Source organism: Zalophus californianus, chromosome 17 (assembly GCF_009762305.2).
Source record: "Zalophus californianus isolate mZalCal1 chromosome 17, mZalCal1.pri.v2, whole genome shotgun sequence".
NCBI classification, from domain to species: Eukaryota; Metazoa; Chordata; class Mammalia; order Carnivora; family Otariidae; genus Zalophus; species Zalophus californianus.
This window is the reverse complement of record NC_045611.1, coordinates 26996046-27123112: the sequence shown is the minus strand read 5'-3', so window position 1 is coordinate 27123112 and position 127067 is coordinate 26996046. Positions and strand designations below refer to the sequence as shown.

Genomic DNA, 127067 nt, shown 5'->3' with positions numbered 1-127067 from the left:
GGGTTCCCTTTTTGGCTGCTGGCCTCACCCCTCAGGGTCCCTGTTGGCAGCTCCCCACCTTCCTCAAAGGTCTCCGTAGGTGACCCTTGCCCTCCTCCACCTGGGGAGCCTCCCACGGACCAGGGTGGGTGACACTCCACTTGGCAGATAGATGCTCAGAGGAAGCAGACACAGCTCTGGTCCACAGAGAGGGGGCAGCCACCTGAGTCCACCTGAGTCCACCCAGCCCTCCTGCACCCCCTGCTAGGCATGACCTGGGATGTTGAGGCCTGGCTCTAGTGGGGGGCACTCTGACGGCTCAGAGGGTGGGCAGCTGGTCTGAATGCACTTTTGGGGGCTCCTCGAGGCTGGTGGGAGAGCCTTCAATGGGTGGGGCCCCCAGAATGGGGCTCCCCTACTTTTGTGAGCAATTAGCTGGGAGCAGCTAGTCCCCCTTCCACGGATTTGATTAGTTCCCCCAAGCAGGACATGGACAAGGACAATATGGGGGGAACCTTGGAAGGAGTTGGTTGATCCTTTTGCTTTTCCAACCCTATCACCAATGTCTGTGCCATTTTGTATTTTACTAATAAAATGGAAAAGTCTTGTGAATCGAATAACGTAGCTTTTTCTAGGGCAGGCTCAGCAACTGGAGCCTCAGGCGCAATGAACAAGGGAAGGGCCAGGAATCTCTGGGTCCAGCCTGCCTGGGGCAGAGTGACAGGAACTTTTACAGTCAGCAGGAGAAGCAGCACTGGGGATAAGGGTGAGGAGGATTGAGCCCCTGGCCTGGCTCTGTCCTGCCCAGCTGTGTGACACTGGGCAGGGCCTTTACCTCTCTGAGCCTGTATAAAATCAGATGTGAGATTTCTCCTAGTGGTTCCCATCCCTGGCCGGAATCAGAATCCCTTATGGAGCCACCCCACCCTTCCCTATGACTACTAAACCACCATCTCAGGGGCCATGGTATCACCATTAGTGATCTGATGACCCCTGGGAGCAAATTGGCCACCTTTTCCTCTTTGCTGCCTTGACTCACTGCTGGTCCAGATAAAGATCAAAAGCGATTATTTCTCAAGGGACTTGGGTGTTCAGAGATATGACCCAAACACAAACCTCCTGGTGGTCCCTAAGCCCTCCAGTGTCCCAGGGTGGCATCCCAAGAGCGGCCATGTACAGTTGTGCAGGTTGGGAACTGCGCCAGGTGTCACAGACCAAGTCCAGCCTCTTATTACACAGCATTTCATGGATCCGAAGGTGCGCATTTTTTCCACATTGTGATATCTTTGCGATTGGGGTTTGTCTTACAATCAATGGCTTGTCATAGTTTAATCGACAGGTCTTGTTTTCTTGACTAGTTGTTTATTAAATATCAGAATGTCTCACAACCAATGGCATTTTAGGTTTGATGTATACACGGGGTTTTTAAAAATCAGAGACAGCATTTAAAAATCAGGAAATTACACACATGAACCCACTCTTCCGTGACTGGGAAGGTCTGGTCCCACCAGGTATGTGACCTGCAGTTGGACAGGGGCTGGGTGGGCCCCAAAGCAGCGGCTGCCTCTGGAGATGGGGCGAGGCCAGGGTGAGACACCCTGCCCCCCACATCCTCTAGCATCCCCTCCACCCCTTCGTGCTCCTGGAGCCTGTGGCCACATCAGGCCATGCCATTTATGATTGCCCTTCTCTCGTTTGTCTCAGAGCAAGGATATTTTTGTCCCAGCCCGAGTCTCCACCAAAAGCAGGACAAGGAAAAACAGATCACAATGGGCACATGACTTCGCTTCTACCCTGCTGGCTTCCTCCTTCATTTTACTACCTGCCAAACCCTGTAGACGCTTTCAGAAACGGTGGCTAAGATTCAAGTGCTGGAGAAAGACTCCAGGTCACATCCCGTCTCTGCTGTGTGACCCTGGGCAAATCATGTGTGCTTTGAGAGCTTTACTTTCCTCACCTGTAAGATGGGGACGTTCTATACAAAGAACTTAGCGCACTGCCTGGCACCGGGCTCCCGCCCAGTGGGTTTGAGGTTCCTGTGGGAGTCTGAGTTTGCTGCCCCTTCGCAAGCTATAAATTCTAGTACTTTCTTCAGCAGCAAGCTGCTCTCCCTGTGCCCCCTCCAACCCATTCCCACCCCCTTTTGCCCATTCCCACCCCCAATGAGGAGCTCAGAGACGAGGTCACAGGTCTTCAGCCTCTCCCCGCACCCCATCCTTCCTGCAACACGGAACACCAGCAGAGGCTTGGCAATGAAACTAGGTGTCCCTGATTTGTCTGATTTTTTTTTAATCACATCCTTAGGTAAGGTTTACACTTCTCATGCTCCCCAAGAGGATGGAGGGTGGGAGAAACCTGTATTCGGGCTCAGGCCAGAGCAGTTCCCCAGAGATCCTGGAATGTTCTGTGTTCTCTCGCTTACGGAGCTGCACTCCAGCTCAGGCGGTGGCCAGATTCACGCAGAGTTTGCTGGAGACTCAGAAATCTCCGACTGAGCTTGTCAAGTCTCTGAGCCATGATGGCGGATAATAATAGCCAAAGCTTCGGAGCTACTTCTCCTTGTACTGCCTGCACCAGGAGATGCAGCTGGTCCACGTCTACCTGCCCCTCACCTCCCACATTCTCGGGGCCTTTGTCAACTCACAGATCCAAGGGCACAAGGAGATGAGCAAGGTGTGGAACGACCTGAAGCCCAAGCTCAGCTGCCTCTTCGCGGAACCCAACAGTTCCCTGCCCCCACTGAGGCCCCTGGAGGACGGTGTGTCCCCTCAGTAGTGCCAGTGGCCTGGGGCGGGAGCCCGGTGCCAGGCAGTGCGCTAAGTTCTTTGCATAGAATGTCCCCATCTTACAGGTGAGGAAAGTAAAGCTCTCAAAGCACACATGATTTGCCCAGGGTCACACAGCAGAGACGGGATGTGACCTGGAGTCTTTCTCCAGCACTTGAATCTTAGCCATTGTTTCTGAAAGTATGAGCCACAGATTCTTAAAAGTGTAGATGCCCGATCCCACTTCAGAGCTACTGGATCCAGACTCCAGGGGTGGGAGGGCTGGGGCTCTGCACCTTCAAGCTGCTGTCCCTGCCCCCACCCACCACTTCCTCTCCTACCTGCCTCCTTTGCCCTGCACTGCCCTCCAAATTAGGGATTTGGCACCTAGCCAAAGTTTTAGAGCCCCCCCTTCCCCCTCCACCCCCCTTCCTCCTCCACGCCCCCCTGCAGCCCTGCCCCTGCACCAGGCCAGCCCACTCCATCCCCCTCAAGGCTTGCAGTGTCCTGTGGGTGGTAGCTACCTACAGGCTCCTCACTCTCTGCCCTGCCACAAGTCCCCTTCTCCTCCCCTGTGCCCTCTGTACATTCCCAAATGGGTGAGGCCAGGCAGAAAAACAAAGAAATGAATGGCTGGGAATTTCCAGGGTGAGGCTGAATAATAGGCTCCTGGGAGCTGCTCGTGTGTGTGTGTGTGTGTGTGTGTGTGTGTGTGTGCGCGCGCGTGTGCGTGCGCGCGTGCTGCTGCTGCTCCTATGTGTGCAAGAGCTCGGGGGACAACTCGTGCCCCATTCAGTTCTGCTTAGTCATGTGTTTTCCTGGAGAAAGAATGTTTCAGCTGTTGGGATTTAAGAAAAGATCTAGCACCAGGCTGACTTTCTTAAACTGACTGCGAACTCCAGTGGCTGGACCAATGGAAGATCTTAATCTCCCCAAACTGATGGAAGAGAGGCCCCTCTCTTAAATTCAAGGGATCTCTTGCCCTCAAAGGACAGAGTAGAATTATTTGCAATGAGCATCTTGTGAGTGTGTGGTTTTGTTTTTGTTTTTGTTTTTTTAACCACCAACACAAGGGCAGAATATAGCATGGAGATTTCTGGCTGTGTGGCTTCGGGCAAGATGCTTAACCTCTCTGGGCCTCAGTTTTCTCCATGGCTCATAGCCAGCTCTCGGTAAACAGAACCTATGATCATGCAGTAGATGTTTCCAAAGGATTTGAAACATTCTATTTCTATTCACTTTTGTTATTGGCAACCCAAGCAAGACTGTGGAATTATAAGGTATCTATAAAGAAATGTAGTCTTCTTGGTTTTCAGGAAAGTAGGGTGAAGAAATGTTAGGGTGCCATTAAGCAGATAAGAATAATTTGGAATTTGCATAATTTTTCCCCTACACTAATAGATGACATTCAAGTTGAGGTAACTTTTCTCCTATAAATTGCTTTTGAACTTGGCAAGGCCAAAACTAATGAATCCCTATTAATTGATACCAGACTAACAAGACGTCTGAATCTCAGACTTGGACAGAAAGGGAAGTTTGTTAATTTCAGGTCTGTGGAGACTGGGGTAGTCTCTCTCCCTACATATTTCCAGCTGGCTACCCCCAGGCACAGGGGAGGGTTGCTCTTCCTGCCCCCTTGGGGTGGACGGGGGCCACATGACTAGTTTTGGTCAGCGAGCTGAGAGTGGAAGAATGTGTATCACTAGATTCAACCACTGAATTGCTGAGAGACTTTTCAGAACTCTTAGTCCTGGGCGCCTGGTGGCTCAGTTGGTTAAGCGACTGCCTTCGGCTTGGAGTCCCGGGATCGAGTCCCACATCGGGCTCCCTGCTCAGCAGGGAGTCTGCTTCTCCCTCTGGTCCTCTTCCCTCTCGTGCTTTCTATCTCTCAAATAAATAAATAAAATCTTAAAAAAAAAAAAAGAACTTTTAGTCCTTCTGGCTCGGCACCTCCAGCTTTCCAGAAAGTGACCGCTTCATTATTTTGGGTCTCAGAGTGATAATGGTAGCAGAGCCTCCAGCCATGGAAAAAGTTCCTGCTGACCTCTGTGGAAGAAACAAACCTTTGTGGTTTTAAGCCAGGGAAAGTTCGTGGTTACTTGTTATTGCAACATAACCTAGCCCATCCTGACTGATACAGCAACCAGGAAAAAGAAGTATGTTGTTCCTTGACAAGTAGGAATGACTTGTCAATAACCTCAGGATGGTGTTAAAGGCTTGAAAACATTCCCTTAACCGGGGAGAAACAGCCTTTCAGTTACCTAGCTCGCCACTCTCCATATGCTCTCTCTGCCGATGGGATGGTCGACGGTCACCAGCCAGCTGTCTGGGTTTATCTGGGATTCTCGCTGAGTGGAGGTGGAAAGAAGGGCTTTGTAGTTTCTCTGAGATATGCTGATGCTTGGGAGCTCTCATGGCTCAGATATGCCAGTGATGGCTTCAGGAGACAAGGAAGTAAATGGTGAGAATATTAACATTATTGAGCACCAGCTGTTTGCTAGATGATCTGGATCAACCAGTCTTTCGTGTAGCTCCTAAGCCCAGCAGTCCAACCTGGGTAACCTGGACCTGTTGTCACAGGACTTGGCCGCTTTTGCACAATTGTGGGAACCAAAGGCGCGGTCAGTGTCTCTATTTTCCTGGAGGATTTCAGTTGGCCCGTGGGCTGCAGCCTTGCCTCTCTTGATATTGTTCCCCCAGTCTTTTTTTTTTTTTTAAGATTTTATTTATTTGACAGAGAGAGACACAGCGAGAGAGCGAACACAAGCAGAGGGAGTGGGAGAGGGAGAAGCAGGCTCCCCGCTGAGCAGGGGCCCGGATGCGGGACTCGATCCCATGACCCTGGGATCATGACCTGAGCCGAAGGCAGATGCCTAACAACTGAGCGACCCAGGCGCCCCTGTTCCCCCAGTCTTGCTACCCAGCCCCCACCGCTATGCCTTTGGCCACACATTTTTTTTACATCCTCAAGTTGATCTTCTCTCTTGTCCCTCTGAGCCATTGCACGGGCCGTCCCCCTGCCTGGAACAACTCCCCCCTTCACTGTTCCTCTGGCAACTCCTACTCATCCTTTGGTCTCAGCTTAGATGTCACTTCCTCCAGGAGGTCTTCCCTAACTTCTTGGTTTCACATAGGTTCCCTGCTATGGGTACTCACAACACCTGCACCCATGATAACCCTCACGTGACCCGGCTGTGCCTGCTTGTTTCACTGAGCTTCTGTAAGATCCATGAGGGTGAGGATGTGTGTGTCTTTTTCCCCTTTGTGCCCCAGTGACTACCACAGGTCTCGGAAGAAGTGAAAGAGAGGAAGGGCCAGCACCCACTGCCATCTGGATCCCATTGGCTCTTTCTGACCTGGTGCCTGTACCACATGGCTTTCTGATTTATGCCAAGCCACCCATCCATGTGGGCGGGGGGGCTGCATTTCAAGGCACTTCCTGGCAAAAAATGTTGAATTGCCTCAAAGGGATCTCAGAGACTGAAAGGGGCCACTGTGAAGGTGCATCCAAGTCACTCTTAAACCCCTCTGACCCTCCACCATCACACCTTGGTCTTGAAATTGCTCCCCAGGCCCAGCCAAGACCCCTGGGAAGCCTGGACTGGGTCACAGTCCTGATGGTCCTCCAGATTCTCTAGAGGACTGAGCAGGCAGAGGGGGAATCTAGCAGCCCCGGGGTCTCTGGAGTCTCTGAGCCTGGGAACTTCTGTCCCCCTAGACATCTTCCTGGGTCTCCCCTTCTCTTCCCCACCCCCGGGGCCTCATCTGTACCTGTGCGGCCCATTTCCTAGTTTTTCCATATTGTCATGACCATCACCAGATTGATGGACTTGGAGGCCCGTCCACATGAGCACCGGGATGCAGGTACATAGCCCACGGTCCTCTTACCAAACTATCAAGGGCAGAAGCAGTGGGTCCCTACGGGGAAGCGGGGAGGAGGGAGGAGTCATTCCATTATCGCCAGAGATGAATAAGACTCTAGCCTCCCCCTCCTGCAGGTCACTGTCTCCATCACACACCACTATGAGGCTTTGAATGAATTTTCTCCTTTACTCCCTGCCCCTGCTCTAAGAGAGGTTCTACTCACATGAACGCCATTTTTCACATGGAAGTGCCAAGGCGCCGGGAGACCGAGGAATTTACCCACGGTCACACAGCTGGTAAGTGGCTAGGCCAGCAGGCAGCCCTACACTAAAGATCCCACTTTTTTTTTTTTTTAGTAAACTGTGGTATGGTATAGTCATTGCATGGGATCACATAAATGGTGACAAGAAATACACGGGCTCCTCCTGACACACATGACTCTTAAGTTCAACATTGCAAGATGTGCAAGTAGAGATACTATATGATAATATTAATATAAAGCTTAAGAACATGTATAAACAATGCCACACATGGTGTAAGGACACATACGCTCACGCACACGTGCAACAGTAAGACAAAGAAATGCTTGGGATTAATGTCTGCCCAATTCAGTGTCTTTTAGTCTGGAGAGGGATGGATTAGGAGAGGCACATGGGCCTCAGGGAGGGTAATATTTAGCCCTTAATCTAGTGGTAAGTACATTCGTGTACCCAGAGCCCACTCCCTTCAGTTGCTTTCACTACTAACTAACGTTCTTTTTTTTTTTTTAAAGATTTTATTTATTTATTTGAGAGAGAGAGCACGCACCAATGGGACGGGGGGGGGATGGGGAGCAGAGGGAGAGGGAGAAGCAGACTCCCCGCTGAGCAGGGAGCCTGACACAGAGATCTATCCCAGGACCCTGGGATCATGACCTGAGCCAAAGGCAGACACTTAGCCGACTGAGCCACCCAGGCTCAGTTGCCCTGTTTTTGTTTTTGTTTTTTAAGTAGGCTCCATGCTGAGTGTGGAGCCCAATGCAGGGCTTGAACTCACGACCCTGAGTTTAAGACCTGAGACGAGATCAAGAGCCGGACGCCAGGGATGCCCTAGCTAGGGACACTCCAGCGCCCCTCTAACTGGAGCTCTAGAGCCCCTGTGGATGGGATGTCAGGAGGAAGCCACCCCAGGCACTTGCCTGAGGTCACACCTTTGCTGGGCCTCTCAGTTCCTTCTCTGACTTCATTCCTCTGCTCTTCCCTCACCTCCCCTGGGAGCGTGTCCTTAAGGAACCCAACAATGGAAGAGCCAGTCGACCGTGCTCCCCAGCCTGCAGCCCACCGTGGGCTCCAGAACGAGTCGCTGGCTGGGGGAGGAGAGTGAGAAAGACTTCAAGGAGTAGATGGGAATTGACAGGAAAAACAGCTCCCTAAGGAAGTCTGTAGATTCAACCTGGTGCCAATAAAAACACCAAATTATTTTTGGAGCTAGATTAGGTAGTTTTAGTTTCACTTGGGGGAAAAGAAAAAAAAAAGGAACGAGTTGGGATTGCAGCAGGAAGCCCAGGCAGAGCAGGAAGAAGGGAGGAGCCTGTGTGAAGCCAGGTGGGGTTGAGGAGAAAGCCCCCATCTGTGGAAGGACAAGCCCCAGCCCGTTCTGGCCGGGGCCCAGAGGACCGCGGAGGCACCTGCTCCTCTCTAGAAGGAGAGCAGGACCTCAGTCACCTCTAGAGGCACTTGCTTCCTGGGTCTGGACCTTACTCAGAAGCGGCCACACCCTTCCACACCGTGGGCTCCCCCGAGTGAGCCACGAAACAGGTAGGACCGTGTCACGTGACAAATGGCCGAACGCCGCTGGCCCTCCCCGGCTGGCTTCTTTGCAGTGAGATTGGACGACAAAGCAGGGAGATCTTTAGCCTCTCAAAGGGCCCAAGCTCCTCAGAAAAGGTGCCTTCCTGGATGGGTGTGCTTCCCGGATGCTGGGCTCTTGGTGCTGACCCTGGTGTCGAAAAAAACCTTCCTTGGGAGAAGAAAGGGTCCCGTGTGTCAAGAAGGATTCCCACCCACCCACCTCCATCGCCCCCCCCCCCCCCCGCCCCCCAGGTAGGCTGCCAGGTTTGGAGCAGGCTGCAGCAGACCTCTCATTTCTAAAGGAAGGTTCCATCGTGGCACCATGAGGGGTGAGCCTTGAACTGGTCACTTGGCAGTTCAGCCCTGGATTGTCCCAGTGTTGTGTGGAGGCCGAAGACCGCCTGTGAGATACTTGGAACGAGGAGCAAAGGCTCCCTGGAAAGAGAGAGTTGGACTCTAGCAGTGAATGAAAGTAATTGATTTACAGGGCTCAGGTGGGGGCCAGGAGAGGAGCTGTGGCCCAGGCACGAGAGAGGGAGACAGATCCCGACAAGTCCACGGGTAAGAGTGAGACTCAATGAGAAGTGCTTATGTACTCGGCTTCGAGAACAATACCAGCCATTTAGCCGTTCAGTCGCTGAATTCAACCCGTATGTACTGAGGGCCTCCCACGAGCCACGATCACTGCACAAAAGAGACAGGGCCTCTGCCCCATGGCACTTATGTTCCAGGGCAGATGTCAGGGAGAGACGGGCCATGAACAGCACGCGGAATAAGTCAGTCAGTGGTGTCGTTATTAGGAGGTGGTAAGGCCGGCAGCAAAAAGAAAAAAAGCAAAAAATAGGGCAGAGAAAGAGGTGAGGTGGGTTGCAGTTTTAAATAGGGTAGGCGTCACTGAAAGGTGACATTTAAACAGAGATCGAAGGAGGTGAAGGAGTGCGTCATGCATGTAACTGGGGAAAGAATGTTCCAGGCTGAAAGAACAGTCTGGGGAAGCGTCCTCGGGAGGGAGAGCGTCGGGCACGGCGGCGGGCACGGCGGCGGCTCCGCGAGGGGGCCGCTGAGGCCAGAGCATGGGAAGCCAGGCGGGGCCTCGAGGCTGCTGCAGGGTCTTTGGCTTTTCCTCCCTGGCGGAGGGGAGTGCCAGGGCTTGCTGCGAGCAGAGGAGATTCGCGTTCCCGTGGCGACTGTGCTGAGAATAGGGTGGAGCGCGCGCGAGGATGGAGGCAGGGACTCCGCCAGGAGCCGGTGTAGGGATCCAGGGGAGGGATGGTGGGCTCCAGAGGGATTCTGAAGGCAGAGGAGCCAGGAGAGGGGCTGACAGATGGCAAGGAGGGGGTGAGAGGAAGAGACGTCAGGATGGTGCCCAGGTTTCTGGGCCAAGCAACGGGGAAGGAAGGGGCTGGCGAAGAACAGGGGAGGAGCACGTGTGGGGGTGGATGGGAATCGGGAACTCAGCTTCGGACTTGGAGGGGTCTGAGACGCGCGCTCCGCGTGTTCAGGAGGCAGCTGACATACAAGTCTGGAGCTTGCAAGAAAAAGTTGGGAGTCTTTGGCATATAGATGATATTAAAAGTCAGGAACATGTACTATTTGCCAGATACATGCCCGAAGGCAGTCGATGTGAACCAACTCCTGCTCATGTACTTACTATTATTATTTTCATTTCGCAGGTGGGGAGACTGAGGCTCGGAGAGAAGTCACTGGCTCCAAGTCTCACAGCCCATTGATGGCAGAGCTGAATTCAAACCGGGGTTACCCAACCAAGAGTCTTAGCTCTGAGCCCCTCCCTTCCCCAGGGTCTCCCCTGTTTAATCTTTTATGACATGTCCTATATGAGAAGTGGCTATAATTTGGTTCAGGGAGATGGGTGATCCAGACAACAGGAGGACATAGCCAACCAAGTCCCCTAGTGAGGGTGCACATCAACCTTCACAGAAGTTGAGCACTGGGATCCTCGAGGTGAGAATGATCCGGAGGGATGCTATAGCCTAAAGGCTGGCCCGAAGAGTTTTGAGTGGAGGGGGCAGGGAAGAGGGAGCCACTGATGGTTCTTGAGGGCTCTGTGTAGTCAGAGTAGCCCTTGAGAAAGACCCATCTGACGTGAGCATGCAGGAGGACCAGAGAGGAGGAAACAGGTCTGGAAGTTGTCAACACGGTGCCCCGTGTGAAGGATTCAGGTTCCCAGCCAGTGGGAATGGGGAGGCGATCAGGAAGCTGAGCACCCCCTGAAGACATCGCTGGGCAGAGGCTGTGCCTGATGCGCCATGGGGCCTGGAGGTGAAAGATGAGTCAAGGGCACAATTTCAGACCAGAGGGGCGGATGCGAGGTGGAGAATGACGCCAGTCTGAGCCAAAAAAAGGGGGGGAGTTGGTTGAGAGGAACTTGGCGCCTCCTTTCTTGTTCTTGGACTGAGTGAACCACAAAGGGACAGATTTCTGTTTCTTAGGAGCCCGCAGTCCAGAGTGGCTAGGCTCAAGAGGAGGCCAGAGGATGGGGCAAGGCCCAGGGGGGTGTCTTGGGATCAGAAACTGGTTGGGGCTGGAGACAGAGGTTCAAGGTCAAAGGCCTGAGTAAATGACCTCAAGGAGGGAGAGAGGGTTGCCTGAGACAAAAACAAACCCTAGGATAGAAACCCACACACGCTTCCACCACTTGTTAGCCCTGCGGACCTTTAGGCCAGTTCCTTAACCGCTGTGGCTGGTCCCCAATTTCCTCCTCATCTGTAGAACGTAGGCAATAATAGTTCTTACCTCCTCGGGTTATGGTGAGAACAAAGTAAACTAATAGATGTAATTGCTGAGAGCCTTGCCCAGCCTGGAGTGAGAGCTCAGAAATGTTACCGAAAAGAAGAACCCGCAGAGGGCTCAGGGAAGAAACCTATCCCGAATCCCGGTGCGGAGGAATGTCAGGAAGGGAAATGGTTCCTAGCGATGACAAGGAGATTCATCAAACCAGCTGGAGACCAGGAAGTTTACACGTATCGTCTCAGTTAATTTTCCCAGCAATATCGTGAGGGAGCATCTATCAACATGTCCAATTTTCAGGTGAGGAGAGTGAAGCTCATAGACTTGTTCTTGGTCACACAGTCAGGAACAGGTGGAAGAGGGACTGGGCCCCAGGGCTGTAGAGAATGCTTCCAGATCATCTGTGGGTAACCACTCCCCCATGCTGCCCGTTGTGAGGGGATGGGAAGTTCAGAGGGTGGCCATGGGTGGCTGAGAAGCCCAGACAAAGTGGCTTCCCCAGAGTGTCAGGGCCATAGTGCTAAGAATTAAATCCCATGTGAACAGAGAGGAAATGTTAGTGGGAGGTGTAGACCACACATCGGAGAAGTTTGGTCATGAATAAAAGGACAAATAGGAGGACAGCATGTTGGGGAGTCAAGGAGGGTTTTCCAGAAGCAGAGACCCTAGATCATGTCATCAGCAGAGGGGAGGAGACCATGGAAAGGGAGAACACAAAGAGCCAGGAGGTGGGAGTGTAACTGAGGGAAGGGGGCCTTCCTGGGATGAAGAAGGAATGAGAGCAAAGCCATGGTCAAAGAAATTTAGGTTTGACAGGAGGCAGGAAATGGCCACAAGCCACAAGGAAGTTGGAGACTAGATGGGAAAAGAGTCAATGAGTGCCTTGGTTGGGTTCTTCTGCCTCATTTATGACAGGAGAATTCAAGTGTGTCTCATGAACTGATGGGACACACTGGACCAAAAATAATTTGTTCTGGAGTGAAAGAGACCCTGGGATAGAATGTAAGCTATGCCCAAGCTGTAGTTCAGGAATTTGTAGTTCAGAAATTCAGAAATCCATCAACCTATTCATTCATCCATCCTTCTACCCATCCACCTGTCCATCCATCCATCATCCCTCCATCCATCTACCCATCCTTCATCCATCATCCATTCATTCATTCACCCATCCATCCAACCATCCACCTCTTACCTAGTCAATAAACATATTTTATTGAGCACCTACTGGGTGCTAAGTCCTAGAGCTACAAGTAGGAACACAGGAGAGATCCTGTTTTCAAGGAGTTCACAGCCTTCCATGTAAGACCCGGCAAACAAACCAGTGATCACAGTGTAATGTGATGAGAGCATGAGAGGGAGGCCAGTGACCTGTGAGGACACAGAGGAAGGTGGGGGCTGAAGGAAGGAAGCGAGGGTTTAAGCTGTGATCTGAGGAGGGTAGGAGTGGAAGGAAGTGCGGTGTGGGGGAGCAAGAGAGAGAGTTCCAGATAGGGGGAAGAGCTATACAAAGAGCCTGGCATTTTCAAGGAACTGAAAGAAGGTCCATGTGGCTAGAATAAAGTAATGGGGTAGATGGTGGGGCTGGAGGCAGAACTTGAGGCTGGAGTTGTCAATGAGAATCTGGACTTCATCCTGAGGGCAATGGGCAGGTATGGAAGGATTTTTGAGAGGGGAGAGCCTTGCTCAGATTTGTGTTCTGGAAAGATCTCCGGGCTTCAGAGAGGAGGGTGGATTGGAGTGGCAAGCCCGGGAGCTGGGAGATGAGCGCGGGGCTGGAGTCCAGCAGGGAGTTGGAGATGGGGGGGCCATGTGGATGGTGACAAGGGGATTGGTTAAGGACACATCCAGGTGGCCTGCTGAACAGGTCTTGCCCATTGACCATGGGGGGGGTCAAGGAGACGGACGACCTGTCAGGGAAGGTTGACTCATCAGTGAATACATCAGGCCCTTGGGACAGGGGAGTGGGAGGTATTTTGGGATTGGGGAATGGGGATCACATTTGGGATCTTCACATATCAGCCACCATGGGAAGGACAAAATGAATCTAGCTTCAGCTGTCAGAGGACAGAGCTCCATGGACAAAATGCTAGATCCTTACTGGGAGGCTCCAGGCAAGTCATTCTTCCTCCTGGAGCCTCAGCTGTCATGGGCTGCCACCTCAGTGACAATTGTCATGTGCAATTGGAAGATGACAGAGAGCTTCCATCCTAGCAACCTGGCCCCTGCTCAGTGGTTTGGGGCTAAGTTCTTGGGGGTTTCGACAACAGCATCCCTGGTTCTGCCCCAGCCCACAGCAGAGCCAGAGGTGGGGCAGAAGAATTCCCTCCCTCCCTTTCAGCGTGAGCTACCCAGAATCCGGCTGGTTGCAGCCCCTCCGAGCTAAGGTGGGGGAACTTTGATCCTCTCTAGTCCATCAGGGACTCCTTGTGGCCATGGTCTCGGGCCCTGGGGCAGCACGGGTGGCAGGTGCAAAGGCATTTTGCAGAGTCAGCTTGAGTCAGAGGTGTTGAGACAGGCAGTCACTCTGGCCTCTCCCTTCCACTCAGGTCCAATTCCCCTTTAACTCTGTTGTCCTACTCGGCCTGCATCTAGCCTGCTTTCCCCACCTGTGACCTTGCCCTTCCTCCGGCGCCCTCTCCCCAGCCAGCCTCCATAGAACTCTGCCTCACCACTGCCTCCTCCAGGGAGCATTCCTGATTCCCCTGCCCGACCTCCGAGCCCTAGAGTCTGCCCAGCACCGTAAAGGTCTCTTGAGGCCCTTAGCATAGTCCCAGACCCCAGGACATCCCATCTGGAAGGTCCCCGGGAACCCATTTCATAGCTGGGAGAGCCGAGGAGGAATAAGCCAGTTAACCCCTGGCAAGGAAACCACCTCAAAAATGTCCCTGGTCTGTGTTGTCTCCAAAGTGAGGTACTCTCTGCGGCTCCTCCCCAGGCTCTGGGTCCAGCTCACCTCTTTGTCCTTGTCCTTTGTTCATGGTCAAGAGTGGGCTGTGTGCAGGCGCTGGGATACACGCGGTGGCGGACGTGCCCCTGTCGTCACAGCGTTTACGGTCTGCACGTCACATCGGGACCATGCCCGCACCCCCCCACCCCAGAACTCTGGGCTGCTTCTCTCACTTATCTCTGCACATTCCCTCCTTTGCGCCGTGCTAAGCGCTTCCCTCCTGTGAAATGCCCACCCCTCCTTCTTCTGGTGTGAATCCTCCCAGCCACAAGGCCCAGTTCGCTGACCACTGCCTCCAGGAAGCCCTCCAAGGTCTCTCAGCAAGAAGCAACCTCTCCCTGCTCTGGGCCCACAGCCTTTTCTGTCACGTGCACATTCCTATGTTGGGCCGGGCCTTGTTCCCCTCCCTCCACAGCCCCGGGCAGAGTACCTGACACACAGCAGGTGCCCACTGACATGTTTGCTGCTCTGTGCCCTCCCTTGCCAGGCATCCTGCACCAGGCCAGAGTTAGTCCAGAACCTTCTGCTCCTGCTGTCACAACCAATTCCCTAGAAGGGATAGGGGAATTTGGGTCCTTCTGGAGAGAAGTTCTGAGTTGGTGGCAGAAGAAGGGGGGGGGGGACTCAAGCCCCAGTCAGGGAGTTTCCCCAGCGGTGGGGGCTGGGCAGCCTCGTTGGTAATAAAGTTATTAATCATCGTTCTCACAGCCCCGCCTTGTCCAACACAGGAGAGCAATCCATGGCCCCTGTGGCAGGTGGAGAAGCCACTGGGCAGAGAGCCTGAAGGACGGAGAGGGTCAGGAGATACTCCACCCACAAGGGGCAGCATCGGCAGAGAAATCCTCTGCCCCTCCTGGGACCCAGGCCCTCCCCAACCACCTCGGGGTGTTTGCATCTCCTCTGAGCCCAGGTCTTCCCCAGGCCAGAGTGGTCTTCTCCCAGGCAGGCTCACGAGGGCACCAGCACCCCTTCCCCAGTCCAGGCTGGCCTCCTCTGACTCCTCAGGATGGGGCCTGCTCGGTGCTTCTCTGTTTGGGGTGGAGGTTGTCCCCACTTTGTGCAGGAAGCTGGGTGCCCAAGATGAGCACAGGCAGGAAGACCCTACTCCCCTCCCATCCCCTCTGCTGCACATGCACATTGCAGCCTGTCCCAGAGACAGGAAGAATGGCCCAGCCAAACAGGCTGGGGGCAAAAAACCCCCCTGGCTGTGGCTTGAGGAGGGGGGGACATAACCCTAAGAGAAGCAAGGAAATGCTGGTGTGAGAGCCGCTGAGAGGACCAAGCTATGTCCGATCTGCCGTTTTGGTGGGGCCCCCGGGGCAGTCCAAACATCCCTCTACTAGTGATGACGTGAGGCCCAGAGAGGGTCTGTGCGTTGCCCAAAGGCACACAGCAAGACGGTGACAGATGATCCTGCCCAGGGGACGCCCTGCCGTGGACAGGGCACTCCCCTGGCCAGGACGAGAAGGGGACCCAGCCTGCCAAGGTGGCCCTGGGGTGGGGGGGAGGAGGAGGAGCCCTGCGAGGTGACAGTCTGAGCACCACCCCTCCCCCCATCGGGGTGGCTTTCCACAGACAGCACCTGCTGTGGTCACCATCCCTGCTGATGAAGTTGTAACAATGGTCCCAGGTTGACAGAGCCGGCTGTGGCGAGAGGAACACGTGCATCCCATGGCGCAGGCCCGGGTGTCATCTGAGCGGCTCCTGGCCACTCGGGGACAGAGCAGAGCTGGGCCCGGGTCCCACCTGTCAGAACCAGGGTCCGGGGTCACCCTGCTGAGATGCTGCCACCTGGAAGCGAGCATGGGAAGGGCCCAGGGCCCAGATGACTTTGGTTGTGGGTGCTTCTCCAAGCTGGGCCCTGAACCACAGGAGACCAGAGCCTGACAGGTTTTAATCACCATTTAGTCCAAATGGGCCACAGCATCCCTGCATCGGGCCCTTCTCCCTCCCGGGGAAGGGACTCCTAACACCCGGCCCAGGGAAGCCCGGAGCAGACCATTGGCCATTTTCTCTGGTGGCCAGGGGAGGGGCCCGATGCAGGGATGCTGTGGCCCATGGTGCATGGAAAGTCTGCTCACGGCTCACGTTGGACCCTGACCACATGTCCACTGCAGACTGGGCCCTCGCAGATTGCTGCCACCCGGGGTGAGGGGCCCCATGTTGGGTAGCTGGGCTTCCCGATCTATAGAGGGGCTGATTTGGACTAAATGGTGATTAAAACCTGTCAGGCTCTGGTCTCCTGTGGTTCAGGGCCCAGCTTGGGGAAGCACCCACAACCAAAGTCATCTGGGCCCTGAGCCTTTCTCAGAATGAGTGGAGCTGGGGTACGCCCTGAAAGACGCCCTGTGCCCATGCAGCCTGCTGAGCCCCCACCCCCACCCAGGAGGCCCGCCTGGAGCCCGGGAGCTCCTCCAGGCCCAGGCTAGGCAGCCCCTCGTGGCTCCGCTCTTGCTGTCCCCTTCACCCTCCACACACACAGGACACAATGCTTGAAGGAGGCTCACTAGCCTCAGGGCAGAGGCCAACCCGGTTTAGGGTAGAGGCTTTTCAGTTCTGCTTAATAGAGGAACCAAGAAACGTCCCTGTGAAAGGAGAAGTATGTCACTGTCGTGGCCCCCGGACACACATACCCAACCTCTGTCCCCAACGGAGTGTCCATTCTCTGGAAAGCCACAAACATTCCAAGATTCGACTTGTGCTGAATCATCTCAAAATCTTCAGACTCCACTGGTGTAGTGAAGAATGTCTGGGGGAGGTGACAGGAGGTGGGGCAAGATCCCCAAAGAGGTTAAATAGGTCACCTCCATACTTGGCTGCCATCCTCACCTCCCCCCGAGCAGAAGGACCTACACTCACAGGTCCTCTCCTGGGCTCCTGGCACCATGACTCCCCTGAAGATGCTGCTCCTGGTCATGCTCCTCCTGGGGGCTTCTCTTCAGGTCACCCACGCAGGTGAGAGCCGAGGAGAGGTGGCCTGGGTCAGGAGGGGCAGGGGCACCAAGATCATGGCTGCAGTGCCCACTGTTTATGCATTAGTGACAGCCCAGCTATTCCTCCAGGGACGGGGAGGCTGGCAGCAGTAGGATTTTGAGGGAGGCGTTCAAAGGAAAAGGGTGAGGCATAGGGAGGATGCCACCCCAGAGCTTGTGGATCGGCTCAGTGAGGAGCAAAGTGCTGGCCCGTCTCTCTCTGCGGTGACTGAGAGCCAATGACCTGGGTTGGGTTTTGACAGCGGACCATGACCTATACTCGGAAGCATTGGTTAGCGGCTGTTTTATTCCCGGGTCTTTCTCGACACTGAGGGCATCAGCAGGAAGGCAGGAGCGCCGGTTCCCGGAGCACGTGAAGGGAGAGCTGTCTATCCGCAGGCGGAAGAGAAAGGCCGAAATAAGACAGCCAAGGTGGGAACACGGCTGTAGCGCCCCACTTGGCCACAGCGCCACAGCCGTCACCCGTGGCTCTCACTTCTGTAAAACGCAGGTCAGGGTAGCTCTGTGAGTTAGTCCAACCCAATTATACCCCCGAGATGGCCGGAGGACAGTTGGGGGCTTCTTAGAAAACACTCGAGCGTAGCATTAATTAAAGCCACGCATCACCGGTTTGCCGATTTGCAAATGTTGGAAACTTTTTCTTGTGCAAAGAGAAGGAAGCTGAGGCCCAGGAAAGTGTTTTTGCACCTTGGGCTTCCGTGTAATCATCTGTAAAATGGGGTAGTGGTAGTACCTGTCTCTGGGTGCACCGTGAGGGCTGAATGATCTCCTGCAGGCAGAGGCTCAGCCCAGAGCCTGGCCCAGAGGAAATTCTTGGGTGGTTCCGGGCTGGTATTTGAGTGTGTGCACACACAGATGCACACACATGCAGACACACATAGCCACACATAGACACACACCAATATATACACACAGACTCCTCCAAACACACACAGAGATGTGTGCACACACATACAAACACTCAGGGTCCCCCAGAGCACACAGGAGACCTCACACACACAAGTGTGTCCACACACAGATGCACACACAGACACACACAGACACAAACAGGCAAAGACACACAGAGAGACCTGTGCACACAAACCCTCCCAAACACCCGCACATATATGCACAGAGAGACCTACAAGCCCACAGGGATCCCCAAAGGGCAGACTCCTCAGGTACACAAATGTGCACATACGGACACACACAGACGCTCACAAGACACTCCCCTCTGAGAGACTCCCAAACACACACACGGACCCACTGTGATCACACACACACACACACACACACACACACACACACACACACACAAAGACGCTCACAGACACACCCGCTCCTGCCTCCTTTCTCCATAGTGCGAGGGACCAATGTGGGCCGGGAGTGCTGCCTCGAGTACTTCAAAGGAGCCATTCCTCTCAAAAGGCTGAAAATGTGGTACAAGACCTCAAGGGAGTGTCCCAAGAAAGCCATCGTGTAAGTGTGCCCGGCCCCCTCACCTTTCCCCCTAGCCGTGCTCCTAGGAGCTGAGTCTGGGAGAAGGTGGCCCCTAGAGCTCCCAGAAGGGCCACTGGGGAGAGGAGAGAGTGGGGACTTCGTGGCCCCCTTCCCACCCCGACCCTGCTCCTCACAGCAGCTCCTGCACCCCACTCTGTGAGTCCCAAAAGGCCCCAGGCCATGAGGTACAACCTCTTCACCGATTTATGGGGAAACTGAGGCCCCGAGAGACAGGGCAGCCTCATGTCACACCGGCACTCAGAGTGACCGCTGTGGTCACTTCCCACAGCTTGGACCTGAGCTGGGCGCCTCCTGGGCACCCCTAGTTCCTAGGCTTTCGATGGAAGTGAGCGAGCTGAAGTGGGGGGGGCAGAACGTCCTACAGTCCTGGCTCCCTGGGAAGGACTGGCAGGGACCTTGGGAGTCAAGACCACTGCCGGCAAGCCTGATGTCCCAGATCTGTCACCGAGGTGCTGTGTGACTCCAGGTGCTCCTCTTGGGGCCTCAGGGTCCTGGTCAGTGCAGAGCAAGGCTGATCCCAGGGCTCCGGAAGGCCTTCTTGCCCTGACACCTGCTGACGGGTTCCTCTCTCTCTTGTAGGCTTGTAACTGTCCACAACAAGTCCATCTGTTCAGACCCCAAGGACAGGAAGGTGAAGAAGGCAGTCAGATATTTAAAAAGCATGCGGGACCCTGGGCTCCAAGAATCCTGATTTCTGCCTGGACCATTTGGAGACCTCCAGCCTCAGTGTTCACTACCCCAACCCCGAGCTGCCTGAGTCCAGGGGAGGTCCTACAAGGACAAAGGGGACCCTGCCCCCTTTTCTGGACTGGAACCATAGCAGAAAGAGCCCAGATTAAAGTCTCTCCTTCGTGGATACCTGGGTGGCTCAGTCGGTTAGGCGTCTGCCTTCGGCTCAGGTCATGATCCCGGGGTCCTGGGATCGAGCCCCACATCGGGCTCCCTGCTCAGTGGGGAGTCTGCTTCTCCCTCTGCCACTGCCTCTGCCTCTTCCCTCTGCTCGTGCTCTCTCAAATAAATAAATAAATAAATAAAATCTTAAAAAAAAAAAAAGAAAAGAAAAAGTCTCTCTCTTCATACCTTAGTCTGGGTCAGTGTGTTCTGGCCACCCAGTCTGTCACACTGGAAGAACATCTGGTCTTGCCCTGTCCAGGCCAGAAAGGGAAACTTGAGGCTGAGAGGGGGACATGGCCACTGCAGAGTCACACATGAGGGGTGAGAGACAGTCCTGGTGAGAGAGGCCCAGGCCGGGGAGCTGGCGGTGTCCGAGGGATGAGCGCAGTCTCCAGGAGGCCTTCCCCAAGAAGCTGCCCCTCGGGTTCTCTCTCTTGCTCTGATTCCTCCTGCTCTTAGAGACCAGAGGGCAGCCCGCTGTGATGGGGTTGTTCTCCCAGATGACCGCTGTGCGGGTCTGTCAGTCCTGGCTCCTCCGTTAGAGGGGAGCTCCATGAACCACCCTGAGCGCCCCACAGCCTAAGTGCTAAGAAGGATGGGGGATGGGGAGGTGATGAACTCCCTACCCCCAGACGGCTCTGAGCCAGCCCAAGTCAGGGCCCGAGCCATAGTGTGCTAGGTGTGGGAGAAACAGGGTTTTGGGGTTTTAGTTCTGTCCCACTCTCCTGACCAGCCAAGGCCTCATGGCTTCTCTCTCTGGGATGCACTCTGGGGGCAGGGCCAGAGCGTCCTTCTCTTCCTAGGATTCTGTGATCCGCACTGAGGGCTGCCAATTTTGCGTTATTTTCAGCTGTTTTGCCTCCTGTTGCCCCCTTGTGGTCAGTCGTCTTATTGCAGGCCAGATGACGGACCCAAGCCCACTTTCTAGTAGGAGCAGGAGTAACACAGGACAAACAACAATCATAATGAGGCTGATGATGGTGAACTGGCTTCTTTGTGAACCCAGGGTCTCCTCGACCATAGGTGGGCTCTTCCCCGGCCCTGATCCCGAGGAGAATCCCTCCAACAACTACTGCCTTGGAGCCGGAATCCTGGGGGCAGCTCTGTCTGAGGTCTTCTGGATCCACGGGGAGGGGCCGGGTGGGGAGTGGAGGAAAAAACAATCTCCAAATAGAGGGAGGCAAGAAGGAGCTCCTGTGACAGCAAGGGAGAACAGGGCTGGGGTCCAGATCCCTCACTTTTGCAGTCTGGAGCTTAAAGACACTCGAGAAGACGCCAATTTTATTCATGTGCAAAGCATTTTAAAAGAAGCAAAACCTTTTTGTCTGAGTGAAATCGTCCTCAGAGGCCCATCTGTAAGCTCAGAGGAGTTCAGCTTCGTGGAGAACTGTGAGGATGTTTAACAGCATGATCAGGTTGTAAGGGGTTGGGGTGGGGGGACAAGATGCAGGAGATGGGAGCAGCCACCACGTCCCTCCAAAAAGGGGCCATCTGAAGGAATCGCGACTTGGGGACTCCCCTGACTGGCGAGAAAGATGACTGGGCAGGGACCAGAGAACAGAGAACATTGTCCCTCCCACCTGGAAAGGGCGTCCCCTCCTTCGACTGAAATCCAGACCCCCTTCGGAGCTCAGCTTGGCTGCACCGACCCTCCGCCAGCTCCCCTCTCCGGCCTCAGCCTCACCTCTACCACACTCTGCCCCCTTTACTATACTTACTGCACCTTTGTCTCACTGGTGAGCTCACGGGGGGCTGGTATTTGGGTGAGGCGACTCAGTACCTGACCCATTTATAAGGGGGGGGAGCGGTGCTTTGTGCATAGTGGACATGTGATTTACACATCTACATCAACCAGCCCCCGGCTGAACTCCACGAGGGGCACGAACAGAGAAAGAGAAATCCCGGAGGAGCCGATGCCGTGAAAACCGGGCTTCAAGCTTGGTCTTGAAGTGGAATTTAGAACTGAGTTGCTCTGCGCTTGGCCACCAGAGGCCGCGTCGCACCCCCCCGCCCCGCCCCGCCCCCCCCGCCCCGCCCCGCCAGATAAAGATCAAACGGGAGGTGCCTGACCGCCGAGGCGCCCCGCCTCCTCCGCGCGGTCCCCGGGGGCCGGGTCACCCACTTCCGATGGTGGCTGCTCGGGGCTCCGGATCTGGGTGTCTGCCCTTCTCCTGGGGGAGCAGAGGCCCGGAAACCACCAACACTCTGCCTGGGGTTAGCGGGATGAAGAGGAAGAAGCAAAAAACTGGGACGTACAGGGCGGCTCATTCCAGCCGCGACGTGGCCAGCGCCCGGAGCAGCGCGCCAGGGCTCTTCACGCTGTGTTCTCTTAGATTCCGTATTTGCCTCTTTGGCCTCCAGTCCTGACAGGGCTGAAGTCATGGCCGAAGCTAGTTACACCTCCCCTGCGTTCCAGCTTTGGAAGGCACGCGAAAATCACACGGCAGACTCTCCAACCAACCTGGAGCTCATTCCCCTAAACGCCTCCTTTCTGTACGTCACACCGCAGACCACTGTGTCCCCTGCCCCAGATCACCCGGGGCCGGGGACCAGACCACTAGGGACGGCCCCCTGTCCGAAGCCTGTCGGAATTATTCACCGTAGCCCACCCTCAGGAGTTTCCCCTGCCCGGCGGTGCTTTTCCCACGCGGACCCCAATAAAAACTGCGACCTCTCTGTTCTCTCCTCTGCCCCGAGTGGTGGCCCACGGCTCCTTCTCTTGGGAAGTGTCAGTAGTCAGACTAGCACTGACCTCTCTCTGTCAACGCAGTCTCCTACATAAACTAAAACCCCACAGGTACATTTTCACACAGAGGTCAGGGACCTGCCCTTTATCTGCTCTGGTCCTGACTGGCTGTGGGGTCTTGACACAATCACTCCATCTTCCTGGGCCTGTTTCTCCCTTAAAATGATGAAATCGGACCCTTCTCTAATGGGCTTGAGGATGTGCCCAGTCAAGAGAATGAGGGCTTATAGTCTGCTGCTTTTCCGCTCCCACATTGCCCGTAGGGGATCAGAGTCTGAGAAAACCTGCAGTTTCCTCCTCACTGAACCAACATTTTATTGATTTGTAAAACCTGCGTATTAATCAAGACTAATTACTTGTCTCTCATATATGTAATAAATATGTTTCCCTAGTTTATTAGGTTTTAGCCCTTGCCCATCCCTCCACCTTTAGGTCGAAGTGTTTACTAGTTCTATAATAAAACTTTTTGATCATGAAAAAAGGGGGGGCATGCTCAGTGCATATATGCCCATGTTCATAGCAGCACTCTCCTCCATAGCCAAGAGATGGAAGCAGCCCAGATGTCCATCAGGGGATGCGTGGATACACAGTGGCGCGTACATACAATGGAATATTATTCAGCCACAGAAAGGAGTGAGTACTGATAGGTGTTACAGGGGGATGACCTTTGAACACACGCCAAGAGAAGCCACACACAGAAGGTCACACACTGTATGAGTCCATTCATAAGAAATGCCCAGAACAGGGGCAAGTCCCCAGAGACAGACTGCAGATGGGTGTTGCCGGGCGCAGGGGGGATGGGGGAGAAAGCCCAGATGTTGGACAGGTACAGGGCTGCCTTTGGGGGTGATGGAAACGTTTGGAACGAGACAGAAGTGATAGTTGCACAACATTGTGGGTGCACTGTTTGTTCCCATTAAAATGGTTCGCTTTATGTTATGTCGATTTGACTTCAAAAAAAGGGGGGCAAGCTTCACATAAGCCCTTTTCTGCAGAGAAACTCTACAGAAGCAGCATGGGGGTGCCGGGCATCACCTTCAGGAGAGAGAACCCCTCTGGGGAGCGCAGAGAAGGAATGGGGCAACACAGCTGTAACGCTTCAGGTACTGAAGAATAGAGTTGATCTGAATGAAAAACAACGAATCCAGCTGTGTTACAGTGTATCTCACCCTATTTGAAGACTGGCCTAACGTACAAGACAAAATGTTTAAGGGATGGTCAACGAAGAGAGAAGGGAGAAAGGGAGGGACTTAGCGCCTCGGAGCCCCGCTGAGCCTAACCCGGCTTCCGGGTTGCTGCAGGGCTTCCTCACAGGTGTAGCCGCGGGCGGTGTGACCGGTGAGCGGCCCGCACCCGCCCCGCCCGGAAGCGAGGCCGCCCAGGGCTGCGTGGGGCCTCGCGTCCCTCGCCCGCTGTCCCGCCGGGGGTGGGGGGGTGAGAGCCGCGCTGTCCCCACCGCGCGCGCCCCGCGTCCCCGCCAGCTCTGTCACTGGGCCGGGACAGCCGCGGAAGCAAGGACAGACTGAGGGCACCGAGAAGATAGCACAAGCACAAACCAGCAACTTTTCAAGACCACAAAAACCTTCATTGCGGTTGTTTAACGGAGAGCGCCACCTTGTTTCAGAGGTAAGGGAACTGAGCGTTAATAGCGCCTCCTGGAGATCGCGCCGCCCGCCGCCGGCACAGGTCCAGGGGCCGCAGCTAAGAAAACGCTTATTTTTTATTTTTTTTTAAAGATTTTATTTATTTATTTGAGAGAGAGAGAGAATGAGAGATAGAGAGCATGAGAGGGAAGAGGGTCAGAGGGAGAAGCAGACTCCCTGCCGAGCAGGGAGCCCGATGCAGGACTCGATCCCGGCACTCCAGGATCATGACCTGAGCCGAAGGCAGTCGCTTAACCAACTGAGCCACCCAGGCGCCCCGAAAACGCTTATTTTTTAAAAAAGATTTTATTTGTTTGTTTATTTATTTAGAGCGCACGAGCACAAGCAGGGGGAGGGGCAGAGGGAGAGAGAGAAAATCTAGCGGACTCCCCGCCGAGCGCGGAGCCGGACGCGGGGCTCGGTTCCACGACCCCGAGGTCATGACCTGAGCCGAGATCAAGTGTCCCACGCTCCACTGACTGAGCCACCCATGCACCCCGGGAAACAGTTATTTTTAGAATTGAACGTTCTGTGCCTCTTTTGCCTTCAACGTAGAGACCCACGCTTGCTTGCTTTCTGGAAACTTCCTGGAATTGTCTCTTTCCATGAAGATTCTGGGATACTGTGTTTCTTTTACCTTCTGTGATGAATCGTTGTCTCGCTGCTCCTTTTTCCCTCTTCATGTCCCTCTCATTTTGGTTCGTTTTCTTACTCCTGTCCTCGCTGCCCGTTTTTAGCACTCTGTTCTTCCGAGTGCTCTCTCCTTCACGGCCACTTCCCCTCTGGGGTTTTGTTTCTTGCCTCAGCTCTGCGGTGTAGGGTCTGCCACCGGAATCCCTCCCCCTTTACGCCTTAGGAATCATGCCCTTGGGCTCTTGTGTCTCTGTGGCGTACTTCATCCATGTGTGATCCCAGCAAGTTCTTTTGGCCACAGATAATATCCATCTGCTTTGTTATTGTTAGGATTAGCGTTGGTTCCACTTTTACAATTTTGAATGGAATTTTAACTGTGCCAATTATTTCCTGGAGGCTCGTGTCAGAGAGGTGCAGGACCGCGTTCTGGGCGAGCAGGCGTTTTCCTTAACACGCAGGTTTTATGTGTGGGTTTTCCTAGTTTTTTGTTTCTGTTTTTGGGTTTTTTTTTTTTTTTTTGAGAGAGGGAGAGAGAGGTGGGGGTGAGGGGCCCAGGGAGAGAATCTTAAGCAGATTCCACGCTCAGCACAGAGCCTGACGTGGGGCTCGATCTCTGAGATCATGACCGGAGCCGAAACCAAGTGGATCACCTAACTGACTGAGTCACCCAGGCATCCCTTCCTAGTTTTTTTTTTTAATGAAATTTCTTATAAATACAAAAGTAGATAATGTATACGTAAGGTATACAAACCGGTAACAAACACCCGTATAGCCACCAGCCACCTTAATAAACAGAACCTTCCTTCTGCTTAGAAGCCCCATTTCCTCCTCACAGAATGTCATCTTCCCATCAACCTCGAGACCATTGTTCCTGCATTTTATTCTTCTTGATTTCCTTTAGTTTGTCACGTGTGTGTATACATAGTATACAGACTATATATCCCTCCCATTGATGCATCTTGTGTTTTCAAACCTTGCGCTCTACGGGAAAGGTCACACCCCGCACACGCACTCTCCTGTAATTTGCTCTGGCGGCTCTCCATGGGAGACCCCGCCGCACCGCCAGGCACAGCTCCAGCACACCATTTTCCACCATGTGATGACACAACTCGTTCATCCATCTTGTTAAAGGCCATTGGGACTATTTCCAGGTTCTTGCTGTTACAAATACCATTTTTTAGCTTGTCTTCCAGTGCATGCGGAAAAGAACTTCTCTAGGGCAGTGATTCTCAATCCTGGACGCGTTTTTTTTTTTTTTAAGATTTTATTTACTTATTTGACAGAGACCGCGAGAGGGAACACAAGCAGGGGGAGTGAGAGAGTGAGAAGCAGGCTTCCCGCGGAGCAGGGAGCCCGATGTGGGGGCTCGACCCCAGGACCCTGGGGCCATGACCTGAGCTGAAGGCAGACGCTTAACGACTGAGCCACCCAGGCGCCCCTCTTTTTTTTTTAAGTAATCTCTATGCCCAACATTGCACTCAAGCTCAGGACCCCAAGATCAAGAGTCGCATGTTCTAGTGACTGAGCCAGCCAGGTACCCACCCAAATCCTGGTCTCTTAAATCCATACGATCTCTCCGACTATTTGGCAAGATCAATTCCAGTCTGTGTGTGTGAGTAACAAAGAGAATGAGAGGTCTCTTGGTCAGAGAGATTTATTGTTGTTTCAGATTTCTGTCCTGCTTCCTTTAAATCCTTATCAACCTGGTCTCTTCTCAAGTAGATGAAGAGAGGCGCTGATCCTTAAGTGTAGGACTGGCCCCACTGGTGTGACACCAAGTCTCTTCAATAAAGAAAGTTTTGTGGTCCAAGCTGCGCGCAGATGGCCATGTCAGACATCACACACGCACACACACGCACACACACGCACACGCCCCTCCCCACAACGGACGTGCTGAAGTACACGACTCTAATAACTGACAGATACAATACAGTGAAACAGGGGTGAGGTGGGGATGGGAGGGAGAGAGGGATGCGGGGTGTGATCACAGCAACCGACGGGTGAGTCCCTCGGTGTCGCGAGGAGGCCACGAGACACGTGACTCCTGTCACCAACAACTGCATGTTGAGGAGACCGCCACCTCTGGACGACCGCTAGTGGCACTACTGCTGAGCTTGGAAGTGGGGCGGGGGCCCTCTTTGTCCCAGAGCGTTAATACTCCCGGGTGTCTGGGCTCCGAATGGCAGGTCAGCACTGACGTCGCGGGAGTGGCCTCTTCAGGACGCGCGCCCCAACAGGAGGTGCAGAAACAGGTCCCCCCACTCGGAGTAACCAGGCCCCGTGACACTCAGGCCTTTTGATGCATAGCTGCACCGCACACCACCGCACCCCAGAGCCCGCTCCTCTCTGTTTACCAAGCACGCTCCCTGCAAAGAGCAAGCAAATGAGAGAGTGAGCAAATGCAGAGGAGGTGGGAGGAACCACAGCGGCGGGACTGGAGGGGCGGGAGTCGGCCGGAGGAGCGGATGCGCACCGGGTCAGGTCCCTCCTAGGCGTCACTGAGGTTGGTGCTGCTCAGGAGCACCTGCTCCCCGGGTCTGAAGGCCGGCATCCCGAGGTAGGGGCAGCTGGCGCAGCGGAAAGCATCGCCCAGGTAGCACTGTCGAGAGAAGAGACGATCACACAGGGAAGCTGAGGGTCCGCGCGCCCCACATACATGGGCAAGAAAGGGACCCCTGAGTTCGTAGCACGGCCACAGTGGCCTGATGAAAACGGCTGGCTGCGTAGGTGGGTCCAACTGAAACCCAAATACTAAGAGTTTTTAAGAGCTTTGGTTTTATGAAAAGCAGTGATCTAGAGAAGTTCCTTAGGAGACTGTGTTTCTGTATTCTCAGCAGTTCAAATCATAGCCGAGCTCAGCCAAATGGCTGAATGGCATCAGGCCACTATAAGGTCGGAAGAATGGGGCCAAAAATAAATGACAGGAGCCTCCCCTATGGGCAGTGAGCATGCTAACCCCCTCCCAGGAGATGACCTCTCTCCTATATACACATTCTCACATATTTACCCATTATTAAAATATTTGGGCAGCAACTCAGAGCTGGAGCTAGTCTGTGTTGGGCTTAAGATGAGGGCCAATACCACCGGGGGTTTTGTGAATATTGAGTAACGATCCAGATACTTACATTTCCACAAGCCGACTTGGGCTGGGAGCTCGCCTGTTCCCTTGACTTCTCTTTTTCCAGTTCTTCCGCGAGGCCACAGGTGCTGGGGGAAAATCAGGAGCTTGTGAGTGAGACTTGCCACCATCCAGGGGCTCCAAGTCCATGACAGACCCCAAATTCGCTCTAAAACGTCTCTCTTTGTACCGGGACGTCTTAACTCACAAACACCCAGAGGGCCAGGCTGACAAGGTAAGCGTGTGAGGCTATTTAGGGAGACAGAGTGGTGGGCAACAGGAGACCCAGAGGGGAGATGCCCTGTCTACACAGGCTGGCCACTACTCAGCTTCAGCTGATTAATGCTGCAGGGAGAAGCAGATTCCGTGTTTCCATTTTCCAAAGCTAAGGACAGAAAAAATTTGAATTTTTACTTGAAATCTCCTGATTTGTGAATGCTGGCAACTTTCACACTTAAAAAAAACAGATGATTCAGCAAGCCCACCCACCACCAGTTAATAACATTTTACCCCCCTTTTTGTCCATTAAATGAATGCAAAAATACCAACACTGAGGTTCTCAGGTTAAGAGGACAGACTGCAGGCATCTACTTTACTTTCTCTCGAAGTCTCACCGAAACTTCAGTAAAGACCTAACCTGCAAAGAAAGGGACTACGGGAAAGGAAACAGCAGTCAACACAGCGCTGGGAACCTAGCAGGAGGGCGGAGCGGTGACTCCAACTGAGGACAGCCCAACTCCGAGCAGGCGGGGAGGTAGCCACCACCCAGCAGGTGGCCGACTCTCAACCCGCATCACACTCCAAAACCTCCAAAAGAACAGGTAGCACCCGACAGACACTTCTCCGAGAAATCTAACCACCCCAAAGGGAGAAACCCAAAGGTGCTGACTTTGAGGTGTCCCCCACAGGCCCATTCAGGCTCCCTCACTAAAGCACAGTCAACAAGTCCCAGCTCAGGGCTCCCAGCTTTCTGTCCTCCCCTCTTAATCATGGAGACAAGGGCGCTTCCCGGGAGGTAGAAGGCCTCCTAAAAGAAAAAAGCAAGTTAGGGGCCCCTGGGTGGCTCAGTCGGTTAAGTGTCTGCCTTCAGCTCAGGTCAAGATTCTGGGGTCCTGGGATCGAGCCCCACATCGGGCTTCCTGCTCAGCAGGGAGTCTGCTTCTCTCTCTCCCTCTGCCCCCCTTCATGCTCTTGTGCTCTCTCGCTTGCTCACTCTCCCTCTCTCTCAAATAAATAAATAAAATCTTAGAAAAAAGAAAAAAGCAAGTTGGAAGAAACAGAGACTATGCAGGGAGGAAAAAAACCTCCAAAGAACTATCACGAACCTCAAGGAAAAGAGAAGAGATCACACCCGCAAAATAAAAATAGGATGCTATACTTAAAAAAAAAAAAGGCAAAACAAAAAGAAATTTAATGGAAATTAAAAATATGAGTAGAAATAAACTCAACAGAAATTTTGGAGGATAAACCTGTAGAAATTTCCCAGAAAGTAGAGCATAAAGAAAATGTAGAAGCAAAGAAAACGATAGGACCAATTAAAGAGGCCTAACGTCTGAGGAACAGGCCACAGAGAAAGCAAAGAGAGAAGGCAAAACTCACATACAAAATAAAAGAATATTTCCCAAGACATGGGCATGACTTCTAGACTGAAAAGCTGCATTGAATGGTTAGTGCAAAAGATGCGAACAGACCCTTATTCAAGATACATTACAGGGGCGCCTGGGTGGCTCAGTCGTTAAGCGTCTGCCTTCGGCTCAGGTCATGATCCCAGGGTCCTGGGATCGAGCCCCGCATCAGGCTCCCTGCTCCGCGGGAAGCCTGCTTCTCCCTCTCCCACTCCCCCTGCTTGTGTTCCCTCTCTCGCTGTGTCTCTCTTTGTCAAATAAATAAAATCTTAAAAAAAAAAAAAGATACATTACAAAATGATACCAGGGATAAAGAAGATTCTACAAACTTCCAGAATGGAAAAAGAGGTCTTACAGAAAGGATCAAGAAACAGAATGTCCTCAGATACCTTTGTATCTGGAAAAAAGATAGAAATGTCTTCAAAATCATGTAAGAAAATTATTTCCAGCCTCTAGATTTCTATACCCAAATGACCATTTATGAGAACAGAAAAAAAACGTTTAGCCACACAAAGTCTGAAAATAAATCTAAAAAAACCAAGTTGCCTCTCAAGTAGCCTTTCTAAAGCAGCTACTGGAGAATGGGCTCCACCAAAGTGAGAGAGAAAACCAAGAAAGCAGCAGGGGCTACAAAAGCCAGAAAAGCTAACGTAGGTCAGAAAGAGGGGAGCCCCAAGGGGAACAGTGCGGGGGACCCCCAGACATCAGCTCTGCCGTGGACAGAGTCGCATGTGCGCACTGGAGTGGGGGCCCAGGAGACGGATGGGCTGACGGCTGCCACTGTCACAAACCAAGCCGCCGTCATACCGTTCTTTGTCCCCGAGTGTAGGCAAGCCAGCCCAGACCCTGTCCGGGGCTTATCTCGACCAAGCGCTGCTAACACTCGGCTTTCCCGTCTCTCCCTGCGCTGATCTGAGGACACGGGTGCTGTGCTTGGCTCCAAGGAGGAGAGCTCCAGCTCCGGTGGGCCTAGAGCAGAACAGCCGGGGCAGCCCACGCCCTCTGAACACACTTCGGCTGGCTGCCCAGTCACCCCGGCACACCACAGCCCTGCCCAGTGTTCCCTCTGCGCATGCCCTTGCGGTCCCAGAGCTCTCCCACGACTCTCCCTACTGACAGCCCTGGGAGGGACTCCAGGAGATCCTCAAAGCGCCCAGCCCAGAAGATCACTGGGAGCCTTCACAGACGGAGGGGACTGACGTTTCCTTGTTTCGCCAGGGTTGGGCCTCTTACTCCGTTCTTCACAACTCAAGAATATATCACTTGGAGCTTCACACTCGGTGGTAAACTATCAAATAAGCCAGGAATGATTAATACGAACTTGGGAGGATGGTAACCTTTGTGGGGAGAGGGAGCAAGATGCAGCTGAGGAAGCATGGAGAGGTGACTTCTAAGATACTAGTCATGTTTCTGATTCTTTTTTTTTTTTTTTTTTTTTTTAACTGTTAAGAAAATTTTGTGGTTTTATTGTATCATGAGGCATTGAAACATCCGAACAAATCAATATCTGGGCGGTGAGGCAGCTGCTTTCTCCTTCACTTCTTTGGGTTACTAGAGCAACTTGTCAGTAGATTAAAAAAAAAAAAAAAAAAAAAAAAGACAACCTTTTGCATTACTTAAGTCTTTCCAAGGCATGCGCTGGTACAACACAAACTTCTCCTGTCAGATGCAACTAGTCTAGCATCCAAACATCATGCACAATACCTCGGTAGCAGCGCACTGCGCCCGCTCCCGCCGCGGCCCTGCTCGTTTGTGTATGATATTTGGGGCATCTGGAGGAGTGTGAATAGTATCAGGAAGAGGAGGGAGGAGGAAAAAGCATGAGTGCCTGGCTGGGAGGAGGTCAGCCAAAGTTGTGCAGGGCAAGCCTGAACATGTCATTGGTGCAAACCCAAGCATCGTTGATGTTCTTTAATAGGAACATCTGGTGGAACCCCATGATGGGGTCTTCATCAGCCTTGAGCTGGCCCACAACCATGCTGATGATGCAGCTATCTGGCGTGGGCTGATGGTCCTGTGCCGTGATGCTGTGCTGGATTTTCTGGAACGGAAGGCTAGACAACTTCTCCACAATGGCAGCTTTCCCCTGGAACTGCTGTCCTTCCCACGTAAGGCATGATGCGTCAATATAAATTGCGCCTAGTTGGGTTCTGTCGTTATCAAATAACTGGTAGTAATGTTGAATGAAGCTGGATCCAATCTGCTCCCAAATTGGCTTGTCTCCCATTCTGGAGCGTCACCCGGCCTCGTTGAGACCCGAGGGGCTGGCACGATGGCGGCAGCGGCGGCGGCGGCAACCCAGCGCCTCATGTTTCTGATTCTTAACCTGGGTCATCAGTACACAGCTATTCGTCTTTGTTACTCTTTAAAATGTACCTGATTAATCTACTCCTCCGTATGTATGACACATTTCACAATAAAATAAATATTTCAATAATAGTCAAGTATTATGATTCCTTGAGACTCAGAAGCCACTAGAAGCTGCCCAGCAGACTCTGCCTATGCTAACACTTACCAATTCTTGCAGGCTTTCCTCTTTTTCCCTTCCCCACATGAAGGAGCCCGCAGGGAAGCTGGATCTGGCTTCTTAAAATCCTCTGGATCCAGCAGCTCGTCTGAGTCAATGAGATCCTAGAGAGCGTTTGAAGAAGTTAGTGACACAGTCACGGTCTCTGCTGCTAGATGGCTGAATAAAGGGCTGTGGTAGTGGGTTTCTATGGCCTGTGTAAAGAGGGCATCCACAGACCTACTTTGGGCTGATCATCACGTTCAAGCTGACCACCACAGTGAAGTCAACTATGTCCACGGAAGATGCGCAAGGTTTGAGGGGGCTGGGAAGTAATTTACAGTGTGTAGACAATTCGAGAGTGTGTGGGGGCGGGGAGGGAGCAGGAAGAACAAAAAGAGAGATGTTATATTTATTTATTTGCATATACTAAGGGCTGTCATGTGAAAAAGGGAATAAGATATTTTCTATATAATTCCAGAGAAGAAGACAAATAACGGTATATACATTCGTGTAATTCTTCGATAGACGTGTGGACAATTCATCTGTAAATTCTACGAGGACATGAATCACGACCTGTTTTGCTATCAGTATAATGTCAGCAGCTGCAGAAATGAAGAACTTTTTAACAGATGGTATTGATCAAAGATGGACAAGGACTGCTTTTAAGACAGTGAGTGTGCAGTGACTTGCCCAAATCAAGGAGCCAATAACATATTTTAGCTGACAAACTCTTTTCAGGTTCACACATACCACCAGAATCTTTAACATATCACATGAAGTGAGAACAAGAAAATCTGTGGGGAAAAGAGATGCCAAAAAAGGATTTTAAAATGCCACCAATGTGAAGTTTCCTTCTCAATCAAAACTGCTAGCCACAGGCAGAGCCGCAACACTGGGCTTTACACCTCCACGTGCAGAGAGGCCACCCCGAAGCAGGCCGCACAGAAAGCAGTCCACGGACCACAGGCCGACTCACCACGCTCTCATCCTCCATGTCGTTGGCTGACAGGGTCCAGAGCTTGGCCGCGGCAGGGTCCACGGCGGGCTTCACTGAGTCCAACCGATAAAAGGAAAAGAGCTTTGTCAAAGCAGCAGAAACAAACCACAGGCCTACTATGTGCGTGCTTTCTCCTGAGACTCTGGAGAGCACATGGGACTGGGAGTCAGGAGGCTTGGGCCCAAGGCCCAGCTCCACCACTTGGAGCAGGCGTGGCCCGGGCCCAGTCGCTTCGCAGAGACAGACGCCAGTATCTGCTAAGCACCTGCCCTGTGTGCTGTGTGGATTACCTCCTGCTACGACCCTTTTAAGGTGAGTACGTGCTCTCCTATTTTATAGATGAGGAAACCGTCTCCGACATTTAGGCCGCTTCTACAGAGCCCCAAAGAGGAGTCTGTCCGATGTGCCTGACTTCACTCCACATTGCTCTGTCCTTATCTTAGTCTCCGTCCCTAGAACCTGGGGCTGGTTGTCCTCCCTAGACCTACTGCAGGAGATCGGAAGATCAAGCGGGAAAGTGTGCAAAAGCTGCTGCCTCATGGGAACCTGTCACGTACGAGGAAGCCAGCTCCAGAGCCGGGGGCGGCAGTGTGACGCAAACCAGCGGCAGACGCCAACACTCACCCCTCCCGACCCTGTCTGTGCAGGAAGGGCCCTGAGAGCTGAGCCCAGAGTCAGCGTGGCTGGGCCCTCAGACGGGCCTGGGGTGGGGAGGTGGGCGGGCGGTGAGTGCAGCCCTGAAGATCACTGCTGCAGGGGGAGGCTCGGACCGTCCCTAGGGCAAACTGCTCCTCTGAGCCCTTCCTGCCCATTCCAGAACCATGAACCCAAAGGCTGGGATTCCAGTGGGATTTCTTAAAGATTGTGGCTGGCCGGTCAAGGCAGAGCAGTGTGAATGTATCTGCAAATTTTCTCATACCTCAGAGCTGGGACAATTTCTCTCAATTCGGGAATCATGAAATAGTGATGAGGTGAGGGGGCGGCAAAGGGCAGGTGCAACTTTCTGAGAAGAAATATTTTTACAAGTGGCTTATGCTCCTCAAAGTAAGAAAGGCTGACTTTACTAGCACAGAAAGGACACGTGGGAAGCGGAGCAGGCCACTCTTACCAACCACGACCACCACTGTGAGATCTCCTGAGGACAACTGTCGTAATTCTGGGGCGTGGAAAGACGTTGTTAGCTAAACCATGTGGCTCAGGCCTCTAGAATCTGGGGGCCTCAGTGTCTTCTGGTGCAGAAGGGGCTGAGCAAGATAACAGCTATCCGTTATTTCACATTTGGATCTGAATATGCCCAGGACAATACAACATTAAACATTCTTCCATTTGGAAATGACAGAAATGAAGGAAGGACTAATCCTCTGGAGACATCACCGCCTCCATCTATTTCTCTGGTTCAACGTCAAAGATGTCCTTCTAGGCCCACCCGGACAGAACGATGTCCCTGGGCCAGTCTTACCTGGAGGAGAAGTCTTCTTGGCAAGAGAAAGCTTCAGTTGACTAGAAGAACCCACTTCAAAGTTGGGTTTTTTGCCTGTGATGCTCACAGAGAGCAAGCTGTCGCTTTGGTAATCCAGGTGTTCTTGGACAGACTGTAACTCTTCGGGGCTCAAGGACTCCCGCTGCAGCTGGAATTCGAGACATCAAAAGGATTAGGCCACACTCTTTCCACAAAATAATGTGGTACTATGCCCACCCGTACAGGCGTCAAATACTCATTTCTGTGTTATTAAGCATATGAGCAGGAGATGACAGATGTCACCTCATGCCTCATGTTCAGTTTCTCAGTGATCTGTACCCTAGAGAGTGTCATTTTGTCTATGTGCTTACTTTGAGCCAACCCTCTGGGAAGTTTTAATGTGTTTATCAAATTGCTGTCTATTAGGTACAAGGCACTGTGCCAGTCATTCCACGGGTTGTAATGATTATGAATATAAAGAGGAGTCAGACATGCTGCATAGGATCACAGCCTACAGCAGGGAAGCATGCCCACAATAAACCTAGCAGAAATGAAAGAAAAAAGGCCATAGAGGGAGGGAAATGTTTTCTTGGGAACAGGTAGCAGATGCTAAGGTAGAAAAAAACGGGGGAGTGCCACCTCTGTGTCCAACAACTACGGAATGGTTAAATAAATCATAGCCCCTCCATAGCCCTCAATATTGTTACATCTTTAAGACGAGTGAGGGGCGGGGCGTCTGCTTTCGGCTCAGGTCATAATCTCTAGGTCCTGGGATCGAGCCCCATATCGGGCTCCCGGCTCAGTGGTGAGCCTGTTTCTCCCTCTGCCTCTCCCCCTGCTTGTGCTCTCTCTCTCTCTCTCTCTAATGAATAAAATCTTAAAAAAAAAAAAGTGAGGGACAATGAGCTGAAGTGGATAAATGTGGAAGATATTTAAAGGTGGGAGAAAAAGCTAGTGATTGAATAATGTCGACATATGACCTCATTTACATTAAAAAAGTATGTCTATCTCTCTTCCTCTCTCTCTCTCTCTCTCTCTCACACACACACACATACACACACCCGTAAATACAAAAAAGGTCTGAGCAGCCACACACACAAAAAATGTATTGGTGACTTCCTCTGAGGGAGGGAAGTGTGAGGAAGGCCTGGAATGTCACTTTCTAATTCTATATTCTTCAGTATTAACTGAATTTATATGAGCATCTCTTAATTTAGATTTAAAAAACAGAAAACCCTAAACGAAAAAGAAAAACAAGAAAGAGTGGGCATAAAGAAACTAAGGCCCTAGGTCATGTTGCAAATCAGTGGTATAACAATTATAATGGTGTTGCACTTACCTCTCACACAAGAAAATTTCAACATCAAAGAAGGATGTAGAAATAGAATCACCTCTATTTAATCTAAATATTTTTACTGAATTGTCAGAAATGGGATAGTCTCCCCCAACCCATTCCAGCATCCACCAGGTATCTGAGGACGATTCAGGTGCCCGCATTTCACTTGGACCCAGGATTTGTGTCATTAAGGGCCCTGTGTGGCCCTCTCCCTGGCACCGAGGGCAGCACCACTACACCAGTACGGAGACCAGAATGTGCCCCCACCCCCGTGGGCCCACGTGGAGCCTCTTCAAAGGAGAGTTGTTCCAGAGGTTCTGTCCTTTGAGGCATCACGTATCCTACACACAAAGCTCTTCCCAGCTTGCTTCCCAGCCCACGAAACATAGCACACCTCAGCTTCAGGGCGCTACGCCCCTCTGATTCTCTCCAGATCGACTGACAGAGATCCTGGGTGGGGTCACCCAAGCTTTCAAATCCCAGCAAAGAAGGTGGTCGACCAACATACCTCTTTCACTTCCACGAGGCCGGAAAGAGTCAGGGCCGAACCCAGCTTAGAGGTAGTCCTCACTTTGCTATTGTTAACTGCCAAGAGGAAAACCCCAATTAGTGGCTTCGTGGGTCAAACCAGGAAAAATCAAAAAGGCTCCATCCTATTTGGGTCAGGCAGCCATAAAACAGTAACTGTGATGGTATTTTAATTTCACAAATCCCTTTGGTTGTTCAAAGTGCTCTTACCCAAGCCCTTAAGGATCATATAATGATTCCATTGTTATTGTTCCGTATCACCCTTGGCTTCTTGGAAGGACCTTCCCAGGGCTGCTGAACACTGAGTGAGAAGGAGGCTGAGGAACTAAATGTAAAGCACATGAGTGTTCTCAGGCGCCTGGGTGGCTCAGATGGTTAAGCGTCTGCCTTCGGCTCAGGTCATGATCCCAGGGTCCTGGGATCGAGTCCTGCATCGGGCTCCATGCTCCTTGGGAGCCTGCTTCTCCCTCTACCCCTCTCTCTCTCATGAATAAATAAATAAAATCTTTAAAAAAAAAAAAGCACATGAGTGTTCTCTCTGCGAGGTTCTGACAAAGAGAGGGGGTGGGCGGCCGCCCACGTACACTCCCAACACAGAACGCTGGTGTCCACTGTCAATGTCACAAGCTTGTATCTCCACACAATCACCTTTACACATTTCAAAATACTTTCATTCTCTGACTGTATTTACAAATCAAGTCATCACATACAGATGGGAAAGGTTACAAGTTCAGAACTGCATGGCTCTTTGGCAGCTTCACCCACCACCGAGCCAAAAAGAGAGGTTTTTGTTTCCTGGATCCCACCCTTAGTTTCACATGAGTCAGTAATTATGATTCATCACTCTCAGACTTCCAGTCGTTATTTTCTAACTTTTTATTTTGAAATCACTATAGATGCATAAGAAGTTAAAAAAAAAAAAGAAAAAAAGAAAAGAAAAAAAAGGACCCTTCGCCTCCTTCCCCCCATAGGAACACCTTCCACAAGTGCAGCACGCTAGGAAGGCTGGGGAATGGTCACTGGGGGTCCGCAGAGCTACCCAGATCTCACCGGTTTCACGGGCACTGTGTGTGTGTGTGTGCGTGCGGTGGCCTATGAGCACTCCCACAGTCACAAGGAGCCCTCCTGCAACCCCTTTCCAGCCTCACACATCCCCTGCCTCCTATTCCAAACGCCTGGCAATCATCAGTCTGGCCCCCATCCCTAGAAGTTTGTTATTCCAAGAATGTTATATGAACAGAATCACGTAGCATGCATCCTTTTGGGATTGGCTGTTTTCCACTCGGCATGATCCAAGTTTTGCACCAATGAGTGGCTTATTCCTTTTTATTGTTACAAAGTTTTCCATGGCACAGATGTACCACAGTTTAACCATTCAACCCGTTAAAGGACCCAGCTGTTTTCCGCTAGGCAGTCTCCTTCTATTTTACTACCTACTGGGTCAAAGATCACAGTTCCCTCAGATGCGTTGCTGCAGATTTTTATACCAAGGAGAAGGATCACCGAAAGACAGCCCCTGCATACCTAAAGATTCAAGGCTGTTAAATTCTGGTCTTCCAAATGAGGATTTCCTTACCTACAGCTGTCTCTACTGGCTCTCTCAGAAAAAGACTTCCGCCAGGCCGCAGGATCCGGGCCATCTCAGCCAAAATCTCAGCGCTGTGCAGAGTGGTACTTCCAGGAATTACACCCGACAAAATAATGTCAAAGCTAGATTCTTTGTGGGCAGCTGAAAAGAAGGAAGATTCTAATCAGCAATCACCTGGGCCCCCGAGGCAATCTGCCCAGCGCCCCCCCAAGACCCCTAATGAACAGCTACCTGTCCAGCAAATGCTATTATACCACCATTACTAGCAAGAGCGCAATGAAGCTTCTGTTCTCCCTTGGCCCTATTAATTTAATATTCTTTTACATGTTCAGAAAAAGAAGCAAAAAAGGAAGCTGGCTGAAGAGTAAGCTTTTTTAAAAAATGTGGACTATCTGGGCACCTGGGTGGCTCAGTCGGTTAAGCGTCTGCCTTCGGCTCAGGTCATGATCTCAGGGCCCTGGGATCGAGCCCCACATCGGGCTCCCTGCTCAGTGGGGAGTCTGCTTCTCCCTCTGCTCGCGCTCTCTCTTTTGCTCTTTCAAATAAAAAGTCTTTAAGAAAATTTGGGTTATCTAATAAGAAACAACATACTTATATAAATCAACTACACTCTTAAGTCTACCATATCTCAACTGAAAGACAACAGGGTGACCGCCCACTGCCACCGTGTGCCACCCGGAACAAAAATTCAGATAGCAAGGAACCACAGTCCTTACGCTCCCATCAAGCCCCGCAGCCGTATAAAGACAATGTGGGGAGGTACTTACATTGCAACAGCTGGTTGATGTTTTCCACAGACACTTGGCCTTCATTGCCGGTTAACGTTTGAAGCTTATCCACCAGATCTTTCAGAGCCTCCACAGGGGATGACTTATCCCAGACCACGGCCACAAACTGGCCAGCTGAGATCCCATAATCTGCCATTCCTGCCGTGCTGATGGACCTAAAACCTATGGGCCAGAGGAGAGTAGGACTGAGCAGAGACAAAAGCACAATTCAATCCCTGAGGTACCAGCAAATTCGATTAGAATCACCACCTAATTCCGACCTTCCACCAGAGCATGCTGACCACATTAGAACATCTTCCTGTAGACACTAGAGAGACTAAAATAATGAACCCATTATTATCTCAAGGATTTATAACCCCAACATTCCCAAACGAGGCAGGCTGCTTCCTTGATGAGAGTCCGGACTTGGCAGTCAAGTAAGGAGGTTGAAGGCACAAAGATTATTTCTGCTTTGATTTGGGACAACTCAGCTTGAGCACAATATAAAACACACAGGACATTAATTAGGCAAAAGTATGACTCAACAAAGGCAAATAAATTGGCAGACATAACGCTACCACCAGCTTAATGTTTTTTCAAAAAAGAGACAACATATTTAAATTTGGCCAATTGAATAATGATATTTTCCCTTTCAGCAAAATATGAAAACTCAATCCCATTGAATCTGCAACGATCAATAGTCCCTACCGTGACTTTCTGTCACATTTACTATTACCCAGGCTGTTCAAAGCACCTTGCATACATTATCCCAGCTGAACCTTGGCACAACCTTAAACTCGGTATTATTCCCATTTTACAGACAGAAAACGGAAGCCATTGACTTTGCCGGGTCACACAACTAGTAAATGTGGGATAAAGCAAGACCTGGAATTTGAGTCCAAATCCATGGGGCTGTAAAGCCCATGCTTTTAACCTCCGGAGATCCCCGCCCACTGCCCCCACCATGGGTCAACTTTCTCTTCCACTTGATACAGGGAGAAGTATAGAATGTGCTCATGATGCAATTAGGTCAGGCGATAGCATTCTACTTAGTTCTTTCTTTCTTCAACATTAATGCCATCAAGTGCCCAACTTAAAATAGCTCTGATAAATGGTATTAACAGCAGAAGCCACCGTAGACGAGTCAAGCATGGCTCAGTCTCGTGCTGAACACTTCTTCTGCAGAAATTGCTAACTCGGTCACAAGGATGCCACCACAGACACTCTGGGACTGAATTTAAGCCACGTCTGTTACCCCCTTCCTTCTTCAAAAATATTCACTTCAAATGACTGGCTCCTCTGTCTACAAAACATGGCCAAGTTAGCCAGCCATCCTCAAATACCACAGTACTTTGATTCTGTCATCCAGTTCCTAAAGACACGTCCTTTCAAGAGAGCAACCAAAGCTCATTCTTCTGGAATCAGGTCCTCCAAAATCTGCTGTCTGTACCTCCCACCTCTCCAAAGTGAATCCCTCCTTGTTCTATGAAAAACCTCCGCATTTTTGCTTCAATCATGCCTTTTATCTATTTGCTTTTTTTTTTTTAAGATTTTATTATTTATTTATTCATGAAAGACAGAGAGCGAGAGGCAGAGGGGAGCCCGACGTAGGACTCGATCCCAGCACCCTGGGATCAGGACCCGAACTGAAGGCAGACGCTTAACCACGCACCCTATCTACTTGCTTCCATGTGGAATGCCCACTCTTTGTTATCCTGACCTGACTGCAAGCCCCAGGGAAAGGATACCAAGTGTTATCAGATAAGCAAGATTCCTTAGTCACTGCATTGTTTTTAAAGCCTTAAAAAGCACACAATCAATAACTGAAACTTTTAAGCTTTTAACTCTCGTATGATATTGAGGAAGAACTCCCGCAAATCTTTAAGGTAAGCAACTTGGGATCAATGTCCCATTTAAGAACCAGTCAGGGAAGACAGGAATATGGATTGCTGGGCATTAAGTTATAAGAAATAAAGGACCTGTTTCTAGAATGATATTGGCACAGGTTCTCCCCTGGGACAACAGAAAGGGACAAGCTCCCTGCCCACCACCACCAACTACAACCTTGCACCACACTCACAGAAAAACCATCATGAAAGAAAGGAGGAGCAAAAGGTTACTTGTTAGCCAGAGAAAAATAAAATGCCAGGTGTCTAGCCACCTTAATGGAGGCAGTTTTAACGAGCACAGATGAACTAGGGTTCCATCTACCACTGGATTGTCTACTTAGGAGCTCCACGACCACGGGTCAGTTATAAGCCTCTCTCTTCTCTTATCAATGAAGTAGGAATAATAATGTTTTGCCAGGCTGCTGTCAAAAGTAAATGAGGAGATAAAAATATGCAAAGCACTCAGCAGGGCCTGGCACACAGTGCTCAACGAAATAATGTTCTAAAGGAACTCTTAGTTCTTGGTGGCCAGCTTATTTGCCTTTGCTTCAAAGAGTCCCTATACAACATATTCTTTCTCCTCAGCCATGCCTGCTGAGGACTCCCTAGGGAGAGATGTGAAGCTTCCTTTTCACTGTTAGAATTACACAGTGTAAGAGCTGCACTTTATGACATCGTAGACACTGCTCCCGTGGGGCTGTGTCAGTACATTAGAAGAATGTAAGATGCCTTGCGTTCCATATCCCTCCCAAACTAATCTACAGCAAGAGGGGGCTCATAAAATGCACTTATTAAACAGTAACCCTCAAAACACAGACATAGCCACTACTCTCGGTCAGCATTTTCCAAATAAAACGGGGGACAACATTCTTCTAGGTATCTAAAAGCCAAAGGATGATACTGTTCATTGTCAGAGTTTTATGTTGTTGGCAATCTGTCTTTTTAAAAAACTAGAAGGAAACAAATGTCTGGCGCCTGAGCTGACATACTCAGAAGTGTGACTCAGGGCCTACTTTCATAACTAAAAAGAGGTGGGGTTAAAGAAGTCATTGTCACGTCATGGGCCTTGTTTGTTAACCACCTCGCTGGCGCTCACTGCTGTACACACGCGCCCATAGGAAAGCAGAGGTCTGCAAATATCTTCTGGAGATGCACTTGTTTATTTCAAAGGTATCCAATAAGCATCAAATCTTGAGGCATTTGGCTCCTCTTAAGGATGAAGGGGGCCAAAACTAAAAAAAAATAAAATAAAAAAATAAGACTGAAGTTTGGTTATCAGTTCAAACCAAGGATCAAATCTTTTTGAGTCAGGTGCATAAAAAAATTCTGAGAATACTGACCCTTATCAGAAAGGAAAATTTTAAATGTAATGAACTGACTGAAGCAAGCACACACGCACACAGAGGAAAAAAGGTGATAATCAACAAGGAAACAAGAAACTCGAAGGAAAAGAAAGGGAAGACTGTCTCCAGGCAATTAGGTGTGTGTGTCAAGAATTAAGAGTTTCAGGAAGGATACCCCAGAGCTAGAATTTCCCCACGAAAGGCTCATTTGAAGATGGGTGGACAGAACTCAGAAAACAAAACCTCATGGACAGATCAGTAGTGCTTTAATGAAATCCAGAGATGTGGATCTGGAATTTTAACATTTGGGGAGTAGTTTTGGCTTAGGAGAGCTTCCCCCACACTGAGGTAGGAGAAGGCAAGATGTTTTGAAAAGGCTAGAGTTGATAAGCGTTGTGCAAAACAGATACAAAGGCAAGGGTCTAACTGCAAACACAAAATTTATGGAATGCCATGCTTAGCTCCTGCCATCAGTTATCCCTAATCCCCAAATCATTTAGTTCTCCCTATTAATAGGAAGTCTTCCCTGATGACAGATATCACAGTGAGGCACTCTGCCTGTACACTTCAGTTTAGTGCCTAGTCCATGACCTCCCTGAGTCACTCAGAGATTAGCACTCAGTGTCAGAATGAACACCAGCCTTTCTCCAACTTCAGATCCTACAAATCACCTACAAATCCTAGATGGTTCTTTTGATCTGGCAAGTTCGGGAAATTTTCAATTAAACTATTAAAAGAAGCAAACAGGCCCAAAATGGAGTCACTTGTGCTAAGCCCACATCATCACCAAACAGAAACTAATACCTAACCTCACTGCAGTTTCAACCTTCTCCAGGAATTTAATCTTAAGGGGTCAGTCTGGAATTTTCTGGTCAGCATTAGTAATCTGCCTAACAGACCCCATCTGTCCCCCAAAAGAAGGTGACCTTGCCTGAAATAATCCTTTTCTCCCCTTACGACTTCCCTGTCTCACCCCCTCTCTGCCTTTAAAAAAAAACAAACCTCTTTTCACTGTAGCTCTTTGGACCTCCTCTCTACTTAGATGGGATGCTGCCCAATTCATGAATAGTTCAATAACGCCAACTAGATCTTTAAAAGTTACCCGGTTAAATGTTTGTTATTTAACAACACCAACTCCACACTTTGGAGGTTCTGGCAAGTCACTGGCTCAAAATTACAACCTGGGGGTTCAGGTACCCCCAAAGACCGAGACTTCAGCTCCCCCCAGTGTTTGAGACAAAGGACTGAGGCCCAAGGTCACAACGGCTCGCTATTAGCAGAAGCGGATCTTAGACCCCGGTCACCAAGGCTCTCTAACCCCTCAGCGCGCCGTCTCCAGGGCTTCAGATCGATTCCGGCAGCGTGGGAGACGGAGCAGCCCGGGAAGAGCAAGAAGCCACAGTGCCAGGAGCCCTGGACACGCAGGGCCGGCCGGTCCCCTACACAGGCTTCCCCAGGCAAAAGCCCGCCATGCTCCCCGGGGAGGTGGTCACGGTTCGGTGCCCACCGCGGGACAGGGCTGGGAACAGAAAACAAGGGGCTCTAGGTACAGGGTGGGACGGTTGGGGAGATCGGGCTCCTAGGCCGCACGCATACAACTCTCACCTGCCTCCCAGGGGTCGCTCCCGGCTTCTCCGGCACCGCCGGCTTCGCACCTCGCGCCTCTCGCGAGAAGAGGAGGCTGCGGGAGCGCCGGCAGGGCGGAAGTGGCCTTGCCGAGCCCCTGGGGCTGCCCGTCGCGTCACAGTCGGCGGCGTGCCCGCTTCCAAGATGGCGGCGGCGGCGATGTCCGGCGCGCTCGGCCGGGTGGGCTGGAGGCTCCTGCAGCTACGGTGCCTGCCCGGTGAGGGGGCAGCCGAGCCGGGGAGCGGGGAGGGGAAGGGGGGGCATGAAGCCGACTGGACTGGGTGCGGGGCGGAAGAGGTCGTCGTGGCGGCCCGCGAGCAAGGTGACGTGAAGGGCATCGGCGCGGAGCCGCCGGCGTCTTAGACTCGAAGGGCCCGCCCGGCTGATTCTGCCCCCATTCTCGAGGTGAGGGGCCAAGAGTAGCGGAGCAGGGTCTTTCACTCCCATTTAGCGAAGTTAACAAAGCCCCAGAGAGGGCTGTGTGTGCCCAAGGTCACACAGCTGGGCAGTTGCAGACTGGTAGACCTGGACCCAGTCTTTTAATAACTCTGTTGCCAAGTCCCTGGGCAGGGCGACTCGGGGAACGGAGTTGGAAACAGCTGCAAGCTCCTAGTCCATTGTTTCCTAAATCGGTTATTTTCTCACCACTTCAGTAATTCTATGATTATTCCCACAACAGAGTCTGTATCTTCGTTTGTACATCCGAGTTCTTAAAACTAGAGATGTCTACTTTAGAAGAGGTTACTTTATGTTGCTACTGTAAATCGATAAACCAGTGTCACCATCCGTAAATAGAATGAACACATTGACGCATTAACATAAATATGTAATTAATGAAATAATTTCCTGTATTTCATCAGAAATCCTTTGCAAACCTTAGTGGTTCCACAGTTGTGCTTTGGGACCTCTCCCATCCTTTTCAAAGTTTTATTATGAGTATTCCTTTTTTTTTTTTTTACAAATAGTAAAATATTGATATTTTTACACATACTATTCTACATTTCTTTTAAGATCGTTGTTCCCTGAATTAGTCCATAGATTAAAAAAAAGAGTGTCCTTTTGTTGTTTTTATACAAAACTCCAAACTACATATGTTTAGTTAAAGTAATGCCTATGACCCAGCAAAGCCACTCCTAGGTATTTACCCAAGAGAAATGAAAGCATATGTCCACCAAAAGGTTTGCCAAAGTATATTTATAGCAACTTTATTCATGATAGACAAGGCTGAAACGACCCAGGCGTTCAACAGAATAGTGTTTCTTAATGGAATATTACTCAGCAATAAAAAACAATTTCCACAAAACTAATCCATCTAAAAAAAACTGTGCAAAAAAAGTTTTACACAAAAAGGATATACTGTATGATTGTATTTAGATGAAATTCTAGGACAGGTTAAACTAGGGTGAAAATTTCAGAACAGTGTAAGTAGGGAGTGACTGGGAAAGAGCATGAGGGAACTTTCTGGGGTGATAATATTCTCTAGATAGGGGTTCAGATTATGCAAGTGTATACCTTTGTCAAATCTCAGAATTGGTACAGTTAAGATTTGTGCATTTCATTGTATATAACTGTCACCTCAATAAAAGAACAGTAAATCAATATTGAACTCTAGTTAATGGTATGCATGCCAGAATGTATAGAGGGGAAGAATACTGAGGGCTGCAACAAATGCATCAAGAATGAGCTGGATTAAAAAAAAGTAAGCTGGACTGATGAAGAGTGTGATAGATCTGTAGAACCTAGGTGGTAGATAAACAGGTGTTCATGCCGTAGTTCTTTCAACTTGTATGAATTTTTTAATAATAGGGGCCCCTGGGTGGCTCAGTCTATTAAGCATCCAACTCCATCTCAGCTCGGGTCTTTTTTTTTCCTTAAGGTTTTATTTATTTATTTGAGAAAGAGAGAGGGAGAACACAGAGGGAGAGTGAGAGGGAGAAGCAGACTCCCCGCTGAGCAGAGAGCCCGATGTGGCACTCAATCCCAGGACCCTGGGATCATGACCTGAGCCAAAGGCAGACACTTAACCGACTGAGCCACCCAGGTGCCCTCAGCCCAGATCTTGATCTCAGGGTCGTGAGTTCGAGCCCTGCATGACCCATCTGAAGACACCATATAAACACTATGGGAGTCAGTACTTGGACCTTCTAATTTCTAATCCAGTGCTCTTGCTATGATATAAATATGTAACATTTTCAGGTTACTTTCACTTTAAAAAAAAAAAGATTTTATTTATTTATTCATGAGAGACAGAGAGAGAGTGAGGCAGAGGGAGAAGCAGGCTCCCAGGGAGCAGGGAGCCTGATGCGGGACTCGATCCTAGGACCCTCAGGATCACCTGAGCCGAAGGCAGACGCTTAACCATCTGAGCCACCCAGGCGCCCCTCAGCCCTGCTTTTCCTCTCCCCCATCCCTCACACCATTCTGGGTTTCAAAGAGTCTTCTCTGGTAAGTGTCCCTGACTGACCAGACCAGTTTTTGTTTCAGTGTCCCGTTGCCAGTGTTCCGTGGTGTCACGTGCCTTCCATGCTTCAGCCATGCAGCTAAAGTCTTCCGATGAGCAGAAGCAACAACGTCCCCCGTCTTTTTCTCAGCAACACTCTGAGACACATGAGGCAGAAGAACCCAATCCAGAATCTTCTCGTTCACCTCCGAGGTATGCACCAGAACCCCCATTCATCTGTTTCTGGCCGTTTTGCTTGGGTATGTCTGTCCTCTCTCTCCTTCCTCTCTTCTTTTTATCCCCCTTTTCACCTTCTGTCATTTTCAAGGCTATCCGTGAAAGGAATCTATGGGTTTTTTGGCAAATTGTGCCTGTTCGTTCTAAAATATCTAAACAATACAAAGAAGTTCAGAAAAATAAAACAGAAATGACCAGGAATCACAAACCCAGAAGAAACTGCAACATTTTGTGACTATCCTTTTAGATGTTTTTCTAAGTATATTCCATGTATACATCTATATATAATAATGGCACTATACATGACATTCCAGAACCTACTTTTTCACTCAACAATACATTTTTAATGTTTTCTCAGTCTGTATGATTGTAATGGTTGCATAATATTCCAGCAGGATGGCAGTATTAAAATTTGGCAGTATTTTTTTTTTTACGATTTTATTTATTTATTTGACAGAGATAGCAAGAGCAGGAACACAAGCAGGGGGAGTGGGAGAGGGAGAAGCAGGCTTCCCGCGGAGCAGGGAGCCCGATGCGGGGCTCGATCCCAGGAGCCTGGGATCATGACCTGAACCGGAGGCGGCCGCTTAACGACTGAGCCACCCAGGCGCCCCTGAAATTTGGCAGTATTAAAATTTATTTAACCTATCTTTTATTGATGAATATTTAGATTTCCTTCACTGGTTAAAAAAAAAAAATGGGATTGTTTCTCAGCATTGAGAGCACTGAGTCAAAGGATTTGCACATTTGGCATTTTGTTACATATGGGGGGCCAAACTGCTGTCTAGGAAGGCGATAATAGTTTACATTTCCATTATATGTTTTTTTCCCTTAATCCTGCCACTGAGAAGTTCCTCTAGCTCTGAAATTAGGGTGTTCCTGTCATTTTTCTGGTGTCCTGATTAAAATGCTTTTCATTTCAATTCAGCAAATATGTTTTTAGGATCTACTTTGTGCCAGGCCCTGTAGTTATCATTTGATACAAATACAGATAAAGAAACGGTGTGCTAAGCGCTATAAACGGGGAGATCCAGAGTGCTGTGGGAGCATTTACCTTCCCATGATGTGGCCTTCTCGCTCACTGGGTCCCTTCTCTCAGTGACTGTACGAGAGGAGAAAGATGACATCATTTTTGCCCCGTTGGCTTGGAAATAGCGATACTGGCACAAAAGTAAATGCCTTCCCAGCGTGTGCTGGTCGGAGGCACCGAGCCTCCACGTTCTGGTCAGGCACCTTTGGCCTGTCAGGCAACAGCAGTGAGAGGAGGTGTGCTGGGCTCTGTCGCCACGTCTCTGTTCCGTGCGGGTCTCAGGTACACAGATCAGGGTGGTGAGGAGGAGGAGGACCACGAGAGTGAGGAGCAGCTGCAGCACCGCATCCTGACGGCAGCCCTGAGCTTTGTGCCTGCCCATGGGTGGACAGCAGAGGCCATTGCAGAAGGAGCCCAGGTGTGTATGGGCTGGGGCCGGGGCCGGGGCCGGGGCGGGGCGGGGGGAGGTGCGCAAGCCTGACCAGGATTAGCCAGAGCAGACGGCCCAGCTTCGAGCCCCTCATGCTATAGGATTTTGCATGGCGGTGGGCGGGGGGGAGGTTGTTTTTTCCCCAATAGGGTGAGATGGCTTTATTTTTTAGTATAGAAAGATCATACCACGGAGTTGGTTCTTGTGAGCTAGGTTCTAAAGGCACCCCATTAGGCAAGCATTGCCGATGATCACAACTACCACATTTCATTGACTCGAAGATGGCAGTGGTTGTAAGAAGCACCATTATGTTATGCAGCACTAAAAAAGAAAAAAGTTACCTATTAAATTAGGACATGTAGTCAATTGCATAATTCACACTGATTGTTTAAATTGAAAAAATGGGGGGCACCTGGGTGGCTCAGTTGGTTAAGCACCCGACTGTTGGTTTCGGGTCAGGTCATGATGAGGGTCGTGAGATTTGAGCCCTGAGTTGGGCTCCACGCTGAGCCAGGAGTCTGCTTGAGATTCTCTTCCTCTCCCTTTGCCCGTCCCTCTGCCTCCCCCTCAAATAAATAAATCTTAAAAAAAAAAAAAATAGGGCACCTGACTGGCTCAGTTGGCAGAACATGTGACTCTTGATCTTGGGGTTGTGAGTTTGAGCCCCATGTTAGGTGTTGAGATTACTTCCAAATAAAAATCTTAAAAAAAAAAAAAGATAAAATAGGTGCATCTTAGAACTGATGAAATCTGATGTTTGAAAACTCTCAAGAAGGCACCATTGGTCGGCAGCTCTTTCTGCCCATGGGCCCTGTCCCCGTGCTTTAATAAAACCACCATTTTGTACCAAAAAAAAAAAAAAGGCACCATCGAGGACACCATTAGGAGACACCTGATTTTTCTCAGTACATTCCTCCTGCCCAGGAACAGATGGCTGCTTTAGATTAAGCCGCAGGCTCGTCCTGATACCGTGGCGTACAGAATTGTCAAGCAGAGCCAGATACTGCCTTGCAAGAGCTCTGTGAGAACAGAGAACAAAGGAACTCCGGATTCACTTCTCCCATCCTAAGCTTGCAGGGAAAATGAGGTGGAAGGATGAGCGTGTTTGAACATCGGCCAGAAGAACCCAGAAATGAGGGTGAGGTAAAGGTACAAGAGAAAGTGGCAAAATTAAAAGTGCAGAGTCCTGTGAAGGCAAGACTAGGGGATCCAGAAAATGAGTGGGAGGACTGTCGTAGGTGTATTAGGGGTGAGGTTGGAGAAGAGAACTGCAGGTTTAGTTTCTAGAATATTGAGGGAGTCCCGGGGGGACAGCTTCTGTTCTCTGTGAAGTAGGAGTGATTGTCTTGTGAACCTGAAGTTAGGGAAGGGTCGGAGGAGACAAAGGGTTGAGGGTGGCAGAAAACGCTCGAAGGAGCCATTCCAGGAAGCGGTGGAACAAGTAGAGGACAGAAATGTACCAGGACTGTGTGGAAAAACACTGAGTTATTCTATGGGTAACTGGTCTTTCCCACTCTGTATCTCTTCATTTGTAGTGGCTGCATAGTAGCCGTGTGTTTACTTCACCTCAACTGATAAACATTTAGGTTGTTTCCAATTTTTTAGTGTTCTAAACCTATTTGTACAACACATTTAAGTGCATTTGGAGAAGTGGAGTTGCTACTTCGGGGCGTGTATTCGTCAGGGGACAGAGACCATGCCAGTTATTCAGATAGAATTTAATACAAACAATGGTGAGCTAGGTGGAAACTCGGTAACCGGGCCACTGGCAGCATAAGAAGAACCCTCCAGGGTGTTATGGAGGCTGCCTCTGCAGGAAGTGGCTCCCATCTCCAGGGCTAAGGGGAAAGAGGGAAAAAGTGGAATTGTTAAAACGAGAAGCTTGAAGGAGAGCCCCTGTGGAGGCGGAACTCAAGCCTGCTCCGCAGGCACTGCTGTCTCTGAGCTCGGAGAGAGGGTCTCTGGGGGGCAGGGGTGGGTGGTGGTTGGCTGGAACCCCAGATCCTGCGGGGGCCACGCTGAAGAAGGTGGTGAGGAAGCACGGCGGGGGAGATGCCCATAGGAGCCGCTAGCGGACAGGAAGGCGACAGGAAGGGGCAAGTCCCTTCCTCCCCCTCCAGCCTCGCAGTCTCCCTCTGGCCCCCCGATCGATCTCTGACAGAGCCTAACCTGGAGCCGCCGGGCTGGTGGGGCTACAGCCCCTGCGTCACAAAGCTGAAGGCAGCCTTGGGGCTGAGACACTGACTCACTACGTAGTCCAGAGAGCGTATGGGGCTATATGTGTGTGCGTATATATTTAAATATTTGTTTATTTAACTAATCTCTCCACCCAGCATGGAGCTTGAATCCATAACCCCAGGATCAAGAGTTGCATGCGCTACCCACTGAGCCAGCCAGGCGCCCAAGTGTATTTTTGAGGGTTCTGTTAGACACATAGTAGAAGCAGTATAGCCTGGTGGTGGAGAGCTCTGAGCCTCAGTTTCCTTGTCTGTAAAATGTGGGTGAGGATAACGCCCAGCAGCTGGAGTTGCTGGGAGGCTGCAGTGAGATGGTGTGTGTCGTGTGCGTAGCTGAGTGCCTGACACTGTAAGCATCCAGTCCCTGTTAGTACTGATGCCGCTGCACGGCTGTTGTGAAGCCTGTCAAATTGCCCTCTGGAAAGGCTGTGTAAACTCCCAGCACTGGGGCTTAGAGTTAATCATTTTTTTGTTCCTTCTCTGCCCGCTGTCCCTGGTGCTGTCAGGATTCTGCCTCTAGTAGATGCTCAGTGGTTGCTGTATATCAGGAATAGCCGAGGATCTTCGTGGCTTTAACTCCTTAACAACTCATTAAGAAAAATGTTTTTTGGTTTTGTTTTTTTTTTCATGACTGAGAGGCCTGATTTCCAGGAGATTTAGGTGAAGTGAATTGGTGAGAAAGAGCTGAGTGCTCTTCCCAGCCCCCTTTTTTATATTAGGACTTTGGGTTATGAGTGTCAGAGCTCAGTTCTAACTGGCTCAAGCAGGAAAGGGAGTGTTTGGGCTCATTTAATAACAGAAGAGTCTGGAAGTAGCTCTGGCACAGTGTTCTTAGATTGTGCTGTTGGGAATCGTCTCTTCATCCTGTCTGCTTTGCTTTCCTCTCTGTGAGCTTCATTCTCATCAGGGGCTTCCCATGCAGGACTAAAAACGGTTCAGCAGCCCCAGTGAAAAGAGAGCACTTCTTTCCCATCAGTACTAGCAGAAGCCCAGAGGCAGCCTCTTAGGGCCTGGATTGGGCCCTGGGCAGGTCCCTGAGCTAGTCACTGTGAACTCCAGTTATCCAAGCCTGGGCCTCATGCTTTACAGTACACCAGGGGGCTTGATGGAGTGTGGAGGGATTGGTGGTCAGCTTCACCCAAACCACAGGGACCAGGAATGAAGAGTAGGGTTAGCCCATAAAAATCAATCTGCTGTTACTAGAAAAGGAGGCACTAGTGAGGAACAGGCAGTACAGGTCCACTACATCTGTGTGCCACTCTCCTGTTTTCCTCTCTCCTTTTGTAGTCTCTGGGTTTGTCCAGTGCGGCAGCCGGCATGTTTGGGGATGATGGCAGTGAGCTGATACTGCATTTTGTGACCCAGTGCAATGCTCAGCTCACTCATGTGCTGGAGGAGGAGCAGAAGCTGGTACAGCTGGGCCAGGCAGAGTAAGTCCTGTGGCATTATTGTTCAGGGTGGCAGCTAAGGATCGGGGTGAGGGGGGGTCAGGCCCCACCAACTGCCCCAGGAGGCCAATCCGAGCAGAGCCAAAAGAGAGGAGCATGGAGCAGCCCTGCCGCTTGGATGGGCCTGGAACACAGCTGCCTGTCTGTGACAGGCCAGCATCAGGAGCTGGTGGGACCTCCCCTTCCCTAGAGCCGAGTAAGCGGTGTAGCACTGAGCCCATGCCTTTGACCCACTGTTTTCTTTTCCATCTTCCAGGAAGAGGAAGACAGACCAGTTCCTGAGGGACGCGGTGGAAACCAGACTGAGAATGCTGATCCCGTACATTGAGCACTGGCCCCGGGTACAGAGTCCATATCTAGGCCCCAGGGCAACAATGTATTATTCATGGTCTTAGTTCTCAGCGCCTAGCCATCAGAGGACCTTGCACATTCTGCAGAAGTTAGCTTGTTAATCTGCACAGACCCGGGGATTCTGGGATGCTCAGTGCACTCGGTAGAGCTCGGGAGCATAAACTGGGGTGTGCCAGTGGGAGGAACAGAGCCACCTGGGTCTCAGTTCCTAGAAAGGCGAGTGGCCTGGGGAACTAGGTCACATTCATATTGGGTCCCGGTGGCCCGAGTGTGCCACCAGGTCTTCAGTGAGGAGGAATCCATGATGGAGATTAGAAAACGAGAGGAGTTTCTTGGCCGTCGCCAATAACAGGCCTGAGGTGTTGTAGATGTCAGAGGAGCGGGATGGCTTTACCAGTTGTCCGCGTGGTGCTTGAGAATTAGAGTGTTCATTCCAAGGGCTTTTTCCCCGCTTTTGGGAAGCTTCCTTTTTCCGGTTTCCAAGCATGTCACCATATGGGCCATTCTCTTAGTTAAGAAAGTGGAGTCCAAGCACATCAGGAATGGAGGACAGCCGAGATCGTCCCGTGTCCCCCAGCCACTGGGATACCACTGAGCGTGTAGCGTCAGTCAGTCAGTGGAACCCCTGTGCCCAACCCCGGGCTGCGTGTGGAGGGAGTATAGCGAGCGAAGTCCCGTCCCCTGTCCTCTGCCTGTGCCTGCCACACTTGATCTTCAGACCTCTGGCCTGGACTCATTCCACCTTGCAGTTAAAGCAGTGGAAGTGTGTGTATTGGGCCCCAACTGCCTTGTGATTCAGCACATTTTTCTTCTGGGCTCCTGCAATAAAAGAAAGCTTTCCAGCCAATCCAGGGCCTCTGACCAGCTCCCACAGGCCACAGCCAGTGGATTTTTGAGTTGGCAAAGTGACAAGACCTTATCCTCTCAGGAGTTATGTCTGCTAAGGAAACAGCTCTGGGTGGTGCCATTGCTTGTATGAGTTGAAGGATTTTTGGTTTCAGGTACCAGAAACCAACTTGAGTTAAGCAAAACACCAGGGAGGCTGCGATGGGGCATCGAGGGCGGGAATGCTGCTGGGCCCTGGGAATGGCCTGGGATTTGGACCTAGAAACCACCCCCAACCTTCCTCCCATCTCTGCCTCTTCCTCCGTGTTACAGAACGGGGTGCCCTCCCCCATCCTTGCTCAGTGCTGTCAGAAAGACAGCTAGACCCTCTGGGTGCCGGCCTTCCCAAATCCACATGCTGGGGATGGAGAAGCTGAGTGAGCCAGCTGAGGGTAGGATCTGCCCCTGGCTCCCATCAGCTGTGGCCAGCATTGTCAGCTGCCAGGAGCTCACCCCAGCCAGGTGGAGATGGTGGGTCTCAGCAGGAGAGTTGGGCAGGCCCTCTTACACACCTCCACGGAGGGGTGAGTCGCGATCCCACCCATGCGCTGTTATTTCTGTGTGTGGTACCTATTTCTCCGTCCTTCTCTCCTCAGGCCCTCAGCATCCTCATGCTCCCTCACAACATCCCATCCAGCCTCAGCCTGATCACCAGTATGGTGGATGACATGTGGCACTATGCTGGGGACCAGTCCACTGACGTGAGTGCTTTCTGCATACCCACAGGATACTGGAAAAGGCATGGGTTAGGCATTTCTTCAGGAAGTTTGTGAAAGTTCTTTGATCACAGATCCCTTTAGGGGGCCTGCAGTGCCATTCTTGTCATGGGAAGGAGAGGCTAGGGGTGGGGAAGGTCCCTCAACAAGCCACAGTGGGAGCCAGGTCCTCACTCGAGGGCCAGCACCCTAGCCACAAATAAGCAATTGTTCCCTCTCACCTCTAGTGGTGACTGGGCTGCCATTTTATAAGCATTTTCTCCTCAGTCTCCTAAGATTCAGATTCTGCGGTGGGCTTTTTCAGTGTGTGTTTTTCATGAGACTGATTTTTAAAAAGGAGGGGCCCTGGATAGCTCAGTTGGTTACGTGTCCGACTCTTGATTTCACCTTGGGTCTTGATCTCAGGGTCATGAGTTCAAGCTCCATGCTGGGCAGGGAGCCTACTTTAAAAAAAAAAGGAAGAAGAGTGCCATGGAGCCACCAGTTGCTTTGACAAGGAACTCCCTCCCCCCAGCCCACTTTGGCCTGCTTTGCTAAGAGATCAATAAGCCTTTAAACAGGCACCAGGAAAGAATCTGACTTGTTAATGCTATCATATTTCTGGTAGGAAATTAAAAAATAAAAAGTGTACCTTCATAAAAGAAATTAATTTGTGATGGTGCTTTGTGGAATCCAGGCTGGGGAGGCAAAGAGATACTCCTGCCACAGTTCTAACAAAGGACTTTAATAAGCTTCCCCCGTGTGGGAGTACAATGACCAACAGAGTTGGTGACAAAATGAAATTAGAAAGCCGAGAAATTAAAGGAATAAAACACGAAGCAGCTGAGCTAGTGCTCCGAAGAGCAGTTTGCTGGGCCAGCCCGAGTGGCCGAGGGACCAGAACCCTCAGCTCGGCCCAGGTGTTCTGATCTGTCCGTGGTCCTGTCTCCACCCTCACATGACTGATGAACACACCACGGTGTGCTCATAACTGGCTGACCATAGAGCCTCTCTGGAATTTAGGTGGCCTAAGACTTGGTCTTTTCACCAGCAGTTTCAAAATGGACTGGATGTAACAAAATCACCTGGGATGCTTATCAGACATCCAGATTCTTTGCACTTTCTTCAGACCCCCCCCCCCCCCCCGACTCTAAGCTCTAAGAGGTTGGGTCCAGGAGCTTGCATTTTAATCTCCCAGGTAATTTGGTGTGCAGCCAAGTTTGAGAACAGGACTGTTATCCAGGGGGGACATCTGGAGGAAAGAAGGGATCAGGAGGGAGCCCATGTGTGCCCATGGCTTTGGGTAGGAACCACCCCCGACTTCCCCCAGTCCACAGCAGTAGTGGTGACCCACCTTCCTGGATGGGTTATTTTGCAGTTTAACTGGTATACCCGCCGAGCTGTGCTGGCTGGCATCTACAACACGACAGAGCTGGTGATGATGCAGGACTCCTCTCCAGACTTTGAGGACACTTGGCGCTTCCTGGAAAACCGCATTAATGACGCAATGAACATGGGCCACACTGCCGAGCAGGTAGTTGGGGCTAGCCCTTTGGGAAGCTGCTTCATTAGACACACCACCCTCCTCAAGCCACAGCTGGTCTTCTGTCTTCTTGCTCCCCTTTGGCCTCAGAGGACAGTCCTGAGGGCCTGCCCAGGGAGTCTGGCTGGCTCTTCCACATACCAGCCCTTCCCTAAGAGCCACACTTGGGTCATTTGTGGTTGTGTCCACAGGCTCTTCCTCTAGTCCACAGGGTCCTCATGAGCCGCCCCCCCACTCCCCCACCCCCCTGCCGATTTGTCCTGCCTATTTCACCTTTGAGCTTGTGTTGGGCGCTTAAGAGAACCTGACCTTGACTCCTTCTAGGTAAAGTCCACTGGAGAGGCACTGGTGCAGGGACTCATGGGTGCAGCAGTGACGGTGAGTACCACCCCGCTTACCCCTGCCCTCCTCCCCTTCCACTCCTGCACTGTGATCTTTACAACGTGTGTCGAGGATCCCAAAAGCCTTACACCGGAAAGCTACTAATAAGACTGATAGTGGTTCAGCCCCAGTCTCTGATTCCGAATTCCCTACCTCTTTTTTTTTTTTTTTTTTGCTGCCATTAAAAAGCATGGCTGACTCCCAGGCCCCTGGCATGTCAGATCCGTGGGTCTTAGCCATGCCTGCCACCTTGAAAATCCCAGTCTTTCCCATTGGAGTCCTAGGGACAGGGCAAGGCCTCATCATTCCCTTTGCTTCCCTATATCAGCTCAAGAACTTGACAGGTCTAAACCAGCGCCGGTGAGCGGGACGGTGTGAGGTCGAGTGCCCAGAAAAAAGCTGCAGGTACATTGAAAGGGCTTTGACAAATATGAAGTGCCGTTCAGGGTGTTAATGAGGAAACGCTGAAGGACTCCTTAGGCACTACAACAGCCACCTGGAAACCAAAGGGCACTCGATACAGCTGTACCCCACAATCGGGTCACCTCTTCAGTTCCAAATACCAGGCCAGGCCTCCTGATGCCTTTCTGCGTTGCAGCTGTGTGATCGAAAAATGAAGCTCTCATCCAAGCCATCGAGCCACAGAAACCCAGCACGTCCCTGTCATGGTCTCACGGATGCCTTGATCATGTCTTAACCTTCCTAAAGTGTTCTCTGGGGCTCCCAAATGAGAGTCAGGGTGTGGAGGCATTACAAGGTGGCCGCGCACCCCTGGCATGACCCGGACTTGTGCACACAGGTGTTACACACACACACACACACACACCCGGTGTTACACACACACACACACCCGGTGTTACACACACCCGGTGTTACACACACACACACACACACACCCACACCCACACACCCACCCACCCACCCACCCCCGGTGTCCTGTGCTGCACCTGGGAACCCTTCAGAAAGCTGCCTCACCTGAGACTGTGCCTCCAGACAGCAGTGCTCAGCCTGGCCAGAGGCGGGAACCTGGGCCCTTTGTCATGTTACACCAGCACGTGTGGCAGGGCTAGCAGTGAACTTTAGAGGGTAAAAATAGTAATAAATATGTTTGAAGCGGTTTCATGTTGGTAGTTAGTTTCCATCTGGGCCACAGCGGGTATCCAGGACCCCAGAGGGAGATAGTAGTGATGCCGGAAAGGCTTGAGGCTGGCAGCCAGAAGGCCCGGGCTCTGGTCCTTGTGCAGCCTACTGCTAGTGGGTGGTCACGGCAGGTCTGCCTCCCTGGGCCTGTGCTTCCCTCTGGAAGTGTGGGTGATGGTGGCCTTCCCCGCACTGTTAGCTCCCTTGGCTGCTATTTTCTATCACTGATCATTTCAGGGATCTGTTCTTTAGCATTAATTTCCTCTGTCTCTACAGTGGCTGGGCTCCCTTTGCAAGTCTGGTTAACTCTTTTGTAGTCTTCTCGAGCTACTATAACAAAATACCATAGATAGGGTGACTTTACAACAGACATTGGTTTCTCACAGTTCTGGAGGCTGGGAAGTCCAACATGAAGGTGCCAGCCAGTTCCTGGTGAAGTCTTTCTGACTTGCCACCTTTTCTCTATGTTCTAACAGGGCAGAGAGCGAGCTCGCTCCAGTGTCTCCTCCTGTTCTTATAAGGGCACTCTTCCTTTCAGGAAGGCACTATTCCTACTCTCCTGACCTCCCAAAGACTCCATCCCCAAATACCACGTTGGGCATTAGGCTTTAGCATTTGAGAGGAACACAATTCAGTCCAGAGCATCTGTCTTCTGCGTTCTTCTGTCTGACCTAAGTTGACGGGGTATTGATGGGGGAAGTCACCAGCTGATAGGTGTTTCCAATCTTTTGGCCTTCCACCTGCCCCTTTCTGCACCTCTTTAATTCTTTGTATCATGACTCCCTGTCAAGTCCCCTACGTACCAAATTTCATTCCATTCTCATGGTTCCATAGCATCCCTCTTGCACTCAACAACCTTAATCCTTAATTTCCTGAGATGACACAGGCTGTGAAGCACAGGCCCCCTCAGTGCCCTTTCTCTCTGTCTCAGGAAGAGTGTCACCCCCAGCTAAGGCAAACTCTTTATCTCCTCTCTTACTTTTCTGCCCCTTAAATGTAGCTCCTGCTAAGTTCTATTTTAGAGCCTCTTCTCTGTTATGAGCAGGTGCCCATTCAGACCTTTCTCCAGGCTATGGGTGGGGTGGGGTGGGGTGGGGGGTTTTGGTACTCTCTATTGAGCATCTGCACACTGCCAGGCATGTGGAGATGAAGAGCCCCCACCCACCTGCCACAAGTACACAGACTGTAGATGATGCATTGAAGTGAAAAGCATTGTATCTTCCTGCAGTTTCAGGAGAGCGTGAGCCGGACTTTGAAGTATACTTATGTTCTTCCATAAATGTGCAGATTTACTTCATTTTTTTAAAGGCATCGTAGTGGTTTTTGTTTTGTATATTTAACCTGGTCTCTGTCAAATACCTAGTTTTGTTATCTTTTGCTGTTACAAACAGTGCTGCAGGGAACGCCCCCGAACGTGTAACTTTGAAGACAGCTGCAGCCATTTTCGTAGTATGAATTCCTAGAAGTGTTATTGAGTCGAGGGCGTGCACAGGTTTTGCCAATTCCTGCCCCCGCCCCTCCCCTCCCACAGTTGAACCTGATGCACTTCAAGCAGGTGGGGGTGTAAAACGGGGCCCGGAGCGGCAACGGCCTCCGAGCGGCAGGTGGCGCTGTGAGCGCGTGTCTGCGGAAGCGGCGCGGGTCGCGCTGACCCAGTTCCGGCGGCGGCGGCGGCGGCGGCGGCGGCGGCGGTGGCGCAGGGAGCCGAATCCCGGGAGCTAGCGGGTTGTGGGGCACCATGCCATATGCCAACCAGCCCACCGTGCGGATCACGGAGCTCACCGACGAGAATGTCAAGTTCATCATTGAGAACACGGACCTGGCGTAAGGCCCATGAGGGAGGAAGCTGGCGGCTGGGGAACGCGGGGGGCTGGAGTCGGGCCGGGCGGGGGTCACGTCCTTTAGAGCTGGGCCCCCGTGGCGGGGCTTCGCGGTCGAGGCTGCGGCGTCCTCACGCGGCTGGGTTTTCATCCCTCAGGGTGGCCAACTCTATACGGAGGGTCTTCATCGCCGAGGTGCCCATAATAGGTAAGTGAAACCCGCCTGTCGTGGCCAGCCCCCTCCGCACACCTTGGGGCTCCTGCTCCTAGCGCTTGGTTAGGCGGGGGTGTCCTGGGGGTGGCTCTGAGAAGACAGCAGTGCTTTACCGCTGGCCCAGGGCCGCTAGGGTCCACTCTTACATACGCGTCGGTGAGGAGCGGGGGTTCGGGAGTCTGCATATTTGGATTTGAATACCGTTTTCACGTACTGTCCCTGTGAAACTTGGGCAAGTTTTTCAACTGTGTGCTGCGGTTTTCTCTAACATTCGGACATTAATAGTACTTAAAAGGTGATGGCAAGGATTAAGTGAGGGAATCCCTATTTTAAATGCTTTATGTTCAGTACCAGTAGGTGTCTTTTTGGGAATCCGTTCCTTCAGCTGCACTTAGAGAACATGTAACTGCCAGGCAGTGTGCTAGGAACTGGGAATGCAGAGCTGCATAGTGCAGGGTTCTTGCCCTCATGGAGCGCACAGTGAAGTTGCAGGGCAAAGGCGAATCCACGGATAACAGTACTGCAGGATAGACGTGGATCAGTAGGTAGCTCAGAAGTATAACTACAGTGCTGTTGGCACTCAGAGGAAGGAGGATCTGTTCTGGTTCCAGCCACCCTGCTCCAGGTATTTTTCACATTTATAAATATATTACAAATATTTACTGAGTGTCAATTCAAAGTTTGGGTTGGAAAAAGGAGTGTAACTCACAGCTGCTGCACTCCTAAGGAAATAAGCAGGCCAAATGATTGGTAAACAAGAGCGCATTGCAGTTTCCACCACCACCATCTCTAGTCACTTCTTCAGCTCAGAACTTGGAGTGCTGGTCCTTCCCTTCCCTAATCACTCCATGTCTCTTGGGCCTCAGTTTCATCATAAGTGAAATAACGGAGTTGTACTTTTTTTAAGATTTTATTTATTTGACGGCGCACAAGCGGGGGTGCGGCAGGCAGGTTCCCTGAGGAGCAGGGAGCCCGATGTGGGGCTCCATCCCAGGACCCTGGGACCATGACCTGAGCTGAAGGCAGACGCTTAACGACTGAGCCACCCAGGCGCCCCATGGAGTTGTACTTTGAGGCAACATGACATTACAAGTCTAAATGCCATTTTTCCCACAAATTCAGTTCTGCAAATAGTAGCACTTGCTACATTCCAGGCCACATTGGGAACGCAAAAGTTAAGACATTTGAAGACTCCACCCTAAGGATTTTTCGAAGCTGTGAGGTTGAGACAAGATATATACAAATACAATAGAGGGCAAAATATGACAAGTGTAGGGGTGCCTGAGTGGCACAGTTGGTTAAGCATCTGACTCTTGATTTTTGGCTCAGGTCATGATCTTAGGGTTGGGAGATCAAGCCCGGCATCAGGCTCTGTGCTCAGTGTGGAATCTCCCTCTGCCCTTCCCACCCTCGTTCTCTCGCTCTCTAAAAAATTTTTTGAAGTATATATATAATACGTATATGTGTAGGACATACATATTGTGTGTTTATATATGTAATAAGTGTCTTTAGTCTGGGCAGAGTCTTGTGAGGGAGGAGCTTGTAGGGAGGGAGTGTTGGTATCTGTATCCTGGAGGTCGAGCAAAGCTTGGTTTATAGGAGCCTCAGAGGATTTTAACCTGCACAGGAGAGGGTTGGGGCATGTGGGATGGGGAGGGGGGAGGGAGTAAGGCAGAGTCAGAAAAGCTTGGCTCATGATCCTTCTTTGGCTTGGGTTGGGGAAGCAATAGAAAGCATAGGACCCAATCTGCTTTGTCCTGTCTGGTCCTCTTCTGACTTCTGTTCCTAGTGTCCACGCCCCTTGTTTGGTGGTTGGCCATTTGATTTATGAATTTGTCAGCATGCAGATGTTTATTAATGAATGAATATGTGTTTAAGTCAAGTGTGTGTGATAATACAGTTCTTATCCTCTTAGCTCATTCCTGGTAAGCATTGGGTTTGATATTTAGTATGCTGTTTCCATTAAAGGAGTTCTCTGAACATTGGTTGATTGATAATAAAGTGTTCAATTGGGTAATCTGGTCATTGCATCATAAAATGAGATATGGACCATAAGTCTGTCTTTGAGATTTTTCCCTAACTTTTAAGTGCCTGAGTAGTTTGTGTTCTTGGATTTGGTGTTGACAGGAATAACAGACGTAAATGCTTCTCACAGAACTACTCAGTTCAAAGAAACATGTTCCCACTCCCATGAGTATTCTGAGTCAGTATTTTGTATGGGACAGGGGCCCCCCTCCCCCCTCATTAAATCTGCCTGAGTAGGGAAGGAGGGGGTGTTGCATGTGGTTCCTGTTAAAATGCGGATCCCTGGTCCCCACTTGAGCTGCGGAATCAGCCTCTGGCAGCCTGGCCCAGGCTTTTGTAATTTAGTAAGCGTCAGGTGTTTCTTAAATCTTGAGAACCACTGCTGTAAGTCTTTAAGTGAATTTGGTGGCTAAACTGCATGTCTGCTTTATTTTTTAGCCATTGACTGGGTTCAGATTGATGCCAATTCCTCAGTCCTTCATGACGAGTTCATTGCTCACAGGCTTGGTGAGTGCGGGCTTTGAAAGGTGAAAGGGAGGAGGGCTATGCCTGGTATCAGAGGAAGACGCCGCCTCATTTCCAGGGGGATTTTTAGGTTCTCTTTCTGGCGTGACCATTTGGACTTCTTTAAAGTGCTTCTTTGTTTCTTCCAGGACTAATTCCCCTCACTAGTGACGACATTGTGGACAAGCTGCAGTACTCCCGGGTATGCGGTGTGATTAGGGGGAAGGTGGGCGGGGGTGGAAGGTTCAGTTCTCAGAGGCATGTTCCCCCACTTCTTAACTTGTAGCTGTTAGCGTGGAGATGTTGCCTGGAGCCTAAGCAGACATGGGTCCTCCATTCTGACAGGCCTCAGATTGATTAGGTTCCAGGGGCATCAGGGAGTCTCTCTAGCCAGCCGTACAAGTATTCTGGTATACACCAGAATACTCATTTATACTGAACGGTGGGGGTTGGGCCTTTTCAGACTCCGATCTGTTCAGACTCTGCTTTCCAGGGTGTGTTTTCCGAGTGACAGGAGGCTGGGAGGCTAAAGGGAGTCAGCAGAGGGTTGAGGGGTTAGGAGGGCATGAGGGTGAGAACAGAGGGAGTGAGGACTGGCCCCCACAGCAGCACCTGAGGGACTGGAAGGCAGGTGTCTGTGCCTCTCCCCATAGGTGATGCTCGTTAAATATGGCCCCTTCCTCTAGGATCGTGTTTGTTCCCTGATGATATGTTAACAGGCCTTGGACTTGGTGGGAACGGGACAGGATTAGGTTCCCTGCTTCCTTTCCCCAGGGCTGCGTTGGGTAACAGCTTGAGCCTTCCCTCTTGGTGGCTTTGGGTGATCCTGAATCAGCCCATCTTCTGATATTCCCAAGGGCACGTCATTTTTGTGGTAGCTAACTTGATACATGTTATAAATCTGTGTTTTTTTAAAGAGATGTTTAAGCACACAGAGAAATGTGGAGTTTATCTGACCAGTGCTCTCGCTCCCGTCAAACAACTTGTCATATTCTAACATTTTGCAATATCTGCTTCACATCTCCAGATTTTTGTTTGTAAGAAATGAAACATCAGGGGCGCCTCGGTGGCTCAGTTGGTTAAGTGTCTGCCTTCGGCTCGGGTCCTGATCCCAGGGTCCTGGGATCGAGTCCCGCATCGGGCTCCCTGCTCAACAGGGAGCCTGCTTCTCCCTCTCCTCCCTGCTTGCTGTCTCTGTTGCTATCTCTGTTTCTCTATTTTTTTATTTTTTTAAAGATTTTTATTTATTTATTTGAGAGAGAATGAGAGCACGAGAGGGAAGAGGGTCAGAGGGAGAAGCAGACTCCCTGCTGGGCAGGGAGCCCGATGTGGGACTCGATCCCGGGACTCCAGGATCATGACCTGAGCCGAAGGCAGTCGCTTAACCAACTGAGCCACCCAGGCGCCCTGTTTCTCTCTTTAAATAAATAAATAAAAAACAACCTACAGATATTGGTGGGTATAGTTGTACAACCAGTTGAAGAGCAGTTTGGCAATGTCTTAGGTAAAGATACACGTGCACCAAGACCTAGCTTCTGTCTGTTAAATTTTTTTCTAATATTTACTGAACAAAGATGGTATGGATCCCCCTACCCTGTTTTTGGCTTTTTCTCCGAAGCTGCAGAAAAATTAAAAACCTCAAAAAATAAACAGCTATTTACTTTTGACCTTTAGTTGCCAATTGTTAATATTTTGCTACATTAGCTTTATTTATCCTATCCGTGTTATTTTTGCTGAACCATTTGAAAGAAAGTTGCAGATACCATGGCACTTCAGCATGCTTGTCCTAAGAGTAAGGGTACTCTCCCACATAACCACGCTGTCATGCCTAGAGTATTAGCACTAACTGGTCACGTTTGTGCGCAGTCCTCATGCAGATTTTCCTAGTTGTCGCCCACACAGCCTTTCTTGCTTTTTGTCTGTGGGTTGGTCATTCATCCAAGATTCACGCATGCATTTGGTTGTTATACCTCTTTAGTCTCTTAATCTCAGATTCCTCTCCTTTTGTTAAATACATTTTTTTAAGGTTGTGTACCATTTCATATTTTTATTTTTCATGACATTTTGATTTTTCCATTTCATATTTTTAATAGTTTTGGGTTTTTTTGTTAACATATAATGTATTTGTTTCAGGGGTAGAGGTCTGTGATTCATCAGTCTTAGACAATACACAGCGCTCACCACAACACATACCCTCCCCAATGTCTATCACCCAGCCACCCCATCCCTCCCACCCCCCTCCACTCCAGCAACCCTCAGTTTGTTTCCTGAGATTAAGAGTCTCTTATGATTTGTCTCCCTCTCTGGTTTCGTTTTGTTTCATTCTTTCCTCTGTTCCCCTATGACCCTCTGCCTTGTTTCTCAAGTTCCACATATCAGTGAGATCTTATGATACTTGTCTTTCTCTGATTGACTTATTTCGCTTAGCATAATACCCTCCTCTAGTTCTATCCACGTTGTTGTTGCAATTGGCAAGATTCCATTTTTTGATGGCTGCATAATATTCCATTGTGTGTATACCACATCTTTATCCATTCATCTGTCATTGGACATCTGGGCTCTTTCCATAGTTTGGCTATTGTGAACATTGCTGCTATAAACCTTGGGGTAAAAAAAAATAACCTTGGGGTGCAGATGCTCCTTTGGATCCCTACATTTGTATCTTTGGGGTAAATACCCAGTAGTGCAATTGCTGGGTGATAGGGTAGCTCTATTTTCAACTTTTTGGGGAACCTCCATACTGTTTTTCAGAGCGGCTGTACCAGCTTGCATTCCCGCCAACAGTGTAAGGGGTTCCCCCTTCGCATCCTCGCCAACATCTATAGTTTCCTGAATTGTTACTTTTAGCCATTCTTACTGATGTGAGGTGGTATCTCATTGTGGGAGTTTTTTTTGTTTTTTGTTTTTTTTAAGATTTTTATTTATTTGACAGCAAGAGAGGGAACACAAGCAGGGGGAGTGGGAGAGGGAGAAGCAGGCTTCCCGCAGAGCAGGGAGCCTGATGTGGGGTTTGATCCCAGGACCCTGGAATCATGACCTGAGCTGAAGGCAGACGCGTAACGACTGAGCCACCCAGGCACCCCTCTCATTGTGGTTTTGATTTGTATCCCTGATGCTGAGTGATGTTGAGCACTTTTTCATGTGTCTGTTGGCCATTTGGATGTTTCTGGATTATTCCTTGGGGTTGAGTTTGATAAGTTCTTTATAGATTTTGGATACTAGCCCTTTATCTGTTATGTCATTTACAGATATCTTCTCCCATTCTGTCGGTTGTCTTTGGTTTTGTTGACTGTTTCCTTTGCTGTGCAAAAGCTTTTTATCTTGATGAAGTCCCAATAGTTCACATTTGCCCTTGCTTCCCTTGCCTTTGGCGATCTGTCTAGGAAGAAGTTGCTGCATCCAAGGTCGAAGAGGTTGCTGCTGTGTTCTCCTCAAGGATTTTGATGGATTCCTGTCTCACATTTAGGTCTTTCATCCATTTTGAGTCTATTTTTGTGTGTGGTATAAGGAAATGGTCCACTTTTCATTGTTCTGCATGTGGCTGTCCAATTTTCCCAACACCATTTGTTGAAGAGACTGTCTTTTTGCCATTGGACATTCTTTCCTGCTTTGTCGAAGATGAGTTGACCATAGAGTTGAGGGTCCATTTCTGGGCTCTCTCTTCTGTTCCATTGATCTATGTGTCTGTTTTTGTGCCAGCACCATACTGTCTTGATTACAGCTTTGTAATAGAGCTTGAAGTCCGGAATTGTGATGCCACCAACTTTGGTTTTCTTTTTCAACATTCCTCTGGCTATTCGGGGTCTTTTCTGGTTCCATACAAATTTTAGGATTATTTGTTCCATTTCTGTGAAAAAGTTGATGGTATTTTGATAGGGATTGCATTGAATGTGTAGTGCACTAGGTAGCATAGACATTTTAACAATATTCTTCCAATCCATGAGCATGGAACGTTTTTCCATTTCTTTATGTCTTCCTCAATTTCTTTCATGCGTATTCTAAAATTTTCCGAGTACAGATTCTTTGCCTTTTTGCTTAGATTTATTCCTAGCTATCTTACGAAAACGTTTTGGGTGCAGTTGTAAATGGGATCGACTCCTTAATTTCTTTCTTCTGTCTTGTAATTGGTGTATAGAAATGCATCTGATTTCTGTGCATTGATTTTTATATCCTGCCACTTTACTGAATTCGTATGAGTTCTAGCAGTTTTGGGGTGGAGTCTTTTGGGTTTTTCACATAAAGTATCATATCTGCAAAGAGTGAGAGTTTTGACTTCTTTGCCGATACGGATGCCTTTTATTTCTTTTTGTTGTCTGATTGCTGTGGCTAGGACTTCTAGTACTAATGTTGAATAGCAGTGGTGATAGTGGACATCCCTGCCGCGTTCCTGACCTTAGGGAGAATGCTTTCAGTTTTTCCCCATTGAGAATGACACTCACTGTGGGTTTTTCATAGATGGCTTTTATGATATTGCGGTGTATACTCTCTATCCCCATACTCTGAAGAGTTTTGATCAAGGAAGGATGCTGTACTTTGTCAAATGCTTTTTCTGTATCTATTGAGAGGATCATATGGTTCTTGTTCTTTCTTTTATCGATGTATTCTATCACGTTGATTGATTTGTGGATGTTGAACCAACCTTGCAGCCCAGGGATAAATCCCACTTGGTCGTGGTGAATAATCCTTTTATTGTGCTGTTAGATCCTGTTGTGTTTTGGTGAGAATTTTTGCATCCATGTTCATCAGGGATATTGGTCTATAATTCTCCTGTTTGGTGGGGTCTTCATCTGGTTTGGGATCAAGGTAATGCTGGCCTCATAAAATGAGTTTGGAAGTTTTCCTTCCATTTTTATTTTTTTGGAACAGTTTCAGAAGAATATTAATTCTTCTTTAAATGTTTGGTAGAATTCCCCTGGGAAGCCATCTGGCCCTGGGCTCTTATTTGTTGGGAGATTTTTGATGACTGCTTCAATTTCCTTGCTGGTTATGGGTCTGTTCAGGTTTTCTGTTCCTGTTTCAGTTTTGGTAGTTTATACGTCTCTAGGAATGCATCCATTTCTTCCAGATTGTCTAATTTGTTGGTATATAGTTGCTCATAATATGTCTTATAATTGTATTTGGTGTTGGTTGTGATCTCTCCTCTTTCATTCATGATTTTGAGTCCTTTCTCTTTTCTTTTTGATAAGTCTGTCCAGGGGTTTACTAATCTTATTCTTTGAAAGAACCAGCTCCTAGTTTCGTTGATCTTTTCTACTGTTCTTTTGGTTTCTTTTTCATTAATTTCTGCTCTAATCTTTATCATTTCTCTTCTCCTGCTGGGTTTAGGCTTTATTTCCTGTCCTTTTTCCTGCTTCTTTAGATGTAAGGTTAGGTTGTGTATTTGAGAACTTTCTTGTTTCTTGAGAAAGGCTTGTATTGCTATATACTTTTCTCTCAAGACCACCTTTTGAACAGTTGTGTTTTCATTTTCATTTGTTTCCATGAGTTTTTTTGTTTTGTTTTTTTAAAGATTTTATTTGACAGAGCAAGAGAGCACATGCAGTGGAGAGAGGGAGAGCCTGACACGGGGCTTGATCCCAGGGTCCTGGGATCATGACCCGAGCCGAAGGCAGACACTTAACCATCTGAGCCACCGAGGCGCCCCATTTCCATGAATTTTTTTAATTCTTCTTTAATTTCCTGGTTGATCCATTCATTCTTTAGTAGGATGCTCTTTAGCCTCCATGTATTTGAGTTCTTTCCAACTTTCCTCTTGTGATTGAGTTTCAGTTTCATAGCATTGTGGTCCGAAAATTTGCAGGGAATGATCCCAGTCTTTTGGTACTGGTTTAGACCTGATTTGTGACCCAGAATGTGATCTATTCTGGAGAATGTTCCATGTGCACTAGGGAAGAATGTGTATTCTATTGCTTTGGGATGGAATGTTCTGAGTATATCTGTGAAGTCCATCTGGTCCAGTGTGTCATTTAAAGTCCCCTACTATTATTGTATTATTGTCGACGTGTTTCTTTGATTTTGTTATTACTTGGCTTATATAATTGGCTGTTCCCATGTTGGCATAAATATTTATAATTGTTAGATCTTCTTGTTGGATAGACCCTTTAAGTGTGCTATAGTGTCCTTCCTCATCTCTCATTATGGTCTTTGGTTTAAAATCTAATTTGAGGGGGCACCTGGGTGGCTCAGTCATTAAGCATCTGCCTTCAGCTTAGATGATGATGCCAGGGTCTGGGATTGAGCCCCACATTGGGCTCCCTGCTCCACGGGAAGCCTGCTTCTCCCTCTCTCACTCCCTCTGCTTAGGTTCCGTCTCTTGCTGTGTCCCTGTCAAATAAATAAAATCTTAAAAATAAATAAAATCTAATTTGGCGGTGCCTGGGTGGCTCAGTTGGTTAAACGTCTGCCTTCAGCTCAGGTCATGATCCCAGGCTGGGATCGAGCCCCGCATTGGGCTTCCTGCTCAGTGGGGAGCCTGCCTCTCCCTCTCCTCCCACCTCCTGCTGTCTCTTGCTCTGTCTCTCTCTCAAATAAATAAAATCTTAAAAAAAAAAAAAATCTAATTTGTCTGATAGGATTGCCACCCCAGCTTTCTTCTGATGTCCATTAGCATGATAAATGGTTTTCCACCCCCTCACTTTAAATCTGGAGGTGTCTTTGGGTCTGAAATGAGTGTCTTGCAGACAGAATATCGATGTGTCTTGCTTTTTTATTTTGGGTTTTTAGTTTTTTTAAGTTATTTTTACACCTGATGTGGATCTCGAACTTACGACCCCAAAATGAAGAGTCGCATGCTTCACGGACTGAGCCAGCCAGGTGCCCCCTTCCATTTCATATTTCTGCTAAAGCTCTACGTTACCTTCCTGCCTCAACCTGTGTATGACTGCAGACTATCCAGGTGTGGCCCCTTGTTCTTTCTCATCATCTCAAAAACATCAGAAGCAGGTTAAATTTTCCTGCTGGTGTGATGGGGAGAACAGTTTGCTTGGTTACATTCCAGTAACTCTTCTTGTCTGAAGTTACACTGTAGCAGATGGTCCCTAATGGTTTGTTTGCAGCATCAGTTGCTTAAAGAACTATTGATGATGATTGAAGCCGAGTGATGGTTACATGGTAGCAGCCTCTTATACTTGCTCTGCTCTTGTGAATATATGAAATTTTCCATAATGGAAAGATTTTGTTTTTAAGAAAAGGTAAGTAGTCTAGAACTTGAAAGGTAATTTTTTGAGTTGTGCTCTGGATCATTTTATTTTTTTTCAAAGATTTTATTCATTTGAGACACAGAGAGAGAGAGAGGGAGGGCATGAGCAGGGAGAGAAGCAGAGGGAGAGGGAGAAGCAGACTCCCCGCTGAGCCAGGAGCCCGATGTGGGGCTTGATCCCTGGGATCATGACCTGAGCCAAAGGCAGACGCTTACCCATCTGAGCCACCCAGGCGCCCCTGGATCATTTTATTTTAAACGATGGTGACCTTCCCAAGCTAGTCCACTTAGTTCAAGGGAGGCTGCCCTATAAAGCACGAAAGCATCATTCTCTTACTTAACGCCTTGGTTCGTGGCAGAAGAGCACCCCAAGGGCCAGGGTGGGATGTTAGCACAGCGTCTCCCTGCAGTGTGGTCTGGTAGCTGGCGGAGGTGGAAGGAAAACATGGGGGCCAGTGGGTATAGGTTGTCTCTAATCTGGGAAGTGCCTGCATTGGGCAGCCCGCGAGAACGATGTACCAGATGGACACGGCCCCCCAGTGCCCAGAGCCTGTGGCCGGCTGTTTTACAGCTGGAAAAACGGAAGGAATGGGGTATGAGAAACAGGGAGCTCAGCATTTGCCATCTCTCCGTGGACTCATTCCTGCTTCTCTTCCTCTGTCAGGACTGCACGTGTGAGGAGTTCTGCCCCGAGTGCTCGGTGGAGTTCACCCTTGACGTGCGCTGTAACGAAGACCAAACTCGTCATGTCACGTCTCGAGACCTCATCTCCAACAGCCCCCGGGTCATTCCAGTCAGTGTCTCAGCACATCCTCCTTTCCCGGGACCCTCATCGTCCTCCTTTTCTCTCAGAGTGGGCTAGACTCGGGTGGTTTGTTACAAGATGCGGATATTCCTTGTGTTTTACCCTCTGTCTTCCTGTGTCTGGTGCCTAAGAAGTGCTGATAATCCTGGACACTAGCCAGGGTGGACAGGAACACGGTTGGTGCTGTGGGCCCGTCCTCTGTCACCCAAGGACCCTTTTAAAGGCCATGGTACTGTTTTGACTGAGAAGGCGGTACCCATGAGGTCCTAGGAGGCACTTCTCTCCCTTCATTCCCAGGTTTGGCAGGTGTTGGAACATAGTTGCTGGAAGAGGTGACTGGGGAGACCAACAGCTAGCTCATACATGCCTCTGTTTGGGCTCCCTGCAGGTGACCTCCCGGAACCGAGATAATGACCCCAATGACTACGTGGAACAGGACGGTAAGGGGCTGGAGAACGTGTGCGTGTGTCTACCTGCCCTGTCGTTTTGCAGGCCAGCACGAGGCTGAGACCCAGCACAAGCCTCTCGTGCCGCCTGCTCTCCTTGTCATCTGACCTTTGAACTGTTTGTCCAGATCGTGTGGGACCTCCAGGTCAACATTCAGGGGACCGTGTCTCTACCGCCCCTTGACCGACTTAAACCTCTCCCTGCAGACATCCTTATTGTCAAGCTAAGGAAAGGCCAGGAGCTAAGACTTCGAGCCTATGCCAAAAAGGGCTTTGGCAAGGAGCATGCCAAGTGGAACCCTACTGCAGGTGTGGCTTTTGAATATGATCCTGACAATGCCCTGAGGCACACAGTGTACCCCAAGCCCGAGGAATGGTATGTTCTTGTCGGAGTAAAGGCAGGCCTTTAGGGTGGGTTGGTGGGGACAGGGCTCTGAGGGAGCGGGGTGGGGGTAGGCTCCCTGTGGGCAGCAGCGGTAGCTGCCTGTGCTGACTTGTATTTGACCTCAGGCCAAAGAGTGAGTACTCTGAGCTGGATGAAGATGAGTCCCAGGCTCCGTACGACCCCAACGGCAAGCCAGAGAGGTAAGACCCTCGTCTGGCACCTGAAGGTGAAGCGTGGAAGAACATAGGGTTTTGGTGCAGGTTCTGAGTTGGGGAGACCCTTGTCTCACGCCCCAGTGCCCGTGAGCTCAGGAAGGACGGAGAACAATGGAGCCCATGCCACGTGCACGTCCTAAGGCAGATTATCCTCCACTAGTTATTGGGGAGCAGAGGAGCCCTCCGGTTAGCCCCTCTGTTCCTACTGTTGATACTCAACCCCCAGAGAAGGGGACCAGGCCAGAGCCAGAAATGGACCAGTCTTCTGATGACGAACATGAAGCTTTTTGAGGTGGCTGTGGCCTTGAAGTCCTGTAATGTGCAGCAGGACTGCTGTTGGCCGAGTTCCAGGTGGGAAGGGAGTCAGGACCCAGAAGGGGGAGCGCAGGATCCCGGGCTGAAGCTCGGGCCAGTGAGCCTGCCTCGTGGAGGGCTCTCACCCGACTCTTCCTCTTAGGTTTTACTACAACGTGGAGTCCTGTGGCTCTCTGCGTCCCGAAACAATTGTCCTCTCAGCCCTCTCTGGATTGAAGAAGAAGCTGAGTGATTTACAGACCCAGTTAAGCCATGAGATCCAGAGTGATGTCCTAACCATAAACTAGCGGCAGCTCACCTGTTTTGGCAGGAAAGGGGTGGGGGGGAGTCTAGGCCAGCAGCTGGCTCTCTGGTCTCTTCAGAGCCTCTTGTAGCTTCTGGGTCTAGACAGCTGTTGCTCAGGCTTCTTGGCAAGCCATCAGTACCCCCTAGGAAGGTAGCCGAGGGGAAGACGAGTCTCCTTCCAGCCTTGCTTCATTGCAGGCAGATGGCCGGGGGTGCCACTGGTATCTGAGGCAGGACAGTTTTTTTACTAGACATCTAGGATCCCTGGCCCTGCCCCCTGATTGCCAGTAGTACCCCCAGAACATCCCTTCCAGCCCGTTTCCCGATGTGCCTGGGTGGGGTGAGAACTGCAGAGCTGAACTGTCCTCTACTGGTCAGTTCAGGTCTTAAACTTTCTGTCCAAAAGTTGTTCTCACGTTGTACGTTGGGCTTCTGGTGAGTACTAAAACCCTCATTCTGGTTGCCTACAAACCCTTCCAGCCCCTGCCCAGAGCCAGCCTACTGGCACTTCACTCAAATCCTTGAGTGTCCCTAAGTTGAGAACCCTTAGAGAATAGTGTTAGACACTGGCTGCCCCCCACCCCAGATAAACCGTTTTTCAAACTTCACTGCCAGTGGCCTGATTATTTAAGATTGGGGGCTGGGGAGCAAGGGCCTTAATGAAGGTCTGGCCTTGACCCCTTACCCCTAGAGGTAGAGTCATGCCCAAAGCAGTTGATTAGGCAGTCTGTTAGGAGAAGCCAGGAGAAAACCAGAGCTCTGGTGCAGAAAGGAAGGGATATTTATTAACAGGAGCTGTCTTTTTAAAAGTTTTTATTTTTGGCAATAAAGAGCACAACATCATCTTCTTCATGCGTCATCGTGCCACTAACTTGAGCCAGCCCAGTCCTGCCTCCCTCTCCAAGGCCTTTGGCCCCAGGCTCCCATCTTTAGTTTATTCCTCTGGGTGGTCATTCCCTGCGTCAGGTTTGGAGCTGAGCTGGCTGTGGCCCCCTCCCCGGATCCAGGGCTCTCTGGGAGGGGCCTCTGGCTGGATCCTCCTGTCACAACTTGAATAGTGGTTATTTACAACAAGGTCTGTTCCCACAAATCAGAACCCTAAAGTTATTTAAAAAAAAAAAACCACACACGCAACCCAATGTTTGATGGGAATAGAAAGATAGCCCTTCTGCAAGGTAGTCAATAAATACCAGCACTAGAAAATCAATTGCTTTAATTGCATTTCAGCAGGGAGCCTCAGCACCATGTGGGGAAGAGGAAAGGGGAAGGGCTCGGTTTGAGTGCTTTTGGCTGGCCAGAGGGGGGCTGCCCTGGGCAGAGGGGCTCCCTCTGCTGGGACATCACCTACCCTCGGTCATGGGGGGGTGGGCAGCAGGGGTGTTCCCCACAGCAGTCCTGCTGCAGCCTGCCCTTCGGCAGGGAAGAGCTCGGGACTGGCTACCCTCCATGTCTGGCTGAGGGAACCAGCACCCCTGCCCTTGGGGTATCTTCTCAGCCTATGAAGCAGGAAGGAGCCTAGGCAGAAATTACATTTTAAAACCAGATTTTCACTTGAGGTGTCAACCAGCGGTCACCTCTGCTTAAAAGCTCTCAAGTGCAAGGTTGCGAAGTGGCACCGTGGAAGCTCAGATCCTTCCCATGCCACACGAGGCCCAGAGGAACAGAGAAGCCACTTGCTGTCCTAGCCCCTGGGTTGCTCGGGGAGAGCCAGCAGTCCCAGCGCCAGCCTCGAGCTGTTCCCTCCTCTGGCCCCGGCAGCTCCAGCCCGTCCTGGCAGCTGGAGGGCTGCCCCACAGAGGACGGGACAGCTGCCCTCACATTCAGAAACAGCCTCGACTGGGACCTGGTCATGGGATTAAAAGTGTATGTCGTAGGGAGGGAGGGGGAAATCTCCTTAATATAGAATATGTCATAAGCCATATATATTAAAATCCTTAACAGTATACAGTCCCACAGTAGCTCCAGCCCTCACACATGCTCTGATGCTGTGGCCAGCCCTGTGCCTTTGTCCAGGCTCACCCTTGGGGGCAAGGAAGGGACAGCTTGCTCCGTTTCTCCAGGCTCTGGGCTGGCAGCCCCCAGAGGCTGTCCACGGTATGCCGTGGGCGGTCCTGCAGTGCACCAGCCCCGCTGTCACTGGGCTGGGGTCTTGGCCTCGCTGCTGTCCCCCTGGCTGGGCTTTGGCTTTAGCAGGATGAATCGGTTGAGGAGGTCTGTCTCTGAGCTGGCCTGGGCTGCCCCGTACCCCTCACCTGTGGACACAAGAGGCAGGCTCAGGCCTCGGGCAGGTCCAAGAACCCCTGCGCGGAAGGCCTTGTCCTCCACAGCCCCATGGCAGGGGAGCGGGGGGCACCGCAGGGACTCACCGGCATAGCTGGAGGCCTCAGCAATGTTCTGGGAGCCTGTGATGTGGTGCCAGTAGGCGCTGCGGGGCAGCATGGTGGTGGGCGTGCAGGGATACGAGTAATGTTCCGCGCCCTTGTTCAGCAGCTGCGGGGCAGAGCGGGCGGGGGGGGGGGGGGGGGTCCCTCCCTTCAGCTCTGGGGGCCGTGGTTTCCTCCCAGCTGTCCGCCCAACGCCCCGCCCGCCCCCTGGCTTCCCCGGCACCCTGAACTGGCTGATGCCCAGAGCCTCACCCGCACGTTCTTCTCCATCTCCAGCAGCACGCGCTTGTGTTGCTCAGCGATGGCCAGGGTGGCACTGTGGACCCGCTGGTAAATCTGTTCCCCTTCCTGGGTCTGGAAGGTGTAGAGCCCTTCCCCAGCATCGCACATCCTAGGGATGCGAGAGGCACAGAGGGCAAGGTGTTGGGGACCGCACCCCGGGCCCTCTGGGGAACAGGCAGGGCTGGTGGCCGGAGGGCTGTGCGCACAGCCCAGACGTGCCGGGCCGTTTCTGGGTACCAGATGAGCTCAGTGCTTGACAAGAACCCGCCCACTCGGTCTTCTCTCTCGCCCCTCTGGTCTGCGCACCATTAGCCTTCCACTGAGCTTTCTAGAACCAGTTTGCAGATGAGGAAACAGGCACGCAGGCAGTCAGTAACCAAGCCCAGGTCATACAGAGGATTCCACAGAGTGTAGGTCGAGGCCCGCTCGCTAGAGGATGCCCAGTCCTCACTGTAGTTCTACGAGGGGGCGTACTTTTCTGATTTCCTATTTGAAGAAACGAAGCCTCTGCCCACTGACACAACTGTAAGCCCCGGCACCCGCTCTGACTTGAGCCCAAGCAGCTTGACTTTGGTAAACAGCTGTGCCCTGGCTGCCTGCGTGAGCCTCGACGTCTTCATCTGTAAAATGGGTATCTTACATTCCCTTCTGGTTTTCTGTGCTGATAAATAACTAAAACTCCCAGCCCCGTGCGTGACAGCATGAATGGCGGCCGAGAGGCCCACAGTGGGTCAGGGCAGGGAGGCAAGAGGGTCCTACCGGCCAGCCTCGAAGGTAAAGCGCGTGGCATCCCGGCCGTAGCGGCGCAGTGAGCACAGGGGCCACGAGACGAGCTTCACGCGGGGGTTGTGTATGTCCCAGAGGTAGATGTTCTCGTGGGTGATCTGCAGCTTGCACTCGCCATACACATCCAGGTTGGGGCAGGGCAGCAGGAAGACGTTGAAGCGGTCTGCAGTGAGGGAGGAGCAGGCCTGGAGCCTCCCCAGGGGAGGACTCCCCCCCCGCCCCCCGCGCCGGCCCCTTGCCAGCGCCAGGCCTCACCTGTCTGCTCACACTGCACTCCTGGGGCCAGGAGGTCCGGCTCGCCGAGACTGATGTCATTGAGTCGCGAACCCAGACACTCCACGGACAGCGTCTTGTACCATTCCTCCGCCTCCAGCTCTAGAGAAAGCGGTAGCTCGTGCCCGCCCAGGGTCCCCCAGCAGCCCACCCCATCTGCCTCAGCTTAAAGTATTCCCACCGTGCAAGGCAGGGAGGGCAAGGCCAGTGGATCCTGCCTGCCTGTCCCACCTCATCCTGGGGACCTGCTCCCTCAAAGGCCCCCCCCCCCTTTCACCCCCACACATCATACCCAGCCGGGGCTGCTCCTGCTCTGCCTCCTCCCGATTGGACCATGACTGGCCCCGGGGGAGGCTGGATGGAAGCCCACAGCCCCAGCTCCTCACCTGAGTCGCAGGTGAAGGTACGCGCCGAGTCGTCAGTGAATATGATGGCCACCGCCTGCCTCTTGGTCTCCTTGGGGAGCCGCGTGACACACTTGACGTTGCTGATCTCGGTCACCTGGGACAGCGTCCACAAGGGACTGAGCCATGCTGGAGCGCCACCCTCTACATCCCTCCCCAGTTGTGCCAGCCCCAGGAGGGTGCTCGCGGACCTCAGCATGCAGCAAATCATCACTGCTTACAGACTGGGGGAGCTAGGGCCCAAGCCCCCCTAACCTTGGGGCAGCCTCGGAGGCACACTGATTTCTCATCCGGATACTTCTCCAGCCGCTGGGGCCCCTTGCTGGAGGATTTCCGGAACACCAGCCAGCACCTCCGGTAGATCTGTGGGGTGAGAAAAGATGGTGGGGGGGGGGGGCGCGAATCAGGCCTCCCGGGACCATTCCCACCCAAATGGCCCTGAAGTTACCCATGCCTACCGCAGGGGGCAGTGCTACCCAGCCTTCCCCGGAGACCCAGCCCAGGAGAAAACCTGGGGATGGCAGACACCAGCAGTGACACCCCCTTGGGGGACGGCCCCCTCCCCAAATTGAGAAAGCAGGCATTTCTTCGCTGGCTCTGAAAGACTGTTCCACAAAAGGTGCTCTGAATCACCAAGTACTGTGCGCTCAGCTCTCAGCTTAATATAAACAGCCAACCAACATTCATTGAGTGCTTCCCATTTGTACTTAGCACTCTTCACAGTTAACCTCAGGGTCACTCTGGAGGTTGGTTTATCATCTGCACTTTACAGATAGGGAACTAAGGCACCAAGAAGTTAAGTCACAGCTGATAAATGTTGGGGCCATTATTTTTAAAAGGCTGGCTCGGCCCACAGCTGATACTTGGAGCCCACTGCATAAACATGCTGTCCAGGACTAGGCCGTGTCAGCCACAACGGAGGGAGTGTCCTAGGGACAGGGGTTAGACCCTTGCCTGGGCTCCCAGCCTGCACACTACCCTGGCCCTTGTCCTCAGAGCCGGTGGAGGGCTCTGGATGTGGGTCATACCTGCCCCTCCCATCCCTGGCCGCCCTCTCTTCATTCTCTGACACCCTGGAGTGGAGGGGGCCAGGATTAGTTCCCTGTTCCAGTTGGGAGGCCAGAGGCTCTCAGGTAAAGGGGTAGTGCCAAGAACCTGGGGCCACCCCAGAGCACGGGGCCTTCCCAGGCAGGGCCCCCTCCTGTCCAACCCCACCGATGACCCTGTGCCTGAAACCGCCTACATTCTCTGTAGCTTCCCGCACTCCTCCTGACAGGCAAGGAGCCAGGGGCAAACGGGCTTGGCAAAGCCCCTGAGGGGAGGCCCAGCCACCTGCCGAGGCTGCTGACTTTTCCTTCCCAGCGCCCTCAGTCCCAGGCTCTCTCCCAGCCCAGAGTCTGGCCGGGATGCACCTACTGTGTCAACGAGCACTCCAGAAGCCTGGCACAGCCCATTCCCAAGGAATCTCCGCTTCACCCTCTCACTGGCAACCGTAGGGAGGCTGAGGGGAGCCTGAGGGGAGCCAGAGCAGAGGAAGCAAGGGGGCCACAGCCCGAAGCCCGCAGCCCCTCCACGGCCCGCTCTGCCATGCGGCCACCAGGTCCCCATGCCAGGAAGCCACTCAGAACCATTAATGGCTCCTATCTGGGGCTCTAGGAGGTATGTCTGCCCCCGTCCGCATGGCCCTGGCGCCACCCCTGGCCTGGCCACCTAAACCACAGCAGCTCCAGCTCTCCGCGGGGCAGCTCCTCTAGGACAGACTGTGTTTTCCTCTCAGAATCTGCCCTCCCATCCTGGTAACCTTGCTAGCACAGCTCTGCTAAACAAGTGAATAACCATACGGAGAGCCCGCGAATGAACGCAGGGACCAGTGAATGAAGGCAGCCGGCCCTGCTATGGCCTACCAGCTTGGGCTGCGTGCAGCCTGCACCCTGCAGCCTGCGGTGTTGGGGCAGAAGGCCCAGGGGCCGGAGCACCCTGGTTGCCTGGTTACAGACAGATACACACATACATACACACGCACGCACGCACGCACAGCCCCAGGGAGCCACTGTGGCTCAAGAGCCCGCTTTCCCCACTTCTCATGGTCTTTGATCAGCACTTCCGAACTCTGCCATAGCTCTGCCAGAGGAAGGCACTGGCGGGGAGACGGGTCTGCCCCCATCTCTTTCCGGCCCTCCCACCTCACCTTTGTGAGCTGAGAAGGGCTGCCCTGGGACAAGGATGCCCGAGTGACTGAGCCCCTCACATCAGACCTGCAGGGGGAAGCTGAATCCCCCAGGCAGAGGGAGACCCAAATTGGGTCTGGCCACAGCCCACACCCCGGCTCCCAGGGCCTTGCTGTGCCCACCTGTAGGCCACTTCGTTCCCAGGTCTCCTCCTGGAACAGGTCCGATACTGAGCCCAAGTGGCTGCCTCAAGGGGCTTGCCTTTCTGGTAAGCTCTGGCCAGTACAGGGCCTTGGCCCAGGTCGCCCCTGGCGACCAGCTAGACCCAGGCCCACAGGAACGAGGAGCCATACTAGAAGCTGGGCCCCTACTCCCTTGGGCCCCCACCTCAGCTTCAGCTTCTTTCCTTGTTCTGTGCGCCAGGTGGGCTCCATCCCTCTCTCAGCACAACAGCAAGGTGGCTGATGCCCACCAGGGCCCCGTCTCCCGGGCTGGAACCCAGGCTGGGATACAAATTCAAATCCGGCCAAGCCTCCCGACATGCCCACAGCTCAGCCACTGCACTCAGCCTGGACAGAACACACCCCACAGGGGCCGGCAGGGCCACAGAAGGGGAGGAGGGGCAAGAACCACCCTTAGCTCTAAGGCCAGCCATGTTCAGTCTGGTACCCAGGCGGGGAAGCCATATCAGAGCTCTCTTCCTCCCCCACCGCACTCAGGCTGAGCCAGGAAGCCTTGAGCACTCTGATCCCACCCCACCCCCATCAGGGCAATGGGGGAGCGGAGGAAGAGAGAGACGGGGAAGGGGGGTGGCGGGAAACACAGACTTGGGCCAACTCCGTCGGGAGGGTTACCTTCCTACTGGGGAGGGTGCGGCTACCAGGGCCCCCCCGCATTGGAGGTGGGGGAGGGTCGGCAGGGGGAGAGAGGCAGCTCTTGGACAACCTCACCAAGATCATTGAGTTGGTCCCCGGAGCCCCTGCTCAGGCCCTCCGGGGCGGGCGGAAGAGGTGTGTCTGAGGCCTCATCCCCACACACCCGTTGAGCCCCCAGCTCTGGGCCAAGCACCCTGCGAGCAAGGAGCCACCGCCAACAACTTGGAGGAAAGCCGCCTGTCCCAGAGCCACTGGCCATCCTGCACTAAGTTCCCATTCATAAGCCACATGAATACCAGCTTCTGCACCCTCTGCGCCCTCCCACCACTGCCCTGCCCCGCGGCGACCACTCTTCTTTCCCAACACTTCCCTAACAGTGAGAGCAATAACCAAAATAAATACCGAAGGAGCCGCACACAGAAAGCCACGGGCGGCTGGGGGAGACAACGGACTTAAAAGAAAAGAGGCCAGGCGAGGGGAGGGGAGACGCGCGGAGGCGAGGCCGCGAGGCGGCCGGGGCCGGGGGAGGCGGGTCTCCGCTCCGACGTGGCCCCGCAGCCGCCGGCCGGGCCACAACTTCAACAATGGCAGGGGAGTCGCCTGCCCGTCGGCGGCCACCGCTGGCCCAGCCGGTGGGACGCCGGCCACAGCCGGCTGTGGGGGGTGCGCAGGCAGCACATGCCGGGCAGCCGCCGGCCACAAACCTCGAGACGACGAGTGTGCGACGCCGGCCCCGCGGGCACCCCCCCCCCCGGGGCTCCCCCCGCCACGGGCTCCCGGCCGGCACTGCCCCCCCCACCCCCACCCCCGGCCCGGCGGCTTACCCCCAGCTTCCTGCTCTTCATCTTCACGTAGCCTTGCTTGACGATGTCGTTGAAATTGGTCGCCATGGTCTCCCCCCCCGTGCCCAGCCGGGGCGCCGGCCCGGGCGCGGGGAGGGCTGCCCAGGTGGCCTGGGTTTCCGGATCCTCCTATCACCTGTTCCAGACGCTCCGTCGGCGGGGCCGCGCCGGCCGCTCCTCACCTCGCCCGCCTCAGCATTGTTCTAGCAGTTCCTCTGCCCGGCGCCGGCTGGAAAGAAGAATGACAGGGAGATTAGACAGTGACATCTTTCTCTTCCCCTGGCTGTCTCGCTCTTTTTTTCCTTCCTCTTCCCACACTGCTCCCTCCCTCCGCCCGCCCTCCTTCCTTCCCTTCCCTCCCCACCCCGGGACGGCAGAACCATTCAGGAAAACCGAGGTGGAGGCCACAGCGAGGAAAATGGTCCAGCCCAGTCCCCTCCCTCACGGCTGGGGCTGGCGGTTAACCCCTTCCTGGGAGGCCTGGCGCTGGCTCCCACTGTGGAGCTCTGGACAGAGGGAGGTGGCCCGGGAGCTGCGGTCCCGTGTCCCATCTCCCGTTACAACTCTGGAGCAGACTTAGGGTGACCGGCCCAGGGCCAGGCCCCCTCCCGTGCCCAGGAACCTCACGGGAGAGCCTTCCAAGAGTGGGGAGGCGGGGGTTCCCAGGAGATGGCACAGTCTGGGGTCTGAGTGAACCCCCCACTCCCCGAGGTTCGTTCAGGACAATTTGCCTTGTCAATCTCAGGAGACCCCTCTGCCCCACCCCATTCTATACCTGGTTCTCTCCAGCCCCAGGAGGGAGGCTGCCAATCAAGCCCACTCAGGCCCTCCTCCTGGCCCCCGGAACTCTTCAGCAGCTCCTCTGGGTGCTGCTTCCTGGGTGGGAGGGCAGAGTCCGGTGGGGCGGGGCGGGGCGGGCCCCCAGATAAGCCTGAGGAATGTGCTGGGCCGGCTGGAGGTGGCCACTGTGGAGGCAGTCACCTGGGCCCGGCACTGTGCTAGGAAAACCGGCTGGTCTGCAGGGGCGCGGGCGCTGCAGTGCCCCACGTCCTGAGCATGGGCGGGAGTTAATTACAGAGAGAACCAGCAGTCACCCGGCCCTGGGGCTGAGGACACAGCTAGAGAGCCGTGAGGAGCACCAACGGGGATGCCAGCAGGGCCGCTCAGAAGCGGGCAGATAAACACATAGCTGGGACGCAGACTAGGGGAGGCGGGGGTGTCTCAGCAATGACGTGGTCCAACATACCCGTTCTACAGGTGGGGAAAAGAAAGTTGCCCGGAAAGGATAAGCAGCATGGCTAAGGTCACACAGCAAGTCTAGGGCGCAGCCAACAATGAATGAGAAATCTCGGAGCGGGTGATGGAGGCAGGCCCAGCGGGGGTGGGAATGTCCTGTGGCCACCCCCGGCTGCCTACCAGCACCGAAGCCCTCTCTGCCCCCAGGCGCAGCAACACGGCCCCCTGTGTCTCCAGGATTGCTAGGTGGGAATGCGGCACCATTTCTGGGGTCCGCTGGGTGTCTGTGCCGTCAGGATGAAGCCCTGGGGCCGGCGTGCTGCTGGATCTGCCAGCAACGTGGCATTAATTCCTCTCCCGAAGGACTGCCTGCTGAGTCCTTAACAAGGAACAGATGGGCCTACCCCAGTGGGCACACACAAACAAGGGGAGGGGCGGAGAGGGTAATGCTCCCCCAGCCTACCTGTACCTGACGGCCTCTTCAGCACACCCTCAGCTGCCTTCCTGCCCACTCACTCCCGCCAGCCCAGCCCCCTGGGGTCCAAGACCCTCCCAGATGGGACACCCCAGGGCTCTGCTTTCCGCCTGTAAAGTCTGGTCTAGGCTCCCCTCCCCAGCACTGACCCCAAGCAGCCCTGCCACACCTGGGCTCTGGCCGGCAGAGACTGGAAAGTCGGCGAGGAACCCCCTCCGTAAAATTCCCCTCCAAGATGACAGCAGGCTAGCCACTGGCCACAAGGCCTCTGGGTTCACTCAAGGCAATCTGGGATGTGGCCCAGCCAGGAATGTGAATCTAGCGGCCTGGCGGCTCTGGGTACCCACTTCACTTCTCTGTGCCTCAGTTTCCCCATCTACTTTCAAAGAGGAAATAAATCCATGGGCATCTGTCTGCCCACTTGGGACCCAGAGCTTCCGCCTTGAAAACTTTTAAAGGCTATGAAACGACCATAACCAAGCCTTCCACCTGCCCAGTGCAGGCCCCTTGTCACGGCTCCATCGACTGGCTACCTTCCCAAGCGACTGTGATGCCAAGCTCTCAGCAGCACTGCCGTGTCTGTCTATGCATAGGCCCACGCCCCAGGCCCTAGAGTCAGCCCCGCAGAAATAAACCAGCGGAAGAGCAAGCTGACACGGGAAGCCTGGGTGGCAAAGGGCTTGGCAGCTCACCTGGCCACACTCAGTCCCTAATGGAGTTTGCAAGCCCAAGGCCCAGCCTGGGAGCCACAGGGGTACAGCAAAGGGGAGTAAGGGAGGGAGGGGGAAAGGCCAACAGGTGGACCCACAATTCTGACGGGCAGCGGGATCAGGCGTGGGGGGTACCCAGCACGACCACATCCCCCTGAGGGACTGCAAAGCGTGAAGCTGGAGAGGGAGGCCCTGGCAGGGAGTGTGGCTCCGTGTTGCTCGCAAGGCCAGGAACAGGGCTGAGGCCACTTTCCCCATCACTGCTGAGCTCCCACCTGCTCTGCCTCTCACGAGCCCGCCCGCGGCCGGGAAGAATGCCCCACTCCTGCAAGGCCTGAGGTCTCGGGCCTGGGAGCTCGGCTCCAAACACCCAGAAAAGCTAAGCAGAGTGCCCAGCAGGGCCCCCCATTCCCCCCTCCCAGCTTGGCGTCAACATGGCCGCTCAACCAGACATAGGACCCACCCTGAGCCGGGCCACTAAGGACTCCTGTCCAGAGAGGGCCCTTTCCCCAGCTCTCCCCAGGAAGGGCAGGGGTCCTGCGGGGCAAGGGCACAGGGACTCCCTGGTGCCCAGCAGAGCGGCGGGGACAGGGCCCATGCCCACCTGCCCCCTAGGGCAGTGGCTCAAAGCATGCCCTCCCTGCACGTGGATTCTGCCTGGGGGCTTTGGCTCCCGGACAGTCGGCAAAGTAATGGCTGAGCGGGAGCGGCTGCCTGCCTGGCTGGGCGCCCCCACCCCAGGACAGATAGGATCCTATCAGGGCTTCAGGGACAGCCCTACCTGCACCCGCTGTCATCTCGCCATCTCACCCCCTGGCAAAGATGCTATCGGCATCGGCAGGATTCTCTCCGGCACCAGGGACATTTCCCATCACCTGTACTGGGGCCCTCTCTCCCCCAGCGTGATGGTTATCAGGGGCCAGGACAGGATTCCCCCATCCTACCCTCTGCCTCCACCCCTGCAAACCCCCTCACGGGGAACCACCGCCCCTAACACGGCAGGTCTCATCCCTGGACAGATCTGGACAGAAAGGAACAGAGGGAGGAGGGAACATCTGCACAGCCACGGTGTCCTGGGCCCTTAAGTCAGGAAGGTGATGCTATGCTGGCACACAATGCCACCCTGCTCTCTCCTGGTCCCTCGCCCAAGGCTCTGGCCTCATCTCCCCCTGCAATGTACGCATGGGCGCCTTCTATCCGTTCCTCAACATGCCTAAATCCTTCCCATGCAGGACCCCTGCACTTGCTGTTCCATGCCTACAACACTGTTCCCTCAGACGGTCCAAGGTTCATTCTATCGCCTCATTCAGGTCTCAGCTCAAACGTCACCTCCTCCGAGAAGCCTTCCCTGACCACCCTGGCCAAAGAAGCCTGCCAGTCAGTCTCCATCCAGCCCCACTGTCTTCCATCACACACATCGCTATAGGGTTGTCTTGTTCCCTCATCTCTTCCTTTGCTGCTTGGCCACTCTCTGTCTCCTAGAACACTCTAGAACATCAGTGCCTTGTCTGTCTAGTTATATATAGCTCCATCCCAGGGCACAGACTCGTGCCTAGTGCAGAGTAGGTGCTCAGTAACTGGGGACTGAAAGCATATATTGTCTCCAGGACTTGTCCTCCTCACCATCCCTCCCACCACCACTCAGATCCACCTGGCAAGACCCAGCTCAGCTTCCAGAGGCCTGTAAGTAGCGATGGGCTCCCACTTCCCTCGGTCCCAGGGCTTTCACAGGGCTGTCATGGCCAGCAAACTGTTGTTCCTGGAGAACCAGCCAGGCCCCAGACCCAGTTGAGTTAAAGCTGCCTCGGGGGAGAGGGTACCGCTGACACTGCATCCAGGCCTGGCCAGGCTGCCCCCTCCTTGGTCAGAGTTGTAGAGTGCCCTGCCCAGGAAGGAAGATTGAAAAGTAGGCAGCACCCAAGCACACAGAGGCAAGCAACTGGGTGGGAAGGGGCCCAGCTCCTGACAACCCATCCTGGAAGGGGGGAAGAAATGGCCTGCGCTTGAGCCCCATCTCTCTGCAAGGCGCTGGAAAAGAATCTGCACTAAACAAGACCAGCCTCTAATCACTGCCATGAATCCTGCTGGGCCTCTCTCACTGCCCTTGACTTGCAGCCCCCTAAACCCCAAATGCTCCATCCAAGTATCCTGGCAACTGCCCTGCACCCACAACTTGGGACTGGCCTGCACAGAGGCCCTGCTCTGCCCACATCACCCAGGTGCTCAGCCTCTGTACATCCCTCTTTGCAGTGACAAAAAGCATTTAACTGGAAGCAGGGCCTTGGGGGCTCCGGGGGGGAAGGTGGGCAGTCCCCCAGGGCCAGGGGAGGAAGGTTCAAGGAAAGGAGGGGAGCTGGCCATGAGTTTAAGTTGTAGGATAACAACCATTTGCAGGTGGGGGTGGGCAGTGAGCAGCTGGGGTAGAGAAGTCTCTTGGAATTTGGGGGAGCTGAGAGCAGGCCATGGGGAGCAGGAAAGTGGGGAGGATGAGGGCTGCGATGGGCTGGGATATCCCCTTGGGGATGGCAGGCCCAGAACAGCGAGCACAGGGGCCTGGGCGTCTCCGACGGCTGGTGTGGGGCAGGGGTGAGGGCAGGCCCCGACCTGGGCTCCACTGGCGGGGAGAGCTGGGGTAGGTGGAGCTCGGGGAGAGTTTCAGGGGCCCGGGTGGTGGGGGGGGGCGGCCCGGGGGGGGGGCGCTTTTACGGGCGGGTCCCCGAGGGCCCCTCCGCCGACGGGGTAGGTAGGTCCCATGGGCTTGGAGAGTTCCCGGGCTGGAGTCGCCCAGGGTCTCGCGGGCTCGGGCGCGGCCTAGGCCCCCTCCCCGCCTCGCGCCCCCCAAGTTACCTGGGCGCCAAGGCCCGGGCCCGGGGCGCTTGCTCGGCGGGCGGCGGGCCAGGCTCATGCCCGCGTCACGGCGCGGCCGGCGGGGGCAGCGGGGCGGTGGCGGCGCCGCTCCGGGTGTGGAGCGCGAGGGAGGCGCGGCCGCCGGGCTGGACTCCGGCAGAGACTCGACTGCGTTGCGCCAGCCGCCGGCGTCCCGCCCCGCCCCGCCCCGCCCCGCCGCCCCGAGGCCCTGTCCCGCCCCGCCCCACCGCCCCCGAGGCCCGCCCCCGCCGTATTCCTCCGAGCCGCGGGACACTGGCTTCAGCCCCGGCCCACACAGCTCGCCGGCGCCGCCCCTTCAGCTCGCCCTCCGTAACCTGCCCAGCCCCACCGCACCTCCCTGGGTCCCCAGTCCCAGCCTCCTATCGCCTCCCAGCCCCTGAAAGCTGAACCCTAGAACAGCTCCCAGCCCCCAAATCTCAACCCGCAATTCCTTCAGGAATTGCGCGCGTACAGACACACACACACACACACACACACACACACACACACACACACACACACACACACCCATTGCTCCCCTATCCCCAGTAGGACTCCCAGGTCCCTCCAAGCCCAACCTCCCCAAAATCTCCTCAGCGGTCCCCCCAACCCTCCACACACACACTCCGGCAGCGGCGACAGCACCTCTACCCCAGAGGTCCGCTCCCCTAGCAGTCTGCCAGTCTCTCCCTCCCCTGGCCTCCACTCTACCTCAAAACACCCAGTACTCCCATTCTCAGTCCCTCAGACTTTGGCCTTAAGTTCAAACCCCATTCCTCTCTGTCACCCCCCAGCACACGCACCCACCTCCTGCCTGCCCCTCAGGCCTGTCGTGCGGGTGTCCTGTGGCTGACCTGCTGGAATCTCAAACCACAGGCCTCCTCAGCTGTGCCAGGCAGGGATGAGGACCTAGGGAACTTCCTGGGGAGGGAAGGTCTCACCCCTCTGTTTTTCATGTCTGCACCCCAGTACACCAGTGGTTCTCAAAGCGTGCTCTCCGGGCCAGAAGGATCATCACCAGCATCACTCTGAAACTTATTAGCTATGCAAACCTCCTGCCCCACCCCCGATGAAATCAATCTCTGGGAGTAGTGCCCAGAAATCTGTTTTTATCAAGCTCCTGGGTGATTCTGATGCACACTCTCTGCCACTTTAGACCAAATATACAAAACAAAACAAAAGGGCAACCCTCTCAGGCCCCCTCCCTCTTCGGAGTTTTGTACCATCACTTTGCTATTGCTCAATAAACCTCGCTTTGCTGCCTACCAAAAGACAAAAACAAAAAACAAAACACAACACAAAATCCAAAAACAAACAAACAAAAACGAAAACAAAAGGCCGCACCTGGACAACAGAAACTCTGAGAAAGGAAAATGCCTCCAGGTCGAAGCCTTGTCCAGGTGTCCTCAGAGAGATAGGCCCAAGGCATGGAGGAACCAAGAACTACCGCACTCACCCGTGGCGTCCATGCCCCTGCCTCGGCCTTGCCCAGGCTCGCCCAGGGATCTTCTTAGTGGGCTACTTCCCTTTCCCTGAACATTTCCCTGGATAGTCACTGTGGTGCCCAGGACCACCAAGGGTGCCCCCAGGACCCCCAGCAGCCTCCCACCCTGGGCCTCAGCTAACCAGCCCCACACGGCCAGGGGAGGAAGCAGCTGCACTGATACCCGCTGGCCAAGCTGGCCTGGGTCTCGACCTTCTGAACTCCCCATGCATCTCCCAAACTTGACTCCACCTGCTTTGCCTCAAACCCCAGCCTATAGAGCCCCCAGCACTTGATCCACTACAGCAAACTGTTTTTGACAGAAGCCTCTGGAGGACTTTTGGCCAACAACCACCACCACAAAAGTGTTCACAAAAATCTTCTTGGAGTGCCTGGGTGGCTCAGTCAGTTAGGTGTCCCACTACTGATTTCAGCTTGGGTCACGGTCTCAGGGGCGTGGGATTGAGCCCTGCATGTAGTTCTGCTCTCAGCAGGCAGTCTGCTTCAGGTTCCCTGTCTCCCTCCCCTTTTGCCCCTCCCCCTGCTCGCTCATGTGTGTGCATGCTCTCTCTCTCTCTCTCTCTCTATCTTCCTTCTCCATCTTCATCATTTTCACCCAATCTACTCTCTGTGTGAACTATTGTCACCTAAAGATTTTTTTTTATTTGACAGAGACACAGCGAGAGAGGGAACACAAGCAGAGGAAGCGGGAGAGGGAGAAGCAGGCTTCCCGCGGGGCAGGGAGCCTGATGCGGGGTTCGATCCCAGGACCCTGGGATCATGACCTGAGCCCAAGGCAGACGATTAACCAACTGAGCCACCCAGGTGCCCTAAAGGCTTTTTTTAATTAAACGTTTTGAGATAGTTGAAGAGTCACAGGAAATTGTAAGCTACAGTGCAGAGAGATCCATGGACCTTCACCCAGTTTCCTTCAATGGTGACAGCTGTGTTAGAGTACAGTATCACAACCCGGGTACTGACACTGAAACAGTCAAGATAGGGAACATTTCCATCACCGCCCAGATCTGTCATGTCGCCCTTTATAGCCACAACCACTGCCCACCCACTCTTACACTCTGACCCCTCCTTCACCCCGGGCAAGCACCAATCTGTTTCCTATTTCTATACTTTGGTCATTTCCAGAATGTTATAAAATTAGAATCATAAGTATGTGATCTTTGGGGAATGGCTTTTTTTCACTCAGCATAATTCTTTGGAAATTCATCCAAGTTGCTGCATGTATCAATAGTTCATTCCTTCCACTGCCAAGTAGTATTCCATGATATGGATGTACCACAGTTTGTTTGTTCCTACAACCATTGATAAACGTTTGGGTTGTTTCCAGTCTGGGACTATTATGAATAAAGCTGCTATAAACGTTCATGTACAGGTTTTTGTGCAAACATAAGTCTTTATTGCTCTGGGATAAATGCCTAGGAGTGCAATTACTGGGTCATATGGTAACTGGGTTTACTTAAAAAAAAAACAAAAAAACAAAAACACCTGCCAAACTGTTTTCCAGAATGGCTATACCATTTTATGTTCCTACCAGCAATGTACGAATGATCCCATTTCTGCACATCCTTGCCAGCATTTATGGTTGTCACTACCTCTCTTTTTTTTCTTTTTTTAAATCCATCCTGATAAATGTGTCATGATATCTCATTACAGTTTAAATTTGCATTCCTAATGGTTGATGTTGTTGAACATCTTTTCATGTGCTAATTTGCCATCTGGGTGCCATCTTCAGTGTATTTCTTCATGTCTTTTGTTCATGTTCTAGTTTGATTATTTGCTTTTTCATTGTTCAGTTTTGAGAGTTCTTTATATATTCTAGATACTAGTCCTTTCTCGGATATGTGTTTTACAGATATTTTCTCCCAGTCTGTAGCTTGTCTTTTCATCCACTTAACAAGATCTTTCACAAAGCAAAAATTTAAAATTTCAATAAAGGGTGCCTGGGTGGCTCAGTTGCTTAAGCGACTGCCTTCGGCTCAGGTCATGATCCTGGAGTCCCGGGATCGAGTCCCACATCGGGCTTCCTGCTCAGCAGGGAGTCTGCTTCTCCCTCTGACCCTCTTCCCTCTCATGCTTTCTCTCATTCTCTCTCTTTCTTAAATAAATAAATAAAATCTTTAAAAAAAAATAAAATAAAATTTCAATAAAGACCAAATTATCACCTTTCCCTTCGATGATTGTGCTTTTGATGCCAAGTCTAAGAACTCTTTGCCTAGCCCTTGATCCTAAAGATTCTTTCCTATGTTTTATTCTAAAAGTTCAATAGTTTTATGTTTTACATATAAGTCTGCGATCCATCTTGAGTTAAATTTTGTAGGAGGTACAAGACATAGGTTGGTGTTGTTTTTCCCCTTTAGCCTGAGGATGTCCAATTGTTCCAGCATCATTGTGAGATTCTGTACATAATCATGTCATCTTCACAAAGAGTTTCTTTCTTGTCTGTCTGTCTTTTACTTCCTTTTCTGACCTTTTTGCATTGGCTAGAATTTTCAACACTATGTGGAGTAAGAGTAATGAGACCTGACATCCTTTCCTTCTTCTTAATCTTAGGAGAAAAGCATTCAATTTCTTGAGTGGATTGTCATATAAATATTGATTGGATATTTGGTGATGGTGTCGTTGAGTTCTTCTATATCCTTGCTGATTATCTACTTGTTCCATCAATAGTTGAGAGAGGGCTAGTGATGTTTTCAACTATTATTGTGGATTTGTCTATTTCTCTTCAGTTCTATCAGGTTTTTTTTTAAGGATTTTATTTATTTATTTGAGAGAGAGTGAGCAAGAGAGAGAACACAAGCAGGGGGAGTGCTAGAGGCAGAGGGAGAAGCAGGCTCCCCGCTGAGCAGGGAGCCTAGTGTGGGGCTCGATCCCAGGACCCTGGGATCATGACCTGAGCTGAAGGCAGATGCTTAACCGACTGAGCCACCCAGGTACCCCAAATTCTAGCAGTTTTTGTTTCACATATTTGGCAGATCTGTTGTTTGGTACATACTTTATTTAGAATTGTTATATCTTCTCAACAGATTGACCTTTTTAGGAGTGTATACTGTCCTTCTCTGTCTCTGTAATATTTTTGTCTTCTGAAGTCTACTTCAGCTGATATTAATATAATCACTCCTGCTTTCCTTTGATTCGTGTTTTCATGATACAACTTCTTTCATTCTTTATTTTTCAATCTGTCTATATTATTACATTTGAAGTGTGTCTCTTGGAGATGGCATATATTTGGTTGTGGTTTTTAATCCAGTCTGGCAAATATCTAATTTTTAACTGGTGTATTTAGACCATTTGCATTTAGTGTAATTCATGATAGGCTAGAGCTTCAATCTGCTGTTTCATTTTCTGTTTTGTCTGTTCTTTTTTGTTTTTGTGTTTTCTTTTTCATGCCTTCCCATGAGTTACTTGAACATTTCTTACAATTCCACTTCGGTTTACCTATTATGTTTCTGAGTGTATCCTTTTGTACAGCTTTCAGTGGTTGCTGCAGGTATTGCATTGTCTATAACCTGATGTCTACTGGTATGATCATTTTGCCAGTTTGAGTGAAATAGAGAAATCTTACCTCCCTTTAGGTCACTCTACCCTTCCCAGTTTATAATTTGTCTTTAAGTTTTTCTCTTTATATATTTTAGAACCACACCAGGTGGTGTAATAATTTTTGCTTTAACTGTCAAATATAGTTTAGATGGGGCTCCTGGGTGGCTCAGTTGTTAAGCATCTGCCTTCGGCTCAGGTCATGATCCCAGGGTCCTGGGATCGAGCCCCGCATCAGGCTCCCTGCTCCGAGGGAAGCCTGCTTCTCCCTCTCTCACTCCCCCTGCTTGTGTTCCCCCTCTCGCTGTCTCTTTCTGTCAAATAAATAAATAAATAAAATCTTAAAAAAATATATAGTTTAGAAAACTCAAGAAGAAAAAGAAAGATGATTGCATTTGCCCACATTTTTGCTTACCGTGTTTTCTCATCCCTCTTGGGAGATGTTCTCAGGCTCCTTCCTTTGTTGTTTTCTTTCTGTTTAGAGAATTCCCTTTAGTTATTTATTTATTTTTTTTTAGGGTAGGTATAAATTTTCTTAGTTTTCCTTCATCTGAAAATGTCTAGATTTTCCTTTATTCCTGAAGAACACTGCCAATGGGTATGAGATTCTGGGTTAACAGTTCTTTTCTTTTAGCACTTAAAAATTATTTTGCCCCTTTCTTCTGGCCTCCATGGTTTCTGTTGAGAAATCTATTGTCCTTCCAATCGTTTTTCCCTTATATGTAAGGTCTTGTTTTCTTCTGGCTGCTTTCAAGATGTTTTCCTTCATCTTTAGCTTTCAGAAGTTTAATTTTGATGTATCTCAGAGTGGCTTTGTTTGGATTGTCCTCTTTGGCATTCATTCAGCTTCTTGAATCTGTAGGTTTATATCCTCTACCAAATTTGAGAAGTTTTCAGCCATTATCTTCAAGTACTTTTTCAGACCTGCCCTCTTTATCTTCTCATTCTGGGACTCTGATGAAACAAGTATTAAATCTTTTTTTTTTTTAAGATTTTATTTATTTATTTGAGAGAGAGAGAATGAGAGATAGCACGAGAGGGAAGAGGGTCAGAGGGAGAAGCAGACTCCCTGCTGAGCAGGGAGCCCAATGTGGGACTCGATCCCGGGACTCCAGGATCATGACCTGAGCCGAAGGCAGTCGCTTAACCAACTGAGCCACCGAGGCGCCCGAAACAAGTATTAAATCTTTTGTTACAATCCCACAAGTCCCTGAGGCTCTGTTCCTCTTTATTATTATTTTTTCAGTCTACTTTCTCTCTGTTGTTCAAACTGAACAATTTCTATTGTTCCATCTTCCAGTTCACTGGTTCTTTCCTGTCTCCTTTATCCTGCTGTTGAGCCCACCCACTGGGTTTTTTATTTCAGTGATTGCACTTTTCAGTTCTAAAATTTCCATTTAGTTTTCTTTACACCTTCTGTTTGTTTACTGAGACTTATTTTTTCATTTGTTTCATTGACCCTTTTTTTAAAATTATGGATGCTTTAAAACCTTGTCAGAGAATTCTAACATCTCTGTCATCTCAGTTTTGAAATTTCTTGGGGTTGTCTTTTTTTTAAGGTTATTTAGTTGAGAGAGAGAGAGAGAGAATGAGCAGGTGAAGGAGAAGAGGGAGAGGGGGAGGATCTCAAGGAGACTCCCCGCTGAGTGCAGAGCCCGACACTGGGCTTGATCTCATGACCCTGGGGATCATGACCTGAGCCAAAACCGGGAGTTGGACGCTCAACCAACTGAGCCACCCAGGTGCCCCTTGGTTGTCTTTTTTTATTCATTTGTGATCTTTCTGATTCTTGGTATTAGTGATGTTTTCAAATCTGGACACTTTCATAGTATGAGACTCTAGATCTTATTTAAGCTTTCTGTTTTAGCTGGTATTTTCTGATTCTGCTCCAGCAGGGGATGGGGGGGTGGGGGCCAGCCAGTACCTGGTTACAGCCAAGTGGAGATAGAAGTCTAGATTCTCTACTTGGCCTCTGTTGACAAGTGGGAGGGCAGCTCTCCTCATTCTTGTTGGGTAGGGTTGTTCCTGACTGACACCACAGGGGAGGTGGCCTCACTGCTACACGGCAGTGGTAAAAGTCCTGAGTTTCCACTAGACTCCCTCTGATACCACCCCAGAGAAGAGGGAGAGAGGTGCGTCATTATTGTCAGTTCCCCATCTGGTCTCCACTGACATGGCAGCAGGGAGCCTCATTGTTGGCTGGGGACGCCTGCTGAGGGTGGAAGTCTGGGCTCCCCATTGAACATTTGCTGGTGTGGGTGAGGGCGGGGCCACATTTTTTTCTGTGGTTTTGGCTGGCATAGATGGTTATCATCTAAAAGTTTTCTGTCTTGCCAAGATGCCCCTTTCCAGGCTAGATAGAGCAGGCTTTTGTCGGAATTTTCTTTTAGTCTGTGCCTATTGGCAATTCCCGGTGGCTGACTGCTCCAGCGTCAAGAGGGCAACGTACGAGGCAGAGCGAAAATCCAGGGAACCCACCACATGTTCTTGCTTGGGTCCCACCCTTCCTAGCCTGTCTGCCTTCCCCGTGCTGTTGTTCAGAGTCTTCTTGTATTTGCTTTACATATAAGTTCCAGGGTTTTTAATTGCACTTAGTGGGAGGAATAGAGAAAATGGGACTACTTTATCTTTCCAGAAGCAAAAGTGCCAACTCACTTAAGAAAAAAAACCAAACAAACCAGGACGCCTGGGTGGCTCAGTCGGTTAGGCGTCCAACTCTTGGTTTCAGCTCGGGTCATGATCTCAGGATTGTGAGATCGAGCCCCACGTCTGGCTCCACGCTCAGCGTGGAGTCTTCTTGCCCCTCTCCTACTCCTCCCACTGCATGCGTGCTCTTGCTCTTTCTCTTTTTCTCTCAAATAAGTAAATAATAAAAAGTCCTAAAGAAAGAAAAAACCTGCTTAAGTACAAAATCTGTTAGTTGGAGTTAAGGGATGTGATCACTCCCTACCCTCCCTCGGATGGGGCTCTTTGGGGGTGGAGGTGTGGGCGCAGTGCTCTGGGAGGGCTCCTCCATGGGATTCTCATCACCGCCGGGGGCCTAAGGACAACCCAGGCCTCAGGGCCTGCCTGCCCCAGGCGTCCAGCCAGGAGAGCGCAGGAAGGAGGGAGCATTCACAGGCACTTGAAAATCCTGATGACAGAGATGGGGAAGCCTCTGGGGGTCCATCCCAGCTCTGCTGCAAGACCCTTCACCATCTGGACCCTCAATTTCCTCCTCCAGAAACGGCAACAATGAAGGTGACATGAAATACTATTTGTGGAAGGATCTGCCCCGTGCCTTGTCCACAGAATGGAAGGGGGGCTTTATCACACGTTACTATTTTTAAATCATTTATAGTACACTCTGACCTTAGCCCCTCAGGCCTGAGACCTTCTCCCAGGAACTGCAAAACCCTTCTACCGAGCTGACCCTTTCGATCCCTCACCCCTGCTCCCGTGTTGGTACATCACTTGAGAGTTTATGAAGTATTTTCATCCACACTACAACAGGATAGCCCCAGCCACTCCAGCCCCTTGGCCATTTTTTGCCTGATTCAAGCATCTCCTGTACTATTATTGGCTCAATACTTTTTCCTTAAATCGCCTCACATTTTTCTATTTGCCTTGCGAACAATCTATATAAATAAAATGCCTAAAAAATAAAACAAATGCATTAAATACATGCTGGCTGGCATTGCCTGCCTGACGAGCTCTTATTTAAAAAGTTGCTGAGCGAGTAGGTACTAAACCCACACTACCGCTTGTCTGAGACTTTCCTTGGCAACTGGCAGAGGGTGAAAAGAAAAATGAACAGGCAATTGCTTTCTTGTTGTGCGACCCAGGTTGGTTCAGGCTGTTCTGTGGAGTGTGACCCACATCATCCTGTTGACCTTGCTGGTGTGAGTCCACACTTGGGGAAACACCGTACCAGCCTATTAAACCTCACAGGAGCAATCCAGAATATACTGCAATCCCCAATTCATGGGTAGAAAAACTGAGGCCCAGTAAATAGAAGAATCTGTTCAGGATGACGCAGTCATGTCAGAACCTGAACTGGAGACCGTGCGCTGTTTCTTGGGGCCTTGACATTCCCTAGAAGGGTGGGAATCCTTGTCCATGTCGGTCCCCTAGGAGGCCACCTGCAAGGTCCTCACCCGCCCTCCCCATGGCAGGCATCCCTGAGCCTGTTCTTGGGAAAAGGGCAGGCTCGACAGAGCCAGTGTCAGAGGAGGTGAAATCTGGAGGCTCGAGGAGTCCCCAGAGCCCTGGGCAAACGGGCTGCAGTCCTCAGACTGATGACTTCTTTTCAAATGGTGTTGGTGGGACACTGGCGTTTGTGGGAGCCCCGGGGCCTCTGCCCTCCAGGGGCACGGAGACCAGGGTCAGTCCACCACTTCAGACGAGGCCCCAGACGGTCTCCCTCCCCCAGCTCCACAGTGACACAAACCAGCCTCCCCAGGAACCTTCACATCAAAGGGGACTGACCAGGAGGAGGTTGGAGAGGAAGGAGATGGGGCCCCCTTGCTCCCTCTGCTTCCTCTAAAGGAGGCTGGGCTGGGGGCAATTTCCGATGGGTGCAGAGAACAGCTCTCCGGAAGGAGGCCACGTTCCAGACCCGCCTCCCAGCCCACGGCTCTGTGGGCACTTCTCCTGGGTCCTCCGGGCTGCCTTCCCTGAGCAGTCGTGTGATATGCTAATAGCAGGTCTGACAGACTGGTCCCTGGTCGGGCGTGCCAGCCAGCCGTGGAGGGAGGCTGAGTGCTTGGGCCAGCCTTCCCTCCCTGGTTCATTGACTCATTCAACAAACATGTGAGCACCTACTCTGTGCCAGGCATGCGGCACGACGAGAACAAGCCGGCCCTTGAGGAGTTCATGGTCTAGTGAAAGTGACAGGCATTGATCTCAGAACTCAGTTGTAGCTGTGACTGTGGGAAGGGCAGAGAGGGTGAGGGAGGGGTTATCTGGGGCTAGAAGAGATACGGGGAGAGCTGACCTGTCTGGGAAGGTGTCCCGAGGAAGTGATGAAAGCAAGAGTGAGTTAACCAGGTGAAGAGGGAAGGAGGGTGGAGTGTTCTGGGTTGGGGGAAACTCACGTGCAAAGGCCCTGTGGCAGAAGAGATTCTGTTCTGCATATGACTGTGGGAGGAGACTGGAGTGGCTGCAACGCAGAGGAAAGAGGGGAAGTATGGTGCTCCATGAGGGTGGCCACACAGAGAGCGTTGAAGGCCGGTTCAAGGGTTTGGTGTTCACCTTAATAGAAATGGGGAATTTGTCAAGGTTTTTTAAATAGGGAAGGAGACAGGATCCAACTCGCATTTTGAAAAAGTCCTTCGGGCTGCCCTAAGAGACTGGATGGAGGGGCCTGAATGGAACTGGGGCGAGGGGGTGGGGGCAAGACAGGAAGCCAAGGAAAGTCTTGCAGGAGAGAGGTGGTGGGGCTTGGGTAGTGAGAGGGGTGGCGGCAGGGGACAGATCGGACAGATCCTCGGGAAGTCAAGTGTCTCTGACCCCTTGGTGACTAGCCACCAGGAGCTGAGAGAGTCAGGGAGAAGAAAGAGGAAAAACTCAGAGCCTAACACCATGGTATTGATTCTTCCACATGTAGAGCAAGAAAGCTAAGCCCACATTGTGCACTCCACTCAAATCTGCTTTTGCACCCACACCTTTTTTTTTTTTAAAGATTTTATTTATTTATGTGAGAGAGAGAATGAGATATATATAGAGAGAGCATAAGGGTGAGAGAGAGAAGCAGACTCCCTGCCGAGCAGGGAGCCCGATGCGAGACTCGATCCCGGGACCCCAGGATCATGACCTGAGCCGAAGGCAGAGGCTTAACCAACTGAGCCACCCAGGCGCCCCAACACCCACACCTTCTTTAACAAGGCCGATTTGGCTGACTGTCTGGCCTCCCCCAGGAGAAAGGTAACCTCATTTATTTGACTGGCCCCCGACTGCTGGCCATTTAGCTCTCTCTGCCTTTGGTTTTGTAAACAATGTCACAAGGAGCCCGGTGCGGCTAAACGTTTGCAGCCACGCTTTTATGCTCTGCGTGCTTCCAAGCTTCTGAAAGTGACCCTTCTGTTTTGGCTACATTGTGCCAGGTTGCTCTGGGGTGGGGGGAGCTCTACCCCTTGCCACCTGAGGACATGCACGTCTCCAGGGCCCATGAGGCCAAAGCAGCTGTTGCCGCTGCCTGAAGAAAACCCATATAGACCAAAGGCTAGTATGAATTCCGCAGGTGGCTTCAACAGACTTGTGCCTCACCTGCTCTGAGGCATCCAGAGTGCTACTTGCCAGGAGTCGTACTTATCTGGGGTAAACACATGGATCTGAGGACCCCCCTTGTCTTCCTCTGAGCCCCCACCGCAAGTCTGAGAGGGAGAGATGCCTGGAGAAGACATTCCCCACTAACGTGCTCATTCTCTGGGGGGCCCTCACAGAGAAGTGATGAGAGCCGGGGGGGCTCCTGAGCTGAGGGGGACGCGGGGAAGGTGGGGAAAAGATATGGGGATGAGCTTCGTCCTCCGGGGAAGCTGGTGAAGGCTAAAGCCGGGGGTGCTCTGCCCTGGGGACCCACCCTCTGGCCATTGCCTGAAGCAGGTCCATCCCTTGGAGCAAAACTGGCTATGTGATCGGTGGGGCCTACTGCAAAATGAAACTGTGGGACTCCCTTTAGAATTCTTCATTTCGGGCGCCTGGGTGGCTCAGATGGTTAAGCGTCTGCCTTCGGCTCAGGTCATGATCCCAGAGTCCTGGGATCGAGTCCCGCATCGGGCTCCCTGCTCCTTGGGAGCCTGCTTCTCCCTCTGCCCCCCTCTCTCTCTCTCTCTCCCCCTCTCTCTGTCTCTCATGAATAAATAAAATAAAAAAAAAAAAAGATTAAAAACAAAAAAAGAATTCTTCATTTCAAGACAGCAACAACAGAGCATTAAACCAAGCAAGAGGTCCTTCCGAGGACTGGGCCCGGTGTGACTGCACAGGCCACAGGCCCTGCTTGGCCTCTCCCTTCTAGAAAAGAGGTGTCAGGAGCACGGAGCAGCAGAGAGGAGGTGAGGGAGGCCAGCTCATGGGCGCATCAGTTAAGAAAGAACCAGGGGCCAGCCCAGCCCAGCCCCATTATCACTGTAGTGGGGACCCTCAGGGGCCACCTGTCAGGCTGACCACGTGGATAGATGGGGTGGGCAGGGGAGAAGTAGATGTGGCCAGAGACCTGGCAGACCCAGAACACCTCCACGCCACAAGTCTGGCAGCAGAGCACAGGGGCTGATTCAGAGCCAGAGCCAGAGGAAGCAAAAAGAAGGTGGCCAAGGTCACTCTGGCGGGGAGGGGGTGTAGATCTGAGGGCTGCCTGCAGAGCCAGGAGAGGAATGCTGAAGGGAACAACGGTGTGAGCAACAGTGGCCCTTCCTGGCTCTGTGCTTGGCCCTCAAAGCCTGCCACTGTCAACCCCTCTGGGAAGAAATGACAGCACCTAGAGGTCCTGACACCTACCCGCCTGCTCTTTGTTGTCTACCTGTAGCCCCACGCTGCAAGGGACAGATGGGGAGCAGAGGTCTGGGGTGGTGGGGGACTGGCCACCAGTGGCAAAGGAGGGACCGCAGGGGTCCCCATTCCCACAGTGGGATCTGCCTCACAGCGGATGCCTTACACCCTTGTGGGGCCCCCACCTGCTCCTCCTCCCTTCACGCAGGCCCGTGGGGGGCTGGGGGCAGCGGCAGGTGCGCGTGGATGTTCAGGGAGGGCAGGGGCTCCCCCTCTTCCCAGTATCCAGATCCAGGGCCAGCCCCATGGCCAACTCACCTGTCCTGGGCGACCCCTAGATGTTGTCCCTGGCGCCTCGGTTACTGTTTTGAGATGAGCCATGCGGTAGCCTTTCCACTCTCTCTGGGTTTGATCGTCCATAAAAAAAGTAATGGTCCCTGCGAATAAAGAAGCATAACAACAGAGGAAGCCTTTTTAGACAATCAATTAAAAGCCTAGGAGAGGGATTACCTCATTGAAATATCAATTTTTAATAGCACTGCATCTTTGAGTTTCCTCTCAAAAAACTTTGCACACTCCATTTGCCTGCCCTGCTTTATAACTTCCATCTCCTGCTGCCTTTGACCGACTGAGCCTCTGGGACTGGCCTTGGGGCACAAAGAGCAGGTGCCTGAGAGGGAGCACGGCGGGGCCCTCATTCACTTGCTCATCCGTTCACTCATTCATTCATCCATTCACTGAACACTCAGTGAGCTCCTGCTAGGTGGGAGGTGTAGGTGCTGGCTACAAAGGTGACTAAAAAGGACCCCAAATTCTAGCCCTCAGAGCATTCACGGGCTGGAAGGGAGTGGGAAGTCAGCACCAGCCAGGTGAATAATTCGGCAATTGCAAAAGGAGAAGCCATCCGGAAAAATCAACGTCAAGGGACTGAGATGGAGGTTCATGGGCACAGGAGAGGGAATTTCCTCGTGGCTAGAGGAGCCAGGGAAGGATGTGGAGGGAAAGAAGTTTCAGGGTAGAAGGAACAGCATACCTGGAGCCCCGAGGCGGGAACAGACTTGGGGTACTGAAGGAGTAAAAAGGAAGCCAGCAGACTGGGACACAGTAAAAGAGGGGGACACGGTGGGAGATGAAAAGAGATGCCATCCAGTCCTCCCAGGGCCCCGGAAGCTGGGAGGGGCACGTGGTACATGCAGAGTGCCCCAGGAGTTGCTGGTACGGAGGTTCCAGCACCAGCTCTGGACAACAGTGGCCCTGGTTCAAATCCTGCTTCTCAGCGGCTGGGACACCTGGGGAAGCGGCTGGGGGTCTCAGCCTCAGTGTTCTCACCCACTAAGGTGGGAGAATAATTGTGACACCTCACCAGCCTGTTACGAGCATCAAAAGAAGTCAGAGGCAGCCTGCCTGGTGTGGCAAATTATTTCTCTCTGACCCCACCCTCCTCTGCTTGGCAGCTTCCTCACTTCAGTCCTTGGGGGCACTGGGGGATTAGATAAACTTTATCTCATAAGGGATTCCCACCAACCACACCCCAGGGGACTTCATTATTCCAGTTTGTCAGCCACTGGGGTGGGGTTGGTGGGGAAGGAGCTGGTGGTCCAGGAACGGACAAAGGTGCCTTTGCTTTCCCAGTGCTACCCCCCTGAACCTCATTCCATCCTGGAATCAAGAGACTGGGCGACTGACTGGGGCTGAGTGGGCGGTGCATGCAGCTGGAAGCAGATCCCAGACAGAGATCCCAAGATCCCCACGCCTTAGGGACAAGTGCACGGTGCTTGCACACAGACATGATGGGGCCCTTGGACAAAAACCAACTGTACTGCTGGGAGCTTGGCAAACGGGTTTTCTAATCCCCACAGCACCCCATGGTACATGTGTAGAAACGGAGGCAGGCTCAGAAAGGCAGGCCGGGGTACAGGTGCCTAGCAGGGGTAGAAGAGGGCCACTCGCTGTCTTGAGTTATTATAGTGGAGATCAAAGGAGTGAAAGATCACAACACTATTAAAAGGGCCTGCGGCATCCCAGGTCACAGTCGCTGGGGGACCTTGCATAGGCTGCTTTGCTCTCTGGACCTCAGTTTACTCAGCCAGGTAATGAGGTTCCCAACTCTGAGCTGCCTAAGTTAGAGGCTAAAGTGGGGTGTGGGAGGAGAGAGGGCCTTGCAGAGTATCTGAAGGGGAGAGGGCTTGATGTCCCCTGTTCTCTGCATCATCAGCCCCCCCCCCCCCCCACCGTCTGCTCTGAAGCGGCTCAGCCCTGACCCCAGACGTGCCCTGCGGGTTGTAGCTGAGGACAGCAGCCTGTGCACGTGCCCGGGTTCAGACCCCTGTCCTGTCATCCACTGGCTGGTCTCTTCCCTCTCTGGGCCTCGCTTTCCCCATCATGCCATTGCCCAACTCCCAGGTTGTAAAGCCAAAAATTAAATGACTCCCTGGAGGAGGAGTGTCAGCTCCGAATGATCCCCTCCCTCCTCTCTTAGGGAGATCCAAATTCCCAGACGCAGGACCCCTGCCCTCAGAGCTGGGGGGCCAGGGCTGAGCTCGCCGCAGAGCTGTCACCCAGCCGACCCGGCCACCGGTGGAGGGGCAGAGACAGCGCGCTGGTGAAACCAGTGGGGTTGGGAGGAAGGCCACAGCAAGGGGCCTGTCTGGACCTGAGACCAAGGCGACTTGGGGAACATGCTTAAGGGCATGTAGAGAGCACCCCCAGGGCCCGGATGTGCAGTGAGACTCTATTTGTCCAGCAATGGGGAGCCATGGCTAGTTCTTGAGTGGGAGAAGGGAAGGCTAGGATGTGCTTCTCTGACTTTGGGAAGCCTGGGAAGTGGGAAAACCACGGAGGAAGGCTTCATGTTTACACCTCTTTAGGCTACCTCCTGCGGAAGGGCAGGGGGCGGAGGGCGAGTCTGAGCACTATGGAGACAACCCTCAATGCCGCTGGGCCTGTGGAGCTGGAGGAGAGCTGGGAGGCTTTCCAGGGAGCCCCGCTCCATGGGGAGGAGTCCACCTGGGGCCCGGGAGGAAGCTGGCATCTTGCAACCCTGCAATTAGTAGGCAGAGGAGCTGGGTGGTGGTTGGGTGGGGGGCTGAGAGCTGCAGCTGGTTCACGGGCGCCGCCTCTGCCTCCAATATCCCCCTCACTGCCCCAGAAGGGTGCCGGGGTGGCTGGCAGGCCCCAGGCAGACAGGGCATTGGGTCCTTGGGAGGGAATGCAGAGCAGAGGAAAAGCCAAAAAAAATAACACTAACAGTAAAGTCATATTATTGGGTGTGGGTTTGCACAACCCAGTTGCTATTGTGCTCATTTTACAGATTGGGGAATGAAAGCCCAGAGAGGGACAGGGACTGGCCAAGAGACACAGCCGCACCCCGCCCCCCCAATCCGAAAGAGCTGGGGCTAGATGCCACGTTGATCTGGAGGGCTGGGGTGTAGGGTTACTCCTGGGCCCAAACTTCCATGCAGGTAACCCTAGAGACTGCCCCCCACCCCCCAGAGTCAGGTTGGCAACATGACCTCTGCCGGAGAGCAAAGGGAAGCCAACCCCAAGGCCCCCAGCCCATCCCTGCAGGGGGAGGAGGGGCCGGGTGGGGCAGTCTGGCCCAGCCAGTTCTCTAGCCTGCCCGGGCACTCCAGGCCCTGCCCCTGCGCTGCTGGGGCTTTTGATACTGGACCATCTGCCCTGGGAGACTTCTTATCTGAGCAGTACACAGACCCATCCAGGACCGGTCCTGCAGGCACTGCGGTGGGGCTGGAGTTGGGGGGGACTGCGTGGTTCTGGCTTCAGCCTTCTAGCATACCATCCATCTTCCTTCCCTTCCTCCCCTCCCCTCTTTCAAAGATGCCCACTAAGCCCAGGTTATCTTGCCGGCTGCTGGCAGGATTCTCTGGCCTCCAGGAGCATCTGGTGGGACGGGAGAAGCAGACAAGTACACAGCCCGCTACCACTCTTAGAATGAACCAAGTAGGCTCGGCTTGGAAGGGCTGGTGGGACTTTGATGGGGCAGGGGCGATTCTGGTGGCCGCGCGGGGAGCTCAACAGGACTGGAGCTACAGGGTCTGGGGCCAAGTGGAGGGTGGTGGGGCTGCAGCGGAGGGCAGGGGCTGTACCATGTGGGGCCTTGCCTTGGAGGGGTGGAGTGTGGGAGCCATGATCAGGAGCTCGGGCTCTGGCCTCCGATCCATCTGACCTGCAATGCCAGCATCCTCACCAATGAGCTGTGTGGCCTTGGGCTAGTTACTTGCTCCCTCTGAGGCTCTGCATCCTTGATCAAAAGAGGGAAAATGGGGGTAGTGCCTGCCTCAAAGGGTGTGAGGCACGTGGCGTGGCTCCATAGGTGTTAACTGTTCTTGGCAGTCGCCCCTGTGTGCACGAGCTCTGAGCCCACGGCTGACCTGTGGGCCCGGCCCCCTAGAGCTCACACTGACTTCGGGCCAGTGGAAGAAGGCTCACGTGGCCTCCGGGGGGCCATATAAAATGAGGCGCATGCAGAGTAAGGCTGCAGGGAGTGGTGGGGACTGTGGCCCCCCAGGGTGCCTGTGCCCCATTCCGGGCAGCACCCGCCTCCCTGCCCGGGGGCCACGACCCCACGGGAGTGTGAACCCAGCGTGCGCCGACGTGCTGATTGCTCACGAGAAGGAAACCTGCATTTTTCTGAGAAACTCCCCATTACTAAACTAGCATGCATATAATATCATTTTTAAAGCATCTCAGGAGCCAAAGCTGATGCTTCTGTTGGCAGAGGCTGCCCCCGTGAACAAAGGGATGCAAGAGAGGCAGCACATTCCAGGCCTGGAGAATCTTCCAGCCCTGTGGTCTGTGGCTGTGTCTCCCCTCCCGAAACTTTGGTTCTCCTCTGGACAGTGAAGTGGGAGTCCAGACCCTCTCCTTGCTGACATTCTCCGGAGCGGCCCCGCCCACACACACGGGCGGGAACGGGGCTCCTGCTCAACACTCTGGCCAGAGGTGCCAGACAGTCTGGGGCGGGGGGAGCCTGCTGCGCCGGCGGATCTGCTCTGTGTCTGGGAATGGCAGGTCCGCCTGGGGCCTGGGGAGGCGGCCCTCAGGGCTATCGTCAGTGAGGGCCTGGCTCCTGGGGGGGGGGGTCAAAGGGCAGCATTTCAGCCTCTTCTGGGGCCAGCTTCCTGTTTGGGAGAGAAAACAGAAAGACCCCCCCCACCCCCCCACCCCCGGCAGGAAATGGCCCTCTTCCCACAGCTTTCCCCCCACCCCGCCCCCCGCGGGCCCTGGCTTGTGGGGAAAGACCCATGGCGGTTGGCTCCCCATGGCTGGGGGTGGCCCACTTCCTCCTTTCCCCTCAGAGCCCAGAGGGAACCTGGGGCCTCTCTGCCATGAGAGCAAACCCCACCTCACCAGTTTCATCCCTAGTTCAGGCGTGGCAACAGCTGAACCATTCTGTGCCCGGATGTACCACCCGCTGGGCTCCGGCACCCTCTGCATCCCAGCACTGTGTCCTTAGGGGCCCCTCAGACAGCCACAAGAGAGAAAGCCATTGAGTGAGCTCCCCTCCACAGGCACAGAGCCTCAGCGGCTCCTTGCACACCTCTTGAGCACAGGGAGCTCACCTCTTCTGCCGGCTAAAACCATGCTGACAGAGCCTCTTTCTGCAGAAAGCAGGCCTGCTGCCAAGAATTCATCTAGAGCATCTCATTAAGGGCAGATGTCTCAATGCCACCTCGACCTGCAGATGCGAAAATGTATGCTATTGTGTTCTGAATAACAGTTTCCACCGAATTTAATATAAATCTGCTGGTTATAGAGGGTTTAGAAATTAAGCATCAAAAATAAAATTAAAATTACCTGCAATTTCATTACCTAGAGCAGTGCTGAGGGAAAGATAAAAGGATTTATTATTTATTGTGTTTATGCCTACCTCTGGTTGCCTGAACTTCATCCCTTGTGACAGAGCCCATCTGGCAAATACCTCCTCTCCAAGGCATACCTTCAAGCATTTCAATAATAACTAACCTTTACTGAGTTCCGGACGAACTCAGCTTATTCTCATGATAGCTGTAGGAGACGCCTCAATTTATAGATGGAGAAACTGAGGCTCAGAGAGGTCAAGTCACTTCCTCATGGTTGCACAGCCAGTAAGGGGCAGTGGCAGAGATTTGAATTCATCCGGTGCAGAACTGCAGCCTCCTCTCCTCCAGATTAGACACACACCACACCTTTTCCTTCCCCTCACAGGAGCCGGGTTCCAGACCACTGAGCAGCTCAGGTGTTCATCCATTCATTCTTTCTCACATTCGTTCATTTAGCAAGTCACTTGACATTCCGGAGCTCAGGTTGGGTGCCAGACGCAGGCTGATGCTGTCTCCTACACCACCGGCCCATATCTGCCACACTCTCAAGGACTCTGCCCCGAGAACCCAAACTCCATTTATTACAAAAGACTGGGTTTATCACATTGTACTGTAAACAGCTCTACCTGACCCCCAAGGTTCAGAGAGACAGCCTGGGTCGAGGCCCCCACAGCCCCCTTTGACATCCCCCTCGCCCCTGCACGAAGGTCCTGGGTGGATGGGGGTGCTGAGACCGGGCCTTGGAGTGGTCCCATGTTTATAAGACCAACTGGGTCCAAGGATCCCGCGCACATATATAAAATATACACATATAATGTATACATAGGCCATGGCTTCCCCTCCGCAGGGTGTTGCTGGGGTGGGGCCACCGGCGCCCACCCTGGGAGAGGCAGGGAGCACGGGCAGCTTCATCGGTCTGAGCGGCCGGTCAGCCTGGGCACCCAGGGGCCTGCGGCCACAGGCCAGTCCTGTCCGGCCCTGGGAGCTCTAGGCCACCTGGATCTGCAGGTCCTCGTCTTCATCCAGGTCGCTGGCTCCGTCCCCGGCCTCCTCGGCGCTGAAGCGAGCGCTTCGGATCTTCCCAAAGAGGGGGGCGTTCTGCTGCTGCCTGCGGAGCCTGTGGGGCCGGGTGACAGGAGGGTCACGGGCAGTCAGTCGATCACCGGTGCTGCAAGCAGCTCAGCCATTCCCTAGCACGTCCCTGCTGCCAGGCACCAGCTGGGGCCTTTCCCCTCTAGTACCTCATGTCACAGCATCCTCCCAGAGGCTGCTGAGATGTAGGAGGTGTTACTGTCACCCTCGTTTGACAGACAAGGAAACTGAGGCACAGAGCAGTCAAGTAATTTGTCCATCCCCCCAGACAGCAGGGAGTGAGGCTGGGCTCTGCTGTGGGCTGGGGCCGGAGAGGTGAAGCAGCCACTTAAGGTCACCCTGCTAGGATTCGAACCCACGCCAAGCTCCAAAGACCACAGAGAGAGAGTTTGGGGGTGGGGGGCCTGAGGTCCCCTATCCCCCACCATGGAAGTGAGAAAGGGCTCCGCCCTAGTTCTTTCCCACACTGAAATTCCTAAAGCCCAAATTTATGAGGGCTGCTGGAGGAAATGCCCATCCCCCAGCAGAGTGGCCGCCTTGGCTCCATCTTACTGGAAGGCATGAATTATTTACACAGCAGGGAGGGGGCCAGGCGGGGGCCTCCATTACTGGGCCGTGATTTAGTGAGCTGTCCCCGGAACATTAAAGCAGAAAAAGTTGGAAAATAAAACGAGGTGGCGGTCCTGGGCAGCCCTGGCCTCCCCGCTGTTGGAAGGACTCGGGAGGTACAGCCTGACTGCCCATTTTGGAATGAATGTGGCTGAAGGACATGGCCAACTTTGCGGTAGAGCCCGAGGCTCGGCGGCCTCTGAGGGCTGTCCCCTCGGTGTGTGTGTGTGTGTGTGTGTGTGTGTGTGTGTGTGTGTGTGTGTGTGTGTGTGTGTGTCCCCTCGGTGTGTGTGTGTGTGTGTGTGTGTGTGTGTGTGTGTGTGTGTGTGTGTGTGTAGAGTGGGCAGCGTGTGTGTAGAGTGGGCAGCGTGTGTGTAGAGTGGGCAGCGTGTGTGTGTGTGTGTGTGTGTGTGTGTAGAGTGGGCAGCGCTGGTCAGACACAGAGTGTGACCTGGACTCACACCCGGGCCCCCAGGCAGCATTTTATGGGCATCATCCCAGGCAGATGGGGAAACTGAGGCCAGGTTGGTCATGTCACACAGCTGTTAGGCCTGGCTCCCCGGCCCATATTCCCAGCACAGAAACTCAGCACACGGCAGTGCACAGTATATGCTCCGGAAATCGGGGCGCTGGTGGCCAGGGGGGCGATCCAGCCGGACCACCCACCAGATGTGTGGCTGTGGAGACCCTTACTCTGTTAGGCCTTACTTTCCTTGTCTGCCAGCTTCCCAGAGAAAAATAGCTTCCACTTCCCTTCTCTCATGGGAGAGGGATTCTTGGGGGGACCCAAATGTAAGTCCCCCCCCCACAGCCCCCAGCTGCTCCCCAGGGGGTAAGTAGCAACAGCACTTACGACGTGCCCCGCTGCTTTTACAAACTCACTGAATTCTCACAATAAGCAAGAGGCAAGACCTGTAACATCTCCATTTTACAGATGAGGAAATGGACACAGAGAGGTCAAGCAAGTGGCCCCAGACCACACGGACCACTTCCGCAGCTCGTCAGTGCAGATTCCCACCCACCGGGGGAGTCTGGCTGCAGAGCCTGCATCGCTCTATTCTCTGACATCAGAGGACACGAGTGAGGGCCTGGCACGGGCCTGACACAGGAAGTCAGTGCAGTGGTCCTGACGCCCCTGGCTGGTGGGGTGCGTGTGGAGTAAGGAGGGCCTTGGACTTGGCTCTCTGTCACCTTATGGGCCTAGGGAGGGTGCAGGGAGAGGGGGTACCGCAGAGTATTGGGATGGGGTGGTCAGGGGAGGGAGGGAGAGTGTGCTGGGTGGGTCCCCCGGAGACCCTGCAGTCCTCCGAAGGCTGCAGCTGACGGACTGGGCCTACCATCAGGGCTGGGGCTCCCCCGTGCACCCCTGCCTTCCCATCGCTCAGCTCCCAGCTGGCCCAGGGACCCTGGGGGCTGCTTATTCTTCCTGTCCATGACTCCCCAGACCCTTTGGCCCTGCCTACTGCCCCACCTTGGACCTGCGCTCTTTGGCCCCCCTTCCTTCCCTCTCACCACCCTCCCGCCGGCCAGCCAGTCCCACACAGATGACTCCAGGGCTCCCAGCTGGTCTCACTTCCTGCACTCCCCTTCCCTGGTTTCCTGGCCCTGACCCTTCCTGCCTGGACGGGACAGGATTCTGGCCCCAGGGGCCCCAGATCTCTTCCTTCGATGCCTTCCCCACTAGCCTGGGCTGGGGCTCCAACCTTGACTGGGAGGAAGTCTCTCCCTGCCCTGCTTCTGTGTCCGGCCAGGGAGTCCTCCCGACCAGGGCAGCACACCCACCTGGACTGCAGATGTTCCAGCTGCACTTGTAGGTTCTCGCTCTGTTCTGTCTGCTCGTCCAGCGACCGCTGCAGCTTCCGTGCCTGGTTGTGGGCCTCATCCAGCTGGCGGGGGAACAGGGCAAGAGCGTGAAGGTCACCTTGGGTCAGCCTGGCCGTCTACCCAGGACCAGCCCCTCCCGCCATTCCTCTGCCTTTCCCAAGAGCAGTCCTTGTCTGTTCTTTGAGGCCCAGACCAAGGCCCACCTCTTCCAAAGAAGCATGCCTTTGCCCCTCACCATTCCTGCTGCCCCTGCCTTCCAAATCCACATCTTCCGACACCCCAAGCCACTGATCCAGCCATCAACCTGCCTACCCGTCTCTCCCAATGGTTCTGTTCATCTGACCATTCATCTGTGGAATGATGTCTGCCCATGGAGATATCTACCTACCTACTTACCACTGCTTATTCTACTCAGCTACCCATTCACCCCATCTATCTGCTTCCACTCTCCCAGACACACCTATCATCCCATCTGTCCATCCTTCTGTCCTTCTCTCTGTCCATTCATCCTTCTACCTGCTGATCCAATTTAGTTATCTAGCCATCTTTCCACTGTCCACAGTCCTCTATTTTCCTGTGCATCTGTATAGTCATCTGTCATTCATCCACCCACCCACCCATCCAGTCACCCACCCATCCACCTACCTATCCACCCATCCAACCACCCACCCATCCACCTGTCCATCCACCCACCCAGCTACCAGTCTATCCACCCACCCACCCATCCATCCACCCATCCAGTCACCTACTCCTCCAGCCATCTATCCAGTCACCTATCAGACATCTCTTGTTACATTTCATCCATCCTCCGTCCCTCTCCCCCTCCCTTCCCCATCCACCTGTCCCTCTATTCTCTCATCCATCTGTTAACCTATTCAGCTACTCATCCATCCTGCCATCCGTTCTCCTTCCCGCACACCTATCTACCGTCCACCAGACGCCCGCACACAGTGACACGGGAGGGCCCTGCAGCCCTGCTGCCACCCGCTGAGGCCTGAGGCTATCCTGCGGGCCCCAGTGGGTGCTCACCTCATCCTCGGCCTGGGCCAGCTCTTTCTTGAGCTCCTCCACCCGCAGCCGCAGCTTCTTCACCTCTGCTTCGTGCTGCTCCACCCGCCGGTTGGCGTGTGCCAACTCGGCCACCTTCTCCTGAAACTGCTTCTTCAGCTTGCCGTGCACATGCTTCAGGTCGGCCAGCTCCTACGGGGGCGCGGGGGGGGTGGCGCTCAGGGTCACGGGGCGCCTGTCGGCTCCCTGCTTAGTGGCCGAAGTGGAACGTGGCCCACAGGGGATGCCCGTAGGAGCGGCTTCCGGGGCCGTCGCCACCTCCGTCCTTTGTTGTTACTTCAGGGGTCCCTCGCCCCCCTGTGGGCTGGAGCTGGACACACGGCGGGTGCTCCGCCCCGGCCCTGGCCATACCACCCGCTACCCTACCTTGTTCTTCTCGAAAAGTGCAGCCTGGCTGGCCCGCAGGTCACAGTCCAGGGCGCTGGCTGTCTGCCTCCGCCGGCGGGCCAGTGCCTCCTCCAGATCCCCGACCTGCGCCCGCAGCTTCTTGTTCTCCCGTTCCAGGCCCAGCTTCTCGGTCTCCAGCCGCTCACGGCGACCCCACTCGGCCGCGTTCTCCGCCTGCAGCCGCTCCATCTGCAACAGGGCAGGACGGGGTCAGGGCTCCAGGGGGAGGGCGGACAGGAGGACCTGAGCTGGATGCTCCCCCAACCCCTCAGAGCCATTTTTGGCTCCAGGAAGCAGATCCAGCTGCAGCAGCTATAATTAACCTGGGCTGATTTCATGGTGTGCAGGATGTGAGGGCGCTTCTGGTCTGTGTGTGGGAGAGAGGCCTGCTGCCCCCTGCAGACCAGAGCACCTTCCGGGTGTGGCTGGTCCTGCCTCAGTGCACAGACCTCCTTCTTGCCCTCTTTGGAGTGGTCGGCTGATGGAGGCCAGGCCCCTGCCTCCCTCCTCCCCACCTCCTCCCCCAGCCCCAAGCCCTCCCAGGTCCCACCGGTGGCCTCACCTCACCCCTCAGCTCCGCCATCTTCCTGTCCATGCTGGACCGCGCACCGAGTTCATCCTCCAGGTCTTCGGACATGCGACCCAGCTCGTCCTGGTGGGCCTCCTTCAGGATGCTGAGCTGCGGGACACAGTGCAGCCTGGTTCCTTGAGAACCACCTGGGTATATCCTGGAACCGGCTCCGGGGGATGGGTGCTGGGGCAGGAGTGCTCAGCAAGGAGCCTGACGTGGAGTCCAGATGCGCCACTGGGTATCCAGAACAGAGCCTGGATCTGACTGCTGGTGCCGCTTCCGACATCTCACACCTCCTACCTCATGACCATCTAGCCTCCCAGTGTCCACTTGTGGCCCCTGGCACTCCACTTCCACGACAGTAGCCCAGAATGAGCTCTTTAAAAAGATAAGTCAATCATACCCCCATCCCTGGGTTCCTTGGGATAAGACCCGACCCCTTTCTATGGTTTCACAATATGGTTGGACCTTGCCCATCTCTCCTCTCTCCCCTTAGTTCACTATGCTCCAGGCTCGAGTCCTCAAACACACCAAGTTCCTGTCCACCGCTGGGCCTTTGCACATACGGTTCTACCACCACTCTTTCCAAGTTGTTTTACAGGATTGACTTTTTGTATTCTCAGGCCTTGGCCTACACGCCTCCTCCTGAGGAAGGCCTCTCTCTTCCTCCCTGACTACAAGAGGTGCCTCCTTTACTTTCCGTCCCACTCCCCATTAGAATGTGAGCTCGGGAGGACAGAGCTTGTTTGTCCACCTTTGTATCCCTATATGGCCTTGGCACTGGGTAGCCCTGTGAACTGACTGAATGCACTCAGCGGATCTGAACAGGGTCTGCATGTGGCTGCAGGCCTGGCCACATAGGGATCGCCTGGAGTGACGGTGGCATAGTGCAGATGCCTTGTCATACAGCAGGAAAACCAACAAACTGTCACTCTGTGCGATGACATGGGTGAGCTCAAATCCGTAACACTGAGGGAAAGAAGCCAGTTACAAAAGAGAATCTTTATGACTACCTGCTAAACTGAACATTCATGTTTTATTCACTTTTCTGCAAAGGATTCCATTTCATAATTTGGGAAGATTAAAAAGGCAGATTCCCGGGGCGCCTGGGTGGCTCAGTTGGTTAAGCGACTGCCTTCGGCTCAGGTCATGATCCTGGAGTCCCGGGATCGAGTCCCACATCAGGCTCCCTGCTCAGCAGGGAGTCTGCTTCTCCCTCTGACCCTCTTCCCTCTCATGCTCTCTATCTCTCGTTCTCTCTCTCTCAAATAAATAAAATCTTAAAAAAAAAAAAAAAAGGCAGATTCCCGGACCCATCCCCCAAAGATGCTGCTTCCGGGGAGGGGGGGGGTTTAGGATATTCCCTGAGAGATTCTACCATAAGACAGTCTTCATTGCTTCCAGGGCAGTTTCAAGCTCTGGCGTCCCAGGGTATCTTTGCACCTTCTGGAAATGCAGCAGGTCCAGCAGACTTTTTCTGGGTGGCCACGCCCCCTGGTGGCCACAGGGGCCGCCACACGAGGCAGTCGCGGCCACCCAGCAGGACCTCCGCCTGCCCTGAGTCCCCAAACAGCAGCAGTGGAATTCCCTCTCGGCCTGCTGGAGCCTCAGTTTTGTCCTTTATAAAATGGGGACCCCAGGGTCCAGCTTCGTTGACTGCCCTGAAGCGTCAGTGAGATGGAGAACACTCTAGGCCCCATGAATGCTATATCCCAACTCTTCCCCTTCAGTGTGGTCTATGAAGCCCGGTGAGGTCTGGCTCCCTTGGAACCTCATCTCTCACTTACTTTTACTTCCCTCCAGCCACACTGCCCTCTGCTTTCTGCACACTCTAGGCTTACTCTGGCCTCAGGACCTTTGCATGTGCTATGCCTTCTGCCAAGAACCCTGGCCCCATATCCTCTCAAAGACAGCTTCTTTAGGTCTTGCCTCAAATGGCACCTTCCGGGAGAGGCCATTTTTTTTCGAATTTTAATTTTATTTATCTACTTAACTGCTTTATTATTTTATTTTATTTATCTACTTAACTGCTTTATTATTTTATTTATTTTTTTAGAGATGCCATTTTTGACCCACCACCATTTCTCTTCTTCTGTCTGACTCCTTCAGAGCTTATGAATTTATCTGCCTGCTTACTGTTGGTACCCCCTGTGCCCCACCTCATAGCCCCCCACCAAGGTGAGCTTCCAAAGACAGGGCCACTGCCTGCCCCAGCACTCAGAACAGCGGATGGAGCGTGGCCAGCATTTGATGAGGAATGACTGAACTCCCTCCCTCCTTTCTCCCACTCCCACTGCTGAAATTCAACAGTGTAATGCTGCTTCCTCTAGGAAGACTGCCGTCTCCAAGACTCACCTGCTTGAGCATCTCCTGCTTGGTCTTGTTCAGCTCCTCATACTTGATCTTCCACTGGCTCAGCTCCCCCTCCAGCTTCTCAATGTTCCTGCTCAGTGCCAGTTTATCCCTGAAGAGAGGAGGAGGAGAGGTAGACATGGGGGTGAGCCCACCAAGGCCCTCTGCTGAGAGTCCTCCTGTGCGGCCTGCACCTGGGGAGCCGGTGTCCGAAGTCCTTGCCTCGGCACTCAAGGCCCTGGCACCCCCACCCCGGGTTTGCATTCCTTTTGCAAAGAGCTCTACTCCCCACCCTCTGCACCACTGCAGGTGCCCAGCTCACAATGTGGGGAGGTGACCAGGACTCCAGGGCACTGGCCATGCCTGGTCAAGTGTCTCAGGCTCAACTGCCCAATATGACCCCTGTTTCTGTTTTATGTACGGTTGTTTTGCCTGTAAGGCTTGGTTTGAACACATGGTTCTGGGGTCAGAAAAGCTAGAAAACACTGTCCACTGGGTCTCAGATGGAGGGGTCACCTCTCGTCGTCCTCACTGGGTGGGGGTGGGGGTCTCCCACGATCCCCACTCTGCACGCTGCTCCGTGCATGAGTGCGCTGCTGTGAGTAATGAGCGCGGGGCCTGGCCCCGGCACACAGGTGCTCAACAGAGTTGTACTTATCCTCACTCTTCAGCATGCTGTGCCTCATGACCCCCTGCCGACCAGCCTCCCTCTCGGGGAGCCTGACATCTCCCGCCTCTAACATGGGCTTCTCAGGAGACAATACCGCCCTCTAGGGGGCATTTCTGGTAACCCTGCATGACCCGGTCACTCGGTGGGCAGGAACAAGGGGTGCCTATGTCCTGCACTGAAGGCCCAGGGCCATCCCGCCCTCCAGGAATGATCCCGCATCCCCTGTAATGCGTGCATGCCCTGTCAGACAGCCCCAGGTGTGCAAACCATCTGAGTGAGCCTAGACCCTCACTCTGATTGACACACAAACAGAAAGTATCTTTTGTACTCACGGCGTCTCCCCGTGAGTATAGAGCGATCTCTATACAGATCGCTGTATAAATGGAAAGAACGGGGCGCTATGCTTGGCTCAGAACTTTACCAAAGGCTGTTCCTCTCAGGAAATCCTGTCGCCACCTCGACGGCGCTTGTGTATCTGAGCTGCGTACCCCACACACCTGCACCTGCTGTTTTTGTAGCTGTCCTGGGAGGTGACTTAACTGAGCCCATCCACACAAAGACTGACTCAGAGTACGTGCTACGAAAGTATTGGCTGGGAGGGTTATCACTACCCTTCTTTGTAACGGCACCCGATTCTGATTACCTCTGCCCCTTGAACACCCTGGGTTTCAACGGCATGGATCCACTTACGCGCAAGTCGTTTTGATAAATACGGTACGGTATTGTATTTTCCTCCCTTTTTCTTAATGTTTTCTTTCCTCTAGCTTCCTTTATCGTAAGAATACAACACATAATACACAGAATGTGCAAAATATACGTTAATCGACTGTTTATATTATCGGTAAGGCTCTGGTCAATGAATTAAGTTTTGGGGGATCAAACCTGGGGAGTCAGATTTTCAACTGCATGAGGGGGGGGCATGTCAGTGCCCCTGACCCCCCTACTGTTCAAGGATCGACTGCACTTCGTTATTTCCTCTAGTGGAGCTGGGCCTGAGCATGTCCATGTCATAATACATATATTGTACTATATTTACATTTCTGCCTTATATTTCAGTTAGTGGAACAGGTTGCTATTTGTCCATCTTCCTTAAACAGAAATTTATGGTCTCACAGTTCTGGAGGCAGAAGTCCAAGATCAAGGTGTCATCAGGGTTGGCCCTGTCTGAGGCCCCTGAGAAGGAATCTGCCCCTTGCTTCTGGGAGTTTGCGGGCCATCTCTGGTTCTCCTTGACTTATAGAAGCATCCCCCTGAGCTCTGCCTTCATACTATCTATGTGTTTAATTTCTGGACAGAAAGGGAGTGTTACAAAATGTTCATTAGAATCAGGCCTGTGCCCTGATCAAGGTCACCAGCAACCTCCGCGCTCTAAATCCTCTGGTTAGCGCTTAGTCCTCTTCTTCCTTGACCAGGTGTTCACTCCCTCTTCTGTGAAACAGGTGCTCCTGGGTTCCCTGACCCTTCCCGGACCCCCTTCTCCTGTCTCCTCTGCCGCTGGGCTCTTCCTCTGACCTCTAAAGTCGGAGGGCCCCAGGGCTCCATCCTCTGACCTCCCTCACCCAGCTCACAGCTTTTGAAATCACTTATTCCTTGCTGACTCTTGCATTTTTACCTCCAGCCCACATCTGCCTTGTGAACTCCAGACTCATTCACATATGCAGCTGCCTCCCTGTCATCTCAAATTCAACTGGGCCAAACCCGATTCCCATCTGCAACCCCTCAACCTCCCTGACTCTCCTTCCCTGCTTGTACCTTTGCCCATGACACAGTCTCCCCACTAGCACATAAGCTCCACGAGGGGGTGGGGAGGGTTTGGGCTCATTTACGGCTATATCTTCACTGCCGAGCACAGGTCTGACCCAGAGCAAATGCATGAAACATGTTATTTGAATTAATAAAACAAAACTTGCATGGGGTGCCCCAGTTAGAACACACTGCTCTAGGGCGCCTGGGTGGCTCAGTTGGTTAAGCGACTGCCTTCGGCTCAGGTCATGATCCTGGAGTCCTGGGATCGAGTCCCGCATCGGGCTCCCTGCTCGGCAGGGAGTCTACTTCTCCCTCTGACCCTCTTCCCTCTCGTGCTATCTCTCATTCTCTCTCTCTCAAATAAATAAATAAAAAAAAATCTTAAAAAAAAAAAACACACTGCTCTAAAGTTCCAAGACTCAAGCCTAAATAGCGCCACGCACCTTCAGTGAGTCTCATGTTCCACGACACTGACTTTGTGTGATTCTGAGGGTGCCCTGGCGTGGCCTGACCCGCCCCCGGGGCCCTGCTTTCCTGCCGGGACTTACTCTCGCTCCTTGAGCAGCACCTTTTGGGACTCATCTAGCCGCAGCCGCAGGGCGGTCAACTTGGATGCATCCTCCTCGATGGTGGCCGTGTCCTCCCAGGGCAGCCGGCTGCGCTCCTGGCGGCCTGAGCTGCCCCGTGGGCCCCCAGGCCCCAGGCTGCGTGCCTCCCAGCAGCCCTCAGGCTCCTCTGGTCTGCTCTTCAGCAGGCTCTCCACTAGCTCCAGCTCCTGTAGGGACCAAGGTGGAGGATGGACCAGTGGCTGTTGAGCTCTCTCTTGGCTGACCTCATGGCCTTTCCCAGACCCTGGGTCTGGGATCGGCTTGGTGGGTAACCTTGGGCAAGTCACACAGCCCTCTGGGCCCCAATATCCTTTTCTGGAGCCTGCCTCTCCATCCCTGGAGAGGGAGAGACACCCCCTCTTCTGGGCCTCTCCCCTTCACCTCCTAGAACTGCACAGAGTCAGCCACTACAGTTCCCTGTATCCTAGAAGATTTCCCAGGGCAGGTGGTGAGCCTCCCTGTCATCGAAAGTATGCAAGCATATGGTGGGACACTGATGTGAATGGATGTAGAAGCAGGGACTCCCACAATGGATAAGAACTAGATTCCCCCAAAAGGAATTCCGGCTCTAAGATCCCATTCTTCAGGTGCAAACACTAAGGCACCAGGAGGTAAGTGACATAAAAGATGCACAGGAAGGCAGCCCCTGTGAGCAGAACCAGCTCCCAGACTGAAAGTAGTGAGAGACTATTAACTCAGTGCCTATCCCCTGAGCTTCCTATTCCCCTTTGCCCCTCCGGACTGCCCCTGCTGCACCCAAGGCCTGCCTCTGACCACAGACCTGAGACATCCATGGCGTCTGTCCCAGCCTGGCTTCCCCCGTGACCTTTCTAGAGGAGTCCAGGCCAGTTCCTTCCCTGTCTGGCCCTCAGTTTCCCTCTCTGGATGGGGACAGTGGCCCTGAGAACTACCTGTGGACAGAGATTCTACTCCTAATGTATCTCAGACTGTCTGGGTGGGGACCTCAAACGCCACCCGCTCCAAAGCCTTATTTCACAAATGGGGAAACAGGGAGGGAAGGGACTGGTTCTGGGTCACAGAACACAGAAGTGGCTGGGCTGGAGAAAAAAACTCAGACTGCAACCCCAAGGCTCCTGCCACGGTACCTGCTACCTCCTGGCGTGTGACTGACAACCACAGCAAGGACAGGGCAAGAATAGCACCACGAGGCTGGCTGACAGGGGCTGTCATTGTCTGTCTCAAACAGCAATGAAGGAACGCCACCTCCAAACACTAGGCAAGCTGGGGGATGTGGGGGCTTCAGCCCACCCTAGCCTAGAGGGGTGGCAGGAGCTGGGCAAGGGAGGGGAGAGGGCAACCAAGAATCTTAGCTGCAGGAGCTGGACCATCTGGGGATGGAGCTGGGAGGAACCTGAGCCTGGACTCTGCTCCTAGAAAGCCTGCTGGGTCGGGGGATGCTGCCCTCCACCCCCACCATTCACGCTCCAGCCATACTGATGATTACCATGGACTCTGGAGTTCACCTGGGTTCAACTACCCAGCACTCCAGTCGCCAGCTGGGAGACATTGGTACTTAATCTCCCTGTGCTTCAGTGTGCTCATCCACAAAGCAAACCCCTCTTGGGATTGTGAGAATTAACTAGATCCTGCATATGCAGAGCTTAGTGCTATCTGCAGGTGCCCACAGAATGATGGGAGCTGTCATTCCCGGCCTCTGGGCTTTTGCATGCCTAGAACGCCTGCCTGCACATTTCACAGAGAATTCCTCCATAACCTCCTAGTCTCCGCTGAAATGGGATCTCTTCCAGGAAAGCTTCTGTGAAGCCCCCATCTGCAAAGCCTGGTTCAGGGACCTTCTCTGTGCTCCTAGTGCCCTGACAACCTCCCACCTCTCAGCTTGGACTGATGCGGGTTATAAATGTTTACCCCCTACACACCCCCGCCCCCATTCAAGTTGAACGAATGAATAGATTCAGCTCTGCTGCTAACAGATGCCTACCAGGCACGAGCTTCGATCCCGCTTCTGCCCCAAAGGGACGATTTTAAGGTTCTGTTGACGGCTCAGGTGCGGGAGTGGAAGGACCACCAGATGCCAGGCCTCTCCGGAAGAATGCCGTCCTCAGGCCCCGCGGAGCAGAGGCCCACGCAGGAGAGCGAAACCTCCCAGGGGACCAAGCCCTTCCTATCCCCCTTTCTCAGTCCCGCCGCACCCCCTTCTGGACTCCAGCGCCAAGGGCCCTGCCCAGGAGCCCGCCTCCTCGCCACCCCCACAGCCCCAGCCGCGCCGCGCACCTGGCTGCCCTGGGGCACTTCGGACCCGACGTCGCGCACCGGCTCCTGCTCCCTGTCGGGCTCGGGCTCCGGCTCCGGCCCGTCGGGCGTGCGGTCGGCGGCCCCCCGGGCGCCCCGCAGCCGCGCCAGCTCGCGGCCCCGCGCCTCGCACTCGCCCTGCGCCTCCTGGCGTTCGCGCCGCGCGCCGGCCAGCTCCTTGGTGAGCGCGTCGAGGCGCTGGCGCAGCTGGCGCACCTCCTCGCGCGCGCGGTTGCGCTCGGCGCGCACCTTGCTCCACTTCTCGCGCCAGTTGGCCGTGCAGTCCGACCACCAGCGCATGGTCTTCTCCATCTGCGCCGCCCGCGCGCGCGCCTCCTCCAGCTCCCGCAGCCGCAGCTCCTCGCGGCTCTCCCAGTCCCCGTCGGCCAGCAGCGCGGGCGCCGGCGGCAGCGGCAGTGCGGGCGGCGGCCCCGGGGAGGGCGTGCCGCTGGGCGGCGTGGGCGGCAGCGAGTCGGCGGGCCCCATGCGCTCCGGCGACGGGCTGCCCAGGATGGTCAGGAGGCTGCCCTTGGACAGCTGCGGGGACTCGGCCAGCCGGGGGCTGGGCCCGTGGCTCATGGTGCGGCCGCGCGGGCGGGCCCTGGGTTCCAACTCGGGGCGGGACTCAGGGGCGGCACGGGGGATGTCCGGAGGACGCGATACCCCTGTGCATGCTGGCCACCGCTCCCCACCGCTCTTCCTGGGACCTGTGGGAGAACACAACCGTTAGTAGGCCGTGGTCCCCATCTGTCCATACCCATAAGCTCAGCCACGGGAAGGGCAAAACAAAGCGGGAACAGCATGGGCAAGAGCGGGAGGAGAGAAACGTCTGGCCCGGAAAAGCCCCAGTGAGGCTGTAGTGGTGAACGTGGGCCTGTAACTGCTTCCTCACTGGCCTCCAGACACCCTCCTGCAAGGTCCTTTCACCGTGCAGCCAAGGCAGCTGATCTGAAACCTTGATATGCTGTCCCTGACCTTCAAGTTCCATGTCACCCAGTGAATGACTTGTACTACTCCCCATCTCTACCCCAAGTGCAGCATGCTTGCACACTGACTGCCAGGACTGCCCTCCCTGCCTGTTCCTGCACTGGGCTAACTCTTCTCAGGCTTGAAACTTACCTGACTTACCTCCTCCTAGAAGTCCTCCAGGACCACCTCAGGCCCGGTGCCCCCCCCCCCCCGCCTGTGTCTTCATTACTAGTGTAACCAATCTCACCTACCATTTATCTGTGTCGCTGCCTGCTCCCTGTCCTCACCCCAGGCTGTGAGTTTGCTGAGGACTGGGGCTGGCTCTTGGCCACTGTCTCCGTCCCAGCATATGATGCCAATGGCAATGACATTTGTGGAGGTCTGACTGCAGGCCAGGTGCCATGCCCAGGGTCTTAGGTGAACTATCTCATTTATTCTTCTCAATAGATTCCAGGGAAATGGCTCGCATTTACTCCAGAGGAAAGGGGAGGCTCAAAAAGGTTGAAGCCCAGATTTGATTCCAGGTACAGGGTAAGGTGAGGGTGAGGTGTGTGGTGAAAGCGACTCATGGTCTGGTGTTAGGATGGAAATAAGCCAGAGTCTAGACGGCGGGGGTGAGGCAGCGGTGAGAGGTCCCACTGCTGGGCTCTGCTATTCTGGGCCACAGCACTTTAAAAAGAAGTGAGAGGGCGCCTGGGTGGCTCAGTTGGTTAAGCGACTGCCTTCGGCTCAGGTCATGATCCTGGAGTCCCGGGATCGAGTCCTGCATCGGGCTCCCTGCTCGGCGGGGAGTCTGCTTCTCCCTCTGACCCTCCCCCCTCTCATGTGCGCTCTATCTCTCATTCTCTCTCTCTCAAATAAATAAATAAAATCTTTAAAAAAATAAAAAATAAAAAAGAAGTGAGACACATGTCCTTCTCTTCTCCGTCCCGAACCTGTCACCCTCTCTCTCCATGGTGGTCTTGCCCTGACCCCCTCCAGCAGCCCGTTGGGACGTCATGCCCCTCATGCTCTCCCTTCCCCATTCAGCTTAGCCTCTCCCACAGACCCTCCCCCCAGGCCCCTCTGCCCTGATGGGCAGCCCTTCCCCTGCTGTGCCCTGCTGCTGGGGCTCCCATCCGCTCCACAGCCAAGTGCCTCAACACCGGCTGCTCCCCACACCGCTCGGCCAGCCCCCTCTGTCCTCTCTCCACCCTCCTCCCACCTCTAACCCCTCACTCTCAGCAGGTGATCTCATGTCAGAGTTTCCAGGAAAAGGGAAGCCATCAGATGGGCATGCCCTCCAGGTCCTGCCCCCAGGCCTGCGGCCCGCTCCTCCCTGCCCCTAAGAGGCTGGAAGGGCTCTCCCTCTCTCCAGCCCAGGCTGTGCTCCAGAAGCCCCCTGCACCTCTATCACGGTGTTCCTCGGATAACTCAGACTCAGCCTCGTCAAACTGGAAACTCATCTTCTACTATTCCGTCCACAACCAGCTTCTCCTTCTGGATGCCCCCTCTGGGAGAAGAGCACTTCCTCACCCCTTCACGCTGTGGAGTACGTTCTAGAATCTGCTTTCTCCCCGCACCCATCCCCCACCCCTCGCCAACTCCAAGTCCTGTCCAGTCTGCTACACATCACAAGGAGCTAGCCGCCTTCCTCCTATGCTGCCACTAACCTGTCAAGGCCACCACCATCACCTCCCACCTGGGTGACCCTAGCCACTGTCTCCCTGTCCTGTCCCCCGGCAAGGGGAGAGGAGAGGGAGAAGCAGGCTTCCCGCTGAGCAGGCAGCCCGATGCGGGGCTCGATCCCAGGACCCCGGGATCATGACCCGAGCCGAAGGCAGACGCTTAACGACTGAACCACCCAGGCGTCCAAGCTGTGCCTTCTTCAAATCCATTTGGAACTGCAGCAGCCAGAGGGAGTTTTTTTAAAAAATGCCGTTGGGCTGGGGCGCCTGGGTGGCTCAGTTGGTTAAGCGACTGCCTTCGGCTCAGGTCATGATCCTGGGGTCCCGGGATCGAGTCCCGCATCGGGCTCCCTGCTCAGCGGGGAGTCTGCTTCTCCCTCTGACCCTCCCCCCTCTCATGTGCTCTCTCTCTCTCTCATTCTCTCTCTCTCAAATAAATAAGTAAAAATCTTTAAAAAAAAATGCCGTTGGGCGTCTGCCTTCTGATGATGCCAGGGTCCTGGGATCGAGCCCCACGTCGGGCTCGCTGCTCGGCGGGAAGCCTGCTTCTCCCTCTCCTACTCCCCCTGTTTATGTTCCCTCTCTCGCTGTGTCTCTCTCTGTCAAAAAATAAAAATGCCAACCGGATCACACCAGTGGCCACACCCTTTGTTGTCAGCAATAGCTGCAACCGCTGTCTAGTGTCAAGGCCAAGCTCATGCTCTCTAGGAGTCCAACTCCAAAACTTCTCCCGTCCCAAAAGGGGCTCCAGCCCCCTGATCCCACCACTTGTTTATCGTCCCCACCGCCCACCCCAGCCTGCTCTCCCCTTGCCTAGTGCCCGTTCCATGGCCCTACTCTCGCCCTGGCCAACGCCTTCGGTGCCCCAGCCCCTCTCCTGTCCTTTTCTCTCTGGGCAATGCCAACCCAGGGCACCTCCACTGCTCTGCCTATCTTGCCTCCCTGTCCCAGCGGGCACAGCTGGTTTTCCCACCACGTGGACGGGTGTCAGGACCGTTAGCGTCTCAGTGCGGCCCAGCGACCCTACTGCCTTTCTCTAGTCTGTTGGCTGTTTGTTAGTTGCCTCCACCAGGCATCAGTTCTAGGCTCAGCTCTGTCACGGACCTCATGTCTGCCACTGCCCCTTTCTGGGCCTCAGTTTCTCCACCTGTAGAAGTGGGATGGGGTAGGGGGTGAGGGAGACCAGTGCGTTTGATCAAGGGGTCCTTCAGGTTCACGTGGACACTTGTTTAAAATGCAGTTCCTGGGCCCCCCTCCTCCCCTGCCCCGACTCATGGTCAGCAGGCGTGGGGCTGGGAATTTGCATTTTAATAGTCCAATTTGGGGACACTTGAGTATTTGGTGATGCCTTGTCACCACCCAGAGTTTCATACGTACAAACTTGTATGTCTCAACGCCAATAACACCCGCAGAGACGAAGTTATACACCCAGACACGGCCACACGGAAGTAGGTTCCGTACACCACTAACTCCTTGGCAGGCTGCATGCCGTCTGACTCAATCTCCCCACCTGTGTGGTGAGGTGGCTGGCCCAGATACCATCTGCATTCACAGACATCTTTGCACGCCCATACCCATCTGCAGACACACAAGCAGCCCCACGCACATAAACACAGGTACAAAGACACGGGCAGACACATGTACCCACAAACTGTGGGCACCTGACCCTCGGACGCACCCTCAGAGATGGACCATATGCACACACAGCTCTACGGATGCCCAGAGATGCTAACCTGGAGAGAGAGAGTCACAGATGCACCCGGAGACACATGCAGGCCTGCACACAGATGGATACAGAGACATGCAGATACTCATCCCTCAGACAAACACGGACATACACAAACACACACACGGGCACTCACACTCCTCCTCTCCCCATTTTCCTGGCCCAGCTCCACAAGGAGAAACTCTTGGAAAAGAAAAACAATGTGAGAGCCCGAGGGGGAGGGGAGGAGGCAGGAAATCCCAGTGTGCCAGTCGGGCGCCCGCCACAGCTGCGCTGGTTATGGGGAGTGGTGGGAAGGCCCCCGGGGCTCCGTCGGCTGGGCCCCTCTGGCCACCCCTAAACAGACAGGGTGGCAGGGAGGGGGCCCCTGCCATGTCTTCTCTGCCTCTGGGAGCCGCCAGGCCTGGCATGGAGCTCAGCGGGGTGGGGGCGGGCTCCTTCCAGGAATCTCCAGCCTGTCATGCAGGGGCAGGGCGGGCGCCACCCAGGCCCCTAATGGCTTCCAGGCGCCCACGCTAAAGGCAGGGGTGGGCTCCAGACTCAGCTCCTGTTGCCCTTCGCAGCGGCCTGGCCCAGGCCCTCCTGGGGGCTGGGGGAGGAGGAAGCGGAGCAAGGAGATAAGAGGAGCTCTGGACAGCCCTCCTGCCTTTCCTCTTGCAAGCCCAGGGTCCCCCGGAGGCTGTGTGTGCGCACGTGGGGGAAGGCGTGGGGGTCCCAAAGCTGGTTTTCTCGAGAAGCCCGCTCCCCAGCACACCAGGAACCCTGCACCCTGTGTAGACTCAGGGCAGCCAGACCCTGCCTAGCAACGCCTCCCCTCACCCCCCCCCCACCCCCCGCTCCCACCCCACTCACATGACATAGCCTTGGGGACACACACACATAGCCCTAGTAACGGTCACATTCACTGAGAGTCCTGCAACACAGAGGCTCAGCTCACAGTTACAGAGACAGGCTCTGGCTGCCTGGCCCGTCCCTTCCCCACCAGGCTCAGTGTCTTCTTCCCATAGGGTGTGTGTGTTTTGTATGTGGGGTGGCCTCCTGATTCCCCTAGGGTGTCACCACCCCCCTCAAAGAGCAGTTCGGGGAGGGACCAGCCACCACAGGCCCCAGAGAGCCTTCCCCACCCCACCCTCCCCTCTCCTGCCTCCCACCAGCCGGACGGGTCTATTCCTGCTCTAATCCTCAGGCTTTCTGCTCAGGCTGTTCCCCCAACTCGAAAGCCGCCCCCCCCTCCCCGCCCCGGACTCTGAAATCCCCACCCGTCCTTCAAGTTCAGTTCTACCACCTCCAGGAAATGCCTTGATCTCCTCAGCCCCAACAGCTCCCCAGGGAGCATAGCCCTACAAACTGTCAGATCTGGCCAACTGCCCTCTCCTCTTGCAACGCACACTTCCCTGACCCAGATGGAACACTTGTGCCATCCGTGGCTTCTAGGACAGGCCTTGAATACAGGATTTGCTTAAAGCTGGCCGATGGGATGCCAGCAGCAAGGCTAAACCATGACCTCGCACCCCCTTAGTTGGGCAGTCCCCTTGCAGTGGGACTCAGATCTCCCGAACCCCAGTCCCACAGCCATCCTCATTGCCCCAGGCAGCTGCTGGCCCATTCTAGGACAGAAACTAGAATGTTTTGATCCCACACTTGCCTCAGGCAGGGCCCTCATCCACCTTGTCCACAGAAAGTGACCAGTGGCTCCTGCTGCTTATGGAACTGTTTAGAAAGTCTCTCCCTCTTTCTTTCCCCATCAGCAAACTCCTACACATCCTTCAAGACCCTCTTCTGGGAGGCCTTCTCTGACTTCACACAGAGTATGTTACTGTTCCCAAAGCATTGGCACCTCCCTGTTCTTCAGCAGTAGTCACGAGGAAATCTTGGTCTCTCTGGCTGTTAGCACAGGGCCCAGCATACAGCAGATGCTGCATAAATGCTTTCTAGGCTGATGGATAGAAAATGGACAGTTAGGGGTTCCCTAGTGAAGGAGGAGGATTGAGCTATCCTAAGGATAAGGAGTCACTTTGTGGCCAGGCTCGGAAACAGGCAGGTGTCTGAAACTGTGGCTAAGGTCAAAGCCAGAGGTCATCTCATGGCCAGGTCAGGGATCAGTCCTCTTACCCGAGGTAGCCTAAGTGGTCCACAGGAGGACAACTTTGTGTTTTGTCCTTAGCGTGTTTAGATAACTCTCGATATCCAGCGAAAGACGTGAGCAATGCTGAAGCCTGGATGGGGGCCTTCTGAGGGGTTTGGGGGTTGCCTGTTGGCCCAACTCTTCCCTCAAACTCAGGACCCCCCTCCGTCCTTCCAGAACCTTTCAGGTGGCGCTCTGGAGCTGCCCATGGCCACAGGCCTGGCTGTGGGCAGGGAGCAGAGCCCAGCAGGAAACCGCAGAGGACAGCCTGATTGGATAAATGCAGGGTCCAAGGCTGGTCAGCCCACAAACTGCGGGCACCTGTCCCTCGGACGTGCTGCCTGGAGTCTGGCCCCTGGACCACCAGGAGAGGACTGAGAGCAGGGAGGGAGGTAAGCAGGGCCTGCAAGCTAGACCTGAGCCCCGGGGCAGGCACCTCTGGTCTGTCTCAGGCAACCCCATCTCAGACTGAGGAGCCACAAAGATGTCCTAGATCACATTTGGAACTCCATTCTTTATAATGGGCCAACTTGGGCCCAGAGGAGCAGCTACTTGCCCACATCCACACAGAACACCAGCAGCAAAGTGGGGGTGACCTGGGGGGGTGGGGCTGGAGTGCTGGGATTGGATGCCTCGCCTCCTGGGCTACGTCTACCTAAGGGCACGATGCCCCTGGGCACACTTACAGGATGGGGTCCAAAGGCATCAGGCCAAGTGGCCAGGCATAGATGGTATGAAGTGAGTGAGTGCCTTTCACGGGGACCAGCCGGCCTCTCAGCAACTCCTTCAACTAGTCTCTCTGCTAGAAAGGACATCCCACCCGTCCCGGCTCTGCCACTGATAGGCTGTGTGATTATCTGCAACTTTCTGCCCTGTCTGGGCCTGTTTCCTTGCCTGTACCATGGGGAGACGCACTAATAAGATTCCTAAAAGCTCTGCCCAACAAGTGGGCAGACCCTGTGTCAAGCTGAACCAACCCACACTTAAGATACAGAAGCAGGAGTCCGGGGCGGAGCACGGGCTTGCCAACTATCATCCACTGGCACCATCAGAACGGTGAGGCAACTGAGGCCCGCTCCATTCTCCTCGCACTGAACCATCGCTCTAACTTCCCCAACTCCTTCCAGAAATTCACTTTCTGCCCTCCCACGCCATGAGTCGCGTCGGCCCCCACTTCCTCGCCCCCTCCCCAGCCGCCCCGGTCCGGCAAAGACGCCCCGCTCCCTCTAGCGGCTGGCGGAGGGCAGAGGGGGCTCCCGACCCCGCGGTCCCGCCCACCTCGCCGCACGGCCCCCATTGGCGGCTACCTCGGGCGGGGGGCGGCGGCGCCGTGCTCCCATTGGCTCGTGCGCCCGTCCATCCCGCACTCGCCATGGTGACCACGTTGGGTCCCCCGGGAGAGTTCCAAATTCCGCCCCCGCCCGCCGCCCCCCTCCCGTCCGGTCCCGGCCCGCGGCATTCCGAAGGCGGCCCTGCCCTCCCCCCCCAACCCCAGCAGCCCCTCCACACCCGAGGTCCGGGACCCCGGGAGGTGGGGGGGGACCCCGGGGAGGGGGCTAGGAAGTTCTGCTCGGAGTTTGGGGGTTGCTGCGGACGCTGCGCCCCACTCCTTCAGCACGCCCCCAACTTAACCCCTTCCCTCCCGCGGAAGGTTCGCCGTCTGGAGGGAGTTCCCGGGATGCAGTGGCTTGCCGCCCCCTGCACTGCCGCCCCCGCTCACCTCGGCCGGGGACCCGCGGGCTCCGGACGTCCGACCCGCCGCGGCTGGGCGGAGCGGGCACGGGGCTCGCTGCGGCCGCCGCCTGGAGGGCCGAGGGAGGGCCGCCGAGTCTCCTCCTCCCTCCCGGGGGGGAGGGGAGGGAGAGGAGACCGCGGGGCGGGGGCGGTGGGCCCCGGCCAGCGGCGGCCCCAGTGTGACCCGGGCCAGCCGAGTCGCTGGGGTGGGGGCACCAGGCTGACTGTGGGGCGAGGCGCGCGGGCCGGGGCGGAGGGCTCTGCTGGAGAGCGAGCGGGACCCAGCCGGAGGCCCCACCCCCGCTTGGGGCCGAGGGTGGGGGGGACGGAAGGCAGGGTCTGGGGGCCCCGCGGGGTTCGGCTTTCCCGCCTCAGGTTTCCCGAGCGCCAAGGACGCACTAGGCGCCCCGCAGCAGAAGGGGGCACCGCCTGTCCTGGGCTCAGCACGTGGGGCGCGCTGACCTAGTGTTCACTTTTGTTACCTGCATTTTTCCTAGTGCCAGCTCTGTGGCCGAGTGGCCGCGGAGCAGCGAGGCTCTGCCCTTCACCGGGCCTCAGTTTCCCCTTTGTACCACAAAAGGGTTCACCAGAGTAACCTCACGCGTGTCGAGAAGCGTGGTGGGGCCCTTGGCCCACCCGGCGGATATTTTCTCCGAGGTGCCTCGGTGCTTCCTGCCGGCGACAGGGCCGGGCCGGCGGTCCCCCCGCAATTACGGTAAGGGCGCTCTAGCGTGCGCCCCGCGGCTGTGGGGCTTCCTCCGCCCCGGGGAATAAGGTGTCTGCGGTTTGGGCGGGAGATGGGATCGGGCGCCTCACCATATCCTGTACCTGGAAGGCCACTGCAGTGAATCTTTTTTTCTTCTTCTCTTCTCTTCCCTTTTTTCTTTTTCTTTTTCTTTCTTTCTTTCTTTCTTTCTTTCTTTTTTTTTTTTTTTAAGTAGGCTCTACACCCACTGTGGGGCTTGAACTCAGGACCCTGGGATTAAGAGTCACACGATCCACCGCCTGAGACAGGGAGGCGCCCCTGCGGTGAATCTTTCTAAAAAGATAACGGAAACATCATAGAGATAGTGAGGGGATCAAGACCGCATTGGGACTTTGCCTTGAAAAGGAAACTAAAAGTGCTGAAGAAAAATTAGCTTTAGCTCATGATTAACACTTAGATTGTGATTGCAACGAGGCAGACGTTAGAATGAAGAATCGGCTCTTGACAGAAAGAGGGTCATTTTTGCAAATAAATTGGAGAGGGTCACAGGCAAGGGTCACTCTGAATCCTTTGTTAGTTAAGTAGTTCTCTCTGGAAGGACTGGGTCATTTCTAAGTGATGTTCTCTTCCTCTGTGGTCAGCTTCTGCTTCATTTTCTACTGTGTCACATCAACTTCATGAAACCCCACACTTTTTGCAAGATGTGCAGTTTTGCTTGTCAGTTCATTTGCTTCATATTTGCATGGTTAAACTCTGATGGCATCTGATGGAGGCAGATTTGGGTGGGGGTATGTGTTGTGGGAGAGGAAACTACTATGAATGTTGCAAGCCTGGTCTTTGCTTTCTGTATACCTTGGGCCTGGGAAAGACAGATATTGAGTACTCAGAGGACAGGGACTCCCCATTCTAAAGCTGAGAAAATGCTCCTGGGTTGGGGGGGGGGTTTGCTTTTGGCTCAGACTTATCCAAAGTCCCCTGGCTGGTAAGGACAGGAATGGGCCAAGAGCCCCTGGTTCTTTCCCAGAGCTTCTGGAGGCAGCAGGAGGGCTGCAGAAGGTTGAGGAGGCTTAGTCAGCGGTGAACCTAAGCTCCAGTTAGGAAGTCGCAGTTGGGCCCTCTCTCTTAAGAAAGGGAGTCGTCCCAGGAATGTCCCTTGCAGCAGGTGGGGAGATCCCACCAGTCATGGAACCAAGATGGATACAGACCAGAGGCTTGGCAGTTCATAGGAATTATCTCAGTTTTCAGCCACCTCACCAGCTTATAGTGAGAACAGTGAGAATCAGAAGTCAAGTGACAGGCCCAGGGTCACAAAGCCAGAAGGTCTGAGAGCCCAGATCTGATTCAGTGTTACCACTGTCACCACTGTTCCTGAACCCACACGCCCAGACAGCCCACTGGCATCAGTCAGCCTCCCGGCGGCCTCTGAAGTTGTTCCTTCCCCAGCTCAGCCCACTGGGGTTTTCGATGGAGGACTGGATTGGTATTTTCCACATTCCAACAGTTCTCTCTTGTACCCCTGCTGCCACTTTTTCCATCAACACCTAGCACGTTTCCTGTGCATCCTTTTCATGTTGTAGGATGTATGGGTATTTTAGGGTAAGTAGGAAATCGGCATTGATTTTCACAAATAGAAGAAAATAGAAAAAGTAAATCCTATGTAAACAAAACGCCACTGAGAACCAGCTAGAAACTTGCTCTTTGTTGAATAGGGACATGATTGTACACCTTTCACAAGAGCCAAAAGGTAAAAGCCACCCGAGTGTCTGTTATGGGACAAATGGATAAATGATATTGGTCTATCTATACACTCAAAGGAATATTATTCAGCCTTAAAAAGGAAGGAAAGGCTGATCCATGCGAAGTGAAATAAGCCAGTCACAGAAGGACAAATATTGGATGATTCCACTTCAAATTCACAGAGACAGAATAGAATGGTGGCTGCCAGGGGCTGCTGGGAGGGGGTGGAGGGAGGGAAGTTGCTACTTAATGGGGACAGAGTTTCTGCTTGGGAAGATGGAAAAGTTCTGGAGGTGGATGATGGTGATGCCTGCATGGCAATGTGAATGTACTTAAGGCCACTGAACTGTACGCTTAAAAAATGGTTAAAATGGTAAATTTTATGTGTATTTTGCCACAATGAAAATATAATTAAAAATCAGTTACCTAGTTTTCTTCGTCCAATAAAAGGTTGAAGAATGAAAAAATAAGGACACAGGGCAGTGGGAGAGAGGAGTTAGAGAAAATTTAGCTCTAAATGGAGGCTTCTCCTGAATGCAACCAGGACTGAAAAACACTGAAAAGTAAATGAGTTTTGGGGGCACCGGGGTGGCTCAGTCAGTTAAGCGTCTGCCATCGGCTCAGGCCATGATCCCGGGGTCCTGGGATCGAGCCCCACATCGGGCTCCCTGCTCCGCGGGAAGCCTGCTTCTCCCTCTCCCACTCCCCCTGCTTGTGTTCCCTCTCTCCTGTGTCTGTCAAATAAATAAATAAAATCTTTAAAAAAACATGAGTTTTTCATCGTGCGACTCAGTTTATGGCATGTCCTGTTAGGGGTCCTCCTTACTGTCGTCTCGCAGATCACAGGGTGAATAGCCCCTATGGAGAGGGACATCCCTGGGGATGGTGTGCAGCTCTCCCAGAGTGGGGGGTGGAAGGTGGCCTGCGGCCCTCCTCCCTGCCTGGGGGTGCTGAAAAAGGGACTGGCATGTTCCTAAAGCTGAAGCATCTGGAATGTTTTATAGGGGAGTTAGAGACAGCAGCCTTTTCAGGGGACCCGGGACCGGTGGCACATGTGTGTGTCACAGCTGGGACAGAGCAGGGAGGTGGGTGTGACTATGGCAAGCTCATCTGGAACTGGGTCGATGCAGAAGCTGGATGGGGCTAGACCATGAAGTCAATGAAGGAATAGGGAGCTACTGGTGGCTTTTGAGCTGGGGAGTGTCTTGGCTGTGATGTCCAGGGTC

General features: G+C 53.1%; 8 protein-coding genes across 19 annotated transcripts in view; 4 read left to right on the top strand and 4 right to left on the bottom strand.

Annotated features, from left to right (window-relative positions):
• Positions 1-1836, top strand: part of CX3CL1 (C-X3-C motif chemokine ligand 1) — a 13540-nt gene extending 11704 nt beyond the window's left edge. The window contains exon 3 of the mRNA XM_027619253.2: positions 1-1836. This exon is cut by the window's left edge and continues 2592 nt beyond it. The gene's annotated coding sequence lies outside the window, so the exon portion shown is untranslated.
• Positions 1837-16689: 14853 nt separating this feature from the next.
• On the top strand, positions 16690-19553 carry CCL17 (C-C motif chemokine ligand 17). The gene is made up of 3 exons (XM_027619096.1): positions 16690-17087; positions 18466-18583; positions 19205-19553. Exons 1-3 carry the CDS (start codon positions 17018-17020, stop codon positions 19314-19316), a joined length of 300 nt encoding a protein of 99 aa, XP_027474897.1. The 5' UTR covers positions 16690-17017; the 3' UTR covers positions 19317-19553.
• Positions 19554-25956: 6403 nt separating this feature from the next.
• On the bottom strand, positions 25957-43425 carry CIAPIN1 (cytokine induced apoptosis inhibitor 1). 3 transcript variants are annotated; one of them, XM_027619994.2, is made up of 10 exons: positions 43306-43425; positions 38469-38651; positions 37690-37842; positions 36094-36170; positions 34250-34418; positions 32770-32843; positions 31800-31915; positions 27667-27748; positions 27015-27140; positions 25957-26907 (listed from the first exon to the last, which is right to left on the bottom strand). In XM_027619994.2, the coding sequence occupies exons 2-9, from the start codon at positions 38623-38625 to the stop codon at positions 27030-27032; spliced, it is 939 nt and encodes a 312-aa protein (XP_027475795.1). In that variant the 5' UTR covers positions 38626-38651; positions 43306-43425; the 3' UTR covers positions 25957-26907; positions 27015-27029. The 3 variants fall into 3 exon arrangements, with proteins under 3 accessions (XP_027475795.1, XP_027475796.1, XP_027475794.1); XM_027619995.2 differs by adding an exon at positions 41439-41589 and having other exon boundaries at positions 25957-27140; positions 43306-43399; XM_027619993.2 differs by having other exon boundaries at positions 25957-27140.
• LOC118356437 (nuclear transport factor 2) lies at positions 30728-31763 on the bottom strand. The gene has a single exon (XM_035725032.1). The coding sequence runs from the start codon at positions 31509-31511 to the stop codon at positions 31128-31130; it is 384 nt and encodes a 127-aa protein (XP_035580925.1). The 5' UTR covers positions 31512-31763; the 3' UTR covers positions 30728-31127.
• On the top strand, positions 43405-57228 carry COQ9 (coenzyme Q9). Of its 2 annotated transcripts, none has more exons than XM_027619991.2 (9): positions 43405-43543; positions 45811-45979; positions 47316-47451; positions 50988-51130; positions 51405-51489; positions 52981-53085; positions 54458-54613; positions 54947-55000; positions 55332-57228. In XM_027619991.2, exons 1-9 carry the CDS (start codon positions 43471-43473, stop codon positions 55365-55367), a joined length of 957 nt encoding a protein of 318 aa, XP_027475792.1. In that variant the 5' UTR covers positions 43405-43470; the 3' UTR covers positions 55368-57228. The 2 variants fall into 2 exon arrangements, with proteins under 2 accessions (XP_027475792.1, XP_027475793.1); XM_027619992.1 differs by lacking the exon at positions 43405-43543 and adding an exon at positions 43578-43731 and having other exon boundaries at positions 55332-55759.
• A 589-nt stretch (positions 57229-57817) lies between these two features.
• POLR2C (RNA polymerase II subunit C) lies at positions 57818-71203 on the top strand. Its single transcript, XM_027619996.2, has 9 exons — positions 57818-57967; positions 58122-58171; positions 60641-60709; positions 60856-60908; positions 68569-68697; positions 69098-69149; positions 69363-69531; positions 69666-69740; positions 70213-71203. Exons 1-9 carry the CDS (start codon positions 57882-57884, stop codon positions 70355-70357), a joined length of 828 nt encoding a protein of 275 aa, XP_027475797.1. The 5' UTR covers positions 57818-57881; the 3' UTR covers positions 70358-71203.
• Positions 71204-71551: 348 nt separating this feature from the next.
• On the bottom strand, positions 71552-83776 carry DOK4 (docking protein 4). 5 transcript variants are annotated; one of them, XM_027619989.2, is made up of 9 exons: positions 78352-78692; positions 75901-75996; positions 74740-74847; positions 74467-74581; positions 74063-74182; positions 73781-73970; positions 72992-73130; positions 72722-72845; positions 71552-72607 (listed from the first exon to the last, which is right to left on the bottom strand). In XM_027619989.2, the coding sequence occupies exons 1-9, from the start codon at positions 78415-78417 to the stop codon at positions 72489-72491; spliced, it is 1077 nt and encodes a 358-aa protein (XP_027475790.1). In that variant the 5' UTR covers positions 78418-78692; the 3' UTR covers positions 71552-72488. The 5 variants fall into 5 exon arrangements, with proteins under 5 accessions (XP_027475790.1, XP_027475789.1, XP_027475787.1 ...); XM_027619988.2 differs by lacking the exon at positions 75901-75996 and adding an exon at positions 83638-83776 and having other exon boundaries at positions 71552-72845; positions 78352-78598; XM_027619986.2 differs by lacking the exon at positions 75901-75996 and adding an exon at positions 79145-79247 and having other exon boundaries at positions 71552-72845; positions 78352-78598.
• A 16605-nt stretch (positions 83777-100381) lies between these two features.
• On the bottom strand, positions 100382-124284 carry CCDC102A (coiled-coil domain containing 102A). 5 transcript variants are annotated; one of them, XR_003524191.1, is made up of 11 exons: positions 123385-123487; positions 115160-115884; positions 112847-113073; positions 109886-109994; positions 107522-107638; positions 106939-107148; positions 106534-106704; positions 105463-105566; positions 102143-103096; positions 101975-102000; positions 101820-101855 (listed from the first exon to the last, which is right to left on the bottom strand). XR_003524191.1 is itself a non-coding variant. In XM_027619001.1 (9 exons), the coding sequence occupies exons 2-9, from the start codon at positions 115754-115756 to the stop codon at positions 102967-102969; spliced, it is 1665 nt and encodes a 554-aa protein (XP_027474802.1). In that variant the 5' UTR covers positions 115757-115884; positions 124227-124284; the 3' UTR covers positions 102011-102966. The 5 variants fall into 5 exon arrangements, 3 of the variants coding, with proteins under 3 accessions (XP_027474802.1, XP_027474801.1, XP_027474800.1); XR_003524192.1 differs by lacking the exons at positions 101820-101855; positions 101975-102000 and adding an exon at positions 100382-100418; XM_027619001.1 differs by lacking the exons at positions 101820-101855; positions 101975-102000; positions 123385-123487 and adding an exon at positions 124227-124284 and having other exon boundaries at positions 102011-103096.
• Positions 124285-127067: the final 2783 nt, after the last annotated feature.

Excerpts from the sequence above, each read along its gene's own strand:
- COQ9 (XM_027619991.2), top strand. The coding sequence starts at position 43,471 with ATGGCGGCGGCGGCGATGTCCGGCGCGCTCGGCCGGGTGGGCTGGAGG. Across the intron at positions 45,980-47,315 it reads TCTTCTCGTTCACCTCCGAG|GTACACAGATCAGGGTGGTG; the intron begins GTATGCACCAGA and ends TGCGGGTCTCAG. Across the intron at positions 51,131-51,404 it reads GTACAGCTGGGCCAGGCAGA|GAAGAGGAAGACAGACCAGT; the intron begins GTAAGTCCTGTG and ends TCCATCTTCCAG.
- POLR2C (XM_027619996.2), top strand. The coding sequence starts at position 57,882 with ATGCCATATGCCAACCAGCCCACCGTGCGGATCACGGAGCTCACCGAC. Across the intron at positions 58,172-60,640 it reads CGCCGAGGTGCCCATAATAG|CCATTGACTGGGTTCAGATT; the intron begins GTAAGTGAAACC and ends TTTATTTTTTAG. Across the intron at positions 69,150-69,362 it reads TGACTACGTGGAACAGGACG|ACATCCTTATTGTCAAGCTA; the intron begins GTAAGGGGCTGG and ends CTCTCCCTGCAG.
- CCL17 (XM_027619096.1), top strand. The coding sequence starts at position 17,018 with ATGACTCCCCTGAAGATGCTGCTCCTGGTCATGCTCCTCCTGGGGGCT. Across the intron at positions 17,088-18,465 it reads TCTTCAGGTCACCCACGCAG|TGCGAGGGACCAATGTGGGC; the intron begins GTGAGAGCCGAG and ends CTTTCTCCATAG. Across the intron at positions 18,584-19,204 it reads TGTCCCAAGAAAGCCATCGT|GCTTGTAACTGTCCACAACA; the intron begins GTAAGTGTGCCC and ends TCTCTCTTGTAG.
- DOK4 (XM_027619988.2), bottom strand. The coding sequence starts at position 78,417 with ATGGCGACCAATTTCAACGACATCGTCAAGCAAGGCTACGTGAAGATG. Across the intron at positions 74,582-74,739 it reads GCCTCCGAGGCTGCCCCAAG|GTGACCGAGATCAGCAACGT; the intron begins GTTAGGGGGGCT and ends ACGCTGTCCCAG. Across the intron at positions 73,131-73,780 it reads TTTACCTTCGAGGCTGGCCG|GATGTGCGATGCTGGGGAAG; the intron begins GTAGGACCCTCT and ends TCGCATCCCTAG.
- CCDC102A (XM_027619001.1), bottom strand. The coding sequence starts at position 115,756 with ATGAGCCACGGGCCCAGCCCCCGGCTGGCCGAGTCCCCGCAGCTGTCC. Across the intron at positions 109,995-112,846 it reads GTGCTGCTCAAGGAGCGAGA|GGATAAACTGGCACTGAGCA; the intron begins GTAAGTCCCGGC and ends TCCTCTCTTCAG. Across the intron at positions 107,639-109,885 it reads AGCAGGAGATGCTCAAGCAG|CTCAGCATCCTGAAGGAGGC; the intron begins GTGAGTCTTGGA and ends TGTGTCCCGCAG.
- CIAPIN1 (XM_027619993.2), bottom strand. The coding sequence starts at position 38,625 with ATGGCAGATTATGGGATCTCAGCTGGCCAGTTTGTGGCCGTGGTCTGG. Across the intron at positions 36,171-37,689 it reads GCCAGTAGAGACAGCTGTAG|TTAACAATAGCAAAGTGAGG; the intron begins GTAAGGAAATCC and ends TCCTCTTGGCAG. Across the intron at positions 34,419-36,093 it reads GCCTCGTGGAAGTGAAAGAG|CTGCAGCGGGAGTCCTTGAG; the intron begins GTATGTTGGTCG and ends CTCGAATTCCAG.
- LOC118356437 (XM_035725032.1), bottom strand. The coding sequence starts at position 31,511 with ATGGGAGACAAGCCAATTTGGGAGCAGATTGGATCCAGCTTCATTCAA.